This window comes from Stegostoma tigrinum, chromosome 10 (assembly GCF_030684315.1).
Source record: "Stegostoma tigrinum isolate sSteTig4 chromosome 10, sSteTig4.hap1, whole genome shotgun sequence".
Lineage (NCBI taxonomy): Eukaryota > Metazoa > Chordata > Chondrichthyes > Orectolobiformes > Stegostomatidae > Stegostoma > Stegostoma tigrinum.
The window spans coordinates 86,092,831-86,230,541 of NC_081363.1; the positions used below are offsets into that span (position 1 = coordinate 86,092,831).

At 45.5% G+C, this 137,711-nt stretch overlaps 1 protein-coding gene across 2 annotated transcripts; it reads right to left on the reverse strand.

Moving 5' to 3' along the window:
- Positions 1-6,707: 6,707 nt before the first annotated feature.
- Positions 6,708-107,413, reverse strand: galnt16 (UDP-N-acetyl-alpha-D-galactosamine:polypeptide N-acetylgalactosaminyltransferase 16). 2 transcript variants are annotated; one of them, XM_048537110.2, is made up of 15 exons: positions 107,105-107,413; positions 85,348-85,523; positions 76,024-76,122; positions 65,198-65,265; positions 52,651-52,716; positions 50,106-50,227; positions 45,875-45,962; positions 40,959-41,043; positions 35,922-36,025; positions 30,772-30,898; positions 25,168-25,260; positions 24,537-24,620; positions 22,726-22,870; positions 21,379-21,495; positions 6,708-13,452 (listed from the first exon to the last, which is right to left on the reverse strand). In XM_048537110.2, exons 1-15 carry the CDS (start codon positions 107,279-107,281, stop codon positions 13,315-13,317), a joined length of 1,689 nt encoding a protein of 562 aa, XP_048393067.1. In that variant the 5' UTR covers positions 107,282-107,413; the 3' UTR covers positions 6,708-13,314. The 2 variants fall into 2 exon arrangements, with proteins under 2 accessions (XP_048393067.1, XP_048393068.1); XM_048537111.2 differs by lacking the exon at positions 24,537-24,620.
- Positions 107,414-137,711: the final 30,298 nt, after the last annotated feature.

The window sequence follows — 137,711 nt, forward strand, 5'->3', positions numbered from 1 at the left end:
AGTCTTCAAGCAGAGCAATGTATCCTCAGTTCATCAGAAATAACAATAGTATTAGGCAGCATTTGAACAGGTGAGCAGTGAATAATAAAAGATATTTTGTGCATGATTATAATAGATGTCAATGCTGGACTCTGGTTTAAATGCAGTTTTGAGACCATCATCAGTGAACAATGCAAGCACAGTGTGATTCCATACCCTGTACTCATTTAGTGGATATCTGGAAAGTTAGGCTTAGTTTGAGGGCCTCGATTTAGAATGCACTCCTGCAGTGTATCCATGGTGATTCTCTTTCCTCTCTCTCCATTCTCTGTCTCTCTCTCTCTCTCTCTCTCTCAATGGACCTTCTCCCTCTCTTTCAGAGTCAGAAAGACTCCCCTCTCTGATATATGTTCTCTTGCACTGACTTTTTTTTGTAAAAGTGAGCACAAAATAATGTTGTCAATGAGCTCTGTCTCCCACCTGCAATTTATTTTATGTAATTGTTTTGTAATTTCTGACTCACAATAATATTTTGCAAAACACCATTTCTGCTTCAATGTTTTAAAATGTACTGAATTGGTTGTGTTTTGTGGTTAGAACTCGTATAGACCTCTTCTGCCTCTCCCACACAGAATTACTTGAGAATGACAGCTTTTGGAAGAGTTTGTTAAATTTTCTATGTTAGTTGCTGGGATGGAAGGGGGGAGGCTGTCTAGACAGCAGTAGTAACTGTCTCATTCAGTAAAGGGATGGGGAAAGAATTGAATTTAAGTCTCCTGTTAATGTAGTTGCAGTCTAGTCCGACCAAGAGAGTAAGTGGACACCATTTGATACCAGATTTGTTATATTTGTACTTCCAGAAGGTGTTCAACAAAGTACTTCTTTAAAAGGTAAAGTCATAATGTAAGGACCCACAGTTTTGGAGGTAGTAAATTAGCCTGAACAGAGAATTGGCACATGGGCAGGAAACAGCCCAAGTAAGGATAAGGAGTTCTTTTTTATGTTGGCAACTTGTAACCAGTGGTGTTCCACAGGGATCAGTGCTGGGACCGCAACTGTTTAGAAAATAGAGTAATGACTTGGAGGAAGGAAGTGAATGTGCTGTAGCCAAATTTGCAGAGACATAAAAATAGTTGGAAAGACAGGTTGTAAGAGGGATTCAGTTTGCAGAGAAATTTTGATAGGTTAAGTAAGTGGCAAAAGAGTTGGTAAACAGTATATAATGCAGGAAAATGTGAAGTTCATTTTGGAAGGAAGAACAAAAGAACAGGGTCTTATTTAAATGGAGAAAAACTGCAGAAAGCTGCAGCACAAAGAGACTCAGGAGAATGTGCATGAAACACTGAAAGCTAGCACACTGGCAACAGGTAATCAGGAAGGCTAATAGAATGTCATTATTATGTCAAGTTATTTCAAGAGGTTGGAGTATAAGAGTAGGGAAATCTTACTGTAACTGTACAAGGTGGTGGTGAGACCATGTGGAGCACTGTGAGCAGTTTTAGTCCCCTCACTTAAGGAAAGGTACCAGAGGCAGTTCAGAGAAGGTTCACTAGGATGATCCTGGAATAGAGAGATTGCCTTATGAGCAAAGGCAAAAAAGGTCGGGACTGTACTCATTGGAATTTATTAGAATTAGATATGACTTCATTGAAACATGTAACATACTTAAGGGGTTTTCCCAGGGTAAATGCTGAGAGTATATGTCAAGAGAGAAACAAGAGTTGACTTTTCAGGTCCATGCCCTACTATTAGAGCTAGCAAAAGTTAGAGATGTAAAAGGTTTTGAGCAAATGGAGGGGGATCTGCAGTGGCTAGGTTTAAAGTTATTGATTTTTGTCTTGATAATGATCATCACAGTAAGACGAAAAATCACACACACATACAAAAAAAAACAGATTGGTAGCACCGTCTTCATTTGAGGCTGCTATCAAGCTGCCCTTCTGCCTGTGTGCTTTATCACCTAGTGGTGGCGCTCATAATAGGCACAGCCTTTAGTTGCAAAACATTTTATGGTGCATGGCCAAAATCAGTGAAAAGGGGACAAGTAAATTAACAAAAGATGTGCCCAGAAGAGGTGTGAATGTCAGGATCCTGAATAACCACAAAAGAAACTTGCATCAGTAATTCACTGTTGGATCAAGAAATCAATCTCTGCATCATGAAAAGAAAATTATTAATGTAGGGCAATACTTAACAATGGTAACAATTTTCTCCCTTCACCCACCACATTTATGTGTCACCTGCTAACAGCATCCAGCAATGGCACACTGCTTCACTAAAGCAAATCACAATGTTGCTTTGCTTTGAACAACATCTGGACCTCAGAATGTTGTGCTGAGCTTGTTTCCCACTGCAGTTGTCACATTTTAATAGAAAAGCCATTTCCCAACCCTGACCCATTAATGTTGTGTTGTGACCAGTTTTGTGCCTCCCGAACCTAGTCAAACCTGCTCAAATGTTCTTTAACTAGAAACCTTCATCATCAAAAATGCTTCACTTGTTGGTGCTGATTGGATCAGAAACCGGGCAGTACCATGTTAGAAGCCTACACCACCCGCCTCTGTGTACTTCAAACTGACAGAAACAGGGAAGCTAAAAGGATTTGCATTCATGAAGTGCCCTTCACAACGTCAGAATAAGGCAAGCAAGAGACCAGAGGGAAAGAACTTACATTTCTATTGTGCCCTACACATCTTAAGAGCATTATGGCACTTTACAGCTTGTGAAATGTCATCAGTGTCGTAATGAAGCAACTAATTTGCACACTGCACATTCCCACCAACAGCACTGTGATAATGAGCAGAAAATTTAAGTACATTTAAGTCATCATTGGACAAGCATGTGGACGTACATGGAATAGTGTAGGTTAGATGGGCTTCAGATTGGTATGACAGGTCAGCACAACATTGAGGGCCGAAGGGCCTGTACTGTGCTGTAATGTTCTATGTTCTATAAATCTGCTATCGTGATATTTGTTTGAGGGCTGAAGGTTGTACATGGGAAAGAAAGTCCCTGTTTCATTTTAGTTAGTGCCTTGGGATCCTTTAACTCCAATTCCAAACCGTTCACATTTCTGGCTCAGAAATATATTGGCTGTTGCTTCACAGAGACTGGGTCAAAATCCTGGCTCTCCCTCCTTAACAACAATGTAGGTTCACCCTTAGCAACAGTTCAACAAGGTAGCTCTCCACCACCTTCCCTGGGGTGACTGGGGATGGTCAATAAATGCCAGCCCAGCCAGCAACCCCCATATCCCTATCAGTGAATTAAAAATAATAGAGGACAGCCTGATTCCATTAGCTTAACCTCACTGTAAAATGATACCACTACAGCAACCCTTACACTGCAGTAACCTCAACCTCCCAATCACTTGCCATTTCAATAAATGACCTTGCTCCCATGCTAACATTCTGACTTGTGACAGGGCACTTTACAGCCAGCTGTTTTCAAGCTGAATTGTTCCTGGAGAGGCAAGCAAATCTACTTGATATTTATCAACTCTTCCATATGATCGAGCAGTTGAAAAGCTGTGGTAGTCAGGTCAGTAACTAGAGCACACAGATTTAAGATAATTGCTAAAGAACCAGAGGAGAAGATTGTAATCTTTATTTTGTTGTGATCTGGAAGGTGCTGCCTGAAAGGGAGTTAGAAGCAGATACACCAGAAGCTTCGAAAGAGAATAGGGGAAATGGCTGAAGAAGAAAGGTTCTCATAAGAGTGGGGTTGGTGTGAGAGCAATTGGAACTAGTCAGATAGCTTGTTCACAAGGCTAGCCCACCTTCTGTGCACTACTCCTACATTTAAAAGGCTTGAGCTGAAATATTATTTGGAATGAGTGAGTCACAGCTGCATCTGTTTTCCAGCTGACAGGCTCCAATTTATGTAATGAGCCACTCTGTAAAGTCCAAGTCTTTTACACTCTTAGAAGCTCCAAGGCAGGCGGGTTTTTTTTGATTGAGTGAACCTATTTGGAGGTTTGCCAAGAAAATGTGCCTGATGTTCATGTCCTGTTGGAATCGAATAATGAGCTACGTCGATCATTCAGGCCCCATATTTTATAAAATTCCATTTGCTCAAGTAATGACCTGTTTGTCGGCTGATTTTCAAGGGGAAAAGATGACTGGTTCAGGAATAACAAGCAGAAATGGCAAAGAAGAGTCAATGTTACATTTGATTTTATTTCCCCTCATGGCACCATCCTTGGAGCCCAGTTGCAAGTCCTTCTTCATTCCTGTGATTGAAGCTGCCTTACTATCTCACCTAATACTTAAATTGAGCTTAAATTGTGTGGGTTAGTCAACAATGGGAAGGATCACAACCACATGACCTGATATTTGTGAGTGGGATTCCCAGTCATGTTAAACAGCAAATTGTGCACTGATTCAGGGATGCACTCCATCACCTCTCAATCTCCTGTCCCATGCCACATTACCTGAACAAAATTCAACTATTCTTTACAATGGGGGCTCAAAGTCATTTCAAATTGCTTTTGACTTTTATTTTAAGATCGTTGCTCTGTTCCTGGTTTGAAATGTGAAGACACTGTCTCAGGGAAGATTGATCCCAATTCACGTATACACATCAACTGGAACATTCCGACCACTTTTTTTTCCAGATGCGAGTCATTGTAAAATTAATTGTACAAAAGATAATAAAACAATGAACTGCAGATGCTTAAGATCTGAAATGAAAACAGAAAGTGCTGGAGAAACTCAGCATGTCTGAGAGCATCTGTGGAAAGAAACAGCTCTTGCTTTCTTCAGATCAAAAGAGTGGCCACGGGTACCCACAAGAGTCCATGTTATGTCTGTCTCTTTGTGGGGTACATGGAACATTCCTTGTTCCAGAGATATCCTAGCCTCTACCCACAACTCTTTCACCAGTACATCAATGATACCATCGGTGCTGCTTCCCTCATTTGTCTGGAATGGGAAATATTGATCAGTTTCGCTTCCACTCTGTTCTCAACTTAGCCTAGTCCACCTCTGATTCCTCCCTTCCTTTCCTCAACATCTCTGTTTCCATTTCTGGAGACAAGCTGGCCACCAATATACCTAGACTATACAGCCTTACATGCTGCCTCCTGTAAAAACTCTACTCCGTTCTCCCAGTTCCTCCAACTCTGTCGCACCTGTTCCAATAATGCTAGCTTCTCCACAAAGGAGCCTCCCAAATGTCCACCTTCTTCCTCAATCAAGGATTCCCCACCACCACAGTTGACAGGGCTCTCAGCCGTGTCTGACCCATATCCCACACTTCTGCAATCACCCCTCCTCTTCCCTCCCACAACAGCAATAGCATTCCCCCTTGTCCTCAATTACCAGCCTCTGCATCGAAAGGATCATAAACCACCATTTTCTGACTGCCCCAGTGGGAAGCCACAATTGGACATATATCCCCCTCCCCTCCCTTTTCAGTGTTCCACAGGAACCATTCACTCCAGGATATCCCAGTCCACTATCGCCCAATACCCCCATGGACCCTTACCATGCAATTGCAGAAATTATAATATCTGCCTGCTTACTTCTTCTGTCCTCACTGTCCAATGCCCCAAACACATTTGCCGGGTGAAGCAGTGATTTACCTGTGCTGCACTCAAGCTGGTCTACTGTATTCACTGCTCACAATTTGATCTCCTCTACACTAGGGAGATGAATGCAGACTGGGCATCCTCTTTGCAGAACACTAATGTTCTGTCTGTAAAAATGGCCCTGAACTTCCAGTTGCCTGTCACTTCAACATCCCACCATGTTCCCTGGCCAACATCTGTTGCTGCAGTGTTCCAGTGAAGCTCAGCCGAAGCTGGAAGAACAACATCTCATCTTCCACCTCAGTACCTTCCAGCCCTCAGGGCTCAACATTGTTAAACACATCCTCCATGCTCATTACTCTCCTCTAAACCCCCAGGTCTGTTCCTTACATGTTGATCCGAGCACAGCTAATACATTTTCAACTATTCATGCTTTACATTACCGCCAATTCAGCATTTGCTTCTTTCCCAGTTTATCAGCAATCCCTTTTTTCTCTCATTCTCTGGCACTGTCTCCACCTATTCATCTCACACCCTTCCCCTACCGCCTTGCTATCACAGCATAAATATTTCCCTTCCCCAGCTCCTTTGAAGAAGGGTCGCTACACACGAAACATTAGCTCTCTTTTTCTCTCTTCACAGATGCTGCCAGACCTCCTGAGTTTTGCCAGCAATTTCCGTTTTAGTGTCATATTATACAGAAACCATTTGCAATAAATTGGTTGGGGGGGCGCGATAGAATAATGTTTCTCTTTTTTCCCTCACCTAGTTTGTAAACAGTGTACCTGTTTGATGGTTGTGCAAGTAGAATAGTTAAGCAAAGGTCCCTATTCATTGAGTTCCACCATTCACTTGTGTCTCTACAGAGTGCCTCAGCAGAAACCCTATACTGGGACCAGTGAACATTGGGATCTCCCAAGGTTGTCTAAGGGGAGATATACAAATGCAGATTTTCACATTGAAAGAAGGTTGTATGCATATTCCTGTACATTCAAAACATGGATAAGTTCTAAATCTGTAATTGTGGCAAACAGCACTATTTCAATGTTATAGACATCAGCCTGGAAGGGAAGCTTAGAAAGACTCTTGCTTGGGTAAAAATAAAAAGTGCTTTTTGGAAAGATCAATATCCAATACATTTACACAAAACATAACATAAATAAACATGTGAAATAGTCACACACACATCTTCCTTTATTTCTTTATTCATTCTTAGTACATGGGCATCATTGGTAATGTCAACATTTATTACCAATCCCTAGTTACTCTCAAGAAGGTTGGTGCTTCAGCAGCTGCAGTATCTCTGGTGTAGGTACACCCAGAATATTGTGAAGTTGGGAGTTCATCAACATTCACCCAGCCAAGGTGACCCATACGGACGATGATGGAGTTCTCCTACAACACTGCAAACTGAACCTGGTGCTGCTACTTGCTCACACTGCCAGGAAGGAAGCTTGAGGGAAGTTTCAGAGCTGCTGTAGAAATTCCTTTAACCTTAGCAGGGGGAATTAAACTGTACCGCTCCTGGTCTGATTTTGAATTATTACTTTGCCTGTTAGATGGAAACTTACTGAACAAAATCTGTCTCAATCAGTAAAAGGTAAGAGATAGCACTCAGGGGGAGAAAAATTAATAGTAAAATTTCTTCTTGAAGCTATCTATTCAAAGCTTCTCCAATGCTCTTGTTTCAAACTTAATTCAGGGCAGCACTAAATAATATTAACAAGGTGATTAACCACTTCCACACTCTCAGCCTGACAGACACATAGAAGTGACCTAAAATGCTGGTGTCTATTTGAAAGGGCAGTGAAAGCAGATTTAATGATAATTTTCGAAAGGGAACTGGAGGAATGCATGACCTATGTGTTAAGAGCAATGGAGCCAGAAATAGATAATACTATCAAAGGACTGAATGGCCTTCCATGCTATGTGATTCTGCAAACTCAAGGAAGTGTTTTATTTTTACTCACTTGTGGGACGTGGCCATCGCTGGCAGGCCAGCATTTTATTGCCTGTCCCTAGGTGCTATTGTTTAGAAGTAAGTTTTAGTTACTCAAACAGGGAGGTTCACGGGACAGCTGTTCCATGTGACAAGGAATAAATCTTATTTAGTTGGCAAAAGTGATTAACTGTTTTGGAATCCTTTAATGTTTTTATGCTCCATTCCCCCACCCCACCTATTTCATTATAAGCAAGTTGGAAATAGTATTTAAATTACTGTGACAAGTTGGACCGTCCAGCTGAATGAGCTACAGGTCCTCTGAAGTACAAACAGAAAAATAAAAGTCCATTTATCTTTGGAAAAATAAACGAAGACCCCGTTTTGTGGTGGTTTTGACTGCCTGAATTGCATGGGGATTTTTTAAGGATTGTTAATTTTAACTAATCTGATACTTGGTGACCCAGACTCTAGGTTTCTGCTTACTGCTGGGATGGTACAAATTGTGGAAGTTTCTCAATTGATTTTCAAAAATGTTCTCAAGTCCAGCCATGATCTCACCCCTGTTCAGTTTCAAATTTACCAAAAACAATCACAGGCATGTCTATTGTTCACAGGAACCAACTAACTAGTACTGTGTAAACACCAGTGCTGAAGGGGTTTTGTACTGCCTTTACCTAGAACTCCACTTCTTCACCCTCTCATTATGGTTACTACCCCAGAATGCCCAAGGTATGAAAATTATGCTCATGGACAGTGTCACAAAACAAAAATTGAAGCCACGAATTAAAAACAGAAACTTGTTGAAAATACCCAACAGGTCAGGAAGCACCTTTGGCAGGAGAAACAGAGTTAATTTATCAGGGGTATAATAGGAAAAATGGAATTCAAAACACAAAGAGATTGGTCACTCTCTTACTAAATAGTGGAGCAGGCTTGGAGGGCTGACTGGCCTACTCCCATCTTGTTAGTTGTCAGTGTTTGACCTCCCCAGAGAACAAAGGAGACTGGGCCACTGGCTATATTCAAGGCTGAGACAGAACGATTTAAGGAAGTCAGTGGTTATGGGGATAGGCAGTACGGTTAGCCACAAATGTATTGAACGGCATAAGCTCAAGGGCTTTCTCCTGGTCTTACTTCTAATGATTTTATTTGCCTTTAAAAAGAAGTTTTATTAAGTCCTCTCCCCCACGTTTACTGTCTGATGTGCTGAGTATTTCCAGCATTTTCTGTGCCCACTTCCAGTGTCAAAATGTGTGAATTTCCTCCCTAGTGTGCGCTCAAGGATGCCACTATGCTGTGTGAGCAGCCATTGCTCCCAATGCTAAGAGGTGGCAAAAGGGATGAGGCTCTGAAGACAAACTTTTAACAAGTCAAGAAATAAATTAGAAAGCAGGGTCCTCCAAAGTTCTTCTCTGTAGATTACTCCCAATGTCACACACCATTGAGAAGGATAGAACTGCTAAATAGGTGGTTGGAGAGATGTGGCAGGAGGGAGGGCTATACATTCCAACAGAGAAACACAGAATACTAACAGGAGTAGGCCATTCAGCCCTTCGAACCTGCTCTGCCATTCAACGTGATCATGGCTGATTGTCCAACTCAATCCCCTGTTCCCACTTTCTTCCCCATACTCTTTGACTTCTCTAGCTCCAAAAAATAGATATAACTCCTCCTTGAACAGGTGGATAGATTCACTCTCAATAGATAGCTTTGCTGGGGGTGATTGCTAGTGCTGCCGCAGGACTAGCTGGTCAGAGGAAGGGGAGGCAAAGGCTACAAAATGGACAGTTAATAAAAGCCATTTGAAGATTAGTGGTGTGTATTCCAAAATAAAGAGTCAAGTGAGTAAGCAGATGAGGCTGAGGGCCACAGGTAGGCACTTGCAAGTGTGGTTTTGTCATGACCGAAGGATGAGCAATTGACAATCTTGGTGACAGGGTTGAGAGTTGGGATAGATAGGGGATACAAAAAAAGGTGTTGTGAGAAAGAACCACAGCTGTGGGGAAGAATAGGTGTAAGGATCATCAAATGAGACCATACAGCCCATACAGGGACTGTCAATTAAGCATTCGCCTGGCAGGGAGCATATGATAGATCCCAGTACACTCGGAGGTGGATAGAAGAGTAAATCTGAAGGGAAATTCAGGATGTTGCTCGGAATGGAGGGTGAGAGATATAAAAATAGACTGAAAAGACTGGGACTTATTTCACTTGGAGCTTAGGAGGCTGAGTGATGACCTTATTCAGGTTTATACAAGCATGAGTGGCATAGATAAGGTGAATAGCAAAGGTCTTTTCCCCAGGGTGGGGTAGTTCAAAATGGGAGTCATATTTTTAAGCTGAGAGGACAATCATTTAAAAGGCATGAGGAGCAATTTTTTTTTTACACAAAGCACAGAATGAACTTCCAGAGGAAGTGGTAGATGGAGATGCAGTTATAATGTTTAAAAGACATTTGGATAAGTTCATGAATAGGAAAGGGTTGGAGGGACATAGGCCAAGCACAGACAGCTGTAACTAGTTTAGCTTGGGAATAAGTTGGGAAACAAAAAAGCAACAGAAATTTCTGCTACACTACGGAACTGGGATAGAATCAATGTGAAAAGAATGAACATGAGGCGTGGAATTCTTCAGAGGTGTTCAGGAAGATTGTGTTTTTGACAAGTATGATGCAACCCATTGAGAGGGGGCCAGTGCTAGACTCAATTTAGCAAACCATTGTGTTCAGAATGTCAGTAAGACAGCTCTGAGTTTGAATGGGGAATGGGGGTAGGATTTCTATGGAAGGATATGCTTGAAAAGTGGAAAGGCTTTTTGAAGCTGTCACACTGTACGGTGCAGGGAGTAAACTCACTCGAGAGGACGTGGACAAAAATGAGCGGCACAGTGGTTAGCACTGCTGCCTCACACCCAGGTTCGATTCCAGCCTCGGGTGACTCCCTATGTGGAGTTTGCACATTCTCCCCACATCCACGTGGGTTTCCTCCGGGTCTTCAGTTTCCTCTCACAGTCCAAAGATGTGTAGGGTAGGTAGATTGGCCATGCAAAATTTCCCATAGTGTTCAGGGAGGTGTGGATTAGGTGGGTTATAGGGGATGGGTCTGGGTGGGATGCTCTGAGGTTCAGTGTGGACTTGTTGGGCCGAAGGTCCTGTTTGCACACTGTAGGGATTCTGATTCTAATTGTACACTTTAGGCACAAACAGACTGGAGCTTTAATTTGTTTTAAAGATGTGGCTGAGGGAAAACAGTTTAAAGATCTTTGCTCAATGAAAACATTTAATAATTTTAGATACAGTGACTATGGCGGTGGGGTAAGGGGGCAGCAAGTCAAAAATAAGACAATCACCAAGAAATCAACAGGGAACTCAGGAGAAGCATCTTCACCCAGAGATTGGGGAGAATATTCAGAGAATGTGACTCGGGAGAAACGTTTTCACCCAGAGAGTGGCCAAGTGTGTGGAACTTGCTCCCACAGGGAGAGGCTGAGTACAGTATAGTCACAGGGGGAGTAAGGGGATACACGATAGAAGTATGGGTCAGTTATTTTGAAACAAAAACCTTTCATTGCTAATTGATTTCCTGGCACAAGACCACAAGCATAAATGTTTTTCCATCGTGTAGTGGCTTTCAATTTAATGGGGTTGACAATTATTGAGGATATTGATGTTCCTGCATGAGTCCAAAAAGCTATATGTGAACATGAATATTGAAAGAATATTATGAAATGACTGGAGACAGTGAGAATGTTGTAGCCTCTGAAAACCAAAAGGTGGTCATCAAGAGGAGTCCTGGGGTCAGGTGGCATTGGGGGGAGCGGGGAGAGGCAGTGGATGTTTGGTATTTTCTGCTGTGCTGGTCAGGTCAGCAGAAAAGAGCAAAAATAAAATTCAATGTAGTGAACTGTCACACAACTTCAAGGGCATTTAAATGGTCATTGGATAAACATATGGATAATAATGGAATACTGTAGGTTGGATGGGCTTCAGTTTAGTTTCACAGGTCGGCGCAACATCAAGAGCTGAAGGGCCTGTACTGCGCTGTAGTGTTCTATGTTTTATAATGTATTTGGAGAAGCCAAACAAGGCAGAGCAATGCATAACAAATGGCAAGACTCCAAGACACGTAAAGGACCAGAGGAACTTGGATTGTCTGCCTACACAACTGCGCACCCCCCGCTCCCAACACTAGCAGTACAAAATGATAAGGTAAGACCATAAGATGTGGGAGCAGAAGTACACCATTCAGACACATTCAGTCTGCCTTGCAATTCAATGAGATCATGGCTGCTCTGATTATCGTCAATCCAAAACTGTTCACAATATTCCAGCTGGGGTCTGACTAATGCCTTGTCTAGTTTCAGCAAATCCTACTTTCATACTTCACTCTCTTTGAAATAAAGGCCAGCAGTCCATTTGCCTTCCCTATTACCAGCTGAACTTGGGTGCTAGCATTGACAGATTCATGGACAAGGATTCCCAAATCTGTCTGTACTGTAGCTTTCTGCAAATGTTTTCCATTTGAATATTCTGTTCCTCTATTCTTCCTACCAAAATGTATAACCTCACATTTCCCCACATTATGTTCCATATGCACAAGGAATGCTTCCTTTTAATCGTTCAGGCCTGGAATTTGGAAACAGGGAGGATATAGACCAACCATAATAAAACACTATTTATACTGTAACTTGGTTACTGTGTAGAGTTCTGCTCACAACATATGGGAAAGAGTGATCTGACTAACATGAATGTAGAGATTCACCAGTTGATTTAATATTGACGGAAACAGTTTGACGAAAGACTGGCCAGAACTTAGCTTTCGTCATTTGGAGGAGGAGAAGCTGAGGAGACATTTAAGTGAGTGCATAGAATTAAGAGGTCTGGATCAATTGGGAAGGAGGACCTATGTTCCTTTTCAGAGAAGTCAACAACCAGGGTTGATGTGGGCATAAATTTAAATCCATTAGCAAAAAATTGGAAGAACATTAAAGAATAACTTTAGTTTCACCCTCAGAATGACTGGAGCCTAAGGGTCACTGCCTAAACGGGTGGTACAGCAAAATCCTTCGTCCCTTGAGAAGATGGTCACAAAGTTAAAGTGCAGTCATCTACAGAGCTATGGACCAAGCTAGATAAACAGTGATACACACTGGACAGCCCGTTTTACGACTGACACTGACGTTTGGCCACATCTACACTTTTCCATATTTCTACAAATTACACAGGCATTTAAAAAGACGGTTATCGTATTATTTACAGTTTCATACTGGAGTTGAGCTTTGAGGGTGAGAGATGGCCACTTGACTGGACTATTCCTGACTGCCAATCTTGTGAAGAATCTGTTTGCTGTCCAATCAGTGTGGGGAGGTGGGGCACCATCAGTGAGGGGGGGACCAATGGTGGGAGTCCTGGGTCTGAGCTGTTGGTGGCAGTAAGTCATGTGATCAGTAAAGCAACTGGGCAATCTCTACCTGAGCCCAGCTCTAAAGGGAAGCCAAGTCAATGAAGGGTACATCTGCTAATCAACTGACAGGAGAACTGTTATGGGAATGAAGCGAAAAAGAGCTTGGTCTTGGAGAAAAAGGTGGGATGTCATCTGTTTTTGCAAGATTGTGCCTTTGGATAGCTCCAGCAGCATCTCTACTGAGTCATGTTGAGTTTCTGGTCCAATTGTTCCTTCTCAGTTGTCTTTAGCCAGCAACTGTGCAGCTCTCTGATGATTTCTTCACGTTACCTCTGTCCGGTGGTGGGAGTGGGGATGGGGCAAGGGAGACTATATTTACATACATTTGAATCCCACCCCATGCCCATGTCTCTGACATCCTTATGGGGTGAATGGAGGGGGGGTGGGGTTGGTGTGTAGTGTCACGTGACCTGCAGCCTCTCCCACTGCTGACTGCCAAGCTCAGGGTGACAGGTGGTGGTCCCCACCCTCTCAGATTCGCTGTCCAGGCAGGCGCCAGTTATCAGCTGTTGGATGGCCAACCCCTTCAGCTTCCATTTCTGAAATGAGCAACAGAGACATGGTTACACGTGCTATGTGTTCATGCAGTGCCTTACATGACATCAAGATGGACTGTGGTCACATTTCACAATGCGAAGTTTCTCACTCTCGGTTGGCGTAACCTTGTCAAACGCTTTACTGAAATCCATATACACCACATCAACCGTTTTACCCTCATCCACCTGTTTAGTCACCTTCTCAAAGAATTCAATAAGGTTGTGAGGCACAACCCTTCACAAAACTGTGTTGACTATCCCTAATCAAATTATTCCTTTCTAGATGATTATAAATCCTCTCTTATAATCCTCTCCAACACTTTACCCACAACTGAAGTAAGGCTCACTGGCCTATAATTACCAGGGTTGTCTCTACTCCCCTTCTTGAACAAGGGGACAACATTTGCTATCCTCGAGTATTCTGGGACTATTCCTGTAGTCAATGACAACATAAAGATCAAAACCAAAGGCTCTGCAATCTCATCCCTAACTTCCCTGAGAGTCCTAGGATAAATCCCATTTGGCCCAGGGGACTAATCTATTTTCACACTTTCCAGAATTGCTAACACCTCTTCCTTATGAGCCTTAATCCAGCCTAGTCTAATAGCCTGTATCTCAATATTCTCCTCGACAACATTGTCTTTTTCCTGTGTGAATGCTGACGAAAAATATTCATTTAGCACCTCACCTATCTCTTCGGACTCCACGCACAACTTCCCACTACTGTCCTTGACTGGCCGTAATCTTACTCTAGCCATTCATTTATTCCTGACATACCTATAGAAAGCTTTAGGGTTTTCCTTGATCCTACCTGCCAAAGACTTCTCAAGCACCCTCCTGGCTCTTCTTGGCTCTCTCTTTAGGTCCTTCCTGGCTAACTTGTAACTCTCAAGCACCCTAACTGAGCCTTCACGCCCAATCTTTACGTAAGCCTCCTTCTTCCTCTTGACAAGAGATTCAACTTGTTTAGTAAACCACGGTTCCCTCGGTCAACCACTTCCTTCCTGCCCGATAGGTACACACTTATCAAGGACACGCAGTAGCTGTTCCTTGAACAAGCTCCACATTTCAATTGTGCCCAGCCTCTGCAGTTTCCTTCCCCATCCTATGCATTCTAAATCTTGCCTCATAATTGATTTTCCCTCAGCTATAACTCTTGCCCTGTGGTATATACCTATCCCTTTCCATCGCTAAGGTAAACATATTGTGGGGTCACTATCACTGAAGTGCTCACCTACCTCCAATTCTAACACCTGGCCTAGTTCATTACCCAGTACCAAATTCAATGTTGCCTCACCTCTTGTTGGCCTATCTACATTCTGTGTCAGGAAACCCTCCTGCACACATTGGACAAAAACTGACCATCTGAAGTATTCCAACCAGTGTCTCCAGTCAATATTTGGAAAGTTAAAGCCCCCATAACAACTACCCTGTTACTTTTGCTCCTATCCAGAATCATCTTTGTAATCCTTTCCTCTACATCTCTGGAACTTCTCGGAGGCCTACAGAAAACACCCAACAGGGTGACCTGTCCTTTCCTGTTTCTAACCTCAGCCCATAATACTTCAGTAGACGAGTCCTCATCAAACGTCCTTTCTGCCGCCGTAATACTGTCCTTGACTAACAATGCCACACCTCCTCCTCTTTTTACCACCTTCCCTGATCTTACTGAAACATCTAGACCCCGCAACCTGCAGCAACCATTCCTGTCCCAGCTCTATCCATGTCTCTGAAATGGCCACAACATTGAAGTCCCAGGTACCAACCCATGCTGCAATCCTTATTCTGGATGCTCCTAGTGTTTAAGTAGACATAATTCAAACCACCTTCCTGCCTGCTGGTACACTCCTGCAACCTTGAAACCTTATTAAACTCTCAACCTCCTGTTCGCTGGAGCTACAATTCAGGTTCCTACCCCCCTCTGCTGAATTAGTTTAAACCCTCCCGAAGAGCATGAGCAAATTCCCCCCCCCCCCCCCCAGATATTGATACCCCTCTGGTTCAGGTGTAGACCATCCCATTTGTAGAGGTCCCACCTATCCCAGAATGAGCCCCAATTATTCAGGTATCTGAATCCCTCCCTCCTGCACCATCCCTGTAGGCACATGTTCAACTGTTGTCTCTCCCTATTCCTCACCTTGCTAGCACGTGGCACGGGTAACAAACCAGAGATAACAACTCTGCTTGTTCTAGCTCCACACCTGCTCCCTAGCTCCTTGAATATGAACGAAACACAACCAAACCCTCTCTGATGAAGGGTCTAGGCCCGAAACGTCAGCTTTTGTGCTCCTGAGATGCTGCTTGGCCTGCTGTGTTCATCCAGCTCCACACTTTGTTATCTTGGATTCTCCAGCATCTGCAGTTCCCATTATCACAACCAAATGGGACTTGTTTAGTTCAGGAAATCTTGTTGGCATGGACAATTTGGACCAAAGGGTCTGTTTCCATGCTCTATGATTTTTTATGAATAATATACAAACCTTCACACTTAATGAGAATGTTAGGTAACAAGGTGTAGAGCTGGATGAACACAGCAGGCCAAGCAGCATCAGAGGAGCAAGAAGGCTGACGTTTCAGGTCTGGACCCTTCTTTAGAAATTTCTGAATTCGGACATTAGTGAACCAGATGGGGTTTCACAACTAACATTTTTAACTCCAGATTAACTACCCATTGGATTTAAATTTAATTACAGGGGTCTTGGGCCAGCAGCTAGTTCAGTGACATTAACGCTGCATCACTGTCTTCCCCATCCCAAACAGTGGGCTCTATCTTATTTAAGCATTTTAAATCTGACATCAATAGTATTTTGTGGAATATTAAAGCATGGTAGGCTGAAGCCTTTGAAATATAGACCAGCTATGTTCCCAGTGTATGGCAGAACACACTCAAGGCTGGATGGCCTCTTTCTGTTTCTATTATGAATGTCAACAGGGCAATCACTGGTTTGTAAGAACACGGAGTGCAACATTCAGTGTTTGTATCTCCCCTTCCATCCCATACAAATGCAGCATTGTCAAAAAGTGAGCCACTCTTCTGTGTAATAGCGAAATTATATAGTGGACTATTAATCCACAGAATATATTCAAATTTGATCACAGCAATCTGCCATTTTAAATTTAGTTTTGAATAATCTGGAATAACAAAAAAAAGTCTAGGGTCAAAATGTTGACAGTGAGGCTGCTAGATTGTCAATGTTTAGAAAAACTGATTCTCGTCCCTTAAGGCAGGAGATGTGCCGGTGTTTGTAAGTGACTCCATTTCCACACCAACACTTGTGACTACCTTTAATCATAGAATCCCTGTAGTGTGGAAGCAGAGTCTTTGGGCCAACAAGTCCGCACTAACCCTTGGAGCATCCCACCCAGACCCATCCCTGTGTAACCCCTCTAATCTACACATCCCTGAGTACTATGGGCAATTTAGCACAGCCAATCCACCTAGCCTGCATATCTTTGGATTGTGAGAGGAAACTGGAGCACGCAGAGGAAACCCTGCAGACACAAGGAGAACATGCCAACTCCACACAGACAGTAGCCTGAGGGTGGAATTGAACCCGGATCCCTGGTACTGTGAGGCTGCAGTACTAACCACTAAACCACTGTGTCAACTGATGTGTTCTGAAGTGGTCAGTATCACCAAGCACTTCAAGGGTTGGCTTACAAATGCCAGCCTTGTCAGCTATACTTCCTTAAATGCTTTTTCTGGCAGTGGGAGGAAGTGCACAGCCAAACTGTTCAAACATGTGGCCCTTTAAATTCTGTTGCATAGCCTCATGCTGTGTAATTTAAAGGGGCCGGCTTGTGGCTGCCTCTGTTTTGATGGGCTTTGTGACTGCTGCTTGGCTGAGAGGATAAAGTTGCTGATAGTTGGCATTCACGCCCTGAGAGTGAATGGGTCACAGTGGGATTGTGAGAGGTGGGGGAAATGCTGAGCAAGAATCGACCTTGCTGTGTTCCTCTGGTGATTATAATAAGATTGCCAAGTGAACGTCATAGTATTTGAGATAATGGGACTGCAGATGCTGGAGAATCCAAGATAACAAAGTGTGGAGCTGGATGAACATAGCAGGCCAAGCAGCATCTCAGGAGCACAAAAGCTGACGTTTCGAGCCTAGACCCTTCATCAGAGTGGGGGATGGGGAGAGGGAACTGGAATAAATAGGGAGAGAGGGGGAGGCAGACCGAAGATGGAGAGAAAAGAAGATAGGTGGAGAGGACAGGATAGGTGGGGAGGTAGGGAGGGGTTAGGGCAGTCCAGGGAAGACGGACAAGTCAAGGAGGCGGGATGAGGTTAGTAGGTAGGAAATCGAGATGCGGATAGGTGAGAGGAAGAACAGGTTAGGGAAGCGGGGACAAGCTGGGTTGGTTTTGGGATGCAGTGGGGGAAGAGGGGATTTTGAAGCTTGTGAAGTCCACATTGATACCATTGGGCTGCAGGGTTCCCAAGCGGAGTATGAGTTGCTGTTCTCCCAAACCATCATCTCCAATACCATCCATGACCTCATCACCTCGGGGGACCTCCCATCCACAGCCTCCAACCTTATCGTTCCCCAACCCCGCAGAGCCCGTTTCTATCTCCTTCCCAAAATCCACAAACCCGCCTGCCCTGGTCGACCTATTGTCTCAGCCTGTTCCTGCCCCACCGAACTCACCTCCACCTATCTAGACTCCATTTTCTCCCCTTAATCCAGGAACTCCCCACCTACATCCGTGACACCACCCACGCCCTCCACCTCCTCCAGAACTTCCAATTCCCTGGTGCCCAACACCTCATTTTCACCATGGACGTCCAGTCCCTATACACCTGTATTCCTCATGCAGATGGCCTCAAGGCCCTCCGCTACTTCCTGTCCCACAGGCCCGACCAGTCCCCCTCCACTGACATCGTCATCCGACTAGCTGAACTCGTCCTCAACCTCAACAACTTCTCTTTCGATTCCTCCCACTTCCTACAGACAAAGGGGGTGGCCATGGGTACCCACATGGGCCCAAGCTACCTGCCTCTTTGTAGGTTACGTGGAACAGTCCCTCTTCCGCACCTATACAGGCCCCAAACCCCACCTCTTCCTCCGTTACATTGATGACTGTATCGGCGCTGCCTCTTGCTCCCCAGAGGAGCTCGAACAGTTCATCCACTTCACCAACACCTACCACCCCAACCTCAAGTTCACCTGGGCCATCTCCAACACAACCCTCAGCTTCCTGGACCTTTCAGTCTCCTTCTCAGGTAACCAGCTAGAAACTGATGCCCATTTCAAGCCCACCAACTCTCACAGCTACCTAGTATACACCTCCTCCCACACTCCCTCCTGCAAAAATTCCATCTCCTAATCCCAATTCCTCCTCCTCCGCCGCATCTGCTCCCAGGATGAGGCATTCCACTCCCGCACATCCCAGATGTCCACGTTCTTCAAGGATCGCAACTTTCACCCCGCATGGTCGAGAATGCCCTTGACCGTGTCTTCCACATTTCCCGCAACACATCCCTCACACCCCGCCCCTGCCACAACCGCCCCCAGAGGATCCCCCTCGTTCTCACATACCACCCCATCAACCTCCGGATACAACGCATCATCCTCCGACACTTCCGCCATCTACAATCTGACCCCACCACCCAAGAGATTTTTCCATGCCCATCCTTGTCTGCCTTCCGGAGAGACCACTCTCTCCACGACTCCCTTGTCCGCTCCACACTCCCCTCCAACCCCACCACAGCCGGCACCTTCCCCTGCAACCGCAGGAAGTGCTACAGTTGCCCCCACACCTCCTCCCTCACCCCCATCCCAGGCCCCAAGATGACTTTCCATATTAAGCAGATGTTCACCTGCACATCTGCCAATGTGGTATACTGTAACCACTGTACCCCGTGTGGCTCCCTCTACATTGGGGAAGCCAAGCGGAGGCTTGGGGACCGTTTTGCAGAACACCTCCGCTCGGTTTGCAATAAACAACTGCACCTCCAGTCGCGAACCATTTTAACTCCCCCTCCCATTCCTTAGACGACATGTCCATCATGGGCCTCCTGCAGTGCCACAAGGATGCCACCCGAAGGTTGCAGGAACAGCAACTCATGGTCTGCTTGGGAACCCTGCAGCCCAATGGTATCAATGTGGACTTCACAAGCTTCAAGATCTCCCCTTCCCCCACTGCATCCCAAAACCAGCCCAGCTTGTCCCCTCCTCCCACTGCATCCCAAAACCAGCCCAGCTTGTCCCCGCCTCCCTTACCTGTTCTTCAACTCACCTATCCATTCCTCCCACCTCAAGCCTCACCTCCATTTCCTACCCCTCTCTGATGAAGGGTCTAGGCCCGAAACGTCAGCTTTTGTGGTCCTGAGATGCTGCTCGGCCTGCTGTGTTCATCCAGCTCCACACTTTGTTGTCATAGTATATGAGTTCCCTGCTTGGGACTGTTAATCAGAGAATCCTGGCTGACAGATAAGAACAGGAGTGCCAGAGGTCCTGCTCACACTGAGAACTGGCTCCAATGAAGCTGGATCAGTCTCAAAGACTCTTCAGGTGTAAATAAAGGGTGACTTGGTGATGGGATACCAGCCTTTGTGGAGTTAGTTCAGTTCCATATGTGCTGGAGGCAAGCTGGCAGCTGTGTTGGGAAGCCTGAAAGAAACACCGCAGGGGTCTTCTGGAGGTAGAATATGCAGTGAACCCTACTGATATTTACAGTTTAGTATCGCCGCTAAGTAACCATTTTCCATTGTGAACTGTAGTCTTTAAGTACGTCTCCTGCTGATTTGTCATGGGATGTTTTATTCTAAATATAAGCCACTGGTGAATGCTTGGAGCTCCTGCCACGTGGTTTCTGTAAATAATTTGAATGTTCTAGGAGGAAATATCACTGATATTACGGGGAATAAGCTGTTCTATGTTTTTATAAAACAGCAAACATATATGCAAACCAATTAATGGCAACTCTGGATTCTCTTTTTTTTAAAATGAGTTCTCCTACTTTCCAAGATTTCTTTTGGAGGGTCCACTTCCACTGTGCAGCACTCGCTGTTGAACTAAGCCTCACTCAATACTGGCGTGCTCCGTGAATATCAGAAGTAGCAATCTCGGGACTGTTGAGTGGAAGGTGTGACTGAGACAAAAATTGCGGGTTCGTGTCATTAATTCTGGAGATTTGAACACAAAGGTGCAGTACTGAGAGGGTGCTGCTATGTCAGAGATGCCATCTTGAACTAAAGCCTCATCTTCCCTCTCAGTTCAACTCGGCGAAATAGAGGCCAGTTCTCTCTTGCGGTTTGGTCTGTACTTATCTTTCAATCAACCAACCAAAATACAGATTATCTGCTCATTGTTATATGTGTACTTTGCCTTTAAAGGGAGCTCACCTTTAAAAGACTTCATGTGCTGTATGTATACAATGTTGTGACTCTGCCTGACTGCTCAGCTGCTTTGTGTCTGTGAGCTATGCACACACAAATCAGCTGATGAAGGGTCTAGGCCCGAAACGTCAGCTTTTGTGCTCCTGAGATGCTGCTTGGCCTGCTGTGTTCATCCAGCTTCACACTTTATTATCTTGGATTCTCCAACATCTGCAGTTCCCATTATCACTGGTTTGCTGCAATGTCTGCTTCATAACTTGTACCGTGTTTTACTGTGTTAGCTAAACTAATGCATAGAGTTAATCCATCTCTGATGAGTGATTGATTATCATGCACTTATCATTCACAGGATGGTCATTAATCATGTTACATGCAACAAAATCTCACAAACACAGCCTTAGCTACTGTAAGTTTCCCTATTTCAACAGTAACGACGCTTCCATAGTACTTGATGGGTCATAAACACTAGGAAGCACAGGAAGGTTGATGTAGGAGGTTCAAGATTTCCTTTTAATGGGACTGAAATCCCAGCCTCAAACCCTGATTACCAGAAACTCTGCAGATACACATTGCCAAATTCTCACCTGTCTGCCATCCTCCTGATTACATGGTTCGAGTATAACTTGGGAAGCTATGGAGAAGTTTGTAATCGCCATGCACTTGTCCTGCTGCTTGATCAATGCTCCGGAAAACACCCATTCCTGCAAATCATCGAACACCCAAAAATCACAGTGGTCAGTTTCATCAGAGAGAGGATGGAAGCAAACTGGAAAATATTAACAAAAAAAATCACTCCACATCGGTGTGATTATGTTCCCCTGTAAATCACAAATATTATCCCATTTTGAGTGGGACAAAGGTAAACTCTCCCGCCTTGTCGTTCTCAATATCACCTATCACAATGTTGACCAGACCATCCTCCTCCAACACTTCTCCACCGTCATTCAACATTGTGACACTGCTGTCATCTGGTTTCATTCTGAAAGTAGTGAACAAAGCAGGATCACAAGTAGACCATTCAGCCCCTGGATCCCCCTCTGCTATACAACAAGATCAGAATTGATTTGTCTGTGCATCGAATTCCACATACTTCTGGTAACCATTCATTCCCCTGCCAAACAAGAATCTACCTACCTCAGCCTTTAGTCTCACAACATAACGTTGTCACCTCTGTTCCAATAGGGCAGATCACATTAAAACTACTTCTGGCCTGATCCACAAGAGGAAACGTTCTTTACCATTCATCTTAAGACCATTCAGGATCCATCAAGTCACCCCTCACTCCTCTAAACCCCTGTGGAAACAAGCCTAGCTCGAGCAGCTCATTATCATAAGACAACCCATTCATTCCAGGTATTAGTCGAGTAAACTTCCTCTAACCTCCTTCCAATACATTTACACTTGCTAAGATAGATAATAAATGTGTGACCTACAGTGGTTGCCCTTTCTGCCCCCAAGATCTAATTCTTAACTCCCTTACAATTTCTCATTAACACGTTGCTCCTCAGGAAACCAAGTGCCATTCACCCATCGCCTTGTGCTGTGTATTAGTTCCTGCTCCAGTAACCCCTCTATTTTACAAGTCTACTACTCCCTCATTACCTCACCTCTCCCTATCCGAGTAGTCTCCTCTGGCCCTGCTACCTTCCAAAACTGTCCGTGCTTCTCCAATTCCAGCATCCCAGATTTTTAAACTCTCCACCATTGGTCCCTTCAGCGGCTGAAACCTTAAGCTCTGGAATTCCCTTCCAAAACTGCCTCTTTTTTCTTTTTTAAAAGTTACCTGTTGTAAAAGTGCCTTATTTGGTGTAGTGTCGAATCAGGTTAGATAACAATCCTGTGTAGGACCCTGTGCAGTTTTATACATTAAAGACATTGCACAAACACAAGCTGTTCTTGAGGAAACAAGGCCACTGGTTTTTGCCTCTCACCTGGTTGTAGGGGATGCTGCTTATGGTCTCTGTGCACTGCCCCAGGCCAATGATGAAATCATCTGTCTTGTAAGGGGCCTGAGATTGCATACACTTTCCCCTCTGTCTCAGCACAACTGTTTCAGATGTCTGCTTTTCTGGAATTCTACAGTAAAAATAAAGATGTGAAGACCAGATAAAGTGACACACTCGGTCACGACAAACCGAATAGAAATCAGTCGATGAAATACATTATTTAAATTTCATTCCTGAGTAACTGGCTAGGCCAACATTTGGTGCCCTGACCTGGAGAAGGTGGACTATCTAAGGAGCCCTGGTAAATTTCTGCAGTGCATCTTTGTAGATAGTACTACAAAAGCATTGGACATGGAAGGACTGAATGCTTAGTCGTCCTTGTTCCTGAGTCACTGGAAGTTAGCATTCAGATGCATCAAGCAAGTAGGAAGGCAAGTGTTACATTTGTCTTCATCATAAGGGGATTTCAGAACAGGAGTACAGTTGTATAGAGCCTTCGTGAGACCAACCTGGATTACTCGGTATAGTTTTGGTCCTCTTATCTAAGGAAGGATCTACTTGCCTTAGAAGAAGCGCATTAGAAGTCCACCAGATTAATCCACGTGACTGTTTGAGGAGACGGGATCTGTACTCTCTAGAGCTAAGATGAATGAGGGCTGACCTCATAATAAGTTCTTACGGAGTGTGACTGAGCGATATGGATATTTCCCCAGGCATAATCTTAGGATAAGAGGTAGGCTATTTAGGACTGGAATGTGAAGGTGCTTCTTCACCCAGAGGTTGGTGAGTATTTGGAATTTTCCACCCCAGAGGGCTATGCAGACTCAGTCATTGAACAGGTTCAAGTCAGAAATCAATATTGTTCTGGGGACTAATGGCATCAAGTGATGTGGTCTGTTGGTGGTGCTCCAAGGTGGCTCAGAGGTTAGCACTACTGTCTCGCAGCACCGGGGACCTGGGTTCGATTCCAGCCTTAGGCAACCATCTGTGTAGAGTCTGAAGGACTCCCCCCATGACCGAGTGAGTGCACCAGTTTCCTCGCACAGTCCAAAGATGGGCAAGTTAGGTGGATTGGCCATGGGAAATAATGGGGGGGTACGGTCTGGGTGGCTTGCTCTTTGGACGGTTGTTGCGGACTCAATAGACCAAATGACCTGTATTTGCACTGGAGGAATTCTATGATTCATCTTGAGTCCATATTGTTACTGTTACATGGGAAGGATGGTTGAGAATTGTAAACCTCATCGATGAACAGAGGACGAGAGGTAAACACAGTGTTTGGACGGTTGTTGCGGACTCAATAGACCAAATAACCTGTATTTGCACTGGAGGAATTCTATGATTCATCTTGAGTCCATATTGTTACTGTTACATGGGAAGGATGGTTGAGAATTGTAAACCTCATCGATGAACAGAGGACGAGAGGTAAACACAGTGTTTGGACGGTTGTTGCGGACTCAATAGACCAAATGACCTGTATTTGCACTGGAGGAATTCTATGATTCATCTTGAGTCCATATTGTTACTGTTACATGGGAAGGATGGTTGAGAATTGTAAACCTCATCGATGAACAGAGGACGAGAGGCAAACACAGTGAATTCTCCTTATCCAGGCATTCACAAATTTGCCCATTTGCATCAAAAAATAAATAGCAACAAAATTGAACATCTGTGGGCAAACTTGCATATCTGTGATTTTTAACCTGTATTGTAAATGAGCTCCACCCTCACGAATTTCATCATTCAGCAGAGTTCTCAGAAACAGAACCCTCCCAGACACACGGAGGGAATCCTACCTGAGCTCAGAGTAGACATTTTGTAGGTACCACTGGAAAGATTTGCACTGTAGCTTCTTCCGCAGCTGAACTCGATCTGCAACACTGAAACAGACAGTGCCAAGTTCAGGATCTTCAAGTTGAGGGTCACAGTTGAATCAAAAGGGACTGTAACCGTTGAGAATCCAGGCTATGTTTCTGATCACAGATGGCCAGGTTTTACTTGCACTCATGGGAGGAGGCTGGACAGAAATTCACAAGGCCCTTGTACTTTGATACAATGGGGGTACAACTCTACCCTCCAATTCGAGGTTCAAATCCCAATTCAGACGCCCAAGTTCACAATCCAGGCTGATAGTGAAGTGCTGAGGGAATGCTGCGCTGCTGCCTCAGAGGTGAAGTATGGACTTTAAAGCCCCTTTGCATCTTTGAGGAAGTGTGTTCCATCTTGTGTGCCCAGGCCATAGTGCCATTAAGAAATCCCAATCATCTTACTACTGAGCTTGGCAGAATGTGAAATTGCCAGGGAATTAAGTTCTCTCCACTTTGGAGGAACTCATCAGATGGAAAATTCTTTGAGACATCACCTGGTGCTCTATTGGAACAGGAGGCATAAGTGGAAAAGAAATACCTGGAGATATCATCAACTTACTTTCCATAGTGCCTTCCCACAGCAGACGGCCTGGCTTCGTAGTAGTACTGTTTATAGTCATCCATCCACACTTCCACTGTACGTTTGGTATTCCTTCAAAAACAAAAACCCACCATATCACAACTTCAAATACAACACAGGAGCAACATGGTGGCTCAGTGGTTACCACTGCTACCTCATAGTGCCAGGGACCTGGGTTTGATTCTATTCTAACACAAGCTTGGTCACAAAACACACTATCATCTGATTAGTGATGACAAACAGCCTAAGCTAAATCTTACCAAATCAATCATTTCCCTCATTTTTCTTGAATGACAAGACCATCAGAGTCATGGTTGGCTCACTCCACATCCTTCTGTTTCTTCTCACCCTCCCCAACAGACCACAGTAGAAACCTGTGCCCGAGATTCCGGAAGTGGGGCACTGTAACCCTCTTGCATTGTTTAGGTGGACCGCTTGCTTGATTTCTGGTCGTGCTTCAGTCTCATGCTGCTGCCTTTGCCCCAATCAGTGCAGAGGGGAACTGGACAGATAGAGGAGCACCCCACAGGGCAGCTCCTGGGCCTGACTGAGGTGGCCATACGTAGATCCCAGATACTGCCCTGAGATCTGTATAAGACCCATCTTGTAGACCTAAAGATGGGAACGACAGTACATCCAGTGCATTTATTCCCCATAATTTCAGAAGTGTAACAGCACAGAACGCAGCCTTTGGGCCCATCGTGCCTGCACGAGCTAGTCAAACAAGCTTCATTGTCTACAGCCAATCTCCTACATTACAGTACACCATTTCGATCCAAGTAACCATCCAGTACCCTCTTGAATGCCTCCATTGAACCTGCCTCCACCACATTTCCAGGCAGTGCATTCTGCACCGCAAGTACTCGCTGCATGAGAAGATTTTCTTTTTCAATTCACTCTTGCTTCTTTTGCACATCACACTTTAAATCTGAGGAAGGGTCAGTAGACCCTTCACAGATGCTGCCAGACCTGCTGAGCTTCTCCAGCAACTTTGTTTTTGGTCCTGAATTACAGCATCTGCAGTTCTTCGGTTCTACATTAAATCTATGCCTTCTCCCTCTTGTTCCTTTTTACAAACAGTTTCTGCCTTTTATTTTATCCAGCCTGCTCATGATTTTGAAAATCTCGGTCAAATCTCCTTCCGGCTTTTGGGGCGGCACGGTAGCAAGCACTGTTGCCTCACAGCACGAGGGACCCAGGTTTGATTCCAGCCTTGGGTTTCTGTCTGTGTGGAGTTTGCACATTCTCCCCGTGTCTGCATAGGTTTCCTCCACGTGCTCCGGTTTCTTCCCACAGTCCAAAGATGTGCAGGTTAGGTGGATTGGCCATGCTAAATTGCCCATAGTGTTCAGAATGTGTAGCTTAGGTGGGTTATATGGGGAATGGGATGCACTGAGGTTCAGTGTGGACTTGTTGGGCCGAAGGGCCTGTTTCCACACTGTAGGGATTCTAATTCTAATTCATTCTTCCCTCCAAGGAGACAGACCCAGTGATCTATCCTCATCATTGAAGTGTCCCATTCCTGGAACCACTCCTGTGCACTCTTCAATGCTTTCACGTTTTTCTAGTTTTACTTTTTTTATTTCTCTGTTAATGAGTAGTAGAGGATTGTCTCATCTGACTGACTCTCTTCCACTGCGATGACTGTCCCTCGAAAGGAGCCGTATTCTCACAAGAATAGGCAAAACTGTGGTGGGGTAGCTCTGATGATAGAGTGTGGAACATCATATCATGAAAGTGGAATCAGGTTAGGTGGAAATAAGGAGTGGTAAGGCTAAGATTCATGGGTTAGAGTAGTTAAGGATTCCCTGGGCGATATGGTAGAATTTCAAACTTAGTTTGAAGGCGAACAAAGCAGGTCTCAAACCAGTGTCCTCAAATTAAATAAAGATAACTACAGAAGGACGAAAAAAAAAAGTCTATTTTCCCAGCCCATTTAAACGACTAAGGAGAAAGTCAGTGGATGAGCAGTGTCAGGAATTTAAGCTGATGTTTCACAATGTTCGGCAAAAATGTATTTCAGTAAAAGGAAGGACTGAACGAGAAGGATGGACTTCTCGTAGTTTATAAAGGTGATCAGGAGAGTATCCAATCAAAAACTAAGGCACGCAAAGTGGAGAGATGTAAGCCAGAGAACTGGGATTTCTGTTTAGGAAGCAGCAATTGATGACTAAAAGCCAAAAAAGGGAGAAAATTAATTATGAAAGTGAACCAGTAAGAAATATAAAAATGAACATCAAGAGCTCCTAAGATATACAAAAAAAACAGAGTAGTAAAAGTAAGTGTGGGACCCTTGTAGGATGCACCTGAAGAATTATTAATGGGAACAGGGAATTGGCAGATAAATTAAACCAATATTTTGCATCAGTATCATATGGAGAATACTATAGATAAAAAAACACATCAGATAAGTAAAGTGCTCACACGAGGAAAGACCATGTAACAACCTCCATCACAGAGGACAAAGTATTTGACAATCTAATGGGACTATATTTAGATTTCCAGAAGACATTCAATAAGGTGCTACATAAAAGACTATTGCAAAGATTGGAACTCTCAGTACTGGGGGCACTGTATTAACATGGATTGAGGATTCATTAAATTACAGAAGATGGAGTGTCAGGATTAATGGGTCTTTTTCAGGTTTGAAAGATGTAACTGGCGGAGTGCCACAATGATCAGTCTAAGGGACCCCAATTATTTACTATTTGTACTAATGACCTGGAGTACTGGGCTGAGTGTTATATATCCAAATTTACTGATGATACAAAAATAGATGGGAGAGCATGTTGTGATGGGGACATAACGAATCTGTAAGGTGTTATAAACCGGTTGAGTGAGTGGAAAAGGACATGGAAGGTGGAGTTTAAAGTAGCAAAGTATGGTCATGCACTTTGGACACAAGTATCAAATGGCAGATTATTACTTACAGGCAGAGACTCCAAGAAAGTGTAGCGCAGAGAGATTTGGGTGTTCTTGTGCATAAAACATAAAAACTTTAGCATGCAGATGCAGCAAGGAATTAAAAAGACAAATGAATTTTGACCATTCCTAGGGGTTTGGAGTTTAAAAACAGGGAAGTCCTGTTACCACTGTCTCGAGAGTTAGTGAGGGTGCACTTGGAATACTGTGTAGTTTTAATCCCTGTATTTAAGAAAGGATATACTGCAATTGGTTCAAAAGAGATTCACTAGGCTCATTCCTGGGATGAAGGGGTTGACTTAACAAGAAAACTAAAAAGATTAAGCCTTTATTTATTATCGTTTAGAAGAATGAGACAATACCAGATTGAAACATCCACATTTTTGAAGGGGCCTGACAGGTAGATGTCGAGACAATGTTTCCACCTGTGAAGGAGTCTCAAAACTAAAAGACGTGGTTAGAGAATAAGGAGACACCTGTTAAAACTGAGATGGGAAGAAATTTCTTCTCCCAGTCTGGAAATCTCTATCCCAGACTTTTGTGAAGCCCGGGTCAGTGAAGTATTTTATAGAAGGGGTAGTTAGATTTTGTAAATATTAAGGAGGTGAGGGCTATGAGGAGCAGGATAGAGGAGTTGGCAATCAGCCACAATCTTGTTGAATGCCATGGCAGGCTTGAGGGGCTGAATGGCCTCCTGCTGCTCCTAGTTCTTTTAAACCTAATCTCAGTGGTGGTGCCCAAGAAACTATCATCAATCCTTGTGAAAAACGGTCCTGGTTTACTGACATCATACAGGGGAGGAAATCTGCTATCCTTTCCTAGTTTGGCCTATGTGTCACTTCAGACCCACAGCGATGTGGCTGACTCAGAGCTGTCCTCTGAAACAGCCCAGTTAACAGTCAATTCAGGGAGGGGAGAAAATGCTGCCACCACCCACATCCGTCAAAGAAAGCTGGGCCTGTTTCTAGCAAGGATGGGGCAGAGCATTCCAATTGGAACTCTTTCTGAAAAGGTGGTGGAAGCAAAGTCCTTGACGTTTTGTGAAGGCCAAGCGAGGCAGATGCTTGGTAAACAAGAAGTGAATGGTTGGTGGGGGCGGCAAGGAATATAGACTGATCAGCTCAGCTACAATCTTATTGAATTGCAGGGCAGGTTGGAGGGGCTGAATGGCGTACCGATGCTCCCAATTCATAAGTTCACTCACACTATACAGTGCCACACTGTCTCTCCCCTCCGTCACAATGGAGGCCCAGCAAGAGACTGAACAACTCCACAGGGGCTGCCCTTTATTTATTTACCAATGACTCTAGCGTTGCTTCATTCAGAGTCAGTTCTCAGAGTGTCAGTAAGTCTGACTATCTGCCTTACTACCTTACTATCTGCCAGCCAGCATGTTTCTCCCTCTTGTTGGTTTCCTCACCGGTTACTGCAGATCCGGTCTACTGGTTTGCTCCTTTAGGACCCAACCAACCCAATCAGTAGCGCTGCTGCCGAGCCACTCTTGTGGTGGATATTGAGATCCCCCACACAGAGTATAGTTTGCCAACTTCAGTACTTCCTCCAAGTGTTGTTCAACATGGAGGAGTACTGATGCATCAGCTGAGGGAGGACTTTACGTGGTAAATGCAGGAGGTTTCCTTGCCCATGTTCAACCTGAAGCAATGAGACTTCATGGGGTTTGGAGTCAACATTGAGGACTCCCAGGGTAACTCCTTCCCGACTGTATACCTCTGTGCTACCCCTCTGCTGGGTCTGTCCTGTTGGGAGGACAGGATGCATCCAGGGATGGTGATGGTTGTCTGTAGGACATTGTCTGAAAGATATGATTCTGTGAGTATGATTGTCAGGCTGTTGCTTGCTGAGTCTGTGAGACAGCTCTCTCAGTTTTGGCACTAGCCCCCTGATGTGAGTGAGGAAGATTGTTTTTTAAAAACAGGGTCAACAGCGCTGTTTCTGCCATAGTCTTTTCCAGTGCCTAGGTCAATTCCAAGTGGTACGTCCAGTTTCATTTCTTTGTTGAGACTTCATAGCGATCGATTCAATTAAGTGGCTTGCTAGGCTGTTTCAGAGGGCAGTTAGAAGTCAGTCATATATATTGCATATATAAGACATTTCCTTTCAATAAGTGAGCTCATGGAAGATGCTTACCTTATATATCAGCCTAGATAAAACACAAACCTTAAATATGTCAGCCTATACAAGGCATTACCTTATTTCAGTGATTCGATTTAAGATGCTTACCTTATATAGGTGAGCTTATACAAGCCTTATATAATTGAGTCTATATGAGGTATGTACCTTGCATAAGTGTCCCTATAGGAAGCAACAGCCTTACATAAGTGCACCTATGAGATATCTTTATCTCATGTAAATGATCCTATGTGAGATATATGAGTCTATATGAGGCACTTACATTATATAAATCAGCTTATATAAAATATTTACCTTGTATAAGGACCTGTAGACAATGTTTCCCTTGTGTAAGGGAGTCTATGGGAGTCATTTATGACATACAAATGAACCTATAATAGACATTTACCTTATAGAAGTGAGCCTATAGGAAATGTTTATCTTACATAAGCGAACCTAAAGGGGACATTTACCTGATATAAATAAAGCCTATAGGAGATGTGTACCTGATGCAAGTGAGGAGACAGTTACCTTATGTAAGTGAGTGCATTGCCCTCAGGGAAGTTGTATGGGTGCCGCTTACGGAAGACGTGTCCCACACGACTGCACGGGACAATCTCCAAACTTCCTCCACACATCCACACACGGAAAGATAGCTCTGGAATGGAGTGGAGAAGTTATGGGATTAAAGAAGACCCCTCAATCTCTCAAGTTCCCCTTTGACCCTCTTGGTAGCCAGCTTACACAACTGGAATTTCTAGTATTATTAAACACATATTAGGGCACCCGGTGGCTCAGTGGTTAGCACTGCTGCCTCTCAGCACCAGGGATCTGGGTTTGATTCCACCCTCGGGCAACTGTCTGTGTGGAGTTAGCATGTTCTCCCTGTGTCTGCGTGGGTTGCTGCCATGTGCTCCAGTTTCCTCCCACAGTCTAAAGATGTGCAGGTTAGGTGGATTGGCCATGCTAAATTGCTTGTAGTGTTTAGGGATGTGTAGGTTAGTTGTGTTAGCCATTGGAAATACAGGGGTAGGGGGATGGGTCTGGGGGGATGCTCTTTGGAGGGTTGGTGTGAACTTGTTGGGCCAAAGGGCCAGTAGGGATTCTATGGTATCAGACACACAGTGCAGGAAAATGGTGTTGATGCAGAGTACTGGCCAGGACAAAGGTGCTGCCAACTCATTGGGGCTGAATGGCCTCATGCTCCTCCTCTTGTTAATGCTTATAATGGGGTTATCAGAGAGCCAATTACAGCAGAGAAAATGGCCATTCGACCTGTCACATCCACGCTGGTTCTCCAAGAAGACATTGCAATCGGGGCAATTTCCCCACTACATCCCCACGCCAGCACATTTATTTCCTTCAAGTGCCTGTCCAATTATAGGACTGCCCTGCCCACTGCCTGCTTCTCGCCAGTCCTTGACACTACGCTTTGCACTTCCTGGCCCTCCCTAGCCCCTGCCCCTCCCCATTCCCATTCCACCCCACTGCTTGCCCCCTCCCCATTCCCCACTCCACCCCACTGCTTACCCCTTCCCTGTTCCTGCTCTTCCCCATAGTCTGCCATCCCATCCCGTTCAAGCAGAGACTGTGTTCCTCCACTGGGTCTGGAGATGGTGAAATGCCTTGTACCGAATGATATTATCGTGGTCACAAAAATGGCAGAGGGAACAAGCTCACAGGGTGATGACTCCATCAGCAGCAGCCAATCCATTACAAAAAACATGCCTTTCTTCCTAGACCTGCATCCGTAACTCACTTTAAACTAAGAGGGAATCCTCTTATTTACAACAACAAAACACAAATTGCATTTAGATAGCATCACTGACACAGTGGTACAGTCCAAACTGCTTCATGAGAATGATAATCAAACAGAACTCAATCCAGGGTCACATAATGTTGAATTGGTCCAGGAGGCAGGGAGAGACAGAAAACTTTATTGTGCATCCAACAAAAGATGGGTGCTGCTGGTTGGGTCAGCACTTCATGCCCTTCCCTAACTGGCTTCAGAAGATGGTGGTGAGGTGTCTTCTTGACTGCTGCAAGTCATGCACTGTAGGTAGACCCTCAATGCCCTTACGGAGGGAATTTGACCCAGCAACACAGAAGGAATGGTGATATAGACTAAAAACAGGGGAGGCCCTTCAGAAGTATACAAAATGTAGGGGGATGCTTAAAAAAATAAATGAGAGCAAAGAGGTACCACGGAATATCTTTGGCAGATAGGATTAATGAAAACCTCAAAACGTTTTACAAGAATGTTAAGAAGAACAGGATTATCAGGAAAAGAGTGGGGCCTATTAAAGATCAAAGGAGCATCATGAATTTGGAGCCAGAGGACATGAATGATGTTTTCAGTGAATATTTCTTGGCTGTATTCACAAAGGAGAAAAACATGTAGCTGGAGATTTCATTTGTGATGGTGAGGTTCGAGAGCATGTTAAGATTAATAAGAAGGAGGTATTAGATATTTTAGTTGGCATTAAGGTGAATAACTCAGCAGGGCCTGATGAGGTGTATCCCAGATGCTCTGGGAGGCAACAGAGGAGATTGCTGGTGCCCTGGCAGAGATATTATAATACTTCGCTGGCCACAGGTGAAGAGTCAGATGACTGGAGGATCCTTTGTTCAAGAAGGATTAGGCCAGGTAATTACAGGCCAGTTAGTCTGATGTCAGCAGTAGGGGAAACTATTGGAAAAGATTCTGAGGATAAGATTAATCAGCACTTGGAAAGACAGGGACTGATCAGGGTTAGTCAGCATGGATTTGTTAGGAGATCCTGCCTACCTAATTTAATTGAATTTGTTTGGAAAGGTGACTAAATGTATTGATGAGGGTAGTACAATTCATGCGATTCACACAGACTTCAGTAAGGCCTTTGACAAGGTTCCACATGGAAAGCTGGTCCAAATGTTAAGAGGCCATGGAATCCAAGGCAAGTTGACAAACTGGATCCAAAACTGGCTCTCAAATAGGAGGCAAAAGGTGATGGTGGAGGGTTGTTTTTGTGATTGCAAGACTGTGACCAGCGGTGTACCAAAGGGAACGTTTTTATGTTTGGCACGTATATTAATGATTTGGGTACGAATGTAAAAGGTAGAACTAGGAAGTTTGTGGATGATACAAAAATTGGTGGTGCTGTTGATAGTGAGGAGGTTGGTCTCAGGTACAGTCTGATATTGATCAGCTGACAATTGGGCAGAGCAATGGCATATGGAATTTAATCCCAATAATGTTAGATAATGTATTTTGGAATAAGGGAAGAATATACACAATTAATGGTAGGTTCCCAAGGCGTACTGAGGAACAACAGGACCTTGGTGCACAAGTCCTGAAGGTGCAGGTACACAAGGTGGTGAAAAAGGCATAGGGGATACTGAGAGATAGTAAGAACTGCCAATGCTGGCGACTAAGACAATACAGTGTGGAGTTGGAGGAACACAGCAAGACAGGCAGCAGCAGAGGATCAGGAAAGCTGATTTTTCAGGTCGAGACCCTCCATCAGAAATGGGGAGGGGGGAAGGGGGCTCTAAAATAGAGAGTGGAGTTTGGACTGGAAGAGGTAGGTGGGATGGTGGTAGCAGGTAGGTAGTGGTGGGGATTGGTCAGTGAGGTGTGAGGAACGGATAGGTGGGAGGTAGACAGGTCAAGGAGGCGGGGCCAAGAGGGAGGATTCATCTTGAGATAAGGCTGGGGATGGGGAGATTTTGCAGCTAGTAAAGGCGGGATGGTGATAGGTGAGTGCTGCTAAGTAGTGGTGGGGATTGGTCAGTGAGGTGGGGGAGCTAGTCTTGGAATGAGGTCAGATGTGGGGAGATTTTGAAGCTAATGAAGTCCACGTTGAGCCCATTGGCTTGTAGGTTTCCAAGGCGGAATGTTGGGTGCTGTTCCTCCAGTTTCTGGGTGGCATCGTTGTGACAGTGGAGGAAGCCCAGGATGGACAAGTCATCTAGGGAGTGGGAGAGGGAGCTGAAATGGTTTGCATCTGAAAGGTGTTGTCGTTTGTCGTGAACCGAGCGTAGATACTTTACAAAGCGTTCTCCAAGCCTCTGCTTGGTCTCACCAATGTAGAGGAGGCCACATCAGGAACTGCAGATACAGTAGACCACTGGATGTGCAGGTGGTAGGGGAGGTGGATGTTTGTGATATGGTGCCAGTCAAGTGGGCAACTTTGCCCTGAATGGTGTCAAGCTTCTTGAGTGTTGTTGGAGGTGCATTCCAGGCAAGTGGGGAGTATCCCACACATTCCTGACATGCATCTTGCAGATAGTGGACAGACTTTGAGAAGTCAGGAGATGAGTTGTTTCCCACTGTATTCCTAACTTCCGGCCTGCTGTTGTAGTTGCAGTATTTGTATGGCGAGTCCAGTTCAGATGCTGGTCAATGTGGTAATCCCTAGAATGTTGATAGTGGGGATTCAGTGATGGTAATATATATCGAATTTCAAAGGATGGTGACTGGATGGTTTCTCATTGGAGATGGGAATTGCCTGGCATGTGTGTGGCAGGAATGTTATTTGCCACTTTAAACTCAAGCCTGGATATTGTCCAGGTCTTAGCAGCATCTTAGGGGGAGGAAAGCTGACATTTCGGGCCTAGAAAAAGATCAAGGGTCTAGGCCCAAAACATCAGCTTTCCTGCTTGGCCTGCTGTGTTCATCCAGCTCCATACCTTGTTATCTCAGATTCTCCAGCATCTCCAGTTCCTATTAGCATTGTCCAGGTCTTGTTGCATTTGAACATGGACTGCTTCAGTATGCAAGGAGTTGCGACTGGTGCTGAATATTGTGAAATCAGTGAACATCCCCATTTCTGACCTTATGATGGAGGGAAGGTCATTGATGAAGCAGCTGAAGATGGCAAAGGACACTGCCCTGAGGAAACTCCTGTAGAGAAATGCTAGAGATGAGAATGAGAGCTGAGATAATAAAGTGTGAAGCTGGATGAACACAGCAGGCCAAGCAGCATCTCAGGAGCACAAGCTTTTGTGCTCCTGAGATGCTGCCTGGCCTGCTGTGTTCATCCAATTTCACACTTTATTATCTTGGATTCTCCAGCATCTGCAGTTCCCATTATCTCTGATAGAATGAGAGCTGCGATCTCTTGTATTTGTTGGAGCGGGGCTTGTCCACACAGAGGATGAAGACACATTTCTCTTGTATTTTGGCAGTATCGGAGACTTAGGATCAATTGTTCCAAAAACGGGTATTCAGCAAACTTACTGTCCCCATTCTCACACTATCCATCAGACACTGGCAGCCATGTTGGACAGCGATGACAAACCCTCACAGACCCTCCCATCAGGATTCGGAGTCGTCACAACTCTTTCCTCTCCCAAGCATTACCAAGCTAGCTAACGGGCTGTGCTCTCCACATTCAGAGTAAAGAGGGGCTGAGTGGAAGCCTCACTCCCTCGAGGGGGTGCTGCGCTATCAGAGGAGCTAACTTTTTAATGACAGGTCAAGAAAACACACTGCCTGTTCACTGAAGTGACGATAATGATTCTGTAGCCGCAAGTCAAAGAGGATCAGAGGAATTCACCTGGTCAACTGACAGCAGCAGATAAGCTTCCTGTTACAGTTTATAACTCAAACATCCACCAGTGAACGGAGCAATCAACAGCATTCAGTCATTAACCAACACTACCCCCCCCCCACCATGAGAATAATTATAAACACTCACCAAAGTTTTCACCACCCCAAATGTCCATCTGCGTGTCATATTTCCCAAGGTGGTTGAACCAGGACTTATTGATGACAAATATCCCTCCAGCAATAACTGGGGTCCTACAAAAATAAAACAGTGTCAGTCATGGGCCTTCTTTTATACTTGCATGGAATGCAGACGTTGCTAGTGTTTATTGCCCGTCCCTAGCTGCCCCTCAAGTAGGCAGAAGTGAGCTGCCCTCTTGAACCGCTGCAGTCCATGTGTTGTAGGTAGACTCAAAATGTCCCCAGGGAGGGAATTCCGGGAATCTAACCCAGTGACACTGAAGGAATGGCGATACATTTCCGAGTCAGGATGGTGAGTGGCTTGGAGGGGAACTTGTCAGGGATGGCGTTCCCATATATCAGCTGCCATTGCACTTCTAGAAGGAAGTGGTCATGGGTTTAAAAGGTGCTGTGTGAGGTGATTTTCTGCAGTGCATCTTGTAGATACTACACCACTAATGCTACTGAGTGCCAGTGGCGAACGGGAGTGGATGTTTGTAGATGCTGTGCCAATCAAGCAGATTGCTGTCTTTTGGGGGTATCAAGTATCTTGAGTGTTATTGGAGATGCCCCTAACAACATCAAACTCCAGACATGTGCATTGTAGATAGTGGATAGGCTTTGGGGAGTCAGGAGGTTAGTTACTTACCACAGTATTCCTAGCATCTGAGTTGTTCTTGTAGCTACTGTGTTTATATCAAATCAATCATAGAAATCATAGAATCCCTACAGTGTGGAAATAGGCCATTCTGCCCAACACGTCCATACTGCCCCTCCGAAGAGCATCCCATCCAGACTCATTATCCTACCCCTGCATTTTCCCATGTCTAACCCACCTAACTTAAACATCCCCGAGCACTATGGGTAATTTAGCATGGCCAATCCACCTACCCTACACATCTTTGGACTGTGGGAGGAAACTGGAGCACCTGGAGGAAACTCACGCAGACACGGGGAGAATGTGCAAACTCCACACAGAAAGTCGCCCAAGGGTGGAATTGAACCCAGATTCCTGCTGTGAGGCAGCAGTGCTAACCACTGAGCCACGAAGCCACTGTGCCACCCCTACGTCACTATTTCTAGTCAATGGTAGTCCATAAGATACTGTTAGTGGGGCATTCAGTGATGGTAGCACCATTGAATGTCACACAGTGGTGATTAGATCATCTCCTGTTGGAGATGGTCATTTCCTGGCATTTGTCAGAGACAAATGTCACTTGCCACTTGTCAGTCCAAGCCTGGATATTGTCCAGATCTTGCTGTATTTGAACATAGATTGTTTCAGTATCTGAGGAGTCATGAACAGTGCTGAACATGGCGCAATTATCAGTGAACATCCCTACTTCTGACCTCATGATGGGGGGAATGTCATTGATGAAGAAGCTGAAGATAGTTGGGCCTAGGACTCTACCCTGAGGAACTCCTGCAGAGATGTCCTGAAGCTGAGCTGACTGATCTCTAACAGCCACAACCATCTTTCTATGGGTTGAGTACGACTCCAGCCAGTAGAGAGTTAGTCCTCTGATTCCCACTGATTCCAGTTTTGCCAGGGTTCCTTGAGGACATATGCAGCCTTGATGTCAAGAGCTGTCACTCTCACCTTATCTCTGGGATTCAGTTATAGAGTCATAGAGCTGTCACAGCATGGAAACACATCCTTCAGTCCAACGCCCCCATGCCAACCAGATATCCTAAATAAATCTAGTTCCATTTGCCATCATTTGGCCCATATCCCTCTAAACCATTCCCATGCATATATACTTCCAGATGCCTTTCAAATGTCGAAATTGCACCAGCCTCTACCCCTTCCTCTGCAGATTGCTCCATATATGCAACACCCTCTACATAAAAAAGTTGCCCCTTAGGTCCCTTTTAAATCTTTCCATTCTCACCTTAAACCTATGCCCTATCGTTTCAGACTCCCCCCACCCCAGGAAAACACCTTGACTATTCACCCTATCCATATTCCTCATGATTTTATAAATCTCTATAAGGTCACCCCTCAGCCTCCGACACAAATAGTCCCAGCCTGTTCAGCCACTCCTTCCCTGGCAACATGTTTGTAAATCAGAATTATTTTCTTTTTGTCCATGTTTGAACCAAGGCTGTAATGAGGTCAGGAGCTGAGTGGCCCTGGTAGAACCCAAACTGGGCGTCACTGAGCAGGTTATTTCTAAGCAGGTGCTGCTTGATTGCACTTTACTGATGACTGACAGCAGACTGATGGAGTGGTAATTGGCCGGTTGGATTTGTCCTGCTTTTTGTGTACAGGATATACCTGGGCAATTTTCCACATTGTTGGGTAGCTGCCAAAGTTATAATTGTACTGGAAGAGCTTGATTCGGGGAGCAGCAAGTTCTGAACCACAAGTCTTCAGTGCTATTGCTAAAATGTTGGTTTAAATCTCACTCCAATATCTTTGGCTTCAGCTCCAGGCTGACAGTCCCAGCGCCCTCACAGTTCCCTTTATTTACATTCAGGACCCTAGTTTCAGATCAGCATACTTGACTCTCCATCTTAATGAAGAATTCTATTATATATGGTCTCTCTTCCCCAAGCAATCTCATATAACAAGATTGCTAATTTATCCTTTCTTAATTTTCAGTATTCAGTCTAGAATGGCTTGTTATATTAAAGCGAAGAACTATGGATGCTGAAAATCTGAAACCAAAACAGAAATTGCTGGAGAGATAACGTTTTGCGTCTGGTGGATTCTGACGAAGAGTCACTGGACTTGAAACGTTAATTCTGCTTTCTCCCTATAGATACTGCCAGACCCGCTGAGTGAGTTTGTGCAGGAATTTCTGTTTTAGAATAGCCTGTTCTCTGGTTGGTTCCATATTGGTCTAAAAAAAACCCCCATCATTTACAAATTCCAAGAATCCTCCTCCACATTACTATTGCCAGTTAGTTTAAGGTTTTTGAGCAGATTTGTAACTGGGGTTGTGGATGCTGTGATTGGATCGCTCGCTAAGCTGGTTTGTTAGTTTGCAGATGTGTCACTACCCTGCTGGGTAGCATCATCAGTGCAGCATCTGATAAAGCACTGTTGTGTTTTCCCACCTGATATTTAAACTCTGGAGTCCATTGGATTGTCCTTACATTGGACAGACAGGAAGGAAACTGACCACAAGAATACATGAGCACCAACTAGCAACAAAAAGACATGAGCAGTACTCGCCTCCATTCATACAGATAAGGAGAACCACCAGTTCGATTGGGACAAGACCAGGATCCTGGGACAGTCCTAACAGAGACAAGCACAGGAATTTCTAGAGGCTTGGTTCTCCATCAATAATCAGGTAGGATTAGACCCTATACATACACCACTATGAAGGAAAACCAGAAATGAGGTAATCAATTCCAACAGACCCCAGAGTTTAAATACTAGGTTGGAAAACACAACGGCGCTTCATTGAAGGCTGCACTGAGTATGATACCCAGCAGTGTAATGAAACATCTGCAAACTAACGAACCAGCTCAGTGCGCCAACCAACCGCACCAGTTTAGTTTGTCAAACTACACATAAATTAAAATCACCCAAGGTTACACTCACAAACCTCTCTTTTACTGTTTACTGCCTTCCCTTACATCTCCACTATTGTGTGGGGACCTACAAACAAGCCCTAACAACAGTTTATCCCTCTTGATTTTTATCTCCATCCATACAGATTCCATAGCCTTATTATCTGAGCCAATACTCTGCCTCACTATTGCGTTGATTAATCCTTTACTAAACAATGCTATTCCACCTCCTTTTCTGATTTGTCTATCCTTCCTAAATATTGAATACTCCCGATGTGCGGTTCCCATCCTCAAGCACTCTACAACCATGTTTCCATAACTGCAACTGTGTCATAACCATGTATATCTATTTACCATGTTAATTCATCTGCAAAGTGTGCTATTCTATTTTTAAGGAGTTTGCACATTCTCCCCGTGTCCGCGTGGGTTTCCTCTGGGTGCTCCGGTTTCCTCCCACAGTTCACAGATGTGCAGGTTAGGTTGATTGGCCATGCTAAGTTGCCTGTAGTGTTCAGGGAGGTGTAGATTGGGGGGAAGGGTTATAGGAGGATGGGTCTGAGTGAGATGCTCTGAGGTTCAGTGGGGACTTGTTGGGCCGAAGGGTCTGTTTCCACACTGTAGGGATTCTATGATTCAAACGTTCCATGCTTAACTCACAATGTCTTTAGTTTTGTCTTCTTTACCTTATTAATCATCCAAACTTTATTTTGCACAATTTCCCCATTTGCTTCCCACCCTCGTTTCTCTGCCTTCCACTTTTGCTTCTTGTCTTTTCTGTTACCATCCTATGGTGGTTCAGTGGTTAGCACTGCTGCCTCATAGCACCAGAGACCCAGGTTCAATTCCATCCTTAGGCAACCGTCTGCATGGAATCTGAACGTTCTCCCTGTGTCTGCGTGGGTTTCCTCACACAGTGAAAAGATGTTCAGGTTAGATGGATTAACCATGCATATTGCCGACGGCGTCCAGGGATGTGCAGGTTAGGAGGGAAATGCAGGGTTACAGGGACAGTGTAGGATGGTGGGTCTGGGTGGAATGCTCTTTGGAGGATTGGTGTTGACTTGATGGGCTGAATGGCTTGCTTCCACACTGTAGGGATTCTATGATACTGACTAGCACTAGCAGACAGACCCCGAGCACACCGATCCCAATCCTGCCCTTATAATGTCAGGGAGGGTTCAGGTTCACGATGGGTGCGCTGGGTTCCAGCACCAGTCCTGTTTCCTGGAAGTATCCCAGCGCAAGCCCCACACTCCAGCACATCCTCTGGACTTCAGGGCAAGACCCAAATCCCAGAATCAATCCAGCATTCCAGGTATTGAACATCCCTGTGTCACATGGGGGCCATTTTAACATTCAAAGATGGTGTCAACAGGCAGTGCTGAATTGACCATTGATCACCAACACAACCCCTGATTTGTCAAATATCTCTCGAACATCATGGTCTGTTTTTAGACCACTCTGTGCTGAATCCAGTGCTTACCGTATTGATTCAGTCGGGTCAGACCGCACCATTTTCTGTTCAATAGGCATCTGCTCCCATTTAAAATGCAAACTCCAGTCAAACCCTATGACGAAATGAGGGAAGGAGGGAAAACAGCAAGATGAACAGAGAGAAATCGAGATGATAAGGATAAGACTGTGCTGAAACAATATCACATTTGAACTGGAGGCAATGAATCAGTGGTATTATCACTGAATTGTTAATCCAGAGACCCAGATAACATTCTGGGGACCCAGGCTCAAATTCTGCCAGGGCGGATGGTGGAATTTGAAGCCAATAAAATACCTGGAATTAAGAATCTAATGATGACTGTGAATCCATTGGCGATTACTGGAAAAACCCATCTGGTTCACTAATGCCCTTTAAGGAAGGAAACTGCTTATCCTTATGTGGTCTGGCCTACATGTGACTCCAGACCAACAGCAATGTGGTTGACTCTTAACTGCCCTCTGGGCAATTAGGGATAAACAGTAAATGCTGCTTGATCAGCAACATCCTGATCCAGTGAATGAATCTCAAAAGAAATTTAAAAATCACAACAGAGAAGACAGTCCTTTGCTCAATCACCAAGATGTTTACATGTCCTCTCTTCATGTTAATTTCCACATCCCCATCACTGGCTAGGTCAGTATTTAATTTATAATTTTTAACCAGCCTGTTACCACACACCTCTGGAGTGGCCTTGAACTCGGGCCTCCTGGCCCTGAGGTAGGGACATTACCACTGTATCACAAAAGCCCTGTTAGGACAGTATTTATTGCCTGCCCCTAATTACCCTTGAGGAAGTGGTGGTGAGCTGCCTTCTTGAACCGGTGTAGTCCATGAGCTAGATCCTCAATGCCCTTCGGGAAGAAATTCCATGATTTTGACCCAGTAACACTGAAGGACACAGCAGTACATTTCCAAGCCAGGACAGTGAGGGTCTCAGAGGGGAACCCATAAATGACATGCTCCCACATGGTTGCTGCCTTTGTTTTTCAAGCTGTGAGTACATGCCTTGAATTAATGCAAGATCTTCTCCTCTCTGAGGTCCATTACAAAACCAACTGTCACTTTTTGAACTGAGGGCACCTAAAACCACTGGGGAAATTGAGAGACTTTTACATTTGATCAATTTCTCAACTGTACGGAATTGAAAGGGGGAAATCTGTCCTGGTGAGATCGGGCACACAATTAAATTGGCTCATCGTTCACAAACATCTAATTTCGTCTTAAAGTTAAGAAAAGGGCATGGCAGTTTTGACAAGCAGAGGACCCACCCCATTTTACCAAATCACTGTGATCCCGGCATGAGGCTCCTGGCTTTGAAATGAAGCAAAGCTCAACAAGCCAAGTTGAACCAATTTAGCCCATCACTACAATCCAGATTTTGAAACTGAGGAATGAGAGGAGGCCATTCAGCCCCCTCATGTCTGTCCCACCATGAAACGAGATTGGATCTTGCCTTATCTGTCCTTATTGAGCAACGACAATGCGGAAATGTTTTTCCTTGACACAGACTGTGTGGGAAAGCTTCCAGATTTCATCTTTCCCACTTTGAGTGAAGATGTGATTCCCACCACCAATTTACAACGTTCGGATTCCACCTTTAAGGATATGCATTCTTCTTATAGACTCTGACACCTGAGTATCAGTTTCTATCGCTCTTACACCAACTCCCTTAATTGCTTTCAACAGCTTCACAGAATCACTCCTTAATGATACAGCCGCATCATGCTTGGGCCTCTCAGTTACAGTATTGGCCCCAGTCCAGACGTGATGTGAAGTTCAAATCATTAATTACTGGATTGTGAATGTTTCCAGACTTCCACATTTTGCATTCTTTCCACTAGAAGCAAAACATTCTTCTCTCATGTTCAAAACATTCCAAGGCCAACGAATGGCACACCCAAGGATCTCTTTGTATTCTGAACTCTCTGAATCAATACAGAACCAGCAGTGTAACTGGGGTCTACAGACTCTGCATCACCAAATAAACATGGGACGATCCCAATCCTGGTTTCAGTAAAGGGAAAGAATACTGCATCTCAGCCCCTCCTCAGAGTCAGAGGTTCAAATCCCAATCCAGTGACGTCAACACACTGATACTCCAGTGTATTGCTGATGGTGTGCTACATTGTCAAAACTGCTGTCTCTAGGATCAGACATTAAACTGAAAGAAGTGTCTGTTCTCTCTGGGGAATATAAAAAGATCATGTGGCACAACCTTGTAGAATAACAGCGGAGCTCTCTCTGGCGTCTAGGGCTACACTTACCCTCATTCGAAATAGATGATCGTTCAAAAAGGGATGGGTTTCACTTGAACTGAGGGGGGGACCAATATCCTGGCGGATTATCTAGTTCTGTTAGAGAACCTCTAAACTAGTAGGGAGGGGGTTGGAAGGATCCTAAGTAGTAGTGAGAATAGAGTGACAAACAAGGATGGTTTTGAAGTTAAAGAGAGCAAGTTAATTAGACAAGACAGGCAAGAGCAAGTCAGAGAACTCTGAAGAATTAAACTGCATTTATTTCAATGCAAGGAGTCTTACATACAAGGCTGATAACCTCAGCGTATTTATGGGTACATGGGACTGGAACATCATAGCTATTGCAGAAACACAGCTGAGGGAGGACAGGACTGGCAGCTCAGTGTTCTCAGGTTTAGATGCTATGGAAAGGGAGGCAAATGAGGAGGAGGAATAGCAGTTATGATTAGGGAAAACATTACTGCTGTACTTAGAGAGGATATTTCTGAGGGATCATCCAGTGAATCTATTTGAGTGGAACTGAGAAATAAGTAAGGGATAATTACCTTAACAGGGTTGTACCTTGAGAGGCATCTAATAGTCAGAGGGAAACTGCAGAGCAAATATGTAGAGAGATCTCAGTTATCTGCAAGAATAATAGTAATAGTGGTAACAGAAGGGCATTCTAACTTTTTTAGCCTGAGACTGCATAGTGTTAAGGGCTTGGGTAGAGAGGAATTTGTTAAATATTTTAAAGAAAGTTTTCTTTATCAATGTATAGATGCACCTACTAGAAAAGGAACAAAACTTGACCTTCTTGTCGGAAATAAGCAGGGTTAAGTGACTGAGGCGTTAGGGAGCAGTTTGGAACTAGTGATTATAATTCTTTTAGTTTTAAAATAGTTATGGAAGGATAGGCTTTATATAAAAGTTGAAGTTCATAATTGGAGTAAGGCAAATTTTGACAGTACGAGACAAGAACTTTCAAAACTTGTTTTGAGGTAGTCTGTTCACAGAAAAAGGGAAGTTGGAGCAAGTTGGAGGCTTTCAAAAGTGAAATAACATAAGTTTGGAGACAGTATGTTCTTGTTAGAGTTAAAGGTAAGGGTGGTAAGGGCAGGGAACAATGGCTAAACAGAAATATTGAGGTTTTGGTCAAGCATGAGGAGGAGGTATATGTTAGGTATAGACAACTAGGAACAAGCAAATCTTTTGAAGAGTATAACGAGTCTAGGGGCATTCTTAAGAGGGAAATCAGAAGGGCAAAAAGGAGATATGAGATAGCCTTGGCAGATAAGGTTTCTCTCAATCAATAACTTGCCAGGGCCAGTGCTCAAAGTTTTCAAATGATTCAATAGTGTAGGTGGAGGCCTTCAGGACAAAGCGCAAGACTGGAGTGAAATCAGGAAGCCCTTTGCCACACAATGACAACCAGGAATCTTGGAGGTTCACCCTCCAGAAACTTCAGGGAACATTGAGAGATTTTCATTGCCAGTATTGAAGGATTTGGAGTGAAAGTCAGGTAACTCCCACCCAAGTCTCACCAAGGGTCCTTAGATAGCACCTTCCAAATACACAACCTCTAACATCTGGAAGGACAAGCACAGCAGATACACGGGGGCACACTCACCTGCACGTTCCTCTCCAAATCACTCACTGTTCTGACTCAGAAATATTCCTTCGGTGTCGTGGGTCAAAATCCTGGAACTTCCTCCCTAACGGAATCGTCAGTCAGCAGGTGGACTGCAGTGGTTGAAGAAGGCAGCTCACCACCACCTTCTCCAGGGGCAACTAGGGACAGGCAATAAATGCTGGGCCCAGATGGTGATGCTCACATGCCATGAATGAATAAAAGAAAAATGGATTGGAGATACAGATCAAGCACGATCTAAATAAAAGACAGACCACCCTGTGATAGGTGCTATACAAATGCAGGACTTCTATTTTGGAAACGGCATACAGAGGCTCAATTCGCTCACCTCCCACATTCTGAGGAAGGGAGTAGGGTCAACGGGCCAAATGGCCTACTCCTGCCATTGGTTTCTACATATTCTTACCTAGCAAGTCATGCTTTCAGATGGAGTGAAGTAAGAAACCAGGGTTTAAAGAGCAGAATGGGTGGTAGGCCAAAATGGACAATTCCAGTTTCTATAAAATCCAATCAACAACCACCACTGGAGAGGTTATTTTAATGCAACAGCCCAACAGGAGACTGGGGATTGCCTTTACACAAAGGGTAAAGTTTGCACAGTTGTAAACAGGCACCTGATGCAGGGCAGCTGGGTCTAAAATTCGAGATAACAAGGTGTAGAGCTGGATGAACACAGCAGGACAAGCAGCATCAGAGGAGCAGGAAGGCTGACATTTTGGACCTAGATGAAGGGTCTAGGCCCAAAACGTCAGCCTTCCTGCTCCTCTGATGCTGCCTGGCCTGCTGTGTTCATTCAGCTCTACCCCTTATTAACGCAGATTCTCCAGCATCTGCATTTCCTGCTATCCCTGGGTCTAAATTTGCCACAGTTTCTAAACGTGTGCTCCGACAATCCACAACATGGCCAGCTAGTCAGAATTTCTCATTTCGTGTAGGCTCAGGCCTAGTCTTCTCTGCCACGGTTTCTTGACCAGGTTCTGAAACTAAGCATTGACAGTCAGAAGCACCTGTGTACTTACCTCCTCTCAGGTCCGCAGATGCTGCCAGGTAAGCAAAGTTGTCTAGGCTTATGACATCGATGATGGGACTCGCTATGCGGGTGTAATCCTAGGGTGGAGGGTGAAGACAAGATGGCTACAGTCAACATGGCAGAACCGCAGGTGTACAATGGGGAAAACAGAATTAATTACAGGACACCTACAATACAAGAAAGCATTCACAGAACATCACTTCTTCACAACGGTCCAAAGCCAATGTAAAGTCAATGGATTCATGTTTGAAGTGGGGTCAGGCTCTTAAGACTGGGCAAATCGTAGCACAGCAGGATCCCACAGGCAATGAACCCAATGGAAGTGATCTAGCAGTCTGCCAGTTATTGTCTAACGTGATTTATGTAAATCATGATGAAAAAGAGGACTGGAAAACTGGCAATCCTCACGTTTGCCAAATTGCCAACTCCCTTTATTTGAGAAGGGAAGGAGACACGGCTTTGAACAGTCAACACGGCTTTGTGAGGGGTAGGTCATGCCTTACAAACCTTATCGAGTTTTTTGAGGATGTGACTAGAAAAGTTGATGAGGGTCGAGCTGTGGATGTGGTGTATATGGACTTCAGTAAGGCATTTGATAAGGTTCCCCATGGTAGGCTCATTCAGAAGGTCAGGAGGAATGGGATACAGGGGAACTTAGCTGCTTGGATACAGAATTGGCTGGCCAACAGAAGACAGCGAGTGGTAGTAGAAGGAAAATATTCTGCCTGGAAGTCAGTGGTGAGTGGGGTTCCACAGGGCTCTGTCCTTGGGCCTCTACTGTTTGTAATTTTTATTAATGACTTGGATGAGGGGATTGTAGGATGGGTCAGCAAGTTTGCAGACGACACAAAGGTCGGAGGTGTCGTTGACAGTGTAGAGGGCTGTTGTAGGCTGCAGCGGGACATTGACAGGATGCAGAGATGGGCTGAGAGGTGGCAGATGGAGTTCAACCTGGATAAATGCGAGGTGATGCATTTTGGAAGGTCGAATTTGAAAGCTGAGTACAGGATTAAGGATAGGATTCTTGGCAGTATGGAGGAACAGAGGGATCTTGGTGTGCAGATACATAGATCCCTTAAAATGGCCACCCAAGTGGACAGGGTTGTTAAGAAAGCATATGGTGTTTTGGCTTTCATTAACAGGGGGATTGAGTTTAAGAGTCGTGAGATCTTGTTGCAGCTCTATAAAACTTTGGTTAGACCGCACTTGGAATACTGCGTCCAGTTCTGGGCGCCCTATTATAGGAAAGATGTGGATGCTTTGGAGAGGGTTCAGAGGAGGTTTACCAGGATGCTGCCTGGACTGGAGGGCTTATCTTATGAAGAGAGGTTGACTGAGCTCGGTCTCTTTTCATTGGAGAAAAGGAGGAGGAGAGGGGACCTAATTGAGGTATACAAGATAATGAGAGGCATAGATAGAGTTGATAGCCAGAGACTATTTCCCAGGGCAGAAATGGCTAACATGAGGGGTCATAGTTTTAAGCTGGTTGGTGGAAAGTATAGAGGGGATGTCAGAGGCAGGTTCTTTACGCAGAGAGTTGTGAGAGCATGGAATGCGTTGCCAGCAGCAGTTGTGGAAGCAAGGTCATTGGGGTCATTTAAGAGACTGCTGGACATGTATATGGTCACAGAAATTTGAGGGTGCATACATGAAGATCAATGGTCGGCACAACATTGTGGGCTGAAGGGCCTGTTCTGTGCTGTACTGTTCTATGTTCTATGAGACAAAAAGAAAACAGGTAGCTATAGGCCAATGAGCTTAACGTCTGATATTGGGAAAATACTAGGGTCTGTCATGAAGGGTGTAACAGCAGATTGTTTAGAAATGCATAACATGATCAAGCAGAGTTAGTATTGTTTAGAAGAATGAGAGGTGACCTCATTGAAATATGCAAGGTTCTTGAAAAAGGGAGATGCAGAAAGCTTATTTCTTCCTATGGAGAGTCTAGGACTGGAGGGCATCATCTCAGAGTAAGGGATCGCCATTGAATGGTGGAGCAGACTGAATAGCATTATTCCTGCTCCTAATGGCCTTTTGTAACTGACTGACATTGGTAAGACACAAGACAATAGTCTAAGAGGGTTGTATTTGAGAACCTCCCATGCAGAGATGTAAACAGAGGAGAATGACAGAACATAAGGATTTGAAGGCCCTTACTTAGAGGTGAGGACCAAGTAGCCTCAGGGGCAGTGTATGTACAGAAAACAGTCAGAAATACTCCAGACTAGGACCTCAGCAGTCAAGTGGCAGTGTGGGCTTAAAGCGGCAGGAGGAGGGAGAAATATTATCCAGAAAAGCAGCAGCATTTATTGTTCTTTGAGAAAGAATACAAAGGAATCTTTCACAGCCACATGACAGAGCACACCGCCTGAAGTATTGCACTGTTGTTTATTGCAGCACTCACCCTGAGTCAAAGGGTCCACTCTGGCAGAGACTAGAGTATCTAATCCAGACAGATTCCCCAGTGCAGTGTTCAATCACCATCTGAGGTGCCATCTTTCAGACGCCCGTCTGTCTGTCTGATGGGAGTGCAGTAAAGATCCCGAGGCACGTGTCTGTAAGGGGGAAGGGATGATCCCCACCACTACCCCATCTCCTGTGAACAGTCAATGTTTATCCCCCAATCAACATCGCAAGAACAAAGGATCACATCGCTGCCTGTGGGATCTTGCTGTTCACCAACTGGCTGCCACAGTTCCTACTTTTCATCATTGACAATGCTTTCGAAAGCATCCTCATTGGCTGCAGAGGACTGCGGCATCCTGAGGTTTTGGAAGATGCTACATGAATGCAGTTCTTTCTCTACTTCAACTCGATACAGCCTCAGTACCTACCCCCAGGAGCAGAGCAATGGGCGGGGTGCCCGGGGCATGGTGGAGGGAAAGAGAGAAAGCAGAGAGAAAAATGTTCAACGCAGTCAGAAAATATATATAATGCCTTAATAATCACTCTGATCAAGAAACACTTTGCTGAGGGAAATGTATTACATTCCTCTCTATCTTCACCAGACCAGACCAGACCAGTGATATCCCATTCAGCTTGCTCTGAAAGTCAGCTGGATTGGTGCCCCTTCGTAGCAAGGAGATCTCTTACCACTGGGCCTTGACAAACTGATGTACTTCCTGTGACAGAGACTATCAGGAAATAGTGTCCCACTGAGTGGATGAAGGTTCCCTAGGGAAACAGGCAAACTCTGGGAGACAAATCAATGCCACCCTCCGAAACTCACTCCCATCCTGATTTGGAAATGTATCGCCATTCCTTCAGCATCACTGGGTCAAGATGCTCGAACTTCCTCCCTAAGGCCACTGGGATGTAGTCCCCCCCAGGACTGCAGCAGTTCAAGATGACAGCTCACCCCCACTTTCTCAACAGCACTTAGGGACAAATGCTTGACCATAGCACCATGTGGAACAGGAACAGGAGCATGTTGTTCAGCCCTTCGAATCAGCTCCACCATTCTATAGCTTTACAACTGATCCCACACTCCTCATGTCCACTTGCCTCCTGTATTCTTAGGTTCACGAATAGATCAGGAATCTATTCATCGCAGCCTTATCTCTCTATCTTTGCTTGAGGATGGTTTACCCCTAGCTGACCACATGTAGAACATAGAACATAGAACAGTACAGCACAGAACAGGCCCTTCAGCCCACAATGTTGTGCCGACCATTGATCTTCATGTATGCACCCTCAAATTTCTGTGACCATATACATGTCCAGCAGTCTCTTAAATGACCCCAATGACCTTGCTTCCACAACTGCTGCTGGCAACGCATTCCATGCTCTCACAACTCTCTGCGTAAAGAACCTGCCTCTGACATCCCCTCTATACTTTCCACCAACCAGCTTAAAACTATGACCCCTCGTGCTAGCCATTTCTGCCCTGGGAAATAGTCTCTGGCTATCAACTCTATCTATGCCTCTCATTATCTTGTATACCTCAATTAGGTCCCCTCTCCTCCTCCTTTTCTCCAATGAAAAGAGACCGAGCTCAGTCAACCTCTCTTCATAAGATAAGCCCTCCAGTCCAGGCAGCATCCTGGTAAACCTCCTCTGAACCCTCTCCAAAGCATCCACATCTTTCCTATAATAGGGCGCCCAGAACTGGACGCAGTATTCCAAGTAAAGTGTTTTACCCATCGCACCATACCCTCTCTTCTCCCTGCCCCTGAACTGCCAACGCCATTCAAATATGAGAATGACTTCCAGAGACTCACCTCTTTCACTCTTTGTAAGAGGGGTTGCAGCCAGTCCGTGTTCACCTCGCAATGACTGTCAAGGAAGGTCAGGACCTCTGCAGTCGAGGCATCTGCTCCCTTCACCCGAGACCGGATCAGGCCTGTAAACAGAGAAACATTTTATCCTGAAATGGCCACTGCCTGCCTTTTAAGCCACTTCACAGGAGTTTGGGATGTATCAGACAGGTAACCAAAAGTGTGGTCAAAGAAGTAGGTTGAGGATTGCCTTAGAAGGAGGAGAGAAATAGGAAAGTGGAGAAATCTAGAAAATCCACAGATTGGGGCCGTGGTAATTGAAGACACAGCACCCAATGGTGAAATGATTCAAAATCATGAATTAAAATTAAAAAAAAAGAGGCCAGAATAAGAGGAGTACAGGAATTTTAAAGGCTAGGTCAGTTAGACAGTACAATCGTACACTTTTGGTTTTACTCCAACTGACTCACAAAACTTAGAACCATAGAAATAATACAGTGCAGAAGTTGGGGGTGGGAGGATTCATTCGGCCCATTTTGACCATGCCAACCCGAAGACATCCAGACACCCTTTCTAATCCCATCTTCCTGTACATGGATCCATTGATCTGCAGTTTACAGCGCTTAAAGTGCAAATCCAGGTACTTCTAAAAAGACAATAGGGTCTCTGCCTCCACCACGGATTCAGGCAGTGAATTCCAGACACCAACCAACTTATTCCCCATCTCTCCCTCTCTACAGAACCAGCCAAGTCCTCATTCCTTAAATGCCACAGATTCATCACCTACTCCCTTTGGTCTCAGGCATCGTTGTCAGACCCTACTAGATGACAACGGGGAAACAGCAGTGCAGCTTACAGAGTAAAGGGAGGGCTGAGGATATGGAGGGGCTCACAGACCCTGGGCTGTTGAATGGTTGCATTGATCCACCAGTTATCCAGCCTTGCCCCCTGGGCAAAGGGACCACCTTTAGAATTGACACATTGTCTTTCTGGACCCACACAGCTAGGGGACTTCAGGTTTGGTCCTGGACTGTGCCAGTTGTTTTGATCTAATGACACATTGGTTGCCCTCTGATAGGAAGAAGGACCAAGAAGGAATGCAATCCAGACAAGTTTCTACACAAATCACTGAACTCTCATGTTCCCTCCCAGAGAACAATCAGCAAGGGAATGGTAATTGGGAGTCATGGTGTGTGTTGATCCTGAGGATGGATACACAAGAGGGTCATGCTCTCGGTTAGACAAAGCCTTGGTTCAATCATACCTGGGTCTGTATGGATGGAAGTGCTGGCTTCAGAAAAAATGCACTGTAGATCAGCCAGAATGAACCATGAACAGTAAGGGATTAATTACTAACTGAGATTACATTAACTTTCTGGGGAATACCCATTTACAAGACACTCAGGGCAACAAGAGAGAAACTATCCTCCTGGTGAGAGAAACTAGGTAAGGGAGAATAGTCAAAAAAGATTCAAAACAGATTCGTTTTAGGGGATAATGGTTGAAATACCTCAAAATCCAAAAGGAAGGATTTGGGGCCCTCCTCTCTGAGTAGTAATTGATGCTAGATCAGTTATTAATTTTAAATCTGAGGTTGTTAGATTTCTCCTAACCAGAAGTATAAAGAGATCTGCAGCAAAGTTGGATACATGGAGTTAAATCTCAGTGAATAACGATAGGAAAGACTGAAGAGTTGAACGGTCTCCTCCTCTGCCTCAGGTCACAGGACTCCTATAGGGTCTAACCAGAGTTTAACGAACTGTAACTTCTACCTGTTCATACTACAACTCTCGTCAGATAAAGGTAAATACGTTTTTGAACAGCAAAGGTATTAAGGGATATGGGCCACAAGCAGACTGTATGGAATTAGGTCACAGAACAGCCACTGAAGGCTGAATGGCCTACTCCTGTTCCTATGTTCAATGTTGAAGCTTTATTTTTGTGTCTGTCCACAGTAACTTCGGTACAAGAAATTCTGAGCTTCTTTTCTTATTCCCTCTTAAATATTCTAGCTAGAAAATTAGTTCAGCAGCTGATCTTGCAGACCCCTACACTGAACTCAATCCCACCTCCATTGTTTTGCCTAATTTAGTTAACTTACCAATGTCCTTTGTAACTTTCAGCTCTCAGCTACATACATTATTTACTGCATCAACTAACTTGGTGTCACCAGGAGACTGAGGCAAATTTCTCTCTGGTCCTTAATCTCAACCATTTGGGTCTGAGTGGGATGGTTTTTGAAGGGTCCATGTGGACTCCATGGGATGAATGGTCTGTTTCCACACTGCAGGGATTCTATGATTTCTCTTTAATACAATAAAACATGTGGCCACTGCGCAGGTCTCTGAGGGATGAGTCATAAGTTGTCACTTTGAGAATGTATCATCTTCTCCACACTGTCCGTCTCAGTAAGGTTACCTCCAATGCATGCGCTGTCCTGGTTCAGAGGTGAGAGTGCAGACACTGAGCCAGAAGATTAAACAGGGACCATATTTGAAATTGACAGAATGACACAGCAGGGTGATAACATCAGTGTATCCTGACTTACCTTCCCTCTTTGTGTTTCTCAAACATTTAACTTTGGGAATCTTCATTAGGAGTTCACAGTCCTCGGCTGAAAGAGAAAAGAAGAGAGTCTGAGGAACATGCATGTGCCCGTTTAATTTTATAATATATTCAACACTAGAGGTTATTCATTGCCACCATAAATTCATTCAAATTACCCTGGGGAAAAGACCTTGGCTATTCACCTTATCTGTGTCCCTCATGATTTTGAAAACCTCTACAAGGTCACCCCTTACCCACCAATGCTCTACGGAAAGAAGTCCCGGCCTATCCAACCGCTCCTTATAACTGAAACCCTCCAATCCCGCAAAACTTGCATTTGTAAAGAACCTTTTAATGTGACCCAAGGTGCTTTTTGAACAGAGGTTGATACCAAGCCACGTAAGAATATGTCTGAGCAGTCAGAGAAGTGGATGGTCAAAGAAGTGTTGCAAGGATTGCCATAAATGGAGAAAGTGAGGCCAAAGTTTAGGGAGGGGATTCCAGAGTTTAATAGCACCTAAAGACTAGAATACCAATGGTGGAATGATGAAAACGGGCTTGCTGAAGTAGCTAGAGTGAGTGGAGCACTAAGAACCAAGGGGACTACAGAGTTAGAACAGGTTACAAAGCAAGGGATGGAGAGTATTTGAAATGAAGGATTAAGTATTTGTCATGACAGCGGTAAAAGAGGGACCATCTTTCTTTGACTTCCAGTGTTTGATTTTAATACCTATATCTTTCATGGTTTTAAAAAGGGGAGGCACCGACTTGAAAATGACCACATTGGCTTCCTGGAGTTTGGTTCAACCTAAGACTCAATGTGTAATAATCAAAATCATCTGAACTGAAATTCACTTTCACATGAAGAACCTTGCAGCAGCTCCTATTGTTACTTTACACCTGTATGATAAGTTTCACATGTTGGAAATAAAAAAAAACTGGCCTGCAATTGTACAGTTTGGAAATAACGACCCAAGACACACAAATGAGCTGTGCTTCAATTCACTGTTTTCGCACTGCATTGGAGAAGGATTTGTGACAATGGAACTGGAAGAATCTCTCTCTCTCTCCCCTTTTTCTTAGGAAAAGCAAAACAGCTTGGTCAAACATTTGACCTCTAAGATGTCTACAAAACTCATGGCTGCTGCTGATCACTAACCAACCATGGTATATGGGCAGGACATGTGGTGCACATTCGGATGTGCTTGGAAAATATCAAGATTACAAAAGCTAGGAGACAGTATACACTCAAAGTGCTGGAGAAACTCAGCAGCTGTAGCAGCATCAGTGGAGAGAGAAACAGAGTGAACATTTCAAGTCTAGACTTCTTCAGAACTAAAAGATGTAAAAAAATTCTTTTGAAGGTAGTAAGAACTGCAGATGCTGGACTCAGAGATAACACAGTATGGAGCTGGAGGAACACAGCAGGCCAGGCAACATCAGAGGAGCAGGAAAGCTGACGTTTTGGGTTGGGACCCTTCTTCAGAAATTTCTTTTAATGCTTTTATCAGAGGTAGAGTAGGAAGAAGAGGGGCAGATGGTGCAGAAGAGTAGTGCTAAAGACAATGGAGTTGCTACCAGTGATGAAAGAGATGTAAAACAGAAGCAAATTAAAGTTGTGAAAGGGGGCAACTGGGTTCGCTCTACTCAGTGCAGAGTTGGTGTGGCATAGTGGCTCAGTGGTTAAAACTGCTGCCTCATAGTGCCAGGGATCCAGGTTTGACTCCAGCCTTGGGTGACAGTGTAGAGTTTGCACACGTGTCTGTGTGGGTTTCCTCCGGATGCTCTGGTTTCTTCCCACAGCACAAAGATGTGCAAGGTGAGTGGGCTGGCCATGCTAAATTGTCCCATAGTGTCCGGGGTGGTGCAGGCTAGGTGGGCTAGTTATGGTAAATGTGGGGTTACAGGGATAGGGTTGGGCAGCTGGGTCTGGGTGGGATGCTCTTCGGACGATCAGTGCAGACTCAATGGGCCGAATGGCCTCTCTCTGCACTGTAGGGAGTCTAAAAAAAAAGACTGTGGGGTGGGGCGGTAGTAGAGCAGGACAGAATGGAAGAAAAAAGAAGAAGAACAGGCAGTCAGTCTCTGAACTTATTGCTTTTGATGTTGAATCCACAATTTCTATAAAGAGCCTAAACTGGAAATAAGGTGTTTTCCCTTGTGCTTCATTGGAATATTAGTGAACAGAAACGTTCACGTGACAGTAAGGTGGTTTATTGGAAAGGAAAGCCAATGGGAGGTCAGCATCATTCTTACAGAACAGTCACCCAGTCTGCCTTGGTCTCACCAATGCACTGGAAACCACAATGCCAGCAACCAATGGGATGCTAGGAGTGTTTCATATCAGTCAAATCTAGAGGTCACATGTGAATGCTGAAGGTTTCAACAGAAGATGAGCAGGTGAGCACGATGTGACAATGTTACAAGCCAGAAACAATAGTGCAAACATGAGATCGGACCCTATCGTGGGGTCAAACCTGGCAATAAGGTTATGGTGGATTTGGAAAACACAGAAAATGATTTGAATGTAGATGAGCAGTAGCTACTATACAACAAGGATGCGATCCTCTACAACAGAAACACAAAGGGTGGTCAACCGCAAGAAGCTAAATATTTGCATTATATTAAAGGATGTGCTTTATAAGAATAGTGGGACACCACAAACATGTTAGCCTGATGTCATAGAAACATACTAGAATATTTTATAAATGACTCAAAGCAAGTCCAGTGGACTGAATAAGGGAGGGTGTGAATGTCATCTACTTGAATAACATAAATGTGACTGTAACAGCTTCTTTAGGTATTGGAGTACTGCATATAACCTGGCCCCCCTGCAATAGGAAGGACGTTATTAAATTGGAAAGGGTCCAAAAAACATTTACAAAGATGTTACGATTGGAGGGGTTTGAGTTATAAGGAGAGGGTGAATAGGCTGGGACTTTTGTCTCTGGAGCTTAGAGGTGATCTTGTAGAGATTTATAAAATCGTGAAGGGCACAGATAAGGTGAATGGCAAGTGTTTTTCCCTAGAATACGCAAGTTCAAAACTAGAGGGCATAGGTTAAAGATGACAGATTTAAAAGAGACCTGAGGGACAATGTTTTCATGCAGAGGGTGGTCCACAGGTGGAATGAACTGCCAGAGGAAGTAGTGGAGGCAGGTAGAGTTATAACATTTAAAAGACATTTGGGCAGGTATGTGGATAGGAAAGGTTTTAAAGAGATATGGGCAAACAGGACTAGTTTAGTTTGGGAAACCTAGTTGGCAATGGACAAGTTGGACTAAAGGGTCTAGAATAAACAAAGAACAAAGAAAATTATAGTACAGAAACAGGCCCTTTGGCCCTCCAAGCCTGCACCGACCTGCTGCCCATCACAACTAAAACACCCTAGCCTTAGGGGGAACCGTATCCCTCTATTCCCATCCTAGTCATATGTTTGTCAAGACGTCCTTTAGAAGTCACTATATTATCTGCATCCACTACCTCCCCTGGCAGTGAGTTCCAGGCACCCACCACCCTCTGAGTGAAAAAAAACTTGCCTCATACATTACCTTTAAACATTGCCCCTTGCAGCTTAAACCCACTGCCCTGGTAACTGAATCCTCCAACCTGGGAAAAAGCTTCTGACTGTCCACTCTGTCCATTCCCTTCATAATTTTGTTGACCTCTATCAGGTCGACCCCTCAACCTCTGTTGTCCCAGTGAGAACAACCCAAGTTTCTCCAACCTCTCCTCACAGCGAATGCCCTCTATCCTGGTAAATCTTTTCTGCACCCTTGCCAAAGCCACCACATCCTTCTGGTAGTGTGGGGACCAGTACTGAACACAATATTCCAAATGCGGCCTAACTAAAGTTCTATAAACTGCAACATTACCTGCCAATTTTTAAACTCAGTGCCTCATCCAATGAAGGCAAGCATGCAGTATGCCTTGTTGACTATTTTTTCCACCTGCATTGCCACTTGCAGTGACTGTGCACCTGTACACCCAGATCCCTCTACCTATCAGTACTGTTAAGGGTTCTGCTATTTAGTGTATATTTTCCATCTGGATTAGACCTTCCAAAATGCATTATCTCGCATTTTCCCGGATTAAACTGTTTCCATGTTGCATGACTGAATGAAAAGGGAAAAAAAAACTCAGACAAATATTGGCCCATTTACAGATGGTGACATCAACAGTTATAGCGAAGGACAGGGAAATGGATGTGAGTTTGCTCGTTGAGCTGGAAGGTTAGTTTTCAGACGTTTCGTCACCTTTTTTTTTAATTTGAAAAAATATACATTATTCGTACAAAAAAATAAAACATATTTACACACCTACCCAGTCATGCAAGCCGCTCCGGGTTACCCAGGGGGTACATACACTAACTAAAGGAAAAAAACAAAGAAGGAAAAAAAAAACAAAGCAAAGAAAACACCCCGGCAGTCGTCACCCCGCACAGTCCCCATTGGCCCCCTGACCAGTTGGGGAAGGCACCAGCTGGGGCCAGTTACCAGATAGGGTTCTTTTTTCTATTCTGGACGAGGGGTTTCATACCGTGGTCTTTCCCCACCGTGCCTTGGCGGCGGCTGCCCCAAGCTTTAGCGCGTCCCTCAGCACGTAGTCCTGGACCTTGGAGTGCGCCAGTCTGCAACACTCGGTCGGCGTCAGTTCTTTCAGCTGGCAGACCAGCAAGTTGCGGGCAGACCAAACAGCGTCTTTAACCGCACTGATGGTCCTCCAGGCGCAGTTGATGTTGGTCTCAGTGTGCATCCCGGGAAGCAGCACGTAGAGCACGGAGTCCCGCGTCATGGAGCTGCTCGGGACGAACCTTGACAAATACCACCGCATCCCCCTCCAGACCTCCTGCGCATAGGCACACTCTAGAAGGAGGTGATCGACAGTCTCGTCCCCCCCGCAGCCACCTCGAGGGCAGCGTGCGGTGGCGCAGAGATTCCGGGCATGCATAAAGGATCTCACTAGCAGAGCCCCTCTCACCGCCAGCCAAGCAATGTCCTTGTGCTTGTTTGAAAGTTCTTGTGATGAGGCATTCTGCCAAATGACTTTGGCAGTCTGCGTGGGGAACCATACGACGGGATCCACCCTCTCCTTTTCCCGAAGGGTCCCGAGGATACTACATGCTGACCACTGCCTGATGGCCTTGTGGTCAAAGGTGTTTCCTTTCAAAAATTTCTCCACGAAGGACAGGTGGTACGGAATGGTCTAACTACTCGGAGCATTCCACGGCAACGAGGCCAGACCCATCCTCCGCAACACCGGGGACAGGTAGAACCTCAGTAAGTAGTGACACTTGGTGTTTGCATACTGAGGATCTACGCACAGCTTGATGCAGCCACACACAAAGGCAGCCGTCAGGGTGAGGGTGGCGTTCGGTACGCCCTTTCCCCCATTTTCCAGCTCTTTGTACATGGTGTCCCTGCGGACCCGGTCCGTCCTCGACCCCCAAATGAAGTGGAAGATGGCCCGGGTGACCGCAGCGGCGCAAGTCCATGGAATAGGCCAGGCCTGCGCCACATACAACAGTACCGAAAGCCCCTCGCACCTGACAACCAGGTTCTTAACCCGCGATGGAGAGAGACCGCAGCGTCCACCTGCCCAGCTTCTGCTTCAATTTGGTGATACGCTCCTCCCAAGTCTTAGTGCACGCCCCAGCTCCACCAAACCAAACACCCAGCACCTTCAGGTAGTCTGTCCTGACGGTGAAGGGGATGAAGGAGCAGTCGTCCCAGTTCCCGAAGAACATGACCTTGCTGTTACCCCTATTGACTTTGGCACCCGAGGCCAGTTCAAACTGGCCGTAGATGTCCAATAGTCTACTCACCGACCGACGATCGGTGCAGAAGACGGCGACATCGTCCATGTACAGGGAGGTCTTGACCTGAAGGCCTCCGCTGCCTGGGATAGTCATGCCCTTCAGGCTCACGTCCTTCCTGATGGATGCGGCAAAGGGTTCCACACAGCACACGAACAAGGCAGGAGAGCGCGGGCAGCCCTGCCTGACTCCAGATCTGACAGGAAAACTGTCCGATTCCCACCCGTTATCGAGACTGCGCTAACAATGTTGGTGTAGAACAGCCGGATCCAATTGCGGATGCCCTCCCCGAACCCCAATTTGGAGAGGACGTCCCTCATGTAAGCATGAGAGACCCTGTCGAAGGCCTTCTCCTGGTCCAGGCTGACGAGGCAGGTGTCAACCCACCTGTCCTGTACATAGGCGATCGTATCCCTGATGAGCGCGAGGCTCTCAGCACAGGTTTGGTCAGGGTGAATCACTGACTCCAGGACAGACCTGACCCAGTTGGCTATGACCTTGGCCAGGATTTTGTAGTCCACATTCAATAGTGAAATGGGACGCCAATTCTTAATTTCTTCCCTCTTCCCCTTCCTCTTGTAAATGACGGTGATGATGCCCTTCCTCATGGACTTGCACATTTCCCCTGCCCGAAGCGCACTATCGTAAACCTCTAGCAGGTCCTGGCCGACAAGGTCCCACAGAGTGGAATACAGCTCGACCGGTAAGCCGTCGCTCCCAGGAGTCCTATTCCTCTCCAAGGACTTGAGGGCTCTGGTCAGCTCGTCCAGGGATATCGGCCGGTCCAGCCACTCCCTCGTGCCGTCATCTAAGACCTCCGTGATAGACGACAGGAACAACTCGGAGGCCGTGCTGTCCGTGGGCTTCGTGTCGTACAGTCCGGCATAGAAGGATCTGCTGATCCTCAAAATGTCGGGCCGAGACAACGTCACCGAGCCGTCGTCCTCCTTCAGCTGGCTAAGCACAGAGCTCTCTTTGTGCACTTTCGGAAAGAAGAAACGCAAGCACGTCTCGTCCTGCTCCATGGAGTGGACCCTGGACCGGAAGATTATCCTGGAGGCCTCCGCGGTGAAGAGCGAGGCTTGCTGGCCCCTCACCGCACGGAGGTCCTCCGTGACATCGACCCCCATCAACTGCAGAAGGAGCAGGTTCTGCACCCTTTTCTGGAGTCGCGACAGCTTTCCCCGCCTCTCTCTCGCCTTCCGAACACCCTTGAGGACGAAGAACCTCTTGATGTTCTCCTTCACCGTCTCCCACCAGTCGCCCGGAGACTCAAAGAGGGGTTTCACGGTTCTCCAACCGGCGTACTCCCTCTTAAGCTCCTCGACGTTCTCTGGGGTCAACAGAGTCGTGCTGAGCTTCCACGTCCCCTTGCCGGCCAGCTTGTCGTCCTGTAAGTGACAGTCGACCAGCAGGAGGCAGTGGTCAGAGAAGAACACCGGCTTGACGCCGGTGGACCTGACCGAGAACACCCATGACACAAACAGGAAGTCTGTCCTTGAGCGAATAGACCCGTCCGGCCGCGACCAGGTGTACCTCCGCTGCGCTCTGTCTGCAGGGGTGCTGAAGACGTCGAGCAGCTTGGCGTCATTCACCGTGCCCATCAGGAATCTGGACGTGACGTCCAGTTGACTCCCCCCACCTGCTGTCCCCGCACCGGATCTTCCATCTGCATCGATGATACAGTTGAAGTCTCCGCCCAGGATGACCGGCCTGGATGTAGCCAGCAGTGGTGGAAGCCGCTGCAGGACGCCCAACTGCTCACTCCGTACCGCTGGGGCGTACACGTTGATTAGCCTCAAGGGAGCGTTCCTGTAAGTGACGTCAGCCACCAGGAGGCGCCGCCCCACCACCTCCTGAACTTGAGAGATGGTGAAGTCGCACCCCCGCAGCAGAATAGCCAGGCCCGAGGAGCGACAGTCGTTAGCCCCCGACCAGATCGAAGGCCCACAGATCCAGGCGCCGGACCATTTCCCGTACCTGCCGAGGTGCGGTATCCCGCATTCCTGCAGAAACAGGAGGTCCGCCTTGATGGTGGTCAGGTAGGCCAACGTGGGCACACATCTTGCGGTGGACTTGACACTGCGCACATTAATGCTCGCAACTCGTACCCCCATTGTGGGCAGTGACCGCTGTACCCTCCCCAAATCAAAGGTCCAGCCCCTCCATCTGTCCCTTCATGCCCATTGCCCGGGCTAACTGCTGGACGCTCTCCGGGCTGAGGAAACCGTCCGTGCTGCCTTCTGTGTGGCATCCCCCCGTCGGGGGTACGGAGGCAGGAGAGTCCAGCTCTGGGTCAGGCTGAGGACGCGCTGTTTCCTCCTTCCCACCTGGAAGTTCCGGGGGGCCCTCCAGTGCCCCAGTGGCACGTGACTGGGTGTCGGAGGGAGCCTCAGGACGCCTCCCGTCACCTGGAAGCGTGGTGCTGCTTTCTTTCTCCCTTGAGATCTTTAACTTCTGCTTCGGGCGGGCCCTCTCCGAATCCCCCTCGTCAGAGGAGCTCTTATAGCCCCCCTGTAGCTGCCTCTTCCCGCCTGATGGTTGCGGTTCCTGGGCCCGCTGACGCACCTTCCTCCTCGCTTTCCGGGCCGTCATCCACTCCTCTGAGTCGCCTGTCGCCACCTCCTTCGACTCCGGGTTGTCGGGGGGGGACCGGAGCCTGCAGGGGCGCTTTACTGGCCTCAGGTCTGTCCTGCGGGGCTGGGCCCTCCTGCACGACCTGGCCCTCCTGCACATTAGTGGGGTCCTTGCTGGGTCCTGGTGCCTTCCTCTCCTCCGGGGGGGCTGGCCCCGCATTGCCCCTGCCGGCAACCTGGGCGTAGGTGGTTCCCCGCTGCGGACATGCCCTATAGAGGTGGCCTGCTTCCCCACAAAGGTTGCAGTTTTTTTCTTTTGGGCAATCCTTTGCAAGATGTCCCTCCTCCCTGCAGATGGTGGCTTTGCAGTTGGCCGCCACGTGACCTGACCTACCACAGGCATGGCAGACTTTAGGTTGTCCTGCATAGGTCAGGTAGCCCTTGCTCCCGCCGATCGCGAAGCTGAACGTGTACGACGTTCCCGTCTGCGCCCATCCTCGGTGTCACCTTGACCTGCCTCTTACTGGTCCAGATGCCAAAGGGGTCCATGATGTCACTTAGGTCCCCTTCCACCTTCACGTACCTTCCAAGGAAGGTCAGGACATCAACTGCTGGCATATGCAGGTTGTACATGTGTACAGTCACCATACGGCTCCTCTGCGCTGGCATCACAAACAGCGGGACAGCGGTCAATGCAGAGAGGGGGCCCTCACCTCCTTTCTCCTTGAAAACCTCCAGGAAGCGCTTGCAAAGCTTGGCACTCCTGAAGGTCACATCGTAAAAACCTCCTCCGGGGAAATCCTGCAGGCAGTAAATGTCCGCAGCAGCGAACCCGCAACAGTCCAACAGGACCCTCTTCACGAAGAAGGTGCGGTCCACAGGTGCACCTTCATCCACCTTCTTTACGGCAACACGGATGGTGTTCCGGACCCCCTGACCTGGGGCACGAGCACTTGCCGCAGCCATCGTTACAGGTTGGCTGCTCCCCTGAACCAGCGTTAGGCCGAAGCCAGCATTAAGATCCACTGGTCGCAAGGGTGCACAGCCAACCCAACGTCCTCCTTTCACCTCCAAGACAGCACTCTCCTCCTCTCGGTCCACAAGAGAGTGGGTCTTTATTTTGTTCCGGATGTAAGCTGGTTCACTGAGCTGTAAGGTTTGTTCCCAGATGTTTCGTCACCATTCTAGGTAACATCAACAGTGAGCCTCTGATGAAGCACTGGTGTTATGTCCCGCTTTCTATTTATCTGTTTAGGTTTCCTTGGGTTGGTGATGTCATTTTCTGTTCTTTTTCTCAGAGGATGATAGATGGGCTCCAAATCGATGTGTTTGTTGATGGAGTTCCGGTTGGAATGCCATGCTTCTAGGAATTTTCGTGCATGTCTCTGTTTGGCTTGTCCTAGGATGGATGTGTTGTCCCAAATAAAGTGGTGTCCTTCCTCATCTGTATGTAAGGATACTAGTGATAGTGGGTCATGTCGTTTAGTGGCTAGTTGATGTTCATGTATCCTGGTGGCTAGCTTTCTGCCAGTTTGTCCAATATAGTGTTTGTCACAGTTCTTGCAAGGTATTCTGTAGATGACGTTCGTTTTGCTTGTTGTCTATATAGGGTCTTTTTAAATTCATTAGCTGCCACCCGCGAACAGCTGTACTTCCTGCATGAATGCCTAAGGAAACAGGTCTACATGTCTCAAATACAAACCTCCGCTTAACATCCCACTAGCCAAAAGAATAGCTGAGCAAAATGGCCGCAGAATGCTTAGAGAAATGATCAATGATGCCCACAACAGACTCCGTAAATACAAGCGGGAAATTTCGCGCCAAAACAGCTAATGAATTTAAAAGACCCTATACAGACAACAAGCAAAACGAACGTCATCTACAAAATACCTTGCAAGAACTGTGACAAACACTATATTGGACAAACAGGCAGAAAGCTAGCCACCAGGATACACGAACATCAACTAGCCACAAAATGACATGACCCACTATCACTAGTATCCTTACATACAGATGAAGAAGGACACCACTTTGATTGGGACAACACATCCATCCTAGGACAAGCCAAACAGAGACATGCACGAGAATTCCAAGAAGCATGGCATTCCAACCGGAACTCCATCAACAAACACATCGATTTGGAGCCCATCTACCATCCTCTGAGAAAAAGAACAGGAAGTGACATCACCAACACAGGAAATGACATCACCAACCCAAAGAAACCTAAACAGATAAATAGAAAGCGGGACATAACACCAGCGCTTCATCGGAGGCTCACTGATGATGTTACCTAGAATGGTGACGAAACGTCTGAAAACTAACCTTCCAGCTCAGCGAGCAAACTCACATCCAGAACCTCAACCTGAGCTACAAATCTTCTCAAAACTCGCTAGGACAGGGAAATGTCAGAGAAACTAAACAGTTGCTTTGCATCTTTCTTCAGTATTATGGATCGAGACATAAAATAGAGTAGAAATAAAGTGATCATCCTCAGGATAACAGACTGTTATTAGTAGGATAACACAAGGGTCAGTGCTAGGTCCACATTATATAATCACTGTCTATGATTTTCATGTGGGGAACCACCAGTATTATTTCCAGATTTGCTGACAAAACCAAACAGGGTGGGGAAATCAATTTGGGACTCAAATAGGCTTCAAGAGGACTTGAACTGGTGAAGTGAATAGGCTAGAACATGGCAGAAGGAATATAATGCAAAGTTATTCACGTTGGATGAAAAAGCAGAAAGGCAGACAGTGGAGAGGAGTTGGGAAGTGTGGATGTCCAAAGGGACCTGGGTGTACTTATTGCTGAGTCACTGCAAGTTAGCATGTAGGTGCAGAAAGCGCGTAAAAGGGTAAACATTACAGTGGAAGTCATTGCAAGAGATTTGAGAACGGGGTAAAAAATGTTTTATTGCAGTTGCATTGAGCCCTGGTGAGACCTCAACTGCAAATTTTGCACAGTCTCTTTATCCAAGTAACAATATACTTGTCATAGAGTCCACATGGGTTCACCGGTTTAATCCCTGGGATCGTCTATGAGGAGAGGAAACACTGTTTAAACACCCTAGAGTTGTGAGGAATGAAACTTACAAAGCTCCTACAGGATGAGACTGGATGGATGCATCTTCAATGTGAGCCTTAAACCTTAATTCATCATTAAGGGGCAGGCCATTTAAGATAAAGAAGAATTTCTTCACTCAGAGGGCGGTGAATCTTTGGAATTCTGTGTACCTGAGGGCTGCACAGACATAGTCAGGTTCAAGACAAATCAATCATAGGATTCTGGGGACTAATGACACAAAGGTATATGGAGATAACATGGGAAAAGTGCATTGAGGTAGATGTTCTAGAATGGCTCAATGGGCTGAATAGCCTAATCCCGTTCCTAATCTCTCTTTCGAAACATCCATCTTTTACAGCTTTTTATATCTTTTACAGAGGAGGACTAAGATCTCATTGAAATGGCTCATCAAAATGACAGACCCTCTAACAGTGTGGCACTCCCTCAGAACTGCACTAACACTATCATCTAGAATCTGGATTCAAGCATCTGGAATACAGAACATTCTGACTCTGAGGTAAATAGCTGGCCCAGTGTGCCACCAGTACAGGAAAACTAAACCTCAGACTCCATTCTTTATCATTAAACTCCATACTTTACATACAGTCCTGTGTTTCTCTTTTGGTGCTACCCCATTCCTAACTGCCTTTCCTCAGGCCATTTCAGAGACCAGCTAAGTAAGATCCAACAGCAATGTTGAGAGTCCTGGAGTCACATGTAGGCCAGGCCAGGCAAGGATGGCAGTTTTCCTGCCTCAAAGAACATTAGTGAACCAGATTGGATTCTAACAACAATGGGTGATAGTTTTATGACACCATTATTGAGATTAGTTTCTGACTCCCAGATTTATTCATTGAATTTATATTTCCCTACAGTTGCAAAGGTGGAATTTGATCTTCTACCCTCAATGCATTTGCCTCTAGGCTACTCATGACATTATCAAAATCTATCACCAAGTCCCCCAATCCTCCATCCAAATTTAGACGCTAACATGCACCAACAGTAGCTCCAGATGAATGCACTGCAGTTTCTTCATGCCTGTCACTTTTTTTTCAAAGCAGATCAGTTCTGAGGAAGGAACAGTCACTCACGGTCACTGCTGAAGTCATCGACGAGAATGATTTCCTGGATGAGTTTCGGGGGACTGCGGTTCAGAATGCTGAAAGAAGCAGGAGAGACAAGAGGATTAGAGGCTGCAGCTCATTATAGACCAGCAACAGAGATAGAAAGCCCCAAGACAGTCCCCCACCTCCCTCAAATCCAAACACTAATCAGCAAAACGTTGATTCTGTTGTTAAGGACATCATAGCTTAGCACTTAGAAAATCCTAATATGATTAGACAGAGTCAACATGGGTTATAAAGTGGAATTCTGAGGAAGAGTCAGACTGGACTCAAAATGTTTCTCTTTCCGCAGATGCTGCTAGGCCTGCTGAGTGGCAATGGTGACTCAGTCATTAGCACTAATGCCTCACAGTGCCAGGGACCCAGGGTTTGATTCCACCTTCAGGCAACTTTCTGTATGGATTTTACATGTTCCCACTGTGTCTGCATGGGTCTCCTCCAGGTGCACCAGTTTCCAAAGATAGGAAGGCTAGGCGGATTGACCATGTTAAATTGCCCATAGTGTCCAGGGACGTGTCAGGGGATTAGCCATGAGAAATGCAGGGTTAGAGATTTGCATAGGGGAGCGGGTCTGGGTGGGATGCTCTTCAGAAGGTCGGTGTGGACTCGATGGGCTGAATGGCCTGCCTTCATACTGTAGGGATTCTATATTTCTCGGAGTTTCTGTAGCGCTTTCTGCTCGTATTTCAGATCGCCAGCATCCAAAGTATTTTGCTGTTATTTATGAAAAGCAGTGCCTGTTTGACAAATCTGTAAAGGGGATTGGTTGTTGAGATTGTTTACATTCAGGATTAATAAGGGGCAGTCAGTTTCATGGGATTTCCAAACGCCTTCGAAGAAATACCCTACAAACATGAGGACTCGGGAATGGGGAGAGAAGCCAGGGAGGCAGTTCCCACCGTCTCTCTCACGGGGGGGCGCGCGCACACACACACACACACACACACACACACACACACACACACACACTCTTCATGCCTGCCTCCAACTGTAACCTCCCGAGGTATTGCTACTTCATCATTGGCAGGTCTCCTGTACCCACCGCGCTGGTTCTGCACCATTGCCCGCTTGCCTCTGTGTCAGTTCAGCTACCTGGTTGATCCTGCCAGTAGCATATGCTTGTCTCAAAGATTAAGCCATGCATGTCTAAGTATACACGGCTGGTACAGTGAAACTGAAAAATACTTGCACAGGTCGAAGACTCCATCATGGGGAAGGCAGTAGGAATAAATGGGTCACTTTCGTGTTGACAGGTAGTAGTCACTGCATTGCTGAAAGACTTCAGCTACTTACAATCCATTCAACAACTTAAATGAGGAGGTGAAGTCAAATGCATCAACATTAAAGATGTAATGTTAGGTGAGAAAGTGGGTCAGAACACAAACAGACCTCAACAGCATTTCGACATGGTGAAGATATTCACTCCCCAGAGCATTGTGGGTCTAGGTACAGCATGTGGGCTGCAGTTGCTCAAGGAGGCAGCTCAGCAGCACCTTCTCAAGGGGCAACTAGGGGCAGGCAATAAATATCTGCAACGTCCACATCTCTTGAAAGTATGAGAGAAAGGCCTACGACTAACATGGCATTTTCTGCAAAAAAATACTGGGGCAACCAGCTACACCCACATCCCAAGAGGGAATTTTAAAAAAAGTGTGGATGAGAAAGTAAGTGAAGTAAAATGTAGGGAAACATGAAGTTGTCCACTTCAGAGGGGAAATAGAGGGGAAATGGTTATTTTTCAGCAGCAAGAGATTGTGAAGAGCTGGCATTAAGAGGGTGGTGGTTCTCTTACTTGAACCACAGGAAATCAACATTCAAGTACATCAGGTAATTTGGAAAGCTAGTCTGTTTGATACGGATTGGATTATAAGAGTGCAGAATTCTTGCTGCAGCTGTGTAAGAGATATTGCTAAGGTCAGAACTGGTGAACGGTATCTAAACCGTCCAACAGCCTCTTTACGTTCTCCAGGTGGGTGAGGAGTATGATCCCCAGTGGGTGAGGGATAGGGAAAGGAGATGAATGAGGGGGTAGGGTGCCAGGTAGGGTTGAGGGGTGGGGAGTCAGGTAGGGGTGAGGGGTGTGAAGCCAGGTGGGGTGAGGGTAATAGATGTCAGGCAGGTGGGTGAGGCCGGTCAGGCGAAGGGTCACATTCGGGGAAGGTGCAGTCAGGTATGTGGGGAAAGGGGAAACAGTACGAACGTTCGGGAGGGGAGTGAGGCTCAGGAGCTGGGCAGGATGGATCAGTCGGCATTAGGGGAAGGACAGATCGGTCAGAAGTGAGGTGTCTGGTATTGGAGCGGGGTGGGGGGGGGGGGTGGGCTTGATCCTCCAAGGCCTCTCCCCGGCCCGAACTAAGTTGGGGACAATTCTAGTGTGATTCAAATGGCTACTGGAAGTTTCAAACATCCTGGGGGGATTCTCTGCAGTCGGAGTGGCAGAGCAGCCAAGGCGACCAAGCATACAGCAGTTAATGAGGTAACCTTAGAGAGAAAGGCCTTTCCCCAGTGCCCAGGCCCAGGAAATGAAAAACACAAGGACAATTCTGCAGAAGAACCAATCAGCCATTTCAGACTGAGATGAAGCTCAGAAGAGCCAAGAGGAGACATGAGAAGTTATTGGCGGATAGGATCAGGGTAAACCCCATGGCTTTCTATAGGTATTTAAGGAATAAAAGAATGACGAAAGTAAGATTAGGCCCAATCAAGGATAGTAGTGGTAAGTTGCGTGTGGAGTCAGATGAAATGGGGAAGCGCTAAATGAATATTTTTCAACAGTATTCACTCTAGAAAACGACAATGTTGTCGAGGAGAATACTGAGATACAGGCTACTAGACTAGGTGGGATTGAGGTTCACAAGGAAGAGGTATTAGAAATCCTACAGAGGGTGAAGATAGATAAGTCCCCTGGGCCAGATGGGATTTATCCTCGGATCCTCTGAGAAGCCAGGGAGGAGATTGCCGAGCCTTTGACATTGATCTTTAACTCATCATTATCTACAGGAATACGGCCAGATGACTGGAGGATAGCAAATGTGGTTCCCCTGTTCAAGAAGGGGAGTAGAGACAACCCTGGTAATTATAGACCAGTGAGCCTTACCTCAGTTGTTGATAAAGTGTTGGAAAAGGTTATAAGGGATAGGATTTATAATCATCTAGAAAAGAATAAATTGATTAGGGACAGTCAGCACAGTTTTGTGAAAGGAAGGTCGTGCCTCACAAACCTTATTGAGTTCTTTGAGAAGGTGACCAAACAGGTAGATGAGAGTAAACCGGTTGATGTGGTGTATATGGATTTCAGCAAGGCATTCGATAAGGTTCCCCACAGTAGGCTATTGTACAAAATGAGGAGGAATGGAATTGTGGGAGATATAGCAGTTTGGATCGGAAATTGGCTTGCTGAAAGAAGACAGAGGGCGGTAGTTGATGGGAAATGTTCATCCTGGAGACCAGTTACTAGTGGTGTACCAAAAGGATCGGTGTTGGGTTCACTGCTGTTGGTCATTTTTAGAAATGACCTGGATGAGGGCATAGAAGGATGGGTTAGTAAATTTGCAGACGACACTAAGGTCGGTGGAGTTGTGGACAGTGACAAAGGATGCTGTAGGTTGCAGAGAGACATAGATAAGCTGCAGAGCTGGGCTGAGAGGTGGCAAGAGTTTAATGCAGACAAGTGTGAGGTGATGCACTTTGGTAGGAGTAACCGGAAGGCAAAGTACTGGGCTAATGGTAAGATTCTTGGTAGTGTAGATGAGCAGAGAGATCTCAGTGTCCATGTACACAGATCCTTGAAAGTTGCCACCCAGGTTGAAAGGGCTGTTAAGAAGGCATACAGTGTTTTAGCTTTTATTAATAGAGGGATCGAGTTCCAGAGCCAAGAGGTTATGGTGAAGCTGTACAAAACTCTGGTGCGGCCGCACTTGGAGTATTGCATACAGTTCTGGTCACCGCATTATAAGAAGGATGTGGAAGCTTTGGAAAGGGTGCAGAGGAGATTTACTAGGATGTTGCCTGGTATGGAGGGAAGGTCTTACGAGGAAAGGCTGAGGGACTTGAGGTTGTTTTCATTAGAGAGAAGGTTGAGAGGTGACTTAATAGAAACATATAAAATAATCAGAGGGTTAGATAGGGTGGATAGGGAGAGCCTTTCTCCTAGGATGGTGACGGTGAGCACAAGGGGGCATAGCTTTAAATTGAGGGGTGAAAGATATAGGACAGATGTCTGTTTGTCCACTGCTGTTTGTCAATTTTATAAATGACCTGGATGAGGGCATAGAAGGATGGGTTAGTAAATTTGCAGACAACACTAAGGTTGGTGGAGTTGTGGATAGTGACGAAGGATGCTGTAGGTTGCAGAGAGACATAGATAAGCTGCAGAGCTGGGCTGAGAGTAGTTAGTAGTAAGGGAATGGAACGCTTTGCCTGCAACGGTAGTAGATTCACCAACTTTAGGTACATTTAAGTCGTCATTGGACAAGCATATGGACGTACATGGAATAGTGTAGGTTAGACGGGCTTGAGATCGGTATGACAGGTCGGCACAACATCGAGGGCCGAAGGGCCTGTACTGTGCTGTAATGTTCTCTGTTCTATGAAGATGAATCTTTTCCTATGAGGATTCCTCACCAGAAAAACAGTTTTGATTGGCCAGCTGAGAGTCTGTTGGGAAGGGACTGGCTTTGGGGTACTTGGGGTCAGTGCAGTCAGTCAGACTTGAAGCTCAGCCACAAACTCCTCTTCGGAAGGTGAAGCCATTGCAGGAGCAGATCAAACTTATCTAGCTCCTATGGTCCAGTTCTCAATGGCCCAGCCACTGGCCCTCAGGGTTTGTACAGTTACTAACTATTTGCTATCTCAGCAGGCCTGCAGGCACTGTGCAAATACCCGCCCCCGCAAATCTCCTCCTTCTGCATCTTCCCTCTGCTAAGACCAGACTCCAGCTTGATTTTCTTAAACAAATGTACTCCCTCACCACTGTCACCATTTGACTGAACCGCCCCTTATAACCGCTCCAAAATCCTTCCAAAGGTATTTGATCCAGAACCGTGTCCACCCAGGACCTAACCAGTGTTTCCATGAATCAGAGGAGAGGCGATGAGGACAGGGCTTGGTCAAAGAGGGAGGCTTTCAGACGGATATTAATGAGAGAGAAAATGAACACGGTCCAGGGAGGTGCTGAAGGACCTCACACTGCTCTGTATTCAGAAGTTTTGACCCGATATGTTTGGAGCAGAAAGAATTATCGCTCATCACCAAGGTCGGAAGATGTACCAGAAAGAATAAGACAATTCAGGGGCCAAGAATATTAATCACTGAGTCGAAACAGAGAGGGAAGATCAGCTGAGAAGGTTTGTAGACACTGGGTTAGCAGGAACACCAGGAGAAAGACAGACAGAGTGGAGTGAAGAAGAATTCAGATTGGAAAATGTGAACATAATCGAGACAAGCTAAACAGCAGCAGGAGACAGATATGGAAGAACATTGCCTCTCTATGTAACGTTCTCATTATCGGAGGGTTGCTAATTGGTGGCAAGGACGTAAGCCCAAGAAGTATACAGAGATCAAACACACTGCACCATTCTCTAGAACTATCTCAGTTAGTGTAGAGATCAAACACACACCAAACCATTCTTGCCATTCAAACAAAGCTGAGCTAATCAACTGCGAGTGGAAAGTTCTTGAAAACTTCTTTGCTCGATTAACTTTTTCAATCTAATATGGCTATGTTAACTATAGCCATCCTGTCCCTTGGGAGCACCTTGTTGAATGAACCCAGCATTTCTCATGTGATTGAAAATTCCCAAGAGTAAAAGTACAGCACAGGAACAGGCCAATTGATCCAATCCTCAGCATTTATATCTGCAAAAAGTTCATTCTTCATTTCAAACCAACCAACAACTTCCTAATTGTTTCCCCTTGCTGCGTTTATCTCACTTCCTCATTAAGGCCACAATCACTCAACATGACTGCAAGTTCTAAATTCTCACCACACTGTGTTTCAAACAACTTCTGATGTTTTCCAATTGGATTTAGTCACGACCATCTTATATTTATGCCCCCTACGTTTTGGGCATTTGTAAACATCTTCTGTGCATCTATCTACTGAAATCTATCTTAATTTTTACATCATTCCTCCGTGGTGAAAAGCCTATTCACTCTTCACAGCTGATGGCTGGCAGTCTTCCTACCAGTTTTAAGATTCATCTCTAGTGTTTCCACGTCCCCTTTTCTGTATTATGCAGACCAGAAATGCACAGTGCACTCCCACTGCGACCTAACCAAGGCTCTGTATGAGTTGAACAGAATGGAAAATGTGATGAGTTCCAGAATTGCAGTCTGTCTGCAAAGACTGCCGACTTGGGGCAAAAGTACACATTCTCAGAGCAATTTCTGGGGCGCAGAATCACTACAAGGTGTGAGCAGGCCATTTGGACCATCAAGTCTACACCTACCATCCGAACAGCATCCCTCCTAGACCCATCCCCATACCCTGTCTCAGGAACCGTGCATTTCCCATGGCTAATCCACTTGCCTAAACATCCCTGTGGCCAATTGAGCGTGGGCAATCCACCTAACCTGCACATCTCCAGACAGTGGGAGGAAGCCCACACAGACACAGGGAGAATGTACAAAGTCCAGACAGAAAGTCGCTTAAGGGAGGAATTGATCCCGGGTCCCTGACGCTGAGAGGCAGCAGTGCTAACCACTGAGCCACCTAGAGAAAAGTCATAGCATCAAACTTCAGTGCCTTTAAAGTAAAATGCCTCAATACTTGAGAAGATGTGAACTGCCAATTACACTGACTTGACACGCATTATTCTCCTGGTATTAAAGATGCTGGAAAAAAGAAAATGAACTTCAGTAGCACACCTTTAAACCACTATGTTGTTTAGAGTCTGATGAGGTCATGGTTAAATTGTTGAACAAGGAATGACATATGTCTATTCAAATCTGAATTCTGGTTCAAAAGATTAAGTTCCAAAGGTGAGTCATATTGAATTCCAAGAGTTTCTCCAGCACCTTCTGGTGTCCATTAAGAAATATATATCAGATTCATTATATATAGTGCCCCTTGTGCAGTATCCCATGGCTAATCCACTTGCCTAAACATCCCTGTGGCCAATTGAGCGTGGGCAGTCCACCTAACCCGCACATCTTCAGACAGTGGGAGGAAGCCCACACAGGGAGAATGTACAAAGTCCGGACAGAAAGTCGCCTAAGGGAGGGATCGATCCCGGGTCCCTGACGCCGAGAGGCAGCAGTGCTAACCACTGAGCCACCCAGAGAAAAGTCTGGCAGAATCCTATACAAGAGAATGCTCTTCCTTATTATAGTACTGATGTAGATCATTCAGTTCAATTTATGGAGTGTGATATTTAATACATTAAGCGTTAACATCTTAACACAGTTGAGGGAATGATGATGGACCTCCATCGTTTCTGATTGTAGTGCTATCACTTTGAAGGACGAGTACTGAACATTGACATTGACAGTGACAAGATGGCAAGATTAGGGAACCATGGATGACAGGTGAAATTGTGAGACTAGCCAAGAGGAAAAAGGAAGCATACATAAAAGTCTAGGCGACTGAAGACAGACGAAGCTTTGGAAGAATATCGGGAATGTAGGGCGAATCTGAAATGAGGAATTAAGAGGGCTAAAAGGGGATATGAGATATCTTTAGCAAACATGGTTAAGGAAAATCCCAAAGCCTTTTATTCATATATAAAGAGCAAGAGGGTACCTAGAGAAAGGATTGGCCCACTTCAAGACAAAGAAGGAAAGTTATGCATTGTGTCAGAGAAAATGGGCGACATTCTTAATGAATACTTTGTATCAGTATTCACCAAGGAGAGGGACATGACGGATGTTGAGGTTAGGGATAGATGTTTCATTACTCTAGGTCAAGTCGGCATAAGGAAGGAGGAAGTGTTGGGTATCCTAAAAGGCATTAAGATGGACAAGATCCCAGGTCCGGATGGGATCTATCCCAGGTTATTGAGGGAAGCGAGAGAGGAAAGAGCTGGGGCCTTAACAGATATATTTGCAGCATCCTTAAACACAGGTGAGGTCCTGGAGGACTGGCGAATTGCAAATATTGTCCCCTTGTTTAAGAAGGGTAGCAGGGATAATCCAGGTAATTATCGAACAGTGAGCCTGATGTCAGTGGTAGGGAACTTGCTGGAGAAGATACTGAGGGATAGGATCTATTCCCTTTTTTTAAAAAACTGACATTTATAGCCTCTCAATTCAATCTTGTGAAGATCTTTGTAAGTTCTCCTTCCATTGGTCACATGGTACATCCATGCTCATTAGCATAGGCTGCCCAAAAGCCAATTGGATGGCAAATAGATTCTTCATTCTCCAATGGATAGGTCTTGGCCATCAGTCAAATAGCCTTTCTCCCCAGTTGATGGCATTTTCTAACTAATGAACATTTTTGTTCATTCATTAGAAAATATCAAAGAGAAAAAGAAAAGCACCCTTTGTTAATGCCCATAACCTTTTAAAATTCATTTGCTGACAAACACAACATTTATTGCCTGTCTCTAATTGCCCCCAAGAAGGTGATGATGAGTTGCTATTTGGGATTACTGCAGACCTTGGGCTGTAGTGGCACCCATAATACCCTTAGGAAGGCAACTCAGGAGTCTGACCCAATAACAGTGAAGGAATGGTGATATATATTGAGTGGCTCAGAGGGGAAATATACTTGGTCGTGCTCCCAAGTGTCTGCTGCTCTTGTTCTTCTAAAATGGTAGAAGTTACAGATTTGGGACTGATTTAGGACATTAACTTAAAGGCACGAATGTGGACCCTTAAATGGATCATCAGTGCCCTTTGATCAGGTTGGAAAATAACCAGTCAGGGATCACACTTCCACTCCCAGTGCCTCATGCTGGAGAATGAGTGGAGGCAGTTGATGAGTGGTGGATTTCTGGTGTTAAGCACACAACAGTCAGTAGCTCGTTGCCCAGGCTTGCAAGTGAAGAACGGTTACTTGGGTTTGATGCTGGGTTTGCACAATGTGCCTGTGCTTTCAGTGGAATTAAGTCAGAAGTCACGTGACACCCTGTTATAGTCCAACAGTTTTATTTGGAATCACACAACTTTCAGAGCACAGCCCCTTCATCAGGGGCTTGTGTGATTCCAAATGAACCTGTTGGACTATAACCTGGTGTCACATGGCTTCTGTCTTTGTCCACCTGAATCCAACACCGGCAGATCCACATCAGTGGAATTAAGGAGAAAGATGAAAGATTACTTTTAAAACAGTCTAAATCTGGTGACTCTGCAGAGTGCAAAGTTTGCTCCTAATTGATAACAAACTCAGCAATTGTGACCAGGTAACCCCTGCGAATCTTTACCTTAATGAGATGTGGACATTACTGGCAAAATAAAAAGGATTATGTAAAGCACTGGTGACCTTTAGGGAAGGCACTGCCACCCTCACCCAGTCTGACCTACATGTGACTCCAAACCCACAGCCATGTGGTTGACTCTTAATCGCCTTCTGCAATGGGCAAGCAAACCTCTCAGTTCAAGGGCAATTATGAACAGACAATAAATGTCAGCCTTTCCAGTGTTGACCACACCCCCTGAAAGAATACTTCCACAGACCTAAAGAAGGATCTGTAAGCAAGAGGGGAATGTGCGAGAGGGGAGAAAGTATCGAGAGAGATGGGGGAAGGGAAGATCCTAGGGAAAGGATGTGAAAGAGTCTTATTGGGAACATGGCTAAGTTAACAATTCTAAACTTCAGAATTTAACAAAGGAGTGAAAAGATGTAAGATCCTGCATTTATGTACCACATTTCACAACTACAGCAACCACCCTCTCCAAAGAAAAAAGTGACATAGCGCTGATTAAGTTCTTTGTGAGTGGCAGCCCCTTGTAATCGAGGGACTGCAGTAATCAAATTGCACAAATAGCAAGCATCAGCAATGACAGTGACTAGACCATCCATTTGCTGCAATCAAAATTGACCAGAGAGCAGTGACAGCCCCATTATCTCACCAATATATACACATACAAACACGCACATTTCTGAAGAAGGATCTAAGCCCGAAACGTCAGCATTCCTGTTCCTAAGATGCTGCTTGGCCAGCTGTGCTCATCCAGCTCTACACCTTGTTATCTCAGATTTTTCAGCATCTGCAGTTCCTGTTATCTCACGCACACAGACATATGTGCACACACACACACACCATTCATGCAGACACGTATATATGCACACAAACCAATACACGCATACACTCAAACATATGTACACTGACACGCGTGCGCACATACACAGACAAACACATATGTACGTCACACATACATGCATGCTCTAATCTCTTTGAATAGGGTCATGGGATCATTTAGGGAGCAAGTGTGGTTTAAAATCACAACACAGCACCTCCAACGGTGCAGCACTCAACTTCAACCAGAGATGTAAATCTCTGCAGCATGCTAAGAACACCGTAGCTTTCTGACTTGAGGGGCGCTTGTCAGAACTGAGTTTACAAAGGGGCAACCTTACTGTCTTTGTTAAGATGCCAACCTTTAACCTGGAACTGGGGGACAGACAGAGTAACAGGGACAGCTGTGAGAAAGGCTGCCTGAAGAGTGTGGGAAAGATGACCAAAGGATTTCTAGATACAAGCACAGTCTAGGACAGTAAAATAACATTGGAGGTAAGTGATGTGCCATGGTCTAGATTAACTGCAGGCCTGAAGGGCTGAATGGCCTTCTCCTATGAAGCCACAGGCAAAAATCTGGACATCGAGTGAGAGGTGATGGTGTATTGGTACCTTTTCACAGTGCGGAGCAGTGTGGAGCGAGCTTCATTATGGAAGGTGATGATGACACTGGTGACCGGTAAGTCCTGGCTGTACTGAAGAGAGGAGCACCTGAAAAACACAAACAGGGCTGGTTATAACGGAGAGCTCATGAGCTGAAACACAGCAACAGCGGTAAGACCTCAAAGAAGGATCAGTTCTGCCTTTCATTACTTTACTATTACCATCAGCACCCACTTCGATGTCAGCAACACAGAATATTTCACTAATGAGCTTCATCGCAGACCTTTTGTTCTGCTGCTCCCTGTCTTGTCTCCCACTGGCTCCATTATATTTCCTGTTTTCCTCAGATTTTATTAAAGTTCACCCTGATACACGAGGTCTGTTTCTCTCTCCACAGATACTGCCAGACCAGTTGACAATTGCCAGCATCTATGTGTTTTCTATTCAATTTGGAGATGAACGCTGACTTCATTAATGGCGATCATGCCAAATATATATCAGTACAAAATAAAAATGCCCCAAAATACATGTTATCAGTAACAATCTTTACACAGTCAGGTTGTGACTCCACTGTGTCATCCATTGACGCCATTTACATTTCTTGCTGCCTCGGCAAGGCAGCCAACATAATCAACAACCCCTCCCACCTGGTTATACTCTCTTCTAGCCTCTTCCATTGGGCAGAAGATACAAAAGCTTAAGCACATGAACTACAAATTCAAGAACAGCATGTTTCCTGCTGTTATTAGAATTTTGAACGGACCTTTCAAATTTCAAATGGAATTGCTCTTTGTGCACCTTCTCTACAGCCGTGACATTGTATTCCTCACTCTGTTCTATTATCCATGTGCATGTGGTATGGTATGACAAAACCCTTCACTGTACCCAAGTACATGTGACAATAACAAATCAAATACAAATCATTTGGAAATTAACCACAAGGTTTTTTTTACAATATAACATACACTTCACTTACTGGAAAGCTTTCTGTGGCAGAGAATTCCTCAGGCTCACCACTCTCTGGTAAAGGCATTTCTTCTCATCTCAGTCTAAATAGCCTATCCTGTGTCCTTAGACTGTGACCTCCGGTTCTGGATCCCCCTGGTCATTGGAAATATCCATCCCGTGTTTACTATGTCTAGCCTTGTTCAAATTTTGTAAGTTTGTACAAGATTCCCCCTCATTCTTAACTGCAACAGGGAGAATCCAAACTGATCCACTGTCTCTTTGTGCATCTGTCCTGCTGTAAGTCTGATGACACTTACAGATAATTTGTGAATAAAGTATATGTTTATATGTTACAGTGAGGCTCACTGGTAAAGATTACCTGCACTTTTAATATTTAGTAAGGAGAATTCTAACTGTAGTTCAAAGTAGTTTGAAATAAAAACAAAAATAAGCCTGTTTTCTTTAGCACATGGAGTTTATGAGAAACTACTTCATGTATTACAATTATATGCAGTTGTATTGGAGGCAGTTCAGAGGAGGTTCACTCAATTAATTCCAGAGATGAGGAATTTGTCTTATGAAGAGAGGCTGAGCAGCTTAGGTCTGTACTTTCTGGAATTTCGAAGAAGGAGAGATCTAATTGCTATGACATGGGGAGGATGTTTCCTCAGGTGGGGTATAGGTTATAGTTTTAGGAGAAGCAGTCAGAGGAATTCACTTACCCAGAGTGCAGTCCATGCTGGTACATAAATGTAAGGAGAGAAACAGATTTTTAATTAGCAATGGGTTAAAGAGTAATGCAGAATGGATGTTGAGGCCAAAATAAGATCATCAATGATCATACTGAATAGTGGAGCAGGCTCAAACAGAGTCATTGAGTTGTACAGCACAGAAACAGACTCTTCTGTCTAATTCATCAAGATATCCAAAATCAATCTAGTCCCATTTACCAGCATTTGGCCCATATCCCTCTAAACTCTCTTATTCATGTACACTTCCAGATGTCATAATTTAAAACACCATTTCCTCTGGCAGCTCATTCCCTACACGCACTACCTTCTGCATGGAAAAGCAGCTCCTTAGGTCCCTTTTAAATCTTTCCACCCTCACTTTAAACCTATGCCATCTAGTTTTAGACCCCTCCAACCCTGTGAAAAAGACCAATTCCTGCTCCAAGGTCTTATCCTTTTAGCTACTTATCACAAAGCAAAAGATGTGAAAGACTGAACTCAGTCTGATCTATTCCAACATCAATGCAACATTTGCCTTTGCGCTCATTCTTTCTTATGTCTCCAGCTAACATGTCTTTACATATTTCTCTCTCTCTCTCCCCATTTCTTGTTTGTGTCCCTCTTCCTTCCTCCCTCCCAATCACATGATCATTCAGTTTTTGAGTATGGAGACAGAGCGGTGAGATTGATGACACAGAACATGACCCTCTGTCCTCCAGACGAGACTCGGAGCTGTCTCTCTCAAAGACACAATAAGGCCACTGTCAACAAGGTGTTACTTCTCAGCTCAGGAGAACAGAGACCTTTGTAAACAATTGCATGGACTGGAATATCCTGCTTTCAGTTACACAGGGCCAAACTCCAAGGCGATTCCCAGTACAAATTTCTAGACAGGCACCCAGCAAGCAATTCAGGAATCCCACACGGAGTCCCAACGCGGGAGGCCCTGAGTGAACTCAGAATGGAGTGCACCCAACAAAGGCAGCTCCCACCTTGGGTACCCAACACAGCACAGCAGGATCCCACAAACTTGACAGTCTCTTTTGCAAACTGTTGGGGGTTAATAAATATCCTTTCACATGAAAGGGCAGGGAGAGACCTGTCCCCAGCTCTGCACCCCCTTCTAAATTGCAGCCATAAGGTCAGGCTGTTAGGGGGTGGGGGGTCTTCATCCCCAGTTGACACCTCATCTGAAAGCCTGCACCTCTGACACTGCAGCTCTCTCCCACCACCACAATATTGCATCAATGTATTTGAAGGAAGCCAGCAAAAGGTAGGTAGGTTCTGATGGGGAGTCACTTGGAGCTGAATAGCTAGTCTTTCACACTGTGTACTGTCTGTACCTCAGGCACAGTACTGGAGTGTGAGCTGAGTGAGCGAGATGTGAACTGTGGGCCTTTGACTGCGAGCCACTATTCCAGAGTTCAGAAAGGATATTATCGAGCTGGAGAGGGTTCAGAAAAGATTTATCAGGATGTTGCCAGGAATGGAGGGTTTGAGTTATTGGGTGGTGGTGGGATATGCTGGGATAACGAGGTTGAGGGGTGAACTTCTAGAGATTTAGAAAATCATAAAGGGCATACATAAGCTAAATGGCAGGTGGCTTTTCCCTGGAGTGGGGTTTTCAAGACTAAGGAGCATATTTTTAAGGTGAGAGGAGAGAGATTTAAAAAAGACAAGAAGGGCAAGTGTTTCCCCCACATTCACCCCACCCCCACACACACACAGCAGGTGCTTAGTGAGTGGAATGAACTGCCAGAGGAAGTGGTGGATGCGGGTACAGTCACAATATTTAAAAGAGATTTGGAGAAGAATGGTTTTGAATAAGAAATGCTTGGATGGGATATGGGCCAAGCGCAGGCAGGTGGGATTAGTTTAGTTGGAATTATGGGTCAGCATGAACTAGATGAGCCAAAGGGTCTGTTTCTGTGCTGTATGACTCTATAGGTGACAGTTTAGAGGTTTGCTGCATGATTACACAGGGCAGTGATGCTGGGAAAGATTCGCAGGTTAACCAGACCTAACCGTTAATCATAGTGCTCCCGAAATCTGGCGTGGAAGTGCAGTTTTACTGAGTGCTCCAACTCTCATCTGCTGCTCAAGTGTCTAAAAGCTGCTGTGAAACTCCGAGCAGTGGATGCGCTGAACGCTCAAAATGACAAAGGAAGCCATTCCACCCACCACCTCCATACTAGCCTTCTGCAAAAGTGATTCACCGTGTCCTACAGCCCTCTGCCCTTTTCCCACACGACTGCAAACATTTCTTCATCAGATAGTGTGGTTTGTGTGTGAAACAAACTTCCAGAGGAAGTGGCAGATGCAAATACAGTTACAACATTTAAAAGACATTTGGATAAGTTCATGAATAGGAAAGATTTGGCGGGACATGTGCCACGCACAGGCAGGTGGGACTAGTTTAGTTTGGGAATGCGGTCGGAGTGGTTTGATTGCACCAAAGGGTCTGTTTCCGTGTTGTATGGCTCTATAATAATCCAGTTCCACGGTCTGTGATTGAATCAGCTCACCACCCTCTCCCTTACACATCCTTGCCACTCTGTCCAGGCACGTCTGTTTCCTCAAATGCCTTTTCTCAATGACCTTAAACAATCACCCTTTGCTGCTTCACCCTTATGGCAACGGGAACAGTTCATTCCCTCCCCGGTTTCCATCCTGTCCTGATGTTTGAATAGATCGAACTCAAATCAAACCTCCTCTCAAACCTCGCCTCTCCTCCCAGGGGAAAGGGCCCCTGACTTCATCCACATCACTCAAATTCTTCATCCCCTATAACCATGATCCTCAATACTGCCTGCACCTTCCTTCCTAAACCTGTGATGCACAGAGTTGGCCACAAACACCCCCCGCAACCCCCGCTAAGCTGAAGTGATCCTTTCTCTTCCCCTAAGGTCCCTGCTACTTTGCTGTATCGACTGTTTGTTCAAACCTGGAGGTTTGCTCCCTCATCCAGCACAGTAGCCCAATCCAGTTACATTGCTTGTTGTGGGACTTTGTTATCGATTCACCAGAGTGACCTTTCCTTCACTAGAAAGCAGACGGCAACATAAGACGGATGCAGATGGATACAGCATAAGCGAAATTTAACATGTGGTGAGGGTAACTTGCTTGGTACAGCATGGCAGCTTTAGACCAGGCCAGGTGAAGATTTCCCCAGCTCACGTCTGGGTTGGTCGTAGGCTGAACAACAGAGATTGATCCTTCTAACGAACAAGTTGCTCCATCATCCTTCCACTTGATTGTCCATCGGTTCACATTTTCTGGTGTGGCTAAGTCAGCCACTCTAACGGGAACTGCCACTCAAAAACCTCCAGCACACCTCCAAAGGGGTGGTACGGTGGCTCAGTGGTTAGCACTGCAGCCTCACAGCACCAGGGACCCGGGTTCAATGCCAGCCTCGGGCAACTGTCTCTGCGGAGTTTGCACATTCTCCCCGTGTCAGCGTGGGTTTCCTCCGGGTGCTCCGGTTTCCTCCCACAGTCCAAAGATGTGCAGGCTAGGTGGAATAGCCATGTTAAATTGCCCGTAGTGTTCAGGAGTGTGTGGGTTATAGGGGGATGGGTCTGGGTGGGATGCTCCAACTTGTGTGGACTTGTTGGGCCGAAGGGCCTGTTTCCACACTGTACGGAATCTAATGCATTATTGCTGTACCACGTGGAACCGAACCATCAAATGCAGCACAGCCAGAGGCCTGCTCAGCCTGTTGAACTTGCACTGACTCACTGAAACAGTTACACACCCGCCACTAGCCCCAAAGGCTCACAAATGATTCCTCAGCCCAGTTTCTGTGGCTGTTCAAACTGCTTCCAGGAGGAACATACCAGATCACCCACTGAAAAGTCAAAATGAACTGTCTCCATTTCATCCCCACATACTGTGTGGCTTCTGGCGATCCTTTTTTTAAAAATATCCATTCACAGGATTTGGAGTTCACTGATTATTTATGACCCGTTCTTCATGACAACAGGGTCAACCACTCATTGTTGTGGGTCTGGAGTCACATGTAGGCCAGACTGGGTAAGGATTTCCTTACCAACAGGACACTGGTGAACCAGATGGGCTTTTCCGATAAATTGATTCAAGGTCATTTTTAGACTCTTCATTCTAGACATTTACTGAATTCAAGCTCCACCATCTGCCATTTTACTGTGGTTTCTGGATTAATATTCTGGTGCTGATACTACTAGTCCATTCCCTCCCAACTTTCCTGTCAGTGAGAATTGTTTTAGATTCATGAAACCCCTCATCCCTATTGACTTGTGCAGCCTAGTGTTTCAATGATAGCACTGCTGCCTCACAAAACCAGGGACCTGTGCTCAATTCCACCCTCGGGTGACTGTCTATGCGGAATTTGCATGTTCACCCCGTGTCTGTGGGGTTTCCCCCAGGTGCTCCGATTTCCTTACAGTCCAAAGATGGGCAGGTTAGGTGGATTGGCTATGATAAATGCGGGGTTATGTGGATAGGATTGGATGGATGCTCCTCGGAGGCTAGGTGCAGACTCGATGGGCCAAATCAGATTTCATGATTCTAAATCTTGATTCAATCTCTTGTCCACTCAGGAGATTACTATCCCAATTTCTGCAACCATATTGATTCACTGGAGTTACTCAGTTTGAGGTCATGATGAACAATGGATGGGTGGTGAAGACAGAACTAAATCCTTCAGAAAGTGCAAATATTTAGGGAAGATTTGTTTGGGATTGTGGGGGACGAGAAGGTTTGAGTTTGCAATGAGAAGTAAGCTACTCAGTACCATAACAACCACTGACCTGACAACATCACCATGGCAACTGCCAGGCGAGAGTTGCTAGGCAATAGAAACAGGATGAGTCCTACGCAGAGAGAAGAGATTGGGATTTCAAAACTGCCAGAAAAGGATAATTTAACTCTGTTGGTTCTGGTCTCGTTTGTCTCGAGAGTTTAGGACAAATATTGGATTTGAGGGAGTAGGGTTACAGAAAATGAGGATATTGTTTTACTCAGCAATGGGTTCACTGTCTCAAGAGCAATTGGGGACAGGCAAGAAATGCGGGACCAGCCAGCAATGCCCATATCTCATCATCGAATTTTTTAAAAAACCCGACTCTACCCTTTTTCCAGAAGGGTCACAAAATTCTTCACACCAAGCAGCCCGGGACACTGGGCAACAGTTCTGCATCTCCTTTCAAGGACACCATATTCTACACTGGAGTGTCAGAAAGTGCCCATTACTTTAGGTACTGAAAACCTCCGGCCCCTACTTTTATTCTGTTTAGTATGATTAATGCGTGAAACCATTTCCTTTAATGAGACATTAACAATATGTGGATCATAATGGGCAGAATCTCCTACACTCCTCCAAAGCATGTATGGTAATGGGAGGGGGCATTTATTACTACTTCTCCACAGCACTCAAAATACTACATCCTTCCTTGAGACTTCTCAAAGTCCATAAGACGTGGAGCAGAAGTAGGCCATTCAGCCCATGCAGTCTGCTCTGCTACTCAATAAGATCGTGGCTGATCTAATAACCCTCGAATCCACTTTCCTACCTTTTCATCACAAACCTAATGAAAAATGTGTCTCTCTCAGCCTTGAATTTACGTAATGGCCCAGCCTCAACTGTCTTGACAGACTTCCAAGGATTCACTATTCTCTGATAGAAGGAATTCCTCCTCATATCTGTCTTAAATGTGTGAACCTTTATTGTGAGAAGTTGCCCTCTGCTCTTAAACTCTCCCACACAGGTAAACAACCTTTTCACGCTTCTCCTGCCTAGCCCTCTGAGATACTCGTGTGTTTCAATAAGGTCACCTCTCATTCTTCTAAACTCCAACGAGTACAGGCCCAACGTTTTCGACTTCTCTTCATAAGGCAGTCCCTCCATACCCAGGATCAGCTGAGTAACCTTCTCTGGACTGAAATAAAGGCCAACATTCCATTTGCCTTCCCTATTAGCTTCTGAACTTGAGTGCTGGGTTTTTTTGCAATCTGTTCACAAGGATTCCTAAATACCTATATTCTTTGTGACTTCTTTCTCCATTTAAATAATACGCGGTTCCTCTATTCTTCCTGCCAAAGGGGAAGGGTCTAGGCCCGAAACGTCAGCTTTTGTGCTCCTGAGATGCTGCTTGGCCTGCTGTGTTCATCCAGCCTCACATTTTATTATCTTGGATTCTCCAGCATCTGCAGTTCCCATTATCTCTTATCTATGGTTGTATTCCATCTGCCCAAGTTTTGTCCTATTCACTTAACCAGCCTATACATACCCCCTTGCAGATTCTGTATCATTCTCACCACTTGCCCTTCCCACTTCTCTTGCCGTTCTTTGCCGTCCTTAACTTCCCCCTCTCCCATGACCCCACCCTTGCAGTTCCTCTTTCTGTACTTTGTGGCCTGATTCTCCCCTGCCAGCACTTCCAGCCTTAGTCGCAGCCCTCCCAGACCAACCTCGGTGCCCCCTCTCCCCACCTACAAAGCATCCTCCCGCTCACTGCTGTCCCAACTGCAGGCTGTCTCTCTCCTGCACTTGTGGGTGAATGTGTGTCCGCGCGCGTCTGTGCCTCTGCGTGACAGCGCGTCTTAGGGACTGCTCCCTCTGGTTAAACATGTTCCCGAGGTTTCACTCCATGGCCTACAGGAGGCCCAAAGGCTCCCCCACAGATACCCTGATAACTGCAGATGTGTGCACACTCTGCTGTTCCTGTATGGTCCCCGAAACACAGCGTTCCAATGGCGCTGACTTTCAGGCAGTATCAGCTGGTCCCCAGATACCAGGCCCAGTGAACACACAGACGTTCCTGAAGCCCTTGTGCTTGAGCCATATTTAAAAACTCAACGTCCTTTGGATGTCCCAAAAGCCCCGCAGTTACAGCCAGAAAATCTCTCAGCTCAACCCCTGCTGGGTACAAACAGCTGCTTTCGGGGGAAGGGGGTGCTCTTGTCTGCGAGCGATTGAACTCTGCCAGAGATATCCCACAATCTGACTCTTTGGGGGAAGAACAGATGGAGCGCTGCACTGTCAGAGGAACCATCCGTCAACGGAGATGTCAAATCCAAGCCCCACTTGCTGGAAGGAATTGTCAGCCAAAGCTCATTAAACATCCAGACCACTCGTTATCCCTCAACCAACATCACACGCGCACACAGAACAAAAATCACTCTCATTGAACCCATCAGTGCTTCAAAGATTCGCTGAAATGTTCCTATATTTTACACAGCATTGAGTGCCTCCTTTAGTCCCTGCTGAGGGTTTTTTTTGGGGGGGGGTGGTGAATGTGGATGATTACATTTCTTAATTCCTCCCCCCTCCTGCAAATTAACATCCTCTTTACTTTGTCTCTCGAACCTACCCTGGGATACATTTCCGCAGGTCCAGGTGACTCTACAGTCCTAGGCCATTCATCCTGCACAATCCTACATGGTGACAGTAGGAACTGTTCAACTGGGGAAGGCATCACGGTCCACCACCATAAGCCCTCCTGAACAGGGGAAAGGCAGGAGCGGTGCAGTGAACGTGGTAGCGCTAGCGAAGAAAACGCACAACGCTTTCCTCGCCGGTGACAAACCCTCCTCTCCCCGAACGTGGGGCCCCAAGGTCGCCATGGTGATGCCGGCCAACATTTTTGGGTTAGCAGAGGTAGGTGCTGCTGACTACCTGTAATGCCTGGTGTCCCGGATTGCTCGGTCACTGGGGAGCCGGTCACTCTCCTGCTGGTTGAAGGCATGGCGTCCGTAAGGATCATCCCCAGGCTTCAGCGGCTTGCTCGAAAGGTAGGCCTTCTCGTCAAAGGTCTGAGCATGACCCCCATCGAGCCACACAGCCTTGGTCACCTGCAAGAGAAGGAAGACGGTCATTTCTCCAATACCTTCCCACAGCCTCGGCCCCACCCTCGCCGCCTGCGCCGGGGGCCAGAGCAGGTGCAGCCCTGCTCCTGGAGGTCTCCTTCTTCACCGTACGGAATTGTTGGGGTTTTTGTCTGCATCCTCACAAAAGGGATATTCACCAATGACATCCAATGCAAGAGATGGACAGATCAAAGCACGCATTGGTGGGCAAGGCAGTGGGTTAAAAATCCTTTGGAGTCAATACTCCAATCCAGCGTGGGGTTGACTGGATGTCTGAAGGAGGCCAGGGTTAAGGTGTTACACTGTGGGGACCAGGGTCCCATTCCCTCGAATACCACGGAGCGAAGGGATGATATCATTGATTAGGGTTGGGGAGAGAAAGTGAGACACTGGATGAGGAGCCCATAACAAGAGGACTTCAACCTACAATGAAAGCTGTCATCCAGTCAGGGGAACTCTCAGCAAGCACTCCTTCAGACAAATGGAATGTGAAATTCTGAAACTCGCTACCCTGAAAAATGCTCTTATCATCAGAACTAGGAGCAAGAGTAGGCCATTCAGCCCTTTGAGCCTGCCCCACCATTCAATGTGATCACAGTGCCCTGTTCTTGCTTTCTCCTCACACACTTTGATCTCAGTAAACCTAAAAACAAGAACTCCTTTTTGAAAATATTCAATGTATTGGCCTCAACTGTGGTAGAGAATTCCACAAGCTCACTGCTCTCTGGATAATGGCATTTCTCCTAATCTCAGTCCTAAATGGCCTACCCCTGTTTCCTTTAGACTGTGACCTTGATCATCAGGAACATCCATCCCTGTCTAGTCATTGTCATACAGCACGGTAACAGACACTTTGGTCCAATTCATCCATGCTGACCAGGTTATCCAAACTGAACTAGCTCCACTTGCCTATATTTGTCCCATATCCCTCTAAGCTTCTCCTATCCACATACCTGCTCAAATATCTTTTCAACATTGTAACTGTACCAATCTCCACTACTTCCATTAGCAGCTCATTCCACTCATGTACTACTATCTGCGTAAAAAAGTAGCCCCTCCAGAATTTTATTGGTTTCTATGCGATCCACCTCATCATTACCTCCCGCCACCATTCTTTGAATAAGACTGTTTGAGTTTGGGAGGAAATTAAAACTTCCACATCCGAGGTTGATTTTTTTTACAGAAAGATAATGACAGCAACACATCAAAGGCAGCTACATGGGGCGAAGATCAGTCATAAGCTAATGGAATGGCAAAGGAAGGTCAGGGAACTAAAGCTGAGATGGCAAAGGTTTATGCAGGGAGGTTCATGTGGAACTGTAAACGGGGATGATATAAATTATACAACTAAGTTGTTTGGCAAACACATTGCTCAGGCTTTCTTCTTGACTGCTCTCCAGGGACAAGATGTACAAAAACCCAGCATCGTTTAACAACTGGAAAACTTCAGGCAGACTCAGTGTGAATTGACTCATCTCTGCCAAGAAAACAATAAAAGATACAAAATCCTTTTTATTTTTGTGTTTACCGCGCTCAATCTGAGCTCAGCCTTTCAATCTTGCCTTCAGTGGAAGTCTCAGCCATTACAACAATGGTAGACTCATTAAGTGCCCACCTAGCAGCAAAACATATGTCCAGTCACTTCTCAGGATATTACCAGATTGGGTTTGACACAGGGGCTCAGAATGAGAACTTTAGAGCACAGTCAAAGAGGTATTGGTTTCAAATTACATGGCCAGAGAGAGAGAGAGAGAGACATAGAGAGAGGTTGAGGGAGGGAATTCCAGAGCTTAGGACCTCAGACACATCCTGCCAATGGTGGAACGATGGGAATCGAGGAGAAGAGGGAGTGGGGCAAGAGACTGGAATTGGAGGACAGCAGAGATCTTGGAGAGTGGCAGGGTTGGGACGGACAGCTCTGATGAAGAGTCATCTAGACTTGAAACATTAGCTTGCCTTCTTTCAATGTATGCTGCCTGACCTGCTGTGATCTCCAGCATTCTTGTTTTCAGCACAGGATAACAGAATTGTTCTCGTGCTCCAGGAGGTCATTCAGCCCATTATAACTACACAGAGTCTATTCCTCAGTGCTAATCTCCTCTGGACATCCCTGTGAGCCATTCCTATCAAAACAGCCATGCAAACCAAGGATGGACAGCACATGAGAACCAGATCAAAACCAAAAGAACTGTGGATGCTGTAAATCAGGAAAAAATTGAGGAAGGGTCACCGGACCTGTAACGTTAACTCTTGATTTTTTTCTTCACAGATGCTGCCAGACCTGCTGAGTTTTTCCAGCAACTTCTGTTTTTGTACCTGAGAACCATAACCATTTTACTGAATTGCAATTTTGCCTCAAGACACTTGATGGCCATGGTAGGGAAGGGTAACGGGGCAGACCTTTTACCATTGACGCTCTGCCCAGACGTTTAGCGAGATACAGTGTGACAAAGCAGCCGGTGCTGAGAGAAACAGTGAAGATTGAGCAGATTCAAAATTTCTCACTGAAAGGGCAGCTGGGGTTTAATTTCCAGCAAATGTAACCCAAAGCTGCTTGTAACAAGTAAGTGGACTGGAGCCAAAGAATTAAAAGTCTGTCAAAGCTGCCCTGTCAGGAAGGGATCAGCTTGCAAAACAAGACAGACCGAATGTACAGAAACCGCATAACTTTACAATGGAGTGAGGAAGCCATGCAGAGAGAGGGAAATTGTTCAGAATGGGTATCCCTGTCAGCCCAGCTCAGGACTGGCATGCCCCAGCATGCTCACACCCGCCAACTGCCAGGCCCAACTCAGAGTGCCCAGTTTCGTACACTCTAACCTCTGGGTCAGTGTAGCCCACAACTCCTGTGCTAGAAAACACACAGGGCAGAATTAGTAAGAACTGCTAATGTTGGGTTCAGAGAAAACACAGTATGGAGCTGGAGGAACGCAGCACCAGAGCAGGACAGCTGACATTTCGGGTCTGGACCCTTTACATCTGGAATATTGTGTCCAGTTCTGGTTGCCTCATTACAGAAAAGATGTGGAAGCGCTGGAAAAGGTGCAGAGGAGATTTACCAGGATGTTGCCTGGAATGGAGGGAAGGCCATACGAGGAAAGGTTGACAGAACTAGGGTTTTTCTCTTTAGAATGACGAAGGATGAGAGGTGACTTGACACAGGTGTACAAAATGATCAGAAGTAGAGATAGAGTGGACAGTCAGAGATTTTTTCCTAGGGTGGAGGTAGCTATTACAAGGGACATAGTTTAAAGTGAGTGGAGGTAGATATAGGGGAGACGTCAGAGGTAGATTCTTTACTCAGACTTCGGGGCCTGGAACACATTGCCGGAGATGGTAGTGGAGTCAGCCTCATTAGTGGCATTTAAGCGGCTATTAGATAGGCATACGGATGATAGTATAAGGTAGAGGTAGAGGTTAGATAGACCTTAGGTTTAGGGTAAAAGTTCAACATTGTGGGCCGAAGGGCCTGTACTGTGCTGTACAGTTGTGTGTTCTATGTTCTTCAGAAATGGGGAAGGGAGATCCGAAATAAATAGAGAGGAGGGTCGGGGCTGAGGAAGGTAGGTGGGATGGTGATAGGTCAGTGCAGGTAAGGAGTGGTGGGGATTGGTCAGTGAGGTGGTAGGGTTGGAGGATAAGTGGGAGAGAAGATGGACAGGCTGTGTCACGTCGAGGAGGCAGGGATGAAGGGAGGTTTGGATATAGGATGCGGCTCGGTGTAGGGAGATTTCAAAACTGGTGAAATCCAGGTTTAGGCTATCTGTCTGCAGGAGCAGGGATCCTGCCGAGGTACAGACACTGGAACAAAACAGCGAGCACGTAAAAAGAATAGGATATTTTGCCACGACTGGGGAAGAGTCTACTTTCTTCCTTGTGGTGGGCAGCTCAGAAGCCGAATGCTCTCAACGACTGGCAACATTCGATTTCCATTGTCGGAATACGAATTAATGATGTAAATTTCAGGGTACAGGCCGACTAAGCTCCTCGCTGGTCCCCAAAATTCCATAGCCCACCCTAACCTCCTTCAGCTGCCTTGATCTTGACCTCAGAAAATTCTTTCCCCCAATCTTCCTTAACACCATCCCCCCTACTCTTACAGCAATTTCTGGGCCAGCTGTCCAAACACAAGTATACAAATTAGGAGCAGTGCGCCTCAGGCCTGCTCCAGTTCAAAGGCAGACCTGGTCACTTCATCCCCTGATGAACTCTGTCACCCGCTTCTTAATCAGGAATCTATCTGTGTTGCCTTAACAGTGTTCAAAGACTCTGCTATCACTGTCTTTTCAGCAAGATAGAACCAAAGACTCACAAGCTCCCGAGAGAAAACATTCTTTCCCCTCATTTAAAACATTGTTTTAAATGGGAGGCCTCTTACTTTTAAACAGTGACACCCACCACCGCCACCCCCATCCCAGCTCTGGATTCTCTCACAAAAGAAAACACCCTCTCCATAGCTACCCACTGGAACACCCTGACCCCTCTGAGCCAAACAACCTCCTCATCTGTCTCTGATTAAGAAATTCTTTGTCTGATTCTGAGCTGACAGATGTATCTCAGCGTCGGCCAACAGAGTTAAGAAATCCGCCCATAAACCCTCACTCCTGGGATTCGCCTTCCATCCCTCAGAAACACCATTGTTTTGGAAGCATGTGATTCCCAACAAAAGAACAAATGGAACGAATCAAGACAGAAATTTCTAGTCATCTAAGCTTCCTTTCTGGACTGTTCTGGGATCCCAAATTTCCCTTCGACACTTCATCGGCCCCATTGCTTTATTGACACTGGTTTTACAAGCTGTAATGTTTTTAAAATTGAAAAGACATATACACAGAGTTCTCAATTACTCCTCTTAAAACAGACATACATCTGCAAAGGGCTTAGGATGAACCAAACTGCAGAACTGTACTTGAAAGCGTCCTTCTCTCATTAGAGAGGCAATGGTCTAGTGGCATTACCATTGGACTAATAATCCAGAAACTTAGCTCATGACCTGGGTTCAAATCCTGCCATGGCATTCAATAAAATTGAATTCAATGAAAATCTGGAATTAAGGGTGTAATGATGACCATGAGTCCATTGTTAATTGTCAATCTAGATTTTTAATGCCCTTTAGGAAACAAAAATGTCAATCTTTACCTGGTCTGGCCTACATGTGACTCCAGACCCTTGACTCTTAATGCCTCTTCTGGGCAATTAGAAATGACTAATAAATGCTGGCACAGCCAGAAACACACTAATCCCATGAATGAACAAAAATACATTTTAAAGAACTCCCTTTCTGTGCTGTGTCAGGCTACTGCTCCACAGCCCAGCCCAGCCCTGCCCTATCTGGTCAGACACATGCACTGGATAGATACAGTAAGAGGCAGCCATTACAAAGTCCAAGTCCAGGCCCTCTGAGCACCAGTATCCAGGCTGGCATCCAAGAATGCAGTACTGAGACAATACTGTACTGTCAGCTTGCTATCTTCAGGCTCAAATGTGAAACAGAGGTGAGGGCCTACAGACATCATTTCAAATCGCAAGGGTGTTCTGGTGTCACAGGCAATACTCAACCACCATCCCCACCACAACTGCTGGAAGTACTGCTGGGAAAGAAGCCAGTTGTCAAGGCTTTTTGTCTTGCACTCATCAGCACAGAATCGCAAGGATACCAAATCTCAGAGGGTATGACAATATATGCCGCATTTTTTAAATTCATTGACAGGATATGGGCACCTCTGACAGGCCAGCATTTATCATCCATCCCTAATTGCCCGGAGGGCAGTTAAGAGTCAACAACATTGCTGTGGGTATGGAGTCACATATAGGCCAGACTAGGTAAGGATGGCAGACTTCCTTCCCCAAAGGATATTAGTGAACCAGATGGCTTTTTCTATCTGACATTCAACCATGGTTACATGGTCATCATTAGACATCTAATTCCAGATTCTTCTTCCTTTTATTGAATTCAAATTCCACCATTTGCAATGGTGGGATTTGAACCTGGGTCCCCAGAACATTAGCCAAGTTTCTGGATTGTTAGTCTAGCAATAATGCCCCTAGGCCTGCACCTCCCTGAATGACAGAAGGATGCTGACTGTCAATCAGGGCCTGCTTCCTGAGTCAAAACTATTATCATTCGAGAATGCAACAGGCAAGGGGTCAAGGTATTGCTAATGGGGAATCTGTTTGGAAGAACTTGCCCACACACACACAATCCATTGTTTAAGGCACACTGCAAGGGTATTTTCTTGCCTTCTGCATAGCACAGGGCTCTGCTTGTGAATATCTTCCAGCATTCAGGAAAAGACTGGGTCTGAGGGGAGATGTGATCTGTGTTATCTAAATACAGTAGGAGGTCACCAAATTGTTCAAAATGACAGGAGGCACGCTGGCCTTACAGTGGTTAGCAACTGTGAAGGATTGATTATCCGTGAGATGAGGGGAATGGCAATTCCAGCAGGAAGATGAAAGAGAGAAATAGCACGACGAGGATGGAGTCATCTTCAATGAGAAAAATCAATGGTCTCACTGTCCCCACTGTTCAAAAACAACATCACATGGTGTGGGAATACAGCAGGAATACTCTGATTGGGGAAGACATTGGCCCGAGCAACAAAGCCAATGAATGTCCCCTAGTTTGAGTTCAAATAGACTCATTGTGTGTTCTTTCTGTGTGCAAAGTACAGGATCCTCTGTATTAACACGTGTGTCCTTCAATGGTTGCACTACACTGTGAGCACAACTGACAAACCTGAATCAGCCGTCCACTTAATTCTCCAAATTATTAAACACATGCTGTCCTAGCGCTGAATCTCATTTAGTGTCGGGCTCTGCATTGAGAGTTTTGTGAGTACAGTTTGTGGTTGGGTACCGCGATGTATTTTGAGGAGGTCAAAACAAAGGAGGAGTACACGACAATGGGGTCAGGCAGAGAGCAACTGAGGGAGCTGGCAGAGTTGCCACCCACTGTTCCTGAAGGTAGCAAGTCGAGTAGGTGGTTCAAGAAGCAGATGGAGTCTGTTCGCTTCTCAGCTGTGAACCAGTACATGAAAGTGGGGTAATTAGCGTAACTCAAACAGTAGCAATGACTAGTTCCATGACCACTTGAATACTGTGAAAGTTGAGTTACATAGAAACGTAGAAAATAGATGCAGGAGCGAGCCATTCAGTCCTTCAAGCCTGCACCACCCTTCAACATGATCATGGCTGATCATGTAATTTCAGTATGCCACTCCCACTTTCTCTCCAAACCCTTTAATCCCTTCAACTGGAAGGGCCAAGTCCAGCATCCTTTTGAATATATCTAATGAATTGGCCCCAACAGCTTCCTATGGGAGAGAATTCCACAAGTTCACAAGTCTCCGAGTGAAGAGATTCTTCCTCATCTCAGTCCTGAATAGCTTACCCCTTATCCTTATCCCGAGTTCTGAACTTCCCCAACATTGGGAACATTATTCTCACTCCTAGCCTGTCCAATCCTGTCAGGATTTTATATGTTACCACGAGATTCCCCCTCATTCTTTTAAATTTCAGCGAGTACAAGCCCAGTCAATCCGGACTTTTTTCATATGTCAGTCCTGCCATCCAGGGAATCAGTCTGGTGAATCTTCACTGGACCCTCTCAATTGCAAAAATGTCTTTCCCTCATTATCGAAAAGATATGATTGTATTCTAGAGGCTGCAGAGGAGATTGACCAGGATGTTGCTGGGACTGAAAAATTGGTGTGCTCTGAGGCAAGATTGGTTTTGCCGAGGCTATGCCCCCTGGAACAAGAGGGGAGATTAGACGGATGTGTCCAAGGTTGTGAGTGACTGAATGGAGCGAATGGATGGAGGGTCAGCGACTTTGGGGTAGCGCGGGTGTGCGGGGAAGGGGGATCGAGTTTAAGAGCCATGAGGTTATGCTGCAGATCTACAAAACCCTGGTGAGACCACACTTGGAATATTGTGTCCAGTTCTGGTCGCCCTATTATAGGAAAGATGTGGAGGCTTTGGAGAGGGTGCAAAGGAGGTTTACCAGGATGCTGCCTGGACTGGAGGTCTTACGAGGAGAGGTTGACTGAGCTCGGACTTTTCTCACTGGACAGTAGGAGGAAGAGAGGTGACCTGATCAAGGTGTACAAGGTAATGTGAGGCATGGATAGAGTTGGTAGCCAGAGACTTTTCCCCAGGGCAGGATTGACTGCCACAAGGGGTAATAGTTTTAAGGTGTTAGGAGGAAGGTATAGAGGAGACGTCAGAGGGAGGTTCTTCAACCAGTGAGTTGAGAGTGCATGGAATCGTTTACCAGTGGTAGTCGTGGAAGCGGAGTCATTAGTGACATTTAAGCAATTGCTGGACATGCACATGGACAGCAGTGAATTGAGGGGAATGTAGGTTAGGTTATTTTATTTTTGGATTAGGATTATTCCACAGCACAACATCGTGGGCCGAAGGGCCTGTACTGTGCTGTACTTTTCTATGTTCTATGTTTTAAGTGAGGACATGCTTTAAAACTGATTGAAGAGGACTTTGAGGAACCATACTACCCACCCCGCCAACGGGTTTGGAACTCACTGCCTGAAAGGAGAAGTCAAGGCAAGAAAGCCTCAACCTTGCTGAAAGACATCAGGGTCTGCCTCTGAACTCCCGTGAGCTCCAGAAATACAGGCTTAGAGCTAGGAAGTGGGAGGAGAACAGGGAGGGGATTGTTTTCCTACCAGAGACATGATAGGCAGAGTGGCCTGCTCCTGAGCTGTGACAGATTCTACATTTTCAAACTATTGTAAATACCTAAAGTGGAGGAGTATGCAGGGACCAGTGTGAAAGAGCGAGAGTGGAATATAGCAACTGCTCCTTGGGAAGGCCAACATTGAATAGGATGGGTCAAACAGTGTTAGCTTGTATTCTGAAAACAAATTGCTGAATGGACATTGCACGTTGAACTTTGCTGCTTTTGTGGTGCATTCTGGGTGAGCAGGCATAAAGAGTAAATGGGGTGGGTCGTTTCATAAAGTTTTCAAGAAACTTTGTTTGCAAGAAATTTTTAAACTTAATTTTCAAACTTTTCTCAAATCTACATTGTCTTATTGTGCCACAGATTCCAGACCCCACAGGCACTGCACCCTTAAGACACAATTATGATGTAACGACGTGTGACATTAAGGGGACCGATCTCAACTTATGTCACAGTCTCAGTGTGTAATGGAGTTGGAGTTGTGTGTTAAGTAAGTCTGTTCTATGTGTGTGAAATACAATAACATCAGGAAGCAGAGAAGCTAGATGATCTGCACATATAATAGCCATGTCAATAATAAGTACTGTACATAAACTTCAAGGCATCTGGCTCAACAAGAATCTAATTCTCCATGTAAACTTTATGCAGAACAACATATGGACAATTGCAAAGAGCATCATAGGCTGTGATTCACAGCTACCAAGAAGGAGCAGGTCTTGCTTCAGGAGAACAGCGAAGGGGCTTCTGATATCTCTACTGCAGCATGGGAAAGGGAACTGCAGTGGGAATGAGAACTGCTACGGGAACAGGGTGCAGGCCACAGGCTGTGATTCTCAACTTTATCCTGGACTGGAGCAGGGAATGGGTGAGTGAGCGATAGTGATAATGGGAACTGCAGATGCTGGAGAATCCAAGATAATAAAATGTGAGGCTGGATGAACACAGCAGGCCAAGCAGCATCCCAGGAGCACAAAAGCTGACGTTTCGGGCCTAGACCCTTCATTAGAGAGGGGGATGGGGTGAGGGTTCTGGAATAAATAGGGAGAGGGGGGAGGCAAACCGAAGATGGAGAGAAAAGAAGATAGGTGGAGAGGAGAGTATAGGTGAAGAGGTAGGGAGGGGATAGGTCAGTCTAGGGAAGACGGACAGGTCAAGGAGGTGGGATGAGGTTAGTAGGTAGGAGATGGAGGTGCGGCTTGGGGTGGGAGGAAGGAATGGTTGAGAGGTAGAACAGGTTAGGGAGGCAGAGACAGGTTGGACTGGTTTTGGGATGCAGTGGGTGGAGGGGAGGAGCTGGGCTGGTTGTGTGGTGCAGTGGGGGAGGGGACGAACTGGGCTGGTTTTGGGATGCGGTGTGGGAAGGGGAGATTTTGAAGCTGGTGAAGTCCACATTGATACCATTGCAATAAGTGAGCAATAGTGACTACTTTCCTGATCTTTCCCTTTGAGCTGGATCTCTGAAACCGGGGGTCCATTCAGCAGCTCCTGTGTGGTGCTCATGGTACAACCACAGTCTGTAACAGACCGAGGTCCGCTGGTTTAAGACTGCACTGTGCAAGCTGACCACACCGAGGGGGTGCTGCACCGTCTGAGGTGCTGTCATGTCAATGCTACGTTAAGCTGAGGACCTATCTGCCCTGACAAGAGCATGTAAACATTCCCCTGACACAACAAGAGCATGCAGCAAATCCTACCCATGTCCTATCTGGGACATGCATTCAGAGTGTAGCATTCCCTCAATGTTGCACTGCGCATGTGGATTGAGTGCACAGGACTCTGGCATTGATAGCTGAGCCCTTCAGTTTTGAACTGTATACATTAATGATGCTGAGGAGGGGATGGTCAAGAGCTTCAAGTTTCTAGTAGTAAATATCACCAAAGATCTATCCGCACCAACATCTCTATTTCCTCAGGAGGTTGAGGAAATTTGGCATGTTCACAGTTGACTCTTACCAATTTTTATGACTGCACCATAGAAAGCATTCTGTGTGCATTATAGCTTGGTATGGCAACGCTCTGCCCAAGAGTGCTAGAAATTATGGTCAGTTATGAATGCAGCCCAGTCCATCACAAAACTCCCAGCCTTCTCTCCGCTATCTCAGTCTATACTTCCCACTGCCTCAGGAAAGCAGCCAACAAAGACTCCTCCCACTCCAATTATGCTCTCTTCCGTCAGGCAGAAGATACAAAAGTTTGAAAACGTGGACCAACAGGTTCAAGAACAGCTTCTTCCCCACTGTTACTGGACGTGTGAATGGAACTCTCATATATTGATCTTTTTCTGCACCATCTCTGTAGCTGTTCTTTAAATTCTGCATTCTGTTCTATTATGTAAGATTTGGTTTGCCTGGAGACCACACAAAACAATACTTTTCACTGTATCTCAGTGCGTGACAATAATAAATCAAATCAAATAAAAATCAAGAACTCAGAGGCAATGGTGTTGCCCTTTGAACTGGCACTTTAAAGGGTTAAGCACAGAGGTGGCACATTCTAATGCACCGGTGAAGAGCACTGTTCCCAAGGAATGTTTCCAACATGAAATCACCATCATCAGAATCTTGACTAAAGTTTCATGATCATAAATAGTCTTATGAATCCATCAGTGGTGAGACTGCTCCTTAGTGCTTCTCCAATGTTAAATCCCTTTGGCTGTTCTCCTTGCTTTAAATAAAACTTGGCTGGAGATACTGAAACTGGCATCCGGTACTGTCCTGGAGCTGGCATGAATTCAACAATCTGGAACAGTCTGGGAATAGATCCAAACCACAATTGTGAATGCTCAAGGTGTTGGGGGATGTTATATATCAGAATAGAGAGCAGATTGGCTCACTACAAAACAAAGAGGAAGCACAGGCTTCAGGTAAAGGAGGCATTTTCAGGAAGGCAACTAGTGGTGTGACACGGGAATCAGCGCTGGGACCACAATTATTCACAATCTACATTTAAACCTTGGACAAGAGGACTGATTGTGTTGTAACCAAATTTGCTGATTGGGACAATTGGGAAAGCAACAATGTGAGAGAGTTCAGAGGTGAAGTGGAGGGCATAAAGTCTTGGCAGGGGGGAAAACAAGGTAGAAAATGTGAGGTAGTTCACTTTTGTAGGAAGACCGGAAAAGCAGAGAGAACACTGCAGTCTAGAGGGATCTGACTGACTTTGTATGTGAATCACAAGTAATTATTAATTAAGCACTAGCAGCAAGAGAAGGCCGGATCATTGAACATAACCAAAGGATAAAGTTGTTTTTTATTCACTCATGGGGCATGGACATTGCTGGCTGTGCCAGCATTTATTGCCCATCCCTAGCTGCCCCTTGAGAAGGCGGTGGTGGTGAGCTGCTGTCTTGAACTGTAGTCCACACACTACAGGTTGACCCTCCAATATCCTTACGGAGGGAATTCCAGGATTTTAAAGCAGTGTCAGTGATGGAACGGCGATGTATTTCCAAGTCAGGATGGTGAGTGACTTGGAGGGGAATTTACGGGGGTGTGGTGTCCCCATGTATCTGCTGCCCCTGTCCTTCTAAGTGGAAGTAGCACTCATGATCTAGCTGCCCTTGAACTAAGTGGCTTGCTGAGCCATTTCAGAGGACAGTTGAGAGTCAACTACATTGCTGTGGGTCTGGAGTCACATGTAGACCAGACAACAGAAGGCTGGAAGATTAATAAACCAGATGACTTTTTCTGACAATTGACAATGGTTTCATGGTCATCGTTAACTCTTAATTTCAGATTTTTTTTCTTTTACTGAATTAAAATTCCACCATCTGCTGTGGAAGGATTCAAACGCAGGTCCTCAGAACAATAGTTGAGTTGCTAGATGAATAGTGACAGTACCACTAGGCGGAGGATATTGCAGGAGTTAGACACGTTTGATTGACCAAGGCACGAAAGATTATGGCGATTATGGGCTGTAGCAGGGGCAGGACGGTGTGGAGGATTGGCATGCAGTCAAATCAGCCTTGATCTTATTGAATAGCAGTGGTAGATTAAGGGGGTGAATGGCCTACTCATGCTTATTCCACTGTAATGCTCACTATGGTGAGCTCTTCCCAGATTCTGGAGACCAATTAGAGCAAAGAGTGGACAGCGAGAACATTATCTAAGATTACAAAGAGATCTTGATCAATTGGGGTCAAAGGACTGTGGAGTGGCAGATGGAGTTTAATACTGGATACCTGCAGGTAGTGTTGTAGAACAGAAAGATCTAATGCTTCAGATACATAATTCTTTAAAGTTTGCGTCAAGACAGGGTGGTTAAAAATGTGCTCAGACTTTTGAGTATAGGAGCTGGGACTTCATGCTGAGGTTGAGGGCATTGATTAGATTAGATTACCTAAAGTGTGGAAGCAGGCCCTTCGGCCCAACAAGTCCACACTGCCCCTTGAAGTATCTCACCCAGAACAGTAGCCTCCTAGAACACACACACCCCTGAGCACTACGGGCAATTTAGCATGGCCAATCCACCTAGCCTGCACATCTTTGGACTTTGGGAGGAAACCCACGCAGACACAGGGAGAATGTGCAAACTCCACACAGACAGTCGCTCAAGGCTGGAATCGAACCCCGGGTCCCTGGCGCTGTGAGGCTGCAGTGCTAACCACTGAGCCACTGTGCCACCCTAATGAGGCCTCTTTTGAAGTACAGTGCCCAGTTCTGAAAGCCCATTAAAGGGAAAGATATTATTAAGCCGGAGATGGTCCAGAAGAGATTTACCAGGATGTAGCCGAGAATAAAGGGTTTGAGTTTAAGGAGTGGTTGGATAGGGCTGGGACTTTTTTCACTGGAGCATAGGAGGTTGAGGAGTATAGAAAAGGTGAGTGGCAGGTGTCTTTTCCCTACAATGGAGGATTTCAAGACTAGAGGGTATACTTTAAGTAGAGAGAAGAAGGTTTAAAAAAAAGACACGAGGGGCAATTATTTTTAAGTACAATGAGTTTGGTTTGTTGTGGAATGAACTTCCAAAGGAAGTGGTGGATGCAGATACAGTTACAACATTTAAAAGACATTTGAATAAGTACATGAATAAAATATGTTTGAATGGATATGCACCAAGCGCAGGCAGGTGGGACTAGTTTAATTTGTGAACATGATCGGCATGGACTGGTTGCAGCAAAGGATCTGTTTCCATGCCATATTACTCTATGATTCACCTTTATACAGTGCCTTTCACAACCTTCGGACATTGCAAGGTATCTTTTGTTTAAATGGAGAAATTTGGAAGTGCACTGCCTGTTGTAATGCAACAAACACCACAAAGCATTGGGAAGCCAGCTCCCATAAACAGCAATAACGGGAACAATGGTTATGCAAGTGCTGTTGGCTCAGGCGTATACACTGATGTTTCCAGGACATCCCATGGCAGATGGCGATGTCCTAGAAGATTGACTGCAGACGAGGTCATCATTAACTTGATCAAAAAAGGCTGGGTTTTGAGGAGTGTCTCCAACGGGGAGAGTTACAGAGGGGAATTCCTGGGTCCAGGGAACAAGCAGCTGAAGGGCACCTGCCCATGTCGGAAGAAAGGAAACCAGAAACAGGAGGAGAAGAAATTGGAGGAGCATAGAGATTTCAAGTGGTCAGGGAGATTAGAAAGAAGAGGATTTTAAACTTGAGTGGAGCGAGCTAGGCCAGTGAGACAGGGGTAATTAGTCTTAGAGCAATAGAGATGTACAGCATGCGAACAGATCTTTCAATCCGACTCGTCTGTGCCAACCACACATCCAATGTGACCGCAACCCATTTCCAGTATTTGGGTGCCATGGTAGCTCAGTTGTTAGTCCTGCTGCCTCACAGCACCAGGGACCCTGATTCAATTCCAGCCTCAGGCAACTGTCTGTGTGGAGTTTGCACATTCTCCCAGTGTCTGCGTGGGTTTCCTCCGTGTGCTCTGGTTTCCTCCCACAGTCCGAAGATGTACAGGGTAGGTGGATTGGATATGCTACAGTGCCCAGGAATGGTTAGGTCAGGTGGATTAGACAAGGGAAATTGCAGGGGTAGGAGAATGGCTCTGGATGGGATGTTCTTTGGAGGGGCAGTGTGGGCTTTTTGGGCCGAACGGTTTGTTTCCACATCGCAGGGTTTTCTATGATTTGGTCTATTGTCCTATTCATATACCCATCCAGAGGCCGTTTAAATGTTGTACTCTCCTCCACCACCCCATCTGGCAGCTCATTCCATGCACGCACCACCCTCTGTGTGAAAAAATTTCCCCTTAGTTCCCTTTTAAAACTTGCCCTGCTCACCTTAAATATACGCCCTCTTGTTTTGGATTCCCCTACCCTGGGAAAAATACCTGGCTATTCACCCTATCCATCCTCCTCATGATTTTGTAAGCCTTTATAAGATCACCCCTCAGCCTCTGGCACTCCAGGGAAAGTGGCCCCAGCCTGTTCAGCCTCTCCCTATGGCTTAAATCCTCCAATTCTGGCAACATCCTTGAAAAGCTTTTCTGAACCCTTTCAAATTTAACAACATCCTTCCGACAGCAGGGAGGCCAGAACTGCATCCAGTGCTCTAAGAGTGGCCTCACCAATGTCCTGGATAGCCACAACATGACAGTCAACGGGACTTGATGATGGTGATACACAGGAAGAACTGTATTTTCTTTCGGCTTTTCAGCACTGAACTTGAGAAACTAAGCCCCATCTATCAGGTGTGCCCAGATTACACTTACCCTATGGGTAAGGGGCAGAAATGGCCAGGGATTGGAGACACAGCTCTGTCAATAGAAAAGATCTCATTTACAGTGAGCAGCACTAAGGCTAAACAAAACACAGTCTACATCAGAACCTGGTGACAATCCAATGAATGCCAACCAAGTCATGGATCAAGCATGGGAGCTGGCCACCTGACAGAATAATGTTTAATGAGACATATCCTTGGTTTAATATACATTCCTCCAGTACTGTGCAGCAATAGCACAAGCCAAAAAATACCATACCAACCTTACCACTAGACTTTTCGGACACAATAGTCTTATTTGTTAGTTATTAGCCAGTTCCAGCTCTATTTTCAGAGCATCATCATTCATTCACACACATCACTACGTTCCAAAGTTAAATTCTTGGCTCAACCCACTTCTCAACTGTTTCAAACAATGCTTCACTAACCCATTACTCTATGAGACAGTCCAGATAACACCCTTTTTCTCACAATCACACACCCTCCCTTTTCACACGCGCACAGTCCCTTTCCCTCAATCACACACTCCGAGTCTCGCACACACACACTCCCTCCCCTCCCACCCCCCCTACCTCTTTCTGTCTCACACACACACTCTCTCTCTCTCTCTTATTCATTCACACACTCCCTCCATCTTCCTTACTTACACATTGAGAGAGAGGTGTGAGCCACTCACTCACACAGAGAAATAATGGCTGGCGTCTTATCACGCAACATCTAGTGACACAGAATGCAGTATCTACTGACAGTGAAAGGAGAACTATTAGCAACTTCCCAATAGCTCCACGTTTGACATTTGTGAAACACGAAGTTTAGACGAGGCAGAAGTGAGTGAACTGAAACATTTAGGATCCTGACCAGAAGATGTGGTAAGGATGGTTCCTCTTGTGACAGAATCCAGAACTAGGGTGTCAGGGTTTGAAAATAATGAAGGGTCACCAATTTAAACTTGACATGAGAAAACATTATTTCTCTCTTAAGTTTGACAGCCTTTGGAATTCCTTTCCTCAAAAGGCAGTGGGTGCAAAATCTTTAAATATTTTTAAGGCAGAGATAGACAGATTTTGATTTATGAGGGGAAGAAAGATTATCAGGATTGTACGGGAATGCAGAGTTGAGGTAAAAATCAAGATCTTATGAAATAGGAGATCAGGCTTGAAGGGCTGAGGAGCCTACTCTTGTTTGTTTGTGTGTGTGTTTTGCCAACACTGAATGCGCTATACAAATATAAGTTGTTGTCCTTTGTCTCTTGGTTCCCCTGACACCACCTCAGTTCTGGAGATGTCTGTCACCTCCATTTCTCATCCGGCCCTCCCCTAGTGACTTGATCCTGAAGGTACCATCCCACCGAGCCCAGCGTACTGCTGGGTCCTCAATCTCTCCCCCAACTTATATATAGATTATTATTTCCATGCATTATAACAACGTCACCTTCATCAGACCAAAAGAAAATCTCAAAAAAGCTGTTAATCGAAAAGCCAGAGGCCATTCAGGCCCTTTAGCCTGTGCTATCATTCTCCAGTCATCAGCTCACTAACATAACTCGGACAAACAGCATCGACACTGTGAAGAAAAAAGTCAGAGTTAACGTTTGGGTCCAGTGTCCCTTCCTCAGAACTGATGGCAGCTAGTAAGGGTCATTGGACCTGAAATATTAACTCTGATTTTTTTTTCTTCACAGATGCTGCCAGAACAGCTGAGCTCCCCCAGAAACTTCTATGTTTGTTGCTGATTTACAGCATCTGCAGTTCTTTTGGTTTCCTTGAGTTTTTCAGCCTGGCGTGGGCTAAAGGCTTGGCCTGATGCAGTTTTGAGGCTAGGTGCCAGCACAAACTGGGGTGGAACAGCTCTAAATGGAGTACTTCTTTAAAAAAAATTTCCTTTTTATTCTTATGCCGGACTTCTTAATTTATTATTTTTTCTATTTTATACCAAGCACTTAAGTATCTAAACCAGCGTATTGTGCACCTAACTTAAGCCTGGAAGTGGTGACATTGCAAACTTTTCACTACACTCATTTGAGTGCACGTGATAACAAAATCTAATTCAGTTTAAGCAGTACAGTACTATATAACTTTCATATTTTCATACTTATACAATTAGACAATTTTTGCATCCTTTGAGAATTCAAATTCCCTCTTAAAGGCTATCAATCACCCCCATCAATAACCATGTTTCCTTCTTTGCTTCAATGTCAATTTCAACTTGGCAAGCCCTAAGCTATACTCTTGTTATTGCAAGACAGAGGACATATTAATTAATTGTATGTGCTGTAAGCCATGCCTACTTTATGTAGGCAAACAGAATCATACACATATTGCTTCTCTTCCGTGAAGGAAAAAAGGTTCAGGGAAACTGCTAAATTCTGTTATATTCCCATGGCAACATCCCAACCAATCAGAACTTACCTGTCTGGTCTGAGACTGAAGATTGACAGCTAACCATTCTCACTATATAGAATCATCTGAAACAACCTCTTTGGTTCAACTTGTCCATACCAAACAGATATCCTAAATTAATCTAGTCCCATCTGCCAGCATTTGGCCTATATCCCTCCAAAACTTTCCTATTCATGTTCCCATCCAAATGCCTTTTGAATGTTGTAATTGTACCCACCTCCACCATTTACTCTAGTAGTTCATCATACATGCACCACCCTGTGTGAAAATGTTATCCCTCAGTTCCTTTTTAAATCTTTCCCCTCGCACCTCAAACTTGTGCACTCTAGTTTTGGACTGCCCTGCCCTAGGAAAAAAGGCTTTGGCTATTCATCATGTCTGTGCTCCTCATGATTTTATAAACGTCTCCAATGCCCCAGGGAAATATCCCCAGCCCATTCAGCCTCTCCCCATAGTTCAAACCCTCCAGTCCTGGCAACATCCTTGTAAATCTTTTCTGAACCCCTTCAAGTTTAACAATACCCTTCCTGTAGCAGGGAGACCAGAACTGCACACAGTACTCTAAAAGGGGCCTCACCAATGTCCTGGATAGCCCTGTTTGGGGGATGGTGAGTTCAAGACCACAGGGCATATTTTTAAGATAAGGAGAAATATTTTAAAAAGACATCAGGGTAATTGTTTTACTCAGAGAGTGGTTCATGTGTGGACTGAACTTCCAGAGAAAGTCAGTGGATGCAGGTACAGTTACAATGTTTGAAAGAGTAAGAAATGTTTAGAGGGATAAGGGCCATGAGCAGGCAGGTGGGACTAGTTTGGGATTACGGTTAGCAAGGTCTACAAAATCATGAGGGGTATGGATAGGGTGGATAGCAAGAAGCTCTTTCCCCAGAGTGGGGAACTCAATTACCAAGGGTCATGATTTCAAAGTGAGAGGAGGAAAGTTTAAGGGAGATATGTGTGGAAAGTTCTTTACACAGAGGGTGGTGGGTGCCTGGAACACGTTGCCAGCGGAGGTGGTAGACAGAGACACGTTAGCATCTTTTAAGATATATCTGGGCAGGTACATGGATGGGCGGGGAGCAAATGGACACAGACCCTTAGAAAATGGATGACAGGTTAGATGGAGGATCTCAATCGGCACAGGCTTGGAGGGCCGAAGGGCCTGTTCCTGTGCTGTAATTTTCTTTGTTCTTCGTTTGTTGGACTGGTTGGACCAAAGGTCTGTTTCCATGCTGTTCGACTCTAATTACTGGCCTAATTATCTATGGTGAGTTTTATGTAGCAACCTCACACCATTCTTGTATCCTAATGACTAGCCAGGTAGAAAGTTGCCATTTCTGGTGACATTAACATTAGAAGAATACAATATGGTCTGCAACCTCTATATAACACGTTTAGCTGTGTGTCTGATCTCCACACCAGAACTGACTGAGCCATCTGGGCAGAAATAGCAGGCAGTGGTATTAACTTTACTGCCATTACTTTCATGGCAAATTATGGCTTGATTTGATCAAAAGGGTAATACCTCAAACATAGCTTTACTGCAACAATGAAAAGCCACAGATGTCTTTAATCGGAGTAATTGAGCCAACAACTGAAACCACACAATTCCCAAAATCATGACTTTCAAACAAATGAGAAATAGCTTGCCAAACACTTTTTCTCTCTCTCTCTCTCTTTCTCTCCCTCCACAAAGACAGTGGATTGTTTAATTCAACCACAGCTACATATGCCAAATCCTTGTGAGTGAAGCCAGATTGATAGAGCGATTACATTTGCATAGGATTATTTACAAAATGATCCTGATGGAAATTGCAGTCAGAGCAAAGAACTCGTTCTCACTGCATTCTATAGAGATCATGTTTCATAATATATTGGTGTCTTCATTAATGTGAGGGTTCACAGTCCTCTCAGTCATTACAGCCCAGGTTTACATTCTTACAGATATGTGCTCCTGCGATGACCAAGTTGAGCCTAATGAAAATATCACTCACTGTAACATCTGGTGATGTTACTCCTCCCAATGCATATGCACACAAATAAAGCAACCAAAAAAAACTTGGTTGGACCCCTTGTATGTGTCAGCTTTTGTTTCATCCCAATCTTTTCTTTCGTTTGGATAATCAAATGCACACAAAGCTTTAGGATCTCTGCTTTCATCAGCTCTAGACTCTTGCACATATCCCTGGTTCTTCCAACACACCATTGAGTGGCCATTCAGATATCAAGGCCTCAAGCTCTGGAATTTTATCCCTGAACCCCACACCCCACACCGCACCTCACTATGCACCTCCTCTGGCAAGCTGCTTCTTAAAACTGAGCCACAACTGGCCCAATATCTCCTTCATTGACTCAATGTTCATTTTCTGTCCCAGGGAAGCACTGTGGGATGTTTTACCACCGAAGGCACTAGCAAAATGTAAATTATTGCTGAAGCTGGGACACTGTCAAACATTTACAGTCATTGGCAATACACAAAATTAATTCAATTTCTTTCTCCTTATGCTTCTTTTTACAAAAATATTGACCTCTCATGAGGCAAACTATTGAGTATATTAAGGACAAGCTAACTAAAGCACCATTGGAAATTGCCCACTTCTGGATGAGCTGACTCCAAGATCACACTCACATCTTTAAACAACCACAGAATACAAGAGGTACTCTATGATGACTGCGAGAACAACCAACCACATCTTGTGAACTGAATTCAGCACAAAAACGACAGCTTTATAAACATAGATCACGGTAAATATCACACGTTTCTCTCATGTTTTATTAAAGACAGCATTTTTTAATTTTTCATTTACTTTTAAAAAAACTCCACTGAAACACACGAGTAGAACATAGAACATAGTACTATTTACTTTACCAAATTTGTAGATTTCTAAGTGTAAAGATATGGGTTTGATTTTATTTCCAAGCCTGATTAGCAGCACTACCTCAGGGACGAGCAACAGGACCCCATCCTGATGGCAATCAGACTCCTCTCTCCCACCACCGCCCCCCCCCCCCCCCGACTCACCCCTCCTCCCTCCTCTCGCACGCACATTTTCCCCGTTACTCTCCCTCCCTCCTCTTTCTCACACCCTTTTGTCGTCCTCCTCACTCTTCCTCCTCCCACTCTCCCTCTTCCTTCCCCCCACTCACCCCCATTATTCTCTCCCTTGATTCTCTACGTCTTCATCTCACATCTTTCTCTCACTGCTGTCTCTCTCTCTCTCTCTTTCTCACACACACACACACACACACACACCACCCATGCCCTCACGCCTCCGTCCCCACTTGCTCTCTCATCTCCCCAATCCTCTCTCTCTCTCTCTCTCTCCACCCCACATTGTTTTATCAGGCTGGTTTTAATTCATGACAAATGCCTTCAAATCCAGCCTTAGAATTCAAGATGGAGAGGCAGGAAGATAGATACAGAATGAAATAGATAGCGAGAGTATAATAGAGAGAAAGACACGGCGAAATAGAAAGATTTAGTCACAGAGGTAGAGAAATAGAGCCAGAGATGCAGAGATAGAGAGTGGCGAGATACAGAGATTGAGACACAGAGAAACAGCGACAGAGATACAGAGTAGTCCGGTCGATTATATACCGATGGAGATGGGGAATGGCTAGACAATAGGGTGGCGGAGGGGATAATGGAGGGAAATGTAGAGCAGATCGATAAACCGTAACCGGATGATAGAATTGAGAGAGAGTGATGATAATGCGTGCTATGATAGGAGACGCCAATGTTTGATCCTTCAACTGCCCGAGCTGGGCTGCGCTCACCTCCTGCAGCCTGCTGCTGCTGCCAACGCCGTGCCTCAGAGCACCGGGACTCCGGGGCTCGCTACCCTGCCGCTGGCCCTGGCCCTTGGCCCTGCTGTCCTGCCACCAGAAGTAGAACATGCCCAGGATCCAGGCGAGAGTTAGCAGCGCGGCAGCATTCACCCGGAGCCTCCTCATGCTGCCTGAGGCTTGGAACAGGGCAGGCTATGTCCCAGTGACAGCCGCCGGCGCCAGGCTGAGGGACAGCTCCAGCACTGGCTCTGAACACGATCCCAGCTCTGGCAACACCGGGCAGGTCCTAAAGCTCCCCGCTCCCTTTGCGCACTCGCACTGACTCCGAGTCTCAGGCAGACCCCTCCCTTACCCCCTTAGTCTGCCTACTCCCATCTCCTCTCCTCTCACTCCACGTTTCACTCCCTTTCCCTCCCCCTCCCCTTCGAACCAACTCGCTTCCCTGACACCCCCCTCCCCCTCCCAGTCTCTCTTACCTTTCCCATACCCCCTCTCACTCCCATCCTCTACCTCACTCAGCCCCGTCCCTGTCCGTAAGGCTCCTCCCCTTCAGCTCCTCACGCCCACTCAGACCCCTCCACTACCTCCCTCAGCCTCTCACTCCCTTCTCACTGTCCCCGATATCCACCTCAACTCCTCACTCAGCCCCCCTCCCCTCCCCCTCTCAGCTCAGCCCTTTACTTCCACTCATATCCCTTCCCGACTCCTCTCAGCCCTTCACTCCCATTCTCTCACTCCCCTCCTCTCCCCCGATTCTGAGTCTCACTGATACCCCTCCTATAACCCCCACAGCCTCTCACATCACTCACTCCCCTTCCCTAATACCTCAGCCCCTTACCTGCTGTCTCACTCTCCCCCCCCCCCCATACCCCTCAGCTCCTCATGCCCAGCTTTAATCTGCCACCTGCTCTAACCCCTCAGATCTCTCCAAGGCACAGCTGACACCACCCGGTTCTTCGACTCTGTCCACACTTTCTCTCTCCCTGCCCCATTCCCCCACATCCCCCGACTCCACACTCTCAGTCTATGCCCCATCTCCGTCACAGTTCCCCACTCCAACCCTCATCCACTCTGCCCCACCCTCACCCATTTTGCTCCCTGCCTGTCCTCATCATCTCTGCCCCAACCTCACCCTCTCTGTCCACTATGCCAGGCCACTAATGCACCAAGTTGATAGTGATCAATTGACAGATTCAGTTCAGAGTCAGAAAGCTCTCAATCCGCCTCACTCAGTTCCGAGCTGCCATCGTGAGCTGGGCCAATGATACAGGTTTGGTTAGGAAAACCCTTTTTAAAACTGGGAGGTGCCAGTTCAGATTGGAGTTATACTCTCCTTACTGGTTTACCTGTTAATTCATCTGAGTTCTTGGATAGCCTTTGTGCTTTGCTCAAACCAAGAAGATTGCAAAGTTGTGAAAGATCTCTTCTGCCTAATGATTGGGATGGAGACAGGTACCACGGCACTTTGCTGCAGACAAGATTCACTCAGTTCCCTCAAGAATGTGAGGGAGACGGTGGGACCTTCTAGGAGCAGCTGTTTCCTGAAATATACAGTGATTCCTGACTTCAAACCTACCTGGTAATTTAAAAATGTGGGCACGATATACTTGCTTTTCATGGCTCAGTTATATTTAAAGTTGGTGTCCATGACACAACAACAATCGATCTCTCTAATGGCACAGAACGAATGGCCTTGTAGATTGAGGGTTCACCAGATTAAGAAGGCGGTGGTGAGCTGCCTTCCTGAACCACTGCAGTCTAGGGTGACCCACAATGCCTTTAGTGAGGGAGTTCCAGGATTTTGACCCAGTAACAGTGAAGGAACAGTGATATTGTTCCAAGTCAGAATGATGAGTGGCTTAGAGGGGAACTTGGTGTTCCCATGTATCTGCTGCCCATGTCCTAGATGGGAGAGGTTGTGGGTTTAGATGGTGCTATTGTTGGATCTTTGGTGAACTTCTGCAGGGCATTGTGTAGATAGTACACTCTGTTACTACAGTGATGGAGGGAGTGGATGTTTGTGGGTGTGGTGCCAATCAAGTGGGCTGCTTTGTCCTGAGCGGTATCAAGCTTCTTGAGTGTTGTTGGAGCTGCGCCCGTCCTGGCAAGTGGAGAGTATTCCATCACACTCCTGACTTGCGCCTTATAGATGATGGACAGACTTTGAGGGGTCAGGAGGTGTTTACTTGCCACAGAATTCCTAGCATCTGACCTACTCTTGTATCCACTGTGTTTATGTGGTGAGTCCAGCTGAGTTTCTAGCCAATGCTATATCCCTGGATAGTGATATTGGGGGATTCAGTGATGATAATACCATTGAATGTCAAGGGACAATGGTTAGATCATCTCTTATTGGTCATTGCTTGGCAGTTGTGTGGCGTAAATGTTACTTGCCATTTGTCAGCCCAAGCCTGGATATTGTCCAGATCTTGATGCATTTGAACATGTACTGCTGCAGAAACGCACATGGTGCTGAACATTGTGTAATCTTCGGCAAACATCCCTACTTCTGACCTTATGATGGAGGGAAGGTCATTGATGAAGCAGCTGAAGATGGTTGGAAGAAGGAAAGTGCCATGAGCAACTTCTGCAGAAATGTCCCAGAGGTGAGGTGACTGACCTCCAACAACCACAAATATCCACCTATTTACCAGCTGTGTCTCCAACCAGTGGAGAGTTTGGTTCCTTTTACTCAGTGATTCCAGTTTTGCTAAGGCTGCTCGACACCCACGCTGGGTCAAATGCAACCTTGATGTCAAGGTCTCAACTCACCTTTGGAATTCAGCTGTTTTGTCCATGTTTGAACCAAGGCTGCAATGAGATCTGGACCTGAGTTGGCTTGGCAGAACCCAAACTGGGTGTCATTGATCTGGTTATTGCTGAGCATATGCTGCTTGATAGCAATGTGGATGACACCTTCCATCACTTTACTGATGATCAAGAGTAGGCTAATGGGGCAATAATTGGCTGGGTTGGATTTGTCCTGCTATTTGTGTACAGGTCATACCTGGGCAATTCTCTGTATTATTGGGAAGATGCCAGTGTTGTAGATGCACTGGAAAAACTGGTGAGAGAAACTGCAAGTTCTGGAGCACAAGTCATAGAGTCACACAGCATGAAAACAGATCCTTCAGTCCGACAAATCCAAGCCAAACATAATCCGAAAGTAAATTAGTTCCATCTGCCCTCTCTGTCCAAACCTTTCCAATTCATGCACTTATCTATGTGTCTTTTAAACGTTGTAGCTGTGCCTGCCACTTCCTAAGGAACTTCATTCCACATTCAAAACATCCTCTGTGTGAAAGATTTCTCCTTTATGTCTACTTTAAATCTTTCCAATCTCAGCTTAAAAATATACACCATAGGGAAAAAGCCACCTACCATTAACTCTATCTACACCCCTCATGACTTTATAAACCTCTATAAGGTCACCTCTAAAACTCCTACACTCCAAAGAAAAAAGCCCCAGCCTATCCAGCCTTTCTTCATAACTCAAAAATAGGATCAGAAGAGGGCCATCTGGGCATTGAGCCTGAAACCACCATTCAATAAGATCATGACTGATCTTTTCATGGACTCAGCACCATTTACCCACCTGCTCAATGTAGCCCTTAGTTCCTTTACTGTTCAAAAATCTATCGTTCTTTGCCTTAAAAATATTCAATAATGTAACTTCAACTGCTTCATTGGTCAAAGAGTTCCATACATTCACAACTGTTTGAGTGAAGAAGTTCTTCCTCAACTCAGTCATAAATCTGGTCCCTCTCACTTTCAGACAATGCTACCTAGTTTGACCTGCCAGTGGAAACAACCTCCCCGCTTCTATCTAATCTATTCCCTTTATAATTTTATATGATTTTATAAGATCCTGCCCCTCCTGTTCCATTCTTCCAAATTCCAAAGAGTAAAGCCCCAGTCCACTCGATCTCTCCTCATAAGCCAACCCTCTCAACTTCCAAATCAACCCAGTCAACCTGCTCTGCACCACATCCAGTGCCAGTACATCTTTTCGCAAGTAAGGAGATCAAAACTGTACACAGTACTCCAGATGTGGACTCAGCAGCAGCCCATACAGCTGCAGCATAACATCCCTATTTTTAAACTCCATCCCTCTAGCAATGAAAGGCAATATCCCATTTGCATACTTAATTACCTGCTGCACCTGCAAACCAACTTTTTGTGATTCACGCACAAGGACATCCGGGTCTCTCTGCATAGCTGCATGTTGCAAATTTTCACCATTTAAATAATGGTCCTCAAATGTTCCATACCCAGCAACATCCTGGTAAATGTCTTCCGAGCCCTCTCGCTGAATAGTATCCTTCCTATAAAGGGAAGCAGAACTGCACACACTATGTCAGAATAGGTCTCACCAATGTCCTGAACAACCTCCACATGACCTCCCAACTCCATTACTCAGAGAAGTTAGAAACGAAGGCAAGCGCGCTAAATAGAGACAGTAGGAATTACCGTTGCTGGACAATCTGATATAACAAGGTGTAGAGCTGGATGAACACAGCAGGCCAAGCAGCATCAGAGGACCAGGAAAGTTGACGTTTTGGCTCTAGACCCTTCTTCAGAAATGAATTATAAGCGTGCTAAATGCCTTTTTAACCATATGTTCTTATATGTGACACAAACCTCAAAGAATTAGGTACGCGAACCCCAGGTCCTTCTGTTCCACAACACTACCCAAGGCCCTATCAGTAATTGTATAAGTTCTGCTTGCCGGAATGTTGTCAGGGCCCGTAGCCTTTGCAGTATCCAGTGCCTCCAACCAGTTCTTGATATCACATGATGGAGTGAATCAAATTGGCTGAAGACTGGCACATGTGATGTTGAGAACCACTGGAGGAGACCGCAATGGATCATCCACTTGGCACTTCTGGCTGAAGACACCTGCAAATGTCTTAGATTTACCTTTTCCATTGATGTGTTTGGCAATCAGCAGGAGGTTTGCTTGCCTATGTTTAACTTCATGGAGGTTCAGAATCAAGGTTGAGGACTCCCAGAGCAACTCTCTTCCGACTGTACACCACTGTGCCCCATCTCTGCTGGGTCTGTACCGCCAGTAGGACAGGACGTATCCGGAGATGGTGATAGTGGGGTCTAGGACTGTAGGTATAGCTGTAAGATATGACTACATTTCTTTACTTATCTGATTGTTAAGCCTCTAGATGTTCAGGGGAAGGAATTTTCAGGGCCAACAGGGCTGCATGTGCAGTTGTCATTTCTAGTATCTAGGTATATATTAAGTTTGATACAACTGAGTGGCTCACCCATCCATTTCTCTTTAAACTGAGTGGCTTGCTAGGCCATTTCGAGGGCAGCTAAGAGTTATCCGCATTGCAGTGAGTTTGGAGCCACAGGTAGGCCAGACCAGGTAAGGACTACAGATTTCATGGTGTTGTAGACAGCAAAGAAGGCCACCTCAGAGTACAACAGGACCTTGAACAGATGGACGAATGGGCTAAGGAGAGGCAGATGGAATTTACTTTAGATAAATAAGAGGTGCTGCAATTTGGAAAGGCAAGTCAGTGCAGAACTTATACACTTAAAGAAAAGGTAATGGAGAACGTTGCCAAATAAGGAAACCTTGGAGTGCAATGCTCATAGTTCCTTGAAAGTAGAGTCGCAGGTAGACGGCTTGGTGAAATTGACGTTTGGTATCTTTGTCTTTATTGCTCATTGAATATAGGAGTTGGAAGGTCATTTTGCAGATTGGTCAAGCCACTTTTGGAATACATTCTGCAATTCTGGCCTTCCTGCTACAGGAAGGATGCTGTGGAATTTGAAAGGGTTCAGAAAAGATTTGCTAGGATGTTGCCAGGATTGGAGGGTTTGAGCAACAGGGAGAAGTTGATTAGGCCGGGGCTATTTTCACTGGAGCATCAGAATATGATGGATAGGGTGAATAGTCAAAGTCTTTTCCCCAGGGTAGGGGAGTCCAAAACCAGAGGGCACTGGTTTAAGGTGAGCAGGGAAAGATTTGAAAGGGACATAAGGGACAATGTTTTCTCACAGAGGGTGGTGCACGTATGAAATGAGCTGCCGTGGGAAGTGGGAGATGTTGGTACAATTACAACATTTAAAAAGCATCTGAATGGGTACATGAATTGGAATGGTTTTAGGAATATGGGCCAAATGCTGGCAAATGTGAGTAGATTCATTTAGGATATCTGGCCAGCATGGAAGAATTGAACCAAGGGGTCTGTTTCCATGCTGTACAACTCTCTGCCTCTACGGCTCCAGTGAATCCAGTGGGTTTTCTGACAAATGACAATGGTTTCATAGGCATAGTTACTAAGAAGAGCTTTTTATTCCAGAACTGTTTGCATTATTGAATTCAAATATCCACTTCTATGCCACTACCTATGTCCGTGACACCATCCACGCCCTCCACCTACTCCAGGACTTCCAATTCCCCGGTCCCAACACTTCATCTTAACCATGGACGTCCAGTCCCTATACACCTGCACTCCCCATGCAGATGGCCTAAAGGTCCTCCGCTTCTTCCTGTCCCGCAGACCTGACCAGTCCCCCTCCGCCAACACCCTCATCCACCTAGCCGAACTCGTCCTCATCCTCAACGACTTCTCTTTCAATTCCTCCCACTTCCTACAGACAAAGGGAGTGGCCATGGGTACCTGCATGGGCTCAAGCTATGTCTGCCTCTTTGTAGGTTACATGGAACAATCCCTCTTCCATACCTACAATGAGCCTAAACACACCTCTTCCTCCGTTACATTGATGACTGTAACGGCACCGCCTCATGCTTGCACGAGGAGCTCGAACAGTTCATCCACTTCACCAACACCTTCCACCCCAGCCTTAAGTTCACCTGGACCATCTCTAATACCTCTCTCCTTCCTGGACCTCTCTGTCTCAATCTCCGGCAACCACTTAGAAACCGATATCCATTTCAAACCCACCGACTCCCACAGCTACATAGAATACACCTCCGCCCACACACCTTCCTACAAAAATGCCATCCCCTATTCCCAATTCCTTCGTCTCAACGGCATCTGGTCCCAGGATGAGCCATTCCACTCCCATTTATCTCAGATGTCCTTGTTTTTCAAGGACCACAACTTCCCTCCCTCAGTGGTCAAGGACGCCCACGACGGTGTCTCCCGCATTTCCCACAACTCAACCTTCATACCCTCTCCCTGCCATACAAACCAAAACAGAATCCCCCTCATCCGCATGTACCACCCCAGCCACCTCCGGATACAACGCATCGTCCTCCGACACTTCCGCCATCTGCAATCTGACCCCACCACCAAAGACATTTTTCCCTCCCCACTCTTATCTGCCTTCCGGAGGGACCATTCTCTCCATGACTCCCTTGTCTGCTCCACACTCCCCTCCAGTCACACCACACAACCGCAGGAAGTGCTGCACCTGCTCCTACACCTCGCCCCCATGCCAGGCCCCTGAGACTTTCCACATCAAGCAGATGTTCTCCTGCACATCTACTAATGTGGATATACTACATCCGCTGTTCCCGCTGTGGCCTCCTCTTCATCGGGGAAACCAAGCAGAGGCTTGGGGACCGCTTTGCAGAACACCTATGCTCGGTTCACACTGAACAACTGCACCTCCCAGTCACGAACCATTTCAACTCCCCCTACCATTCCGCAGATGACATGTCCATCCTGGGCCTCCTGCAGTGCCACAATGATGCTACCCAAAGGTTACAGGAACAGCAACTCATATTCCACTTGGGAACTCTGCAGCCCAATGGTATCAATGTTGTCTTCACAAGCCATGTGTCTTCACAAGCTTCAAAATGTCCCCTCCCCCTAGCGCATCCCAAAACCAGCCCAGCTCGTCCTGCCTTCCTAACCCGTCCTTCCTCCCACCCATTCCCTCCTCCCACCTCAAGCCCCACCCCCATATCCTACCTACTAATGTCATCCCACCCCCTTGAACTGTCCATCCTCCCTACCTCCCATCTACACTCACCTTCACTGGCTCCATCCCCGCTTCTTTGACCAGTCTGTCTCCTCTCCACCTATTGTCTCCTCGATCCATCTTCTGTCCGCCTCCCCCTCTCTCCCTATTTATTTCAGAACCTCCTTCCCCTCCCCCATTTCTGAAGAAGGGCCTAGGCCCGAAATGTCAGCTCTCGTGCTCCTACGATGCTGCTTGGCCTGCTGTGTTCATCCAGCTCTACACCTTGTTATCTCCACTTCTATGCCATGGTGGGTTCAGAATTCCAAATGGACCTTGTTTGTCACTCTAGTAATATAACCAATATCTACCTTAACCAATAAATTAGGAAAAATGAACAAAAGTTCGATCCAGAAGGAAGCCTCAAGCAATAGTATCATAAGTGATCACAGAGAAGAATGGAGGGAAATTTGGTGAGGTCATGACTTGGAAAAACATCAGGCACAGAGATAGTGAGAACTGTCAATGTTGGAGACAGAGATAACACAGAGTGGAGCTGGAGGAACTCCTTCTTTAGAAGAAGATGGGTCCCAACCCAAAACATCAGCTTTCCTGCTCCACTGATGCTGCCTGGCGTGCTGTGTTCCTCAAACATCAGGCAAGCCTCCAAAGGCAGGGAAAGATGACAAAAATATACAGGAGACCAGAGGTAAAGGAACACAGAGTTATTGGAGGGTTATAAAATATGGGTTAGTCTCTGCAGAGATAAGCACGTTTACAAGAGATATTAGTGTCTATTAAAATCATTCGCTCATCTGGGCTGCACTGGTAAACTCCTAGTTTCTTTGCTGAAAACAATCCTCCATTATTCACTCTCATTGTCACAGAAGTGCAGCAGTCCCAATGTTTCCACTCATCCCCTCTAAATACAGGCTTAGTCATCCACTATAAGACACAAAATAGAAATGTGCCTACCATAAATGCAGAGCCAGTTCCTGTTGTTAAACAGAAAGAATTGTGAGGCATGGAATCTGTCTACACAGAGCAATGTAGATTAATGGGGGATAGTCAGCATGGATTTGTTGAGGGAAGGTGATCTGTGACAAGGTTGACCGCACTTTTTCAGGAGTATTATAGAATCATAGGGCGTATACAGGGTGGCAGTGGTTAGCACTGCTATCTCACAGCGCCAGGGCCCCGGGTTCAATTCCACCCTTGGATGACTGTGTGTGGAATTTGCACATTCTCCCCATGTCTACATGGGTTTCCTCCAAGTGTTCTGGTTTCCTCCCACAGTCCAAAGATGTGCAGGTTAGGTGGATTGGCCATGCTAAATTGCTCGTAGCATTCAGGGATGTGTAGATTAGGTGGGTTATAGGGGGATGGGTTTGGGTAGGTGTTCTGAGGGTCAGTTGGGCCGAAGGGCCTGTTTCCACATTGTAGGGATTATATTCTAATCATGGTGTCATACAGCACAGAAATAGTTCCTTTGACCATAATCATAAAGTAAACTAGTCCCACCTGCCTGCTATTGGCTTGTATATATCCAAATGTCAGATGTAACTGCACCCCACAGCCATCACTTCCTCTGAAAGTTCATTCCAAATATGAACCACTCTCTGTGTAAAAGTACTGCGCCTCATGTATTTTTTAAGTCTTTCTCCTCTCACCTTAAAAATATGCCCTCTAGTCTTGAACTCACCCTTGGGAAAAGACACCTTCCATTCACTTTATTTTTATTTTGTAAACCTCTATAAGTTCACCACTAAACCTCCTATGCTGCAGTGAAAGACTTCCCAGTCTATCCACCCTCTCCTTGTAAGTCAAACCTTCCATTCCCAGCACCATCCTGGTAAATCTCTTCTGAACCCTGTTTAACTTAATAATAGCCTTGCTATAACAGGGAGGCCAGAACTGAACATAGTCCTCCAGAAGAGGCCTCACCAGTGTCCTGCTAAACCTCAACATGAAGTCCTAACTCCTATACTCAAAGGTCTGAGCAATGAAGGCAAGCATGCTAAATGCCTTCTTAACCACCCTGTCTGTATGTATTGTAAACTTCAAAGAATTACGTACCTGAACCCCGAAGTCTCCCTGTTCTACCCAAGGTCCCACTTGTATTTGTATAAGTCCTACCTTGCATGTTTTACCAAAATTGATAGACGTAGCGTGTTTCATGTGGCCTACAATGGTCCCACGTGGTACGCTGGTCAAGAAAGCAAGAGGCCTTGGGAACCAAGGCAGAGTGACAGATTGAACCCAAAATTGGCTGAGAGGCAGGAAATAGAGGGTGATGTTAGAGAAAGGTTTTTGTGACTGTAAGTCTATTTCAGGTAGGGTTCCGCAAGACTCGGTGCAGGAATCCATTCTGTTTGTGGAGCACATTAACAGTTTGGACTTAAATGCAGAGTGTATGATCAGGAGGTTCATTAATGACATGAATATTGGTGGGGTGGTAAATGGTGGTGGAGGACAGTGGGAATCCACAAGAGAATGTAAACAGACTGATTACATGGTCGGAGCATTGATAAATGGAATTCAACCCAACAGTGTGAGGTAGTGCACTGGGGGAAATGGGATTCACATAGTTAGAACTTTGTTGAACAGCACAGAAAGAGTGGGCCAAATGGCCTCATTCTGTGCTGTGACTGTCTGTGAGATGATGAGGAATGGAAAGATCAGCCAGGTGAAACCTTACAGCATTATGAACCAGGTGATTAAAATGATTTTAGTACATCCACCAGCTTGTTGTGAAACACATCGGCTCTAGTAGGTAACAAATGGCAAGAGATATCAGGGTAAACGCGCTCCAAGGCAGCCTTTGGGATATACAAACATGCAGTCACAAAGCGACAGCCAAATTCGGTACCTATGAGGACACCCTCAACACGGATTCTGGTTTCATGTGTCACTACAGGTGACCCAACCAAACTATACACTCACATGCATACATACACACAGTCACTTACACACACACACTCTCTCACAGATCCTTGCTCATACGCGCGCACACACTGATACGCGCGCACACACAGATACACACGCACACAGATACATACATACACACATGTGAATCTGTGGGGTTAGTTTGTATTTGCAGATACAGTCTGTTTTGTTTAAAAAACTCACAATTTATACAGTCAGTCAATGTGATGGTTTAGAAATTCCTACTTTCAAAATTAAACTAGTTTGACTTCAAACCAAAACACAGATTGCAAACATGACCTAACATCTAACATGCATTGTCTGATCGAAAATGTCACCTCTTCTATACACTGACAAAACCTTTCGTTCTCTCAGGGCAGTGACTTAAAAGGAATTTGGGGCTTTACATATACACAATAATCAATTAAAACCTTCTAACTGATTAAATATTTAACAGCATCTTAGGTTTGTTTAGAACATCCTTATCAGTGGTGTGACTCTTTAATCTTTTACTTATAAATTCTATGTCTGATACTACCTCTTTCACTAACACCTGAACTAGGAGTAAGACTCCGAAAGCTTGTGTTTTCAAATAGACCTGTTGGGCTATAACCTGGTGTTGTGTGATTTCTGACCATATTCAAGTTGATCTTTCTCTGCACCTTCTCTGTAGCTCTAACACTATATCCTGCATTCTGTTTCATTACCCTGATGTACTTATGTAGGGTATCATTTGCCTGGATAGTGCGCAAAACAATACTTTTCACTGTATCTTGGTACATCTGACAATCATAAATCAAATCAAATCAATAATAACTTAAATCAAATCAAATTTTGAACACCAACAGGACAACTTGTGAAATTTGCATCACTGGTAGACAGGGTGGTTAGAAGGTAGAGCACTGGGGAAATGGGATTCACGTAGTTAGAACTTTGTTGAACAGCACAGACAGAGTGGGCCGAATGGCTTCATTCTGTGCTGTGCCTTCATTGCTCAGATCATTGGGTAAAGAAGTTGGGACGTCATGATGAGGTTGTACAGGACCCTGGTGAGGCCTCTTCTCGAGTACTGTGACCAGTTCTGGTCACCCTGCTTTAGGAAGGTTGTTATTAAATTAGAGAGGGTTCAGAAGAGATTTACCAGGATATTGCTGGGAATGGAGGGTTTGAGGCGGATAGACTGGAACATTTTTTCCCACTGGACCATTAGAAGTTGAGGGGTGACATAATTGATGTTTTTAAAATCATGAGGGGCTTAAATAAAGTGAATGCCAAAGATCTTTTTCCACGGCAGGGGGAGATCAAAGCTTGGGGTATACTTTTAAGGTGACAGGAGAAAGGCAACCTTTTTACACTGAGAGTGGTTAGTGTGTGGAATGAACTGCCAGAGAAAGTCGTGGATGCAGATACAGTTACAACATTGAAAAGATATTTGGATAAGTTCATGAATAAGAAATGTTTGGAAGGATATGGGCCAAGAATAGGCAGGAGGGACTAGTTTAGTTTGGGAACATGGTCAGCATGGACTAGTTGGACTGAGTGTCTGTTTGCATGCTGTGTGACTCTGTGATACCACATAGGCATCCCTCAATTCACCTCACTTAAAAATAAATAATTATGCAGTCAGTTACAGTTCCCTTACTGTTTGTGGGAACTTGCTTTCCACCACTTTTCCCGCTATATTTCCCACATTACAACTGTATTACACTACAAACACAGTCCACTAGCTGTTGTAAAGCGCTTTGAAATATCACAGGCGCTAGGTGAAATTGAATGTGTACTGAGAAATACCAATCCCAGCTCACTGGTTAAAGTCAACTGATAGAAGGGGCAGCAATTTCACATGTAAATACAATTAGAATTTCTATTTTCTACTTTCAGTCAAGTTCCAATTTAACAGTGAAATATCAGTCCACTGAAGCTACAATTGATTTGTCCTAAGGAACTGTCCCTCTCAAGTGAATCAGAATGAACATGAACCTTACAACACTCTTTTGGGATTTGTCATCCACCTTTAGGTAGAATCAGTACTCTACTTCTCAGTGGGCATGCTGCATTGAAAAGTAGCATGAATGTGTAGCTGGGAATAACTAAACCAGAGTGCACACAAGGAGTTCATTCAGCCCATCGCTACTGTTCTGGCTTTTAAAAGGAAGGTTTGCATCTATGTTGCGTTCTTTGAAATGAACAGACGTTCCAAAACTGTTACAGAGCAGGGAACACAGCTGTCTGTTTACCTACAAGCAAAATATCCCAAATAGTAAATACCCAGATAAGCAATGTTAGATGATCTGTTCCCATGCTGGCCCACCTTCACGTAAACACAGAGACATAGAAAATAGGGGTAGATTAGGCCATTTGGCCCCACGTGCCTGTGCCACCATTCAATATGATAGTCCTACCCAGTGCCCAGTTTCCAGGTTGTTCAGCATTCTTTGGTTTCTTCAGTAGATTGTGCAGAGTGGCAGCAGATTGTGCAGAAACTTGCACAAACCTCCTAGCTAGTCCAAGGAACCCACAGATCTCTCTCCCCCATTAGGGCAGCACGGTGGCTCAGTGGTTAGCACTACTGTCTCATAGCACCAGGGACCCGAATTAAATTCCACCCTCAAATGACTGTCTGTGTCGAGTTTGCACATTCTCCCCGTGTCTGCATGGGTTTCCTCCCACATTCCAAAGATGTGTAGGTTAGATGAATTGGCCATGCCAAATTGCCCATAAGGTCCAGGGATGCTCAGGCTAGGTGGATTACTATAGGAAATGCAGGGTTTCAGAGTAGGTGGTGCATCTGGGTGGAACGCTCCTCAGAGGGTCAGTGTGTACTTGGTTGGCCAAATGGCCACATTCCACACTGTAGGGATTCTGTAATTCTATGACTTCACCTCCCATTGTCATGACTAATGCCTTCTTTAGTAACAAAGTACCTAGGGTACTTTTGTCTGGAAGGTTTGCCTTCTTTCTGGTTTGATTTAAGTTAAACAGTGACAGGTGAGTTAAAAACAATGCCTCATCTTGCAAAGGTCTTCAAAAATGTTGAACCAAAGATGAGTAAGTCAGTCAGAGACAAGGAGGGACTGGAAATAGAAGTCACTAAAAGCCTTATCTATCATATGCATGAAATTGGCAGGGGCGAACCAGAAACCAAACAGTAATCTTGTGCATTTATAAAATCCCTCAGGGTCTGTTCGGAATGCTGTTTTTATAATGTCTGGTTCAGCTGGTTATAACTGTGGGCCAAATCAAGACTGAATAAAAAAAAATTGCATTTTTGAAATGCAATGTTTCCTCAATCCTAGGTAATTCTTTATGATTTTTTGCATTGAGTGCCCGGGGACCGACGGAGATCCTCAGTTTCCTATCATCCTTCCTCATGGGGCAGGGGACTATGGGGGAGACAACAAAGTGTGGCCTTGGCAGATTCACCAGCACCAATGGAATGCTCTTAGTTGTTCCTGAACATGTTCCCTCCCCAATGTTTTGACATTGTGAATCAGAAGAGATAACTCTTGGTAACAATAACAATGGCACTGGGTATAGTAAGCTGGTGAGCCATAGCATTGTAAGTAAAGATGACCACCCAGTTAAGATTGCTTCCACCCTCCCCGTCTCTGGATGAACACAGCAGGCCAAGCAGCATCTTAGGAGCACAAAAGCTGACGTTTCGGGCCTTAACTCTTCATCAGAAAAGGGGATGGGGAGAGGGTTCTGAAATAAATAGCAAGAGAGGGGGAGATGGATCAAAGATGGATAGAGGAGAAGACAGGTGGAGAGGAGACAGACAAGTTAAAGAGGTGGGGATGAAGCCTGTAGAGGTGAGTATAGGTGGGGAGGTAGGGAGGGGATAGGTCAGTCCAGGGAGGACGGACAGGTCAAGGGGGCTGGATAAGGTTAGTAGGTAGGAAATGGAGGTGCAGCTTGAGGTGGGAGGAGGGGATAGGTGAGAGGAAGAACAGGTTAGGGAGGCGGGAACGAGCTGGGCTGGTTTTAGGATGCAGTGGGAGATTTTGTAGCTTGTGAAATCCACATTGATACCATTGGGCTGCATGGTTCCCAAGCGGAATTTGAGTTCCTGTTCCTGCAACCTTCGGGTGGCATCGGTATGGCACTGCAGGAGGCCCAGGATGGACAAGTTGTCTAAGGAATGCGAGAGGGAGTTAAAATGGTTTGTGACTGGGAGGTGCAGTTGTTTCTGGTCTTGACAATTCTCTGATAACACCTCCCTCCATCAACTTCTGCAGGAAGTCCCTGAAATGGATACAATCAGTTTAGGGTGTAAGGAACCTTTACTCAACGGTCATCTTTACTCACAATCACTATACCCAGTGCCATTGTTTTGTTGTTACTGAAAGTCATCGCATCCGATTCACAATGTCTATCTTTGGAATGAGGTTCAAGATGTCTCCTCCACTCAGGCCACTGCCCGTGGCCTTGGCAGATTCACCGGCACCAATGGGATGCTCTTAGTTGTTCCTGAACATGTTCCCTCCCCAATGTTTTGACACTGTGAATCATAAGAGATAACTCTTGGTAACAACAACAATGGCACTGGGTATAGAAAGCTGGTGAGCCATAGCATTGTAAGTAAACATGACCACCCAGTTAAGATTGCTTCCACCCTCCCCGTCTCCCGCGGCAGATCTCAGTCACATTTTATCAGGGCTTGATGTTGACCAGTTGGAAATGGCTGGCTTAGCCTTCAGGAACAGCCCAATTCACTCTACACAAACATTTCTAATGTCCCATAGAAGCTGGTACACCTAGAATGCAGCAACAAGGTCAAAGACTGCTGTGACATGTCAGTAAAGTGCTGCTCATAGCAGTCTTTTCAAGTTCACTTAAATTTCTCTTACTGTATTTTTTCTTGTATTAATTCATGGAATATCGTATTACTTATTGCTCAGTCAACCACATTGCTGTGGGTCTGGAGTCACATGTAGGCCAGACCGGGTAGGGATGGCAGTTTCCTTCCCTAAAGAGCATTAGTGAACCAGATGGGTTTCCCTAGCAAGTGAATTCAAATTCCACTATTTACAGCGATGGGATTCAAACCTGAATCCCCAGAATATTACCTGGGTCCCTGGATTAATAGTCTAGTGATAACACCACTTGGCTATTGTCTACCCTGGTGTTCTCCAAAACCATGGATATTGTTGATATCCTTCTTTCCATTGGAGTACTGATTGGCTCATAAGCTACCAGAAACCCCAAAGTTTTATAGTTATAGAATCATAGAGATTTACAGCACGGAAACAGACCCTTTGATCCAACACTTCCAGGCTGACCAGATATCCTATATAAATCCAGTCCCATTTGCCAGTATTTGGCCCATATCCTTCCTAACCCTTCCTATTTATATACCCATCCAGATGCCTTTTAAATGTTGTAACCGTATCAGATTCCCCCACTTTCTCTGGCAGCTCATTCCATACATGCACCACCCTCAGTGTGAAAAAGTTGCCCTTTAGGTCCCTTTAATATCTTTCCCCTCTCACCTTAAACCTGCACCCTCTAATTTTGGGCTCCCCCACTAGCAGAAAAGACATTGTCTAATTACCCTATTTGTGCCCCTCGTTGTTTTGTAAACCTCTATTATATCACACCTCAGCCTCTGACAAATTAGTTTCAGCCTATTCAGTCTCTACTTATAGCTCAAACCCTCCAACCCTGAAAACATGCTTGAAAATCTTTTCTGAATCTTTTCTAGTTTCACAACACCCTTCCTATCGGAGGGAGACCAGAATTGCATGCAACGTTCCAAAAGTGGCCTCATCAATGTCCAGTACAGCTGCAACATGACATCCTAACTTCTGTACTCAATGCACTGACCAATAAAGGCAAGCGTACCAAATGCCTTCTTCACTACGCTGTCCACCTGTGACTGCACTTTCAAGGAACTATGAACCTGCATTCCAAGGTCTCTTTGTTCAGCAAAACTCCACAGGACCTTACCATTAAATGTATAGGTACTGCCCTGATTTGACTTTCTCATTTGTCTAAATTAAACTCAGTCTGCGCTTCTTGGCCCATTGGCCGATCTGATCAAGATCCTCTGAGGTAACATTCTTTACTGTCCACTATGCCTCCAATTTCAGCATCATCTGCAAACTTACTAAACATATTGCCTACGTTCACATCCAAATAATTTATATAAACGACAAAAAGCAGTGTACCCTGCACCAATTCTTGCGGTCGAAGGCCTTCAGTCAGAAAAGCAACCCTCCACCACCACCCTCTGACTTCTACCTTTGAGCCAGTTCTGTATCCAAACAGCTCGTTCTCCCTTTATTCCATGTGAACTAACCTTGCCAACCAGTTGATCATGAGGAGCCTTGCCGAATGCCTTACTGAAGTATAGATTGCGTTCACCGCTCTGCCCTCATCAGTCTTCCTTGTTACTTCTTCCAAAAACTCAAACAAGCTAGTGAGACATAATTTGCCATGCACAAAGCCACTTTTAAAAGAATGTGGTTTAGGACAGTTAGGGAGAGCTCAATGTGGAGGGCTTGTCTGACCTCCGTGAGGCAGGAACCTGGTGGATAGAAAAGGCATCAATCAACTGTCACTTTGTATGTGACCTTATGGAAGTGCACACTCACTGTGGGGCAAACCCCTTTCATTGACTGAACCTCTTCCTGAAGGAACATTACCCCCTCCCTCACTGAGGCCCGGATCTCAGAGGGGGGCCCAACGTGTTAACTCAAGAAGGAAGGCCGTTACACTGGACACAGTCTCAGAAGCTGCTGGCTGTAGGGGCTATTATTGTGGACGCCCAGAAATGGCCAACCTTTCACAATTCGAACACGTCTTTGGAGGGTCACAGGGGTAGGAGCAACATGGAGGGAGGATATAAAGGATTGGAACACTCTAACAGTGTCTTTACTTAGCTATCTATATCACTGCCTACCTCCCTCTTGCTATGTGTCACACTCTGTTTCACACCTGCCTGCTGCGAGGTAATCTGTTTCCTCCTGTTTTTTTCAGCCTGACATCTACATTCCTATCCACACTGACAGTCACTTCGCTGACAGTAACCTCTTTCCCACTCGAAGGGGCTCAATCTTTCCCCGTGATCTGGATGATGTGATTTCCCCCACATGCCCCAGGCCAAAGGCTCAGTGGAGATTTGTCACTCTGAAGCCTCTCAACTCTAAGCAGACATTCCTATCCATCCCTGCTTCAGCTGCCTGTCTCAGGTTGATCAGATGGAGGGTGATACAATCGAACCCCTAGTCCCAGGGTCACAGAGGCCAGATCCTTCTCTTGGGTTTACCTTTCCTCATAAAACCCCCACCGTAGCTGTGGCAGGCGACTCTGTCCCCAAAGCCCTTGCACTGAGGCCCTTGGATGTCATCTTTTGCTCCACATCCTTAATCCAGTCTTCAGTCACTAGAATAATTGAGTGTTTCTGGTCCATCTCCCTACTCCTCTATCAGTGGAGTATCTGACCTGGTGTAACGCCTCCAACCTTCATAGCATCAAAGGAATATAAAAATGGAGCTTTATCTGTGTATGGCCTAAACGTCTAATTCCCTCTGCCAATTGTCAGTCCGTCAAAGATCCACTTCAGACTTCTCTGAACATTTGTACCTCTTCCCATTGCTTTTGATGGGTTTTCCCACACAGGTAGGTCTTTGGGAAGCACTGAGGATCAGAGGGTACTTAGTGTGTACCAGTCCCTTAAGGTATCAGGACAAAGTGGTTAAGAAGACTTATGGGCTACTTGCCTTTATTAATCAAGGCATAAAGGTTATGTTAGAACTGTATAAAATATTGGTTAAGCCACAGCTAACACATTCTGTGCAGTTCTGGAATCTACATTATAGGAGGGATGTGATTGCACTGGAGACAGTGTGAAGGTAATTTACCAGCATGCCTGGGCTGCAGCGTTTCATTGATGAAGAGAGATTGCACAGACTGGGATAACACAGTGTGGAGCTGGAGAAACACCTCGCTGATTAATCCCCTTCGCTCCCTACCTGCACTGACCTATCACCAAACCACCTACCTTCCCCAGCCCTAGCCTTCCTCTCTCTATTTATTTCTGAAGAAGGGTCCCGACACGAAACATAAACTGTCTGCTTCTCTGGTGTTGCCTAGTCTGCTGTGTTCCTCCAGCTCCACGCTATGTTATCTGACTCCAGCATCTGCGGTTCTTGCTATCTCTTGCACAGACATGGGTTGTTTTGCTTAGAAAAGAGATGTTTGAGAGGTGATATGACTGAAATGTATGAAATTATGTGGGACGTGGATAGGGTAAGCAGGAGAAACTTTTCCCCTTGACGGAAGGATCAATAGCTGATGACGTAGATTTAAAGCAAGGGGCAGTTTTAGAGGGCATATGTGAAAACAACTTTTTCATCCACAGAGTGGTGAGAATTTGGAATTCACTGTCTGTAAGGGAATCCTTCATAATATTGAAGAAGTATTTAGAAATGCACTTGCACTGCCAAGGCATACGAGGCTATGGACAAAGTGCTGGAAAACAGGATTAGAATAGTTAAGAGGTTGTTTTTGACCAGTGCATACGTAATGGTCTTTTTCGGTGCTATAGGTCTCTGTGACTTTATGAAGTGTTCCATCATGAATGAGGCCTACTGACTTGCACTGAGGCCCTTGGATGTCATCTTTTGCTCCACATCCTTAATCCAGTCTTCAGTCACCAGAATAATTGAGTGTTTCTGGTCCATCTCCCTACTCCTCTGTTAGTGGACTATCTCATCTGGTGTAACGCCTCCAACCTTCATAGCATCAAAGGAACGCACAAATGGCGCTTTACCTGTGTATGGCCTAAAGGTCTAACTCCCTCTGCCAATGCCTAAGCCTCCAAAGGTCACAGAGCAGCATCAGCCTCTCTCTCGGACATTGCCAATTTCAACTCCTTCCCAATCCACCCATATCGTCCTGATGTCTTCAACCTCATTCAGCCTGAATGTCTGTGCTGTGGAATCCCACTAACTACATCAGAAATGTAACATGAGATTTGATCACATAGATGGCCCAAAGATCATGAAGCAGATTACTTACTCCACTGTCATCAGGTCAACACAGGCATTAAGGGAAGTTAAAGTTAAGCAAGGAAAACTCAATATCTACATGAAATTAAGCTGCTGGTTTATATCTGGTTGAGAATGTTATTTGCCTGCCTGAACCTTCGTTCCATCAGGTCTCCTTCCGAAAAAGACAACCTGTCCTCCAAGGAGTGTCCATTCGATTACTCCAGCTAACTCCTCAGTACCCTGCCTCACTATCGCCACCTACTGCTGGAGTTCCTAGAACAACTAACTACTCCAGCTGCCCAGACTGTATTTTGGCAGAAAGACAGTATGTTTCAAATTACAGCGTGTGGAGCAAGACAGTGTATAGTGTTTCGGACTGTATTGTGGGAGAAAGACAGTGTTAGTGTTTCAGATTGCAGTGTGGGGAGAAAGACAGTGTCGGTGTTTCAGAGTGTATTGTGGGAGAAAGACAGTGTTAGTGTTTCAAATTGCAGTGTGGGGAGAAAGACAGTGTCTAGTGTTTTAGAGATAATGGGAACTGCAGATGCTGGAGAATCCGAGATAACAAAGTGTGAAGCTGGATGAACACAGCAGACCAAGCAGCCTCAGAAGCACAAAAGCTGACGTTCCGGGCCTAGACCCTTCATCAGAGAGGGGGATGGGGAGAGGGTATTTCAGAACCCTCTCCCCACCCCCCTCTCTGATGAAGGGTCTAGGCCCGAAATGTCAGCTTTTGTGCTCCTGAGATGCTGCTTGGCCTGCTGTGTTCATCTAGCTTCACACTTTGTTGTCTAGTGTTTTAGACTGTATTGTGGGAGAAAGACCGTTTTAGTGTTTCAAATTGCAGTGTGGAGAAAAAGATAGTGTTTCAAGTGCATTGTGGGAGAAAGACAGTTTTAGTGTTTCAAATTGCAATGTGGAGAATAAGATAATGTTAGTGTTTCAGAATGTATTGTGGTGAGAATGACAGCATTAGTGTTTCAGACTGTATTGTGGGAGAAGGACAGTGTTAGTGATTCAAATTGCAGTGTGTGGAGAAAGACGGTGTCTAGTGTTTCAGACTGTATTGTGGGAGGAAGACCGTTTTAGTGTTTCAAATTGTAGTGTGGAGACAAAGATAGTGTTAGTGTTTCAGACTGTATTGTGGGAGAATGACAGTGTTAGTGATTCAAATTGCAGTGTGGGGAGAAAGATAGTGTGTGTTTCAGAGTGTATTGTGGGAGAATGACAGTGTTAGTGATTCAAATTGCAGTGTGGGGAGAAAGATAGTGTGAGTGTTTCAGAGTGTATTGTGGGAGAATGACAGTGTTAGTGATTCAAATTGTAGTGTGTGGAGAAAGACAGTGTCTAGTGTTTCAGACTTTATTGTGGAAGAAAGACAGTTTTAGTGTTTCAAATTGTAGTGTGGAGAAAAAGATAGTGTTAGACTGTATTGTGCAAACTTAAATATGAATGCACAGCGACTGATTCACTGATGGTACCTTCAGGATATCAACACCAAACAACATTCTGTGTTGTTAAGTGTTTGACAGCTCACACCCTATAATGGAAATGTATTTACCTGGCAGGGACCATGTGGTGAATTTTGAATCTGCAAGGACAATGGAAGCAGGAGTAGAGGCAGCAGGAAAAGGCCAACCTGCAGAACACCTTACTGAAGGAAAGCTAACCACAATATGACTTTTCACAAAGTAATTTTCTCAGTTTAGACCATAAGATAGAACATTAGGCCAAGCAGCCCATTGAGTCTGTTCCACCATTCAATCATGGTTGATATGTTTCTGAACCCTGTTCTTCTGCCTTCTCCCCTTAATCTTTGATCCACTTACTAATCAAGAATCTCTCTGTCTTAAATACACATAATGGCAGCCCTCCAGACAATGAGTTCCACAGATTCACCACCGTCTGGCTAAAGAAATTCTTCCTCATCTTGGTTCTAAAATGTTGCCCCTTCATTCTGAGGCTGTGCCCACCAGTCCTAATTTCTTCTATTAGTGGAAACATCTTCTCCACATCCACTCTATCCAGGCCTGTCCATATTCTGTAAGTTTCAGTCAGATCTCCCTAGTCTTTCTAAATGTCAATGTATGCCCAGGGTCCTCAGCCACACCTCATATGACAAGCCCTTCATCCCTGGATCATTCTTGTGAACCTCCTCTGGAACCCCTCCAAAGCCAGCACGTCATTCCCAATACTGGGGCCCAAACCTACTCTCATTATTCCAAATGCAGTCTGATCAGAGCCTTATGCAGCCTCGGCAGTACATCCCTGCCCTTGTATTCTAGCCCACTTGAAATGAATGTTGGTATTGCATTTGCTTTCCTAACTGCCAACTGAACCTGTAGGATAACCCGAAGAGAATCCTGAACTAGGACTCCCAACTCCCTTTATACTACAGATTTCAAAAGCCTTTCCCCATTTAGAAAATAGCCCATGCCTGCAATCTTCCTACCACAGTCTATGACGTCACACTTTTCCACATAGTATTCCATCTACCATTTCTTTGCTCACTCTCCTAGCCCGTCCAAGTCCTCCTGTAGCCTTCCTGCTCCCTCAATACCACCTGCACCCACCTATCTTTGTGACATCTGCAAAATTAGCAACAACGTCCTCAGTTCTTTCATTCAGACCATTAACGTATAATTGTGGGGACAGACAGACAGTGCAGAGATCCCCTGTGGGCATTCCCCTCAGCAATAAGTATACTGTTTTGGATACTGCTGGGGGGGCTGACCTACCAGAGGAAAGCCATAGTAGTCAGTTCTCTGGCACTGAGCCTGACACTGTGGCAAAGAAGGGAAGGGGGCAGAATAGAAAAGTACTCGTGGTAGGGGACTCGATAGTTAGGGGAATCGACAGGAGATTTTGTGGTCAGGATCGGGATTCCCGGAAGGTATGTTGCCTCCCTGGTGCCAGGGTCTGGGACGTCTCCGATCGGCTGTATAAGGTTCTAAAAGGGGAGGGCAAACAGCCAGAAATCGTGTTACATATTGGCACCGATGATATAGCCAGAAAAAGGATTGAGGATATAAAAAGTGATTTCAGGGAGTTAGGATGGAAGCTGCAAAGCAGGATGAACAGAGTAGTGTTCTCCAGTTTACTACTGGTGCCACAAGATAGTGAGGCGAGGAACAGGGAGCAGGCGCAGCTTAACACATGGCTGCGCAGCTGGTGTAGGAGGGAGGGCTTCAGATATGTAGATAATTGGGATGCCTTCTGGGGAAGGTGGGACCTGTACAAGAAGGACGGGTTGCATCTGAACTGGAAGGGGACCAATGTCCTGGGTGGAAGGTTTGCTCGAGTAGTTCGAGAGGGTTTAAACTAGTATGGCAGGGGGGTGGGAACCTGAGCTGTATACCGGAGATGAGAGTTGATGCAGGTGAGGCAATAGCAAGAGGTAGACCAGCTAGTGGGAAGGATTTTCCTGGGAAGGAATCAAGGGATCAGTTAAAGTGTGTTTGCTTTAACGCAAGGAGTATCAGGAATAAAAGTGATGAACTTAGAGCATGGATCAGTACCTGGTGCTATGATGTTGTGGCCATAACAGAGACATGGGTTTCTCAGGGGCAGGAATGGTTGCTGGATGTTCCAGAGTTTAGAGCATTTAAAAAGAATAGGGAGGGGGGGAAAAGAGGAGGGGGTGTAGCACTACTCATCAGAGAGGGTATCACAGCTAGAGAAGCTTCCATTGTCGAGGAAGATCTGACTACCGAGTCAGTATGGGTGGAAATTAGGAACAGCAAGGGAGTAGTCACCTCGTTAGGGGTTTACTACAGGCCCCCCAATAGCCGCAGGGAGATTGAAGAAAGCATAGGTCGGCAGATTTTGGAAAAGTGTGGACGTAGTAGGGTTGTTGTAATGGGTGACTTTAACTTTCCCAATATTGATTGGAACCTCCTTCGAGCAGAAGATTTGAATGGAGCTGTTTTTGTAAGGTGTGTTCAGAAGGGTTTCCTAACTCAGTACGTTGACAGGCCGACGAGGGGAGAGGCCATTCTAGACTTGGTGCTTGGAAACGAGCCGGGGCAGGTATCAGATCTTGTGGTGGGAGAGCATTTTGGTGATAGTGACCATAACTGCCTCACAGTCTACATAGCTATGGAGAAGGAGAGGATTAGGCAAAATGGGAGGATATTTAATTGGGGAAGAGGAAACTATGATGCGATTAGACATGAGTTAGGAAGCATGGACTGGGAGCAATTGTTCCATGGTAAAGGCACTATAGACATGTGGAGACTGTTTGAGGAACAGTTGTTGCGAGTGATGAATAAATATGTCCCTCTGAGACAGGCAAGAAGGGGTAAGATAAAGGAACCTTGGATGACGAGAGCGGTTGAGCTTCTCGTCGAAAGGAAGAAGGTAGCTTACATAAGGTGGAGGAAGCTAGGGTCAAGCTCAGCTCTAGAGAATTACAGGCAGGCGAGGAAGGAGCTCAAAAATGGTCTGAGGAGAGCCAGGATGGGGCACGAGAAAGGCTTGGCAGAACGGATTAGGGAGCACACAAAGGCATTTTACACTTACGTGAGGAATAAGAGAATGGTCAAAGAAAGAGTAGGGCCGATCAGGGATAGCGTAGGGAACTTGTGTGTGGAGTCTGAGGAGGTAGGGGAAGCCCTAAATGAGTTTTTTGCTTCTGTCTTTACGAAAGAAACAAACTTTGTAGTGAATGAAACCTTTGAAGATCAGGTGTGCATGCTGGAATGGATAGAGATGGAGGAAGCTGATGTGTTGAAAATTTTGTCAAACATTAAGATTGACGAGTCGCCAGGCCTGGACCAGATTTGTCCTTGGCTGCTTTGGGAAACGAGAAATGCAATTGCTTCACCACTCACGAAGATCTTTGCATCCTAGCTCTCCACTGGAGTTGTACCTGAGGACTGGAGAGAGGCAAATGTAATTCCTCTCTTCAAGCCAGGAAATAGGGAAATCCCCAGCAATTACAGACCAGTAAGTCTCACGTCTGTTGTCTGCAAGGTGTTAGAAAGGATTCTGAGGATAGGATTTATGACCATCTGGAGGAGCATGGCTTGATTAAATGCAGTCAACATGGCTTTGTGAGGGGCAGGTCATGCCTCACAAACCTTATCGAGTTCTTTGAGGATGTGACTAGAAAAGTTGATGAGGGTCGAGCTGTGGATGTGGTGTATATGGACTTCAGCAAGGCATTTGATAAGGTTCCCCATGGTAGGCTCATTCAGAAGGTCAGGAGGAATGGGATACAGGGGAACTTAGCTGTCTGGATACAGAATTGGCTCACCAACAGAAGACAGCGAGTGGTAGTAGAAGGAAAATATTCTGCCTGGAAGTCAGTGGTGAGTGGGGTTCCACAGGGCTCTGTCCTTGGACCTCTACTGTTTGTAATTTTTATTAATGACTTGGATGAGAGGATTAAAGGATGGGTCAGCAAGTTTGCAGACGACACGAAGGTTGGAGGTGTCGTTGACAGTATAGAGGGCTGTTGTAGGCTGCAGCGGGACATTGACAGGATGCAGAGATGAGCTGAGAGGTGGCAGATGGAGTTCAACCTGGATAAATGCGAGGTGATGCATTTTGGAAGGTCGAATTTGAAAGCTGAGTACAGGATTAAGGATAGGATTCTTGGCAGTATGGAGGAACAGAGGGATCTTGGTGTGCGAATACATAGATCCCTTAAAATGGCCACCCAAGTGGACAGGGTTGTTAAGAAAGCATATGGTGTTTTGGCTTTCATTAGCAGGGGGATTGAGTTTAAGAATCGTGAGATCTTGTTGCAGCTCTATAAAACTTTGGTTAGACCGCACTTGGAATACTGCGTCCAGTTCTGGTCGCCGTATTATAGGAAAGATGTGGATGCTTTGGAGAGGGTTCAGAGGAGGTTTACCAGGATGCTGCCTGGACTGGAGGGCTTATCTTATGAAGAGAGGTTGACTGAGCTCGGACTTTTATCATTGGAGAAAAGGAGGAGGAGAGGGGACCTAATTGAAGTATACAAGATAATGAGAGGCATAGATAGAGTTGATAGCCAGAGACTATTTCGCAGGGCAGAAATGGCTAACATGAGGGGTCATAGTTTTAAGCTGGTTGGAGGAAAGTATAGAGGGGATGTCAGAGGCGGGTTCTTTACACAGAGAGTTGTGAGAGCATGGAATGCGTTGCCAGCAGCAGTTGTGGAAGCAAGGTCATTGGGGGCATTTAAGAGACTGCTGGACATGCATATGGTCACAGAAATTTGAGGGTGCATACATGAGGATCAATGGTCGGCACAACATCGTGGGCTGAAGGCCCTGTTCTGTGCTGTACTGTTCTATGTTCTATGTTCTAACATTGACCGCTATAGAAATCCACTAGTCTCCAGCTGCCATCCTGAAAAAGACCTCTTTATCCCCACTCTCTGCCTTCTGCCAGTCAGCAAATCCTCTATCATTGCCACTAACCTGCCCCTAACACCAGGTGTTCTTATCCTATCTAGCAGCCTCCTGTGCGGCACCTTGTTGAAGGCCTTCTGGAAATCCAAATAGATCACATCCGCTGGTTTTTCTTTGTCTAACTTGTTCCTTACCTCCTCAAAGAATTCTAACAGATTTGTGGCATGACTTTGCCTTGATAAAGTTGCACTGATTCAGCCCTATTTTATCATGCACTTCCAAGTACTCAGCAATATCATCATTAATAATGGATTCTAAAATCTTACCGGTGGCCGAGGTCAGGCTAACTGGTTTATAATTTTCCATCTTTGCCTCCCTCCATTCTTAAACAGGGATATTACATTAATCATTTTACACAGTCCTCTGGGACCTTCCTTGACTCCAGTGATTCTTGAAAGATCACTACCAATGCCTCCACAATTGCCTCAGCTATCTCCTTCAGAACTCTGGGCTGTAGTCAATCCAGTTTGGGTGATTTATCCACCTTTAGATCATTCAGCTTCCCCAGCACCTTCTCCTAAGTGATCACCACTAAACCTACCTCTTGAAGTTATGAAAAGTCACTGGTGTCTACCACTGTAAAGATTGTAAAGTACCTATTCAGCTCCTCTGCCATTTCTTCGTCCCTCATTACTACTTCTCCAGCTTCATTTTCCTGTGGTCCAGTGTCCGCCATTGCCTCTCTCTGACTTTGAATGTATCTTAAAAACAGCCTTGCAACCTTCCTCATATTACTAACAAGCTTGTTTTCATATTTCATACTGCCTCATTCCTTGTTTTTTTAAAATTATCTTCTGCTGGATTTTAAAGGTTTCCCAATTCTCTGGCTTCCCACTACTCTTCACCATATTGTATGCCTTTTCTTTTGCTTCTATGCTGTCCCAGCTTCCCTTGTCGACTATGGTTGCCTCATCCTCCCCTTAATATGTTTCTTCTTTCTTGGGTTGAATTTCCGCTGTTCTTCCCAAATTACTCCCAGAAACTTCAGCTATTGCTGCTCCACTGCTTTTCCTCTTAGGTTTTACTTCCGATCACTTCTGGTCAGCAACTTCCTCATGTCTTTGTAGTTACCATTACTCAATTGTAATACCTTTACATCTGATTCTAGCTTCCCCCTTTCAAACTGCAGGGTGAATTCTATCATGTTATGATCACTCCCTCCTGGGGGTTCCTTCACCTTAAGCTCCCTAAGCTCATTACACGTCACCAAATCCAGAACTGCCTGTTCCCTAGTGGGTTCTATCACAAGCTGCTCCAAAAAACCCATCTGGTAAATATTCCACAAATTCCTTTTCATGAGATCCACGGCCAACCTGATTTTCCCAGTCCATCTGCATGTTAAAGTTGCCCATAATTATTGTAATAGTGCTTTTCTTACGTGCCTTTTCTATCTCCTGATTTATTTCCTTTCCCGCATCCTTATTACTGCTAGGAGGCCTGTACGCAACTCTCATCATGGTCATTTTACCTTTGCAGTTCCTCAACCGTCCCAAACAGATTTTACATCAGATTCTATATCACTTCTTGCTATTGATATAATTTAATTTCTTACTAACAAGGTAACCCTCCCCTTCTGCCCATCCTTTCAATAGGGTGTGTACCATTGGATATTCATTTCCCAGTCCCAATCCCTTTACAGCCACGTCTTTGTGATCCACAATATTGTAACTGTCAACTTCAATCTGTGCTACAAGTGTATTTACCTTGTTTCGTATACTGCGTAGATTTATGGACAACACCTTTAGTCCTGCATTGACTGGTCCCCTTCTCATCGTTGTCCCATGCTGCGTCTGAAATTAGATTCCTGACCCTTCCCATATTCTCTGTCCTACTTGTTCTGCAAACTTTAATAACCTCTCCTGAGCTGTTCCATTTCCCCCCTTTAATGAGATAATTAGTTCAGTCTGTTTCTGTACAGGATCAATTGTATCCTGCAGCATGCCACTCTGGACAATGCAATCTTTGGATGTTTTTACTTGAGGTAAAATGTGTATTGTTTTGGATTTGCTTCACACACTAGTTGCTTGACCTCACTTATGAGGATCAGATAGTGTGGGTGGAACAGGCTGAATGTTTTGGATGGCCTAGTTCTGCTCCCTTGTCTTTATGGCCTGGTGGTGAGTGTTTTGAATTGGCCCTGGATTCGAGCACTTTTTTAAAGAGCAGTGAGCTCCTGTGCCTTTAGGGGGCACCCTTGCGAACAATAGTTGCACGATTATACTCCCTCGTTCATGTGAATTTATCAAACATTCAGCATTTAACATAGTGTCAACAAAACAAACTATGACATCAAACCACTGAAATAAATGTTCAAGCCTATGAACCAAAGCTTGGTCAAGACAGGAGAAGAGAGATTGAGAGAGGAAATGCCAAGCAGCAAGCAGTGTATTCATTACAGGGACAATGATTAAAAGCTGGGAAGTTTAAGACCAGGACTGGCAGAGCGCAGGTGCCCTGGGAGCTTACTGAAATGGCTGTGAAGAACATTCACTGAGGGGATTTGGGCTGCAAGCTAAAAGCATTTTGGTGATGCTGGGGCCATTTTTGGGGGGTACATGGTTAATTTTGGAATACAGTGCATATTTTGGAGGAACAGTGTGTAGAGGAATAAAGGGGGTATTTTGGGGTGTGAATGGTGTATTTTGAGGTAAAGGGTATATGTTGGGAAAAATGGAAAATCTTGTGTGTACAAGGTGTATTTTGGGGTATAGGGTGTATTTTGGGGAAGAAATCAGTGGAGCTGCGGATAGTGCAGAAGTTTGTCAAAGAATTCAATGGGATGCAGATCAGTTACAGATATGGGTAAAGAAATGGCAAATGGAGTTAATCCAGGTAAGTGTGAGCTGCTGCACTTTGGGAAATCAAATATTAAGGAAAAGTATACAGTTAATGGCAGGCCCCTGAACAGCATTGACGTACAAAGATCTTGGGGTTCAAGTCCATAGTTCCCTGAAAGTGGCCACGAAAGTAGATACTGTGGTAAAGAAGGCATATGGCATGCTTGCCTTTGTTGGTCAGGGAATTTAGTACAAGAGTCAGGATGTCATGTTGCAGCTTTATAAGACTTAAGTTAGGCCACACTTAGAGTATTGCATTCAATTGACATTACAGGAAGGATGTGAAAGCTTCGGATAGGGTGCAAAAGAGGGTTGCTGGGATGCTGCCTGGATTAGAGGATATGAGTTATAAAAAGAGGTTAGAAAAACTCAGGTTGTTTTCTCTGGAGCGGTGGAGGCTGAGGGAAGACTTACAGAGGCCTAAAAAATTAGGAGATGCATAGATAGAGTTGATGATCAGAATTTTTTTCCCAGTGTTGAAACATCTAAAACTAAGGGGCACATGTTCAAGATGAGAGAGGGAAAGGTTCAAAGGAGATGTGAGCGACATGGAGGAGTCCAGAATGCACTGCCAGGGTTGGTGGTGGAGGCAGATACGATAGGCATGTTTAAGGGACTTTTAACTAAACTCATGAATATGCAAGTAATGGAGTGTTATGGACCAAGGGCAGGCAGAAGGGATTAGTTTAATTTGGTGTCATGTTTGGCACAACGTCATGGGTTACATTGGAGTGTAAAGGGCATATTTAAGGGTGTCAAGGTGCCTCAATGGTTAGCACAGCGGCTCACAGTGCCAGGGACTTGGATTCAATTCCAGCTTTTAGCAACTGCCCATGTGGAGTTTGCAAATTCTCCCCTTGTCTGTGTTGGTTTCCTTCCACAGTCCAAAGATATGCAGATTAGCCATGTTAAATTGCTTTATTGAGGCCAGGTGGATTAGCAATGGGAAATGCAGGGTTACAGGGTTGGCAGATGGGTCTGGATGGGATACTCTTTGGAAGGTTGGTGTGAACTCAATAGGCCAAATGGCTTGCTTCCACACTTTAGGGATTTTGGGAATAGAGGAGTATTTTGGGGTAGATGGGACATTCTGAGTGTAGAGAATATATTTTAGGAGTAAAGCATATATTTTAGAGGTAGACGATGCTTTTGGAGTTAAGTGGGCTTTTTGGGGGTAGATGGTGTATTTTGGGTTAAAGGGTATATTTTGGTGATTAAGGGCGTATTTTGAGGGTACAGTTGCTACTTCAAGGGTAAAGAAGTTATTTTGGGTGGTAAAGGGGCTATTTGGGAGATTAAAGGGAGTATTTTAGGGAATCCGTGGTTATTTTCAGAGTGGAGGTGTATTATAGGGTGTACAGGGGCTATTTTGATCAGTAATGGGGGCATTTTGGTAGTGTAGTGTGTGTGTTTGGATCTAAGTGGAGTATTTTGTGGTGTATGGGGACTATTGTTGGATGAATTGTGCATTTTGAAGGTACAGGGTGCATGTTAGGGAATAAAGAGATAATGATGAAGGTACAAGGGACACAATGAA

What these genes read in the sequence shown, in the direction of transcription:
- galnt16 (XM_048537110.2), bottom strand. Translation starts at nt 107,281, where the DNA reads ATGAGGAGGCTCCGGGTGAATGCTGCCGCGCTGCTAACTCTCGCCTGG. An exon ending in CGATGACTTCAGCAGTGACC is followed by an intron (nt 52,717 to 65,197) that starts GTGAGTGACTGT and finishes TTTCTCTTTCAG; the next exon opens with CCGAGGACTGTGAACTCCTA. An exon ending in TCTTACAAAGAGTGAAAGAG is followed by an intron (nt 45,963 to 50,105) that starts GTGAGTCTCTGG and finishes CCTCCACCCTAG; the next exon opens with GATTACACCCGCATAGCGAG.